General features: G+C 40.1%; 9 protein-coding genes across 15 annotated transcripts in view; 3 read left to right on the top strand and 6 right to left on the bottom strand.

The window, feature by feature from the left end:
* Positions 1-16,908: 16,908 nt before the first annotated feature.
* LOC113021951 (ras-related protein Rap-1A) lies at positions 16,909-38,724 on the bottom strand. Of its 5 annotated transcripts, none has more exons than XM_026166847.2 (8): positions 38,583-38,724; positions 31,345-31,433; positions 29,236-29,304; positions 28,867-28,923; positions 27,587-27,727; positions 23,294-23,437; positions 22,840-22,970; positions 16,909-17,984 (listed from the first exon to the last, which is right to left on the bottom strand). In XM_026166847.2, the coding sequence occupies exons 2-7, from the start codon at positions 31,399-31,401 to the stop codon at positions 22,881-22,883; spliced, it is 558 nt and encodes a 185-aa protein (XP_026022632.2). In that variant the 5' UTR covers positions 31,402-31,433; positions 38,583-38,724; the 3' UTR covers positions 16,909-17,984; positions 22,840-22,880. The 5 variants fall into 5 exon arrangements, with proteins under 5 accessions (XP_026022632.2, XP_026022633.2, XP_026022634.2 ...); XM_026166848.2 differs by having other exon boundaries at positions 31,345-31,438; positions 38,583-38,683; XM_026166849.2 differs by lacking the exon at positions 38,583-38,724 and adding an exon at positions 38,346-38,472 and having other exon boundaries at positions 31,345-31,438.
* A 1,076-nt stretch (positions 38,725-39,800) lies between these two features.
* Positions 39,801-45,132, bottom strand: timm17a (translocase of inner mitochondrial membrane 17 homolog A (yeast)). The gene is made up of 6 exons (XM_026166845.2): positions 45,006-45,132; positions 42,972-43,071; positions 42,628-42,691; positions 42,145-42,273; positions 41,368-41,478; positions 39,801-40,680 (listed from the first exon to the last, which is right to left on the bottom strand). The coding sequence occupies exons 1-6, from the start codon at positions 45,029-45,031 to the stop codon at positions 40,604-40,606; spliced, it is 507 nt and encodes a 168-aa protein (XP_026022630.1). The 5' UTR covers positions 45,032-45,132; the 3' UTR covers positions 39,801-40,603.
* Positions 45,133-47,155: 2,023 nt separating this feature from the next.
* Positions 47,156-51,856, bottom strand: lmod1b (leiomodin 1b (smooth muscle)). 2 transcript variants are annotated; one of them, XM_026166844.2, is made up of 4 exons: positions 51,719-51,856; positions 51,351-51,626; positions 48,343-50,031; positions 47,156-48,264 (listed from the first exon to the last, which is right to left on the bottom strand). In XM_026166844.2, the coding sequence occupies exons 2-4, from the start codon at positions 51,624-51,626 to the stop codon at positions 48,238-48,240; spliced, it is 1,992 nt and encodes a 663-aa protein (XP_026022629.2). In that variant the 5' UTR covers positions 51,719-51,856; the 3' UTR covers positions 47,156-48,237. The 2 variants fall into 2 exon arrangements, with proteins under 2 accessions (XP_026022629.2, XP_026022628.2); XM_026166843.2 differs by having other exon boundaries at positions 51,351-51,835.
* Positions 51,857-56,003: 4,147 nt separating this feature from the next.
* On the bottom strand, positions 56,004-63,681 carry shisa4 (shisa family member 4). The gene is made up of 5 exons (XM_026166842.2): positions 63,420-63,681; positions 60,131-60,308; positions 57,788-57,924; positions 57,504-57,695; positions 56,004-56,695 (listed from the first exon to the last, which is right to left on the bottom strand). The coding sequence occupies exons 1-5, from the start codon at positions 63,496-63,498 to the stop codon at positions 56,655-56,657; spliced, it is 627 nt and encodes a 208-aa protein (XP_026022627.1). The 5' UTR covers positions 63,499-63,681; the 3' UTR covers positions 56,004-56,654.
* Positions 63,682-65,897: 2,216 nt separating this feature from the next.
* Positions 65,898-82,002, bottom strand: ipo9 (importin 9). The gene is made up of 24 exons (XM_026166833.2): positions 81,721-82,002; positions 79,994-80,055; positions 79,797-79,883; positions 79,007-79,208; positions 78,684-78,772; positions 78,410-78,496; positions 78,131-78,250; positions 77,889-77,989; positions 77,423-77,481; positions 77,181-77,332; positions 76,990-77,088; positions 73,981-74,087; positions 73,759-73,898; positions 73,319-73,481; positions 70,985-71,211; positions 70,676-70,824; positions 70,137-70,265; positions 69,746-70,021; positions 69,459-69,625; positions 68,969-69,102; positions 68,758-68,877; positions 68,361-68,474; positions 68,171-68,247; positions 65,898-66,687 (listed from the first exon to the last, which is right to left on the bottom strand). Exons 1-24 carry the CDS (start codon positions 81,866-81,868, stop codon positions 66,577-66,579), a joined length of 3,120 nt encoding a protein of 1,039 aa, XP_026022618.2. The 5' UTR covers positions 81,869-82,002; the 3' UTR covers positions 65,898-66,576.
* Positions 82,003-86,030: 4,028 nt separating this feature from the next.
* On the bottom strand, positions 86,031-122,219 carry LOC113021946 (guanine nucleotide-binding protein G(s) subunit alpha). 2 transcript variants are annotated; one of them, XM_026166838.2, is made up of 12 exons: positions 120,585-122,219; positions 118,543-118,615; positions 111,950-112,004; positions 111,194-111,313; positions 103,783-103,880; positions 91,393-91,447; positions 90,034-90,107; positions 89,848-89,906; positions 89,485-89,605; positions 88,489-88,619; positions 87,625-87,692; positions 86,031-87,002 (listed from the first exon to the last, which is right to left on the bottom strand). In XM_026166838.2, the coding sequence occupies exons 1-12, from the start codon at positions 120,721-120,723 to the stop codon at positions 86,856-86,858; spliced, it is 1,140 nt and encodes a 379-aa protein (XP_026022623.1). In that variant the 5' UTR covers positions 120,724-122,219; the 3' UTR covers positions 86,031-86,855. The 2 variants fall into 2 exon arrangements, with proteins under 2 accessions (XP_026022623.1, XP_080157717.1); XM_080301591.1 differs by lacking the exons at positions 86,031-87,002; positions 87,625-87,692 and adding an exon at positions 88,192-88,335.
* A 5,867-nt stretch (positions 122,220-128,086) lies between these two features.
* tubb1 (tubulin, beta 1 class VI) lies at positions 128,087-131,910 on the top strand. Its single transcript, XM_026166834.2, has 4 exons — positions 128,087-128,242; positions 129,580-129,688; positions 129,829-129,939; positions 130,410-131,910. Exons 1-4 carry the CDS (start codon positions 128,186-128,188, stop codon positions 131,552-131,554), a joined length of 1,422 nt encoding a protein of 473 aa, XP_026022619.1. The 5' UTR covers positions 128,087-128,185; the 3' UTR covers positions 131,555-131,910.
* Positions 131,911-133,420: 1,510 nt separating this feature from the next.
* On the top strand, positions 133,421-138,938 carry prelid3b (PRELI domain containing 3). The gene is made up of 6 exons (XM_026166841.2): positions 133,421-133,585; positions 134,692-134,860; positions 135,985-136,074; positions 136,798-136,868; positions 136,978-137,080; positions 137,479-138,938. Exons 1-6 carry the CDS (start codon positions 133,554-133,556, stop codon positions 137,593-137,595), a joined length of 582 nt encoding a protein of 193 aa, XP_026022626.1. The 5' UTR covers positions 133,421-133,553; the 3' UTR covers positions 137,596-138,938.
* Positions 138,939-142,145: 3,207 nt separating this feature from the next.
* Positions 142,146-143,095, top strand: part of aurka (aurora kinase A) — a 6,265-nt gene continuing 5,315 nt past the window's right edge. The window contains exons 1-2 of the mRNA XM_026166836.2: positions 142,146-142,468; positions 142,908-142,973. Coding sequence (XP_026022621.1) covers positions 142,911-142,973 — 63 coding nt within the window. The 5' untranslated portion in view covers positions 142,146-142,468; positions 142,908-142,910. The remainder of the gene's footprint in view (positions 142,469-142,907; positions 142,974-143,095) is intronic.

The following is a 143,095-nucleotide window of genomic DNA, read 5'->3' as shown; positions in this document are numbered from 1 at the left end:
TCATGCGACCGGCTATTGCAGTTAATAACACAACAGCTTCTTGACATTTTTGTGTTTCTTTTTATCGCTGTGTGACTGGTTTCAATTGAAAGCCTGCGTGCGCTAGTACCGCTTGCCACGAGTTCCCAGAATCCTTTGCGGTTCTACCCGTGAATGACGTCACATTTTCAATCTCTATATAATATGCATGTTAAATATTATATTTGGGGTAAAATATCAAGTCTTTTCAAGTAAACCGGTTCAAGTCCAATTCAAGTCCCAAGTCATTGGTGTAAAAGTCCAAGTCAAGTCACAAGTCTTAGAACATTATTTCAAGTCAAGTCTAAAGTCATAAAATTAATGACTCGAGTCTGACTCGAGTCCAAGTCATGTGACTCGAGTCCACACCTCTGCAAAACTCTACTAAAAACAGAAAAATGAAGGCCAGCTACAAACAGGAACCAAAGGCACTGGCCATGAACATCACAACGCTGTACCATTGTGTGACTTGCTCAAAGGCACCACTGTGCTATGGGGGAGAGTTACTCATTCGTACGATCCCCCATTTATTTCCAGTTGGCACACACACACACACATCACAAACACACTTTTTTCTAACCTTTAGGCTTTCACTGCCCTATTTGAAGAAGAAAATGAGTCAGGAAATCGGTACTCTCGCTTATGGCTAAATTTAATTGAATATGCAAAATTTAAAGTGCTGTGTATTTATTTGCCACCAGTTTGGAGATACATAATAAAGTGTTCAATGCCACATGACAAAATAAGCGAGACATCAGGTCTGAAGTTTACCTGAAATTTTATCAGTTGTGAGAAAGCTGCAGGGTGAGGTGATTGATATTGATTGTTTTAGGGGAATGTTTTATGCAGTACTGAGACCCTCAGTGAGCAGAAAATAGCAACATGAGGCTCCAACAAACCACAAAGGTCACATAAAAATAGCTCATAGTCATAATGGATATTCGTTTTCCTAAGCAAGATCCACCAAACTCTTTATGCATCACTGCAGTCAGGTGTAAAATTGAAATATTAAAGCTTTGCATGGCCTGAGATGCTCTCAGCTGCCATACCTATGCATGCCTGTGTGCATATGCACACACACACACACACACACACACACGAAAGCCCTTCGCTTGAGTGCACGCCTGTCCTTTATGTGCACGCACATGAACCTGTAAGTGTGTGTGATTGTGTGTTTACTGCATGCCCATGTCGGTATGCGTGTCTGTGCAGTCAGCCTGTCCCCAGAGGGCTCATAGTGTTACAGACTGTCCTACTGGCTTTATTAACCAGTTGCTGCTCGGGGCAACATGAAAACATAGCTCAACGTGTGTTCAGCAGACAGAGCTTCGCAGTGTCGTCGCTCTCCTGGGTTACTCTGGTTCAAATAATCTCTCAGTCTGTCTCCATACTCAACAAAAAGAGGTATTCATATCAAAACTTTATTTTTCACATGTCTGGCACATACACCTGCCTTTATAAAGAGCCTTTTTCTTTGCAGTGGAGGAAGTACATTCCCTCAAGTATCCAAGTAGAATTTCTGTACATATGTAAATATTTATGTTACTATAACATTATTGTACTTTTTATAACAAACTGCAGTGAGCTTTGTATACTGGAACTGATTTCTTTTTGGGTTTATTAAACCACTTGACACTCACCTATCCTTTAGGCATAAAAGACTTCTAACTCAAGGGATCAATCAGTGTTGTGTCTACACATTACAGATAGCTTAGCAATTTTTTAATTGTGTCTTTAGGCATTTTGTCACTAGCAGCCAATTGCAGAATCCCATAACTTGTTCCTATTTCTTTTCTTTTTTTTTAAATAATCTATAAAAACACCAAAGATAACACAGTTTGACAGGCACAAAAGAGCCCTTTGCACCACTAAGGTGATTCCCAAAAACCTTCTGACAGCCTGGCATATCTCAGTGTGGTGTGCAGTATGTCCTGGTCTCCATTTGAGACAGTGGGATCTTGTAAAAATAGGAACACATTATAAATGAAGAAAAGTATTTTGATCCATCACGCAGTAACATGTGGGAAGCATCTGATTTAAAGCAGCTTTTTCATTATGCCTGTGACTCCAAACCCAATTCCAATGCAGTAAAACCATACCTGAATAGAAAAACACACTGGAACAATATCAGTCATGGATGGTCCTCGCAGAGCTCAAACATCAACGTTACTGATAGAGAGAATGATAGAGAACAGAAATAGAGGCAGACAACATCCAATAAAGAGCTTTGAATCTTCTTCCAGAAGCCTGGAGAACTATTCCTGAAGACTACAGAAAGGAATTACACAGAAATTTGCTTAAGGCTGTGTTGAAGAATAAAGGTGGTCCCACAGAATATTGATTTTCAAGCTCATTAGAGTAGTAAAAACTCTATTTCTGCCTTATGTTATTCTATTATAATGATATTTCTAATTTAATGCAGGGCTCTTACTAGTAGATGAGTGTGGTGTATTTTAACACAGTGGCTCAAAGGTTATTTTCTCTGGGCTTGTGGGCTTTGGGTTTATGGTCAGAGTTCCTGCTTTGTAAATAAACAGCCACTGTTCTGCTTTTACTTCACCAAAGGGAATATTTTCATCGAGCCTCACATTAGCCAACATTTACAAAACAGGACGCCTCATCACGAGAAATTATGCCCTCCTACTGTATGATTGATAATGCTTTTGTTTGTTATCCTTCCCACGGCTTCATTGTGGGTTGTTTTGTTTTTTTTAAATACCCTATTTATCATTGATAAAACTGTCTGATAGCATGTGTGGATCATATTTGGATGCGGTGGCAGATGGAGTGCTCTCAGTGCTCACCGCATCTCCAGCAACACTGGAGGAGAGAGAGGCGATGGCAGCACAAGGTGCAGAAAGGACATGTGACAGTGGGTTATTAAAAAAAACCCTGTAGCTGCTACCATCCCCCCCTCCAAGCTCCTCCAGCCTTGCTTGTCTGAATTTAATGGGGCCCGTCTTCATTCTCGCAGCTGTGACTGAGCTGTAACACTGCAAAATGAGTGACAGACACACGTATTGTTCCTCACCCACAGTGCTCCCTATTGTGCATACACTCTTGCAGAAATGTTGTGTCATTTTACCATTTTCAGCACCTAAACAATTAAGCCTCGTATATGTTGTTAATAATAATAACACACTGACAGATGCAATTGTTGCTATTAACAGTTCTCGTCTTTGAAAAAAGCAGCACGATGTGTTAAACATGACAAGTCCTTTTAAAAAGTGACTGAATGTATTTTTGGTGGCTGTCTGAAAAATGACTGCTATTATTTGCAGGGAAACCAGACAACTGCACGGGCTCATTCGCACAGCACACCCAAAATGCCTGCATGTACACAAACACTCTAGTAGACACATAAGTCAACTAAAACATTAATTAGACCCACATAAAATCCCAAACACACATGTACAAGCGCAGATTCACATTCATTAAACTCGATGAAAATATTCCCTTTGGTGAAGTAAAAGCAGAACAGTGGCTGTTTATTTACAAAGCAGGAACTCAGACCATAAACCCAATGCCCAGAGGCCCAGAGAAAATGATGAGGGGATGGTGTACCTCTTTGTTTTTCATCCAAACCTCTTTCAAGTTCACTCAAATTAGTCTTTAATGAGGTAAATACCAAACGAAGGTGGTAATTCAAGCAAAGACTCGATTATTTTAGTGGAGCTGGATGCAGCATTGCTCTCGTCTAAGCACTGAGTTTAAACTCTGTTGGCGGTGTGATGTTCCCAATGGAGTTTCGCTGTGCTCTGATGATGTTAGCAGATGACACAGTTTCAAACATCAGTGCATCTTCAGCAGAAACACGTGTGCACACTGAAAGGAACAGAAGCTTTCATATGCTTATCTGGGCCACAAAAGCCAAAAGGAAAATCCATCCAAGGAGAGAAATTAAGTCTTCTTTCATGGCCATCTTAGCCAATTTGCCTTTGTGAACATGAACAGCCCACTCGTTGCGAAGCCACAGTGCAGCCACTAATCAAGGATTTCCCCCCAGCAGAAACTAGAGCTGCTTTGTTCTTTGACATCCAAACGAGCTGTCCTCACAACTGAACTGTGTGAACCAGAAAATGCCCATGTCCCCTTAAACTCCCCTCAGTATGTCCCCAATCTTAACAGACATCTCACTAAAACTTACCATCATCTTGCTTTTAGCTTGGCATGTATTTTGTTCATGAAACAGTAACAAGACTCACCCTAAAAATGCATTGAAAGGTTGCACGGTACAGACAATTGTGGAGTGTTTTGTGTTTCGGCATGAAATGTCCCAGAAAATTTCACTATACAGATGAACATGTCAGACAGTGGCATCAGCATGCCCACAGTAGTTATGTTATAATGTTAGCATGATGATGTAACCTTGTGCATCACAGCATGGCTATAGACTTTTAGCATGTGACAGGGTAGTTTTACAAAAAGCAACATATTTTTAAAAACGTAACCTCAATGTTTCCAATCAATAGTCGCCGGTAGTTACTCAACACAAAGAGAATGCTGTGCTACCTCTGTCATCTTTCATTTTTAAAGAGCAGCTCTCTTTGAACTTTCATTGTAAAATGAGATTTTAAACACAGAAAAAAATCACATTAATCTCCACCTGTTGCCTGGTTTATACGATATTTGTTGGATGTAGAAGAACCAAAGATAAACCTGCACCAACGCAGGAAATCAGAAATAAACATCAAATAAGCATGTTTCAGATGTACCAGATGTCATCAAAGTTTAGGAAAACTAATGTGCATATTAATGTAGTAACTGACAGCAGAAGCTCCGTGTAGTAACAACTGCAGCTATTAGTACTTAAGCATTCAGGTAGAATAACTGTGATAAGAACCATGAGAATGACTAAATCTCAATGTTTAGCTAGCTGTTCAAATTTTAAATGTCTCAGTAAAATATCCACTATTAAAATAAGCTGCTGTCAGTGGCTCTCTGCCATAGTTAGTGAATACATTAGAGCCTCTACAGCCTGCACAAAGCCCATATCGTATCATTGTAGAAATGAAAACATGATAGGAGCAGACAGACTGACAGAAACCCCTAGAAGCTAAAATCAGCTTCCATCGACCTTCAAGCAGGAGGAGCACCAAACTCCTATGAATTATAGGATGTATGTATCAGATGGACATTGCTACCAAGTTTGCATTTTTTACCATACTCATGTTTTTGTCGTTGTTTTTAGACTGGACGTGACCATATTTGGACAAAAGGACAGAACTGAGGAATTTTTAGCTAGCACTAGCTAGCTAGCTAACTTATCAACTCCATCTGTAATTCACTTTAATATTAAATGGGAAGCTAAAAACAAACAGTAAACCAGAACTTACTGGTAGGTATTCTACTTATTTATTGTTGGACATTTGTCCCAATACATATTTTAAGATTTCAAGTTGAGGGTACTGATTTCTATTCATGTAGTCGTTCTTTTCCACTTACCCTTATCAAGGTCGCGGTGAGGCTGGAACCTCCACCTAACATCATTTGTTGTATTATATTTTAAATACATTGTTACCATTGGATAATTGTTTTAAAAAAGAGATTCAAAACAAAGTACAATAACTGAAGAGACTGAATATCCACCTCCACAGAGCATCTTTTAGTACAATCTAACACAACAATCCAACTAATATGAAATGAAAATCCATCTGTCGCCTGGCCACTGATTATGCATAATTCTAAGCTTTAATAGAAGTTGAGCAGGTAGTTACATAAAGCTATCATGAACAAGTATCTTACTGCCAATCTGTCTACATTTTTCATTTTTATCAAATCACAAGAGATAGATGCCATTTTTGAAGCCATTTCCATATGTCTGTAGGCTCAGCAATTTATCCATGATAATCAGTATGCATGACTGCGCAATGTAACCATTAAAGGTTTTGTTCAGAGCACATACACACACATGCAGTTTAAAAGCTGTTGTGTACACAAACACACACTCTGTGCAGCAGGGCTCTACAGAGATATTACACACTTGGAGAAGGATCCCAGTTTTGGCTGATTGGCGCCATAGAAGCAGATTTGTTGAATTTCAATGCGGATTCTTCAAATATTCAGACTCCATGCTGGGCTGTTGTACCAAAAAGCTGGGTGGTTATTAGTAAGTGAGAGCTACAGTAAGACACTACGGCACAGTGAGAAGTTATGCAATTCAGTGCAACAGCTCTGCAACAAGTACTTCAAAGATAAGGCTTATCCTGGTGAATATTTGTTGTGCCAGAGAGGATATGAGCCTCTTGGTGATTTGTGGTCTTAAAAAATATTTCATTTAATTGGTGCTTCTTTGTGTGTTCTGTTTTATCAAGGACAACTTTGGTGTTTTCATGGTAAAGGACAAAAGTGTGCTGTTGTCTGGTGTTAGCTCCTGTTGTTTCTTACTCAAAAATCAAGCTTTTAAGTGCTCAGTTGGTGTATGATCATCTTCTCTTGACTCATGTCTGGACACTAATAGGCTCTCAGAGGCGATGGCTTTACTTTTATGCAATTGTTTTTCTTTTGATGCAGAATTTGACCATGATGTGCCTCACGTGCTTTGTTTATACAACACTGTGTATCCTTGTGACTCTGCAGGATCATCTGTTGAAATCTTTCGCAGTTTGGAGCTCCTAAGTAACATACCAGGAGCATTGTACCCAGTCCTCACTGTACTACAGGAAATTAGAGCCATTCAGACCACTTAACGCGCACAACAGCTGTGAATACTCAGTTCTTGAGAGCCCCTTTTGAATGAAATATCAACCTGCGCCGTTTCAATAGGCCCCAGCGCCGCCTTTGAAAAGCTGCATACTGTGTTCAATTAGCTATTGTTGGGGGGAAAATGGCTGTTCATGTGGGTGATATTTAGCTGCGGGTCTTTTAGTGTGTAATCATGCTCCAATAAGCCGTTCAGTATTCAGAGCAGTCATCTTTCTGTGTGTAGAGAGCCACATGAGGACTACGACACAGTTATTATTGTGTGTGTGGAGGAGTGGTGATGAGAACTCTGTGATGAGAAGCCAGTTGGCCGCAACCTCCTCTTCCTCCCACCCTTTGACATGAGGCACATGAGTCTGGAGATGGATTTAGGGTAAATGGATTTCTTCAGTGTGGTCATGAATCAAAATATTAATAATAAAATCTGTTTTTATTGGTCTGTTTTTATTTTTTACAAAAGTAATTTAATATCTCGTTGAAAGATTGCATAAAATACTGGCATTTAACATCATAGCAGCATTGAAGCTATTCACTATTACATTTACAGTTTGAGTTTTTCTCTTCTGATCTCGGTTACCATCAGCACATGAAATTGGAGCAGGTCGTGGGCTCAAGCAGCACCCTTCGGGGCTGAAAACTGAAGCCAGTGCAGAAGTGCAAAAACAGTTCTTGGAGTGGCTACTTGAAGTTGCTTCACAGACAATATAAAAGATGGATGTAGATTCCAGGTCTGAAAAGTAAAGCCAATGTGGAAATGCCTTAAACCTGCATTCTTTTAAAAGACCCACATGAAGACAGGAACCTGCAAAAAGACTAGAAGTCTGTGGGAAAACGTTTCTCTGCCAGGACCTAATGTTATTATTTTACATATAAGTGGGTAGAGACTATCCAAGAAATGTATTTTCAAGTTTTGGTGAGAGAAGTTCTTCTGTTGTATTACTCTTGTTGTTTAGCACTAATTCAGTGATGTGTGTCAAAGTTTGTGGATGTAGGCTGCTTTACTACAGCTCGTTTCCAAATATGATCAGTACTGCTTCGCAAAAACTAAGGGAGATGATGAGTAGTCCAAGACCAGTTTAACTACTTTACATGCAGTTATACAGTTTAATATACAAGTTCTCCAAACACTAGAAGGTATTATTTGTAATTCGAGTATGTTGCTGAGTGTTAGAAATGGAAGAGCTGGTAGGATTATACACAGCTTGTTAATGAAGGCTATTGTGAAAAAGAGAAATTATAAATCCATTTTGTGATGTCCTTGATAGACACATCAGGAGAAGCTACAGTGTAAGTGGATAATTAATTACTGAATTGTGTATTTGCTGGTGTTTTTGTTCTTGTTTCACCAAAGGCACGGTGTAACCAAGGTGTGCACTGGAAGTCTAAGAAACTGGTTTTCTCTGAGCTGATTTATCTCCACTGTGCAGTGTGGGCAGATTATGAAACCAAGCCAGCTCTCAATAAAACTCATTTTCCACAAGCAATGAATTTCATCAAATAGCAGAGCAGGAGAACAGAAAAAATATCCAAACATCCATCTGTACAGTCAAAGAGTCTACCTTGTGTTGAGCTGTATGTGAATACAGAGCAGCCCGGGGAAGCCTCCACAATCCCTGGCAAGGTATTCATTACACCCACAAACCTCCAAGTCAGCAGAAAAAGAGGAGGACACAATTGAGCCAGCAGCAATCTCCAGTGGCTCTGATTTCATGCTCTGTGTTGCATTTCCATGGCTGCAGAAACCCATTCCTCTAAACCCCCACTTTTGTTTTTTCATTGTCCCACCATTTTTCCCCTCAATGTCGGCCCACAATCGTGACTGGAGGCAGCAACTGGCCATCGCACTCAGGAGGGTAAACCTATCCTACATGCGATGCCAAGAGGGCTGGGATAAGGTTTCATTACTGGATGAGAGGCTTTATTGGCCAGCGTGTGCCCTTAATGTGTTTTCATCCATGAGGAAAAATGCTCCTCTATCCCCATAATATAAAGTCATGTGATAATATGAGCTCCCCTCTGCTCTCTAGGGATTTTAAATCAGCGGCATAGTGCTCTGCAGCCTTGACTCCAATTCAAGGTGGATAATGGCATCAAGAGTCAATGAGTACGGTTTGTTGTGCACCGGTTTTTCTCCAGCGTACATTGCTAGGTCGCCATCACGGTGTGTCACCTCAGTTTTTAAGCCTTTTGTGTACAAAGAACACAAGCAGCTGCTTCGTGTCTCTGCTTTGAGCATCACAATTAAAGATCACATTGCCTACCTGGTGTGCTCCAACAGTAACATAGAAAAAAGCAAAAAAAATGATGTGCAACATAACTACACACTTTGTTTGCCTTTGTTTCTCTAAGATAGTAGTCAAATTAATTCTTCACTGATACATATTATGTATAATCTTATTCTTCCTGCAGAGCATATAGATAGATATAGATGGAAATATAAAATACTTTTAAAAAGGATGGGAAACACTCCTGATTAGAGACCCTGCATAAATGTGGTGACAGATATGCATAAAGCCTCTTCAGCATCACCTCCATGAAACATATTCAGGTCACTGACCTGCTAAAATATCACAGGGGGGTGAGGACGGGGTTAGATTAGCAAAGAGGGAGACCATCCGAGACTCGGGCTTTGGAGTAAATTGATATTGAAACATCACTAACACCTCTGCAGCCATCAACCCCTCTCTAAAGACCAGGCACATAGACACAAACACACAGCCATATCAGCACTTACACACAAACACACACACACTCATTGTGTTGCAGACATGTGGGAGCTAGTGACCAGGAGGGAGAATGAGGTAATGATGAAAAAGCCAGAAGAGAAGAGAGCCTCCTCTAATGAGCTATTGACATTTTCAGATGATGAGTTAGGGGAGATGTACTTAGCTCCTGGATTGAAAAACACGAGATGTGCCGTGGAGAAAATAGTAATGATTAACGTTTAAAGCAAAAAAAGATGGCCCAAACACTCAAATGAAAAAATACAGCAGAGAAAAGAAATAATAGATTTTATGTAACAATAGAAATTTTAGACAAAGAGGGAAAAAACCCTCATAACTCAAATTAAATTATGGATAAATAAATAAATATAACGTCATGGGGAAAAGTCAAAGATAATATAATAAACTTGACATGAATTAAGATACAAATTGTAAACAGTTAAGAAGCATAAAAAATAACTGCAGAGTGATATGAAGTCTCATAAGGCAAATGTGTTTTATAGTATGAGGGTCAGCTTGTCCTGAATAATCACGCATTCTGCATACAGGCCCTACTGACTGTGTAATTTATGTTAATGAAGAAAGTTACACTGAACCCATCACACACACATTTTTATTACAACATGGCTTTATTTGTCGTCTTTTTTTAAAACAACATAGTTTTATGAGTCGGATGAACTGCATATAATCATATTTACAGGACATATATGTATTTGCTAGCCTGTTATTAGATAAAATGGTTCTGTTTTGGTTGCCATTCCTTTGGCATTAACATCTACCGTATTTCCATTATTGTGTCTATTCTGGGTCTAAGGTTAAAACCAGCATTACACTCTCTGCTCCAGTATAGATGCATCATATCTATATGGTATAGTGTTGGACCACACCTCTTAAACTTTGAATGTGGGTGTTTTTAGTCTTTGGTTGCCACAGGTGTGTAAAATAAAGCACTTTCAGCCTGCCTTCATAAACATTTGTCAAATACTGGATCACTCCAAAGAGCGTAGTAAATCTGAGTGTGCTACTGGTATCAGCGCCTCCTTTGGTGAAATTTCTTCCCTCTTAGATATTCCATGTTCAGCTGTTAAAAAAAAAGCTTATCAATCAAAGCAGCTCAGACACCAGGTGGATGACCACCAAATAAAGTTACAGAGCGCTGGGGTATGACAGTCTCCAATGCTCTCCAATGTTCTGCAGAGTCCCAAACCTTTTCTACAATTAACATCAGCACAAAACCTGTGCACAGGGAGCTTCATGACACAGGTTTCTATGCTCAAGCTAGTCCTCTATTTGAAGTGTATAGGTGGCTGCAATACTGTTGTCCATATAATGCATATGAGCAAACAAGGAATAGCACAAATTTCCTATACTGAGGTAAAAGGCTTGAACTCAAATCAGCTCTTTAAAAAAAATAGACAACCCTAACTAAACACACGTTTTCTTCATTGCTCTTTTCCAGAGTTTTCACTACAGAAGTGGAAAGTGGAAATTCAAATCATCCTGGCTCACCCACAAAGCCCCAGTAGGCTTTTTAATGACTGCTCTTTTAATGTTTTTATGGAGCTTAAGTGCCCAGTATTTTGGTTTATGAACACATACTCCACTTTTGTTTTAAGCTAATTCATAAAAACAAAGAGGCAAACAATACTATGCTAACATGCTGAAATATGGTGTTAAAGATTTATCTTCATCGTGTTGGTATGCTGGCATTAGACTTTAGCTCAAAAGATTTGTTGTGTCCAAGTAGAGCCTCAGAGAACTGCTGACACAGCGACTCTGTGAGGCTTGTTGTGGGTTTGCTTTTGTGACCACAATTATTTGTGGTTATTCTTTTTCCGTCAAGGCCTGTAATTTCATCATTTGCTACAGCCATATGCTTGCATTTCCTAGCGCTCCTCATTTCTTTGAATATCTGTAATAAACAGTCACAAATGTTGCCTGGACATGTCGCAGTCTACTCATAGCGGAGGAAGGAAGCAATAGCAATGAAAACATTTATAGCATGAGTAAGAGCTTTTTCAAGACGAAGCGAAAGGCCTAGCTGGAAAGACAAGAAGCTGATTCATGCTTGTGTTGATGGAAAACCTGTTGTGGATGCTTTTGTGAATGATTTCACTCTCACTGTTAAACATTTGTACAAAACATTGTGTCTTAAAAGAAGAAGAAACCCCGAAAGATGTTAACACTCTAAATAGGGTGCTGGATTTTTGCCGTCAACTAATCCAGCCATCTGTCTGTCTGTTGCATGTGATAAAACTACTTTTCAAAGGTGGCATAATGTGAGTCATTTTTCATTCACTGTCAGTCCAACAGTGATGCATCAGCTCAGTCTCCAGTCAGACACATAGCACTGCTGAGACCAAAGAGTAATTGACTGGAACTCAAGCCAACGGGCACAGGAAGGTCCCCGAAGATCGGCTGCCGCTCTGCTCCTTAAATACATTGACATTGATTTTTTTTTTCACTGTGCTCTTGTCATCACATACTGTTCAGGTCATGGATCAGAATACACTTTAGGTACTGGACCAGGAGGGAGAATTTCTGATATACAAACAGTGCTGTGCAAAAGTCTCGAGCCACCACATTTATATATATTTTGTTTCCAAGGCTTTCTGGAGCTCTTTTACAAGTTTTTCTTTGTGCATCGGCTGCTTTTTCACTCACTTTCATACCAGTCCTTGTATCTGACCATTTTTATAGGATTATTTTTTGTTATTTAAGCCACTTGCTGTAACTAACTCACTCACCTATGAATCATTCAAGGGATGAACCAATGTTGGTACTATACACAACAGATAACTTAGCAAAGAACCAATTTTAAATGGCATCTTTAGGCTTTTTTTACCCGCAGCTTGTCACAATAATACATTTTGTTCCCATTTCTTTAGGTGAATCTATGAAAAATGTCAAAGTCACAGTTTCTCAGGCATAAGATAACATTTTTGAACCAACATCAAGATTCCTAAAGAGTTGTTAGCCAAAAACATTGCATATTTCAGCGTGGTGTGCAGTGCATTCTTGAACAAGTGGCAGGCCTGAAAAACTACAGCAGATGAACACTATCTGAAGGTCTTGAAGAAATAAGAAAAAAACTGCAAAAACCTCACACAGGTCTACTGTTCGACAAAGGCTCTTCAAGGATGGTGTCAGTGGAAGGGTAAAGAAGTCAAATTATAAATTATACAAAAACTGGACTTAAAATCAGTGATAACAGGTCTTACAGAACCTAAATTGAACATTTTTGGTTCAAATCATCATCAATATGTACAGAGAAGGTCAGGAGAGAGGCGCAATTCATCTGTAAAACACGGTGTTGCCTCACAGCAAGACGTTCCTGACCATCAGGCCAGGGTCTTTCTGTGTGGAGTTTGCATGGTCTCCCCGTGTCTGCATGGTTCTCACCCACTACTCTGGCTTCCTCCCACAGTCCAAAGACATGTAGTTAGTGGGGTTAGGTTAACTGGTAACTTGGTAAGCCCATAGTTGTGATTGTGAGTGCAAATGGTTGTCTGTCTCTATGTGTTAGACCTGCGACAGACTGGCGACCTGTCCTGGGTGTACCCTGCCTCTCGCCCAAAGGCAGATGGGATAGGCTCCGCCCCCCACGAGAGTAGAAGAGGATTGATATATTACGTGGGACTTTCTGCCTTTTACTTTGATGATGTGAATATTAAATAAAATATTCACACCAACAGAGTCCCTACACTACTCCCAGTGATCTGCTCTGGACTAAAAGTAGCATCAAAATAAAAAGAGGCAAACTTCTGTCAAAACAGTCATACCACAAAGCTGCTAAATATATACTGCTGTATTTTTTTGTGAGCGTGTGTGTAAACAAAGACAGTGACTGTGCTGCACGGCTGCCTGTGTAAATACATGAGGAATTCAGTGTAAAAACATGGGCTCTTGTTTCTTATGTAAACAGCTGATAATGACAACTGGAGGCCTTCAATTTAATTACAAAACCGTGTGATTGCAATCACAGTGAGGCAGACTGCCCGTGCTAATGAAAATATTATACATTTAACAGTGCGTGGAAGGGAATGAAGCAAACCAATGTAACTGAAGTATAATCGCCAAATCAGTAAAGAAAAAAGAAAAAATTATGAGTTTTCTGCACAATCTTTTGTGTGCATCATTGCAAAATAATAAACCTTACAATTAAAAAAAAACAGCTAGAAAAGGGCTTATTCTCAGTAAATCATGTGGCATATAAGAGAATTATCTGAACATCAGAACAGCATCAATATGCATTATCAAAATAAATATATTACAGACAGGAAATGGCAGATGATGAATCCTTGGAGGGCAGACATAACCTTGCACTCCAACCTGTCAATATTCCCCCGAGAGTAAAGCTCATGCTCACTCTCTCTACAGAAAATGCATTAGACAGAGACGATATCCTGGACTCGCGCCTTCAATCTATCACACACAACCACTAATCTGTTAATTGATCTGGCAAGGGGAAAGGAAAAGTGTGTGTGTTGTGTGCATGTGTGGGGGATACGGTGCTGAGGGATGACACGACTGAATAAATATATAATCTTTTATAATGGGTTCAGGGACCTTGAGTGGATGAGAGCTTGCTTTTGTTTGGAGTCCCCCTTTAAGGATTCATCCAAACCTGTTTGTTGTTGGCAGCCTACAGCTAAGACCAGAAACAATATAGAAAGATTTCCCTCTAAATAAATATGTGTGCATACATCAGTGACGAGATTCCAGTAAAACGTAGGAGAAGATCATGCTTATGTAGGATAATGTGGGACTCTCTGTTTGGTATGTCTGACTTAAAACATTAACACACAAAGTGTTGCAAACATTACCCACCCGAGGATAAATGTACAGCATGTAAGTATTTGGTAAATAAGTGCAGAAGGCTAGAACTGCTTAGGCTAGAATTGCCTCTATTTGCTTAATCCAGTCAAAAGTGGAGAATTTTTTTAATTCAATTATAGCTTTATTTCCTTTTATTTATGGTAGTTTACATGAGATTTGCTGAAACACTAAACCTTTTATCAAAATGGAAACCCCACAATTACATCTTATTCGGCGCAGATGTCTTTACATGCCACACTGCCCTCATTCACAGTACAGGTGTGTTTATGGTGCTGCATTATAAGTAAGGGAGGTCATGCTTGCAGGGCCATTGCTAATTTTACCTGAGCTTTCCCTACTGTGAAAAGTCAAATCTCAAATGTGAAAAAGGTCGATGGTTATGGGAATAACGTCTTTTAAAAACTCAAATGTTAACCTGATGTAAAAATAACACGAATAATAAAATGGGGAGAATCCGACGAGTGTGCATGTCTAAAAGCTTTCAGCGTATCTCTAAAGTAGGCTACATATTGACATACTTCATCCAGTAAATGCAAACTTGGACCTCCAGGAGATGATACTGGAGTGAAAGAACGACACTAATGACTCTGATCATTTCAGTCAAAAGACGACGGTCAATAATATGCAGCAGAAAATGTCATCAAGCGTTGCTTTACAAATGCAGCAGTGTTTAAAGGAAATATTAGAGCAGTGCCAGAAATCGTGCCAGCCGATTGGCCAAACGTACATTGACTCATTTAAAGCGGTCAGCATCGTGTTAACGCCTTTAAAGGACCTTTAAAGCTGTTCTTTTCAGATAAATAAGGACATTCCAACATTTCTATTTCAGTGTTTTTATACTCTGTATGCATGTGGTCCATGCTGTTGCCTTCTAGGATAAAAGTGCAGGTACAACTGGTTTCATAAGCAGATAATGCACTTTGTACAGCCTTCACGTGGCTCATACTACAAAGAACAAAGATTAAATGAAATGACTGGTGTGTTACCACGTTTGATCCAGGTTCTGAAAGTAATACATTGTGAGGACGATCACATTTTGCATGGGTGTGCTTTGATTTTACTCAAGCCCACTTGGTACCAACGAGTCTTTCTTACTTTTCCGAGGGGAGTCGGAGAAGCTGAAGGAAGCTCAGAGTTTAGAGTCAGGCGGATGGCAGCGGGCATTCTTTCAATAAGAGTGTAATGAATGCAAAAGTGGTTTTTTTGATATTACTCCGCTTCTCAGCCGCTAAAGGGATTAGGAGCCTGATGAAGGCTGGGGTGTTGGTGATAAGAGTCAAAAACAAGAAGAAGTGAGTCATACGCTCTGATCCTTTCACCACAGTCCTCACCAGCAGATTTTTAGCATCCTCCTCTGCGTGACACAGACATCCCCCTCGGAGGCATAAGGAGCTTAGATGATGCAGCATTTTTTTCCTCCCTCCTACAAGAAAAACTTGAAGGAGACTTGCACTAATAGCAAGCTGGCTGCTTCTTGTTGACTTGTCAAGCATTTAACATGAAGAATCTGCCTAAGGAGAAAGAAATCACTGTACCACAGTGAATGCTAACCAAATTAGTTTATCAACTATTTTCACTACAGAATAATTAAGAAATCATATGCTATTTGGTTTTCCTCATTCCACTGTTATAAGTGAATGGATGTTTTTATTAAACATGACAAATCTGAACCAAAAGCCCAACATTAAGACTGCTCTAAGTGCTTGGTCGAAGAGGAGTTGAACTTAATACAGTCATCTTAAGGACTCGGTTCTGGGTGTGAGCACAGACGGCCGACACACCTGATGTTTAAGCCTTCTGTTTAAGAGGGCCATCCAATCAAACAATGGGGCAGTGGCCTTATAGTGAAGAGAGTTAAAGCAACTCAAGTAAAGACCAAATATAAAAGTAGGTCAAAATAAGTATACTGTATTCCATATATATATATATATATATATATATATATGGTTGAAAAATTATGATCACAGTTGCATGTTGTGGTTAAAACAGGTCAGGCTGTAATTTTATATGTTAACTATTTAATCATGACTTAGCATTACAAAAGAGTACAAGCACGCACTTATTTTCTTGAGGTTAGAAAAACCTACATGTATGCTGCTTCACCTCCACGCAATGCACGATTTAACCTTTCATCGTTTGTTGTATTTATATCTCTGCTCTTTCCTTTGCTCTGGAAATCAGAGGGAAGAGATTACAGAAAATCCCGTCTTTCAGGTGAGAAAGTGGGATTAAAAAGCAGGCTCAGAGTACAAGGTGTGAAAAATGCTCAGTGTTTGGTGTGAAGCAGGATGTTGAAGATGCACTGTGTGCAGTTTCATTATCCGATTAAAAGCAGCATTATACGTTAAAAATGAACTGCTGGCTTTGCATTGGTTTACTGTGAGAGCTTCTAGGAGGTAGCGTGTCCATGTGTTATTCTTGTTCATATACTGACACCTAATGGCCATTGAGAGTACAGCAAAGCATGTGGAATAACAGTGCACTGAACAGTTTCTCCATTCAAAATCACTGGGTAACTGATTCCCACCAACATTACATTCCCATACAATTCCTATTTTTGTTCAATGTGGAATTCCAGAAAACAAGAAAATCTTGTGATCTCATATTTCATCCCAAATAAGTCAAATCCACTTTGAATAAAAGTTTAATTCACAAAAATACATTGACCAGTATAATGAAAATGTACTAAAATGTACTTTAATAATCCATAAAAGCTGGAACATTATTGACAGAAAAACACAAGAAGCATTATTAGAGTTGGTTTAGTATAATATATTTCAGCTTCGAGAGACATAGAAATCAATCCTTATTTTTCCCCATATTTCTTCTATAAAAGACCCATTTTTTCTGAAGCATTGTTATGCAAAAAGAAAAATGGCATTAGAATATATTATGGGAGCTATGAAATCCCGGTGACTGAGTATAAAATTAAGTCACATCAGAGAGAGATATCTGCAGAAGAGAAGTCCATGAACAAGAGGGCAAACAAAGAAAAAAAAATGTAATAAAAAAAAATAATAATACATATCATAGACCTCGATCTACCATCACTGACATGACAGGCATGGAGAATAGGTGTATGGCTATAAAAAAAAAAAAATTCTCACTTTTCCACTTTGATTTCACTTGAAAACATCTACACGTAATAACTGATGCTTTATTCATGCTCGTTTTTGAAGAATATTTATAATCATACAACTAAAGAGGTCAACTTCCATGTCTTTCAAATACAATATTGAAAAAGATGAAAAATACTGAATCCAAGTTCTAACTTTGTTTTCCTTCTTAAATGCTGTTATTTCTTTATGTTAAGCTGTCAAAAAATAAAAATAAGGGGCTGGCCATGTAGGCAGCTCGTGGACTTTTTTTTGTTTGTTTTTTAACTTTCAGAGGCTTTGCTGCATTTTAATCAGAACATCGTCAGTTTGTGGTGCTGTTGTTGGTGCAGAGGTGGACGCTTCCCGTTCAGCGTTCACACTCAAACTGAGACAGAGGAAGGTCCTCGGAGGCGAGAGACCAGAGTCTACTCTCTCTTACTGTCTTTCTCTTTTCATTCTCTCTGGTGTAGATCATCCTCATCTTTGATAGGAGCAGTTCAGTCAGCTGATTCACCGTTTATGGCTGATGGAGGAAGGGTAGGGTCAGGGCTGTTGGAATGCTGGCACGTTCCAATCAGGGCAACAGTTCTTCATTACAGCATTTCTGCAAGACAGCACACTGTCAGTCCTTCCATAGCCAACTCAAATCACCCTCTGAAAGAAAATTAAGGCGGCAGTGCCCTCTACTGGCTGCTGAGCAGCATTGCAAGTGTTGCAATTTCATTAGAAAAAAAATACACGGGCATATAGCATATATTATACCACTTTAAAGTAAAAGCATTAATGATTACAAGAATGATGTGTATAAACCTGGGATTTTGAGGCTTAAAAATAAAATTAAAAACTTATAACCTGCTTTTTGGACCCTTAATACAAAGTTTTTCATTCTTAAACTTCTTAGCGCTTTTCTTACATCTTAACCAGACCTTGGAAAAGAGATCAAATGTCTAACACAAAGCCTCAGGGGAAAATCACACCTCAGAGCAGAAAGTGAAGCCAGCAGTCCAACAGGGAGCACAGAGAAGTACTCCTGCACTATGTTCCTCAGAGGCACTTTCAGTGCCAAAGGCTTTAGGAAGCCGAGTGATCAGCATTTTGTGGCTTCTCTCAGCTGAGCAAAACTTCAATCAGTCCGTGTGCCAAAAGTCATGTGATGAGGTCTGCCGAGTTTCTGCTTGGGATGTTTAAACACTGCTCAGGTGCCATCTTTCCATTAACAGTCTGAGCTCTTAGCTCATGCTCGCCCTGTGCTTAAGTGTAGCTGCTGCAATTAAATGAACGTCTGTCTGGGCGAACACCAAGAGCCGCTGGTGTTCAACTCACAAACACCAAAATGAGAACAGAACACAAATAACATAATAGGAGTATATGCATGATGCTACAAGTGCAACTAGCAGGCTCGTGATTCATTTGCAGGCCAAGCTACCTTTCAGAGAGGCAGTGACAATAAGTTGGTAATGAGCGCAATAATAGATGCCCTGCAGTAACCATTCTTATTTCAAGTGTTCATGCGGTCTACTCTCATGTTGCTATAATCACATTCTGGCTACAGCAAATCTTGTTTTTCTTATTAGTCTTACAGTTAGCTTTCATAACTTCCATATGTTGTTGCTCGGTTTCTGATGAAGTATTCATTAACAGACCTCTTCAGACACATAGTAGAGCTCCTTCAAGAATATTAATGATAGCTTTATTTCATTAAGGTGTTTGGAATCTAGGGCCATGCAAGCTAACAGCTCCCTAAATATATCCCTCTCCCAGTGAATACAGTGACAGATAAAACCAGAGACTCAAAGTTCATGAGCTCATCAGGTCAACATGCTGGAAGCCACAAACTGACATGTCCCATTAACTCTCTGCGTCCCGTCTGTGCCTGGCACTGTATCCCCTCTCTCCCTCTCGCAGCGTATGAGCTGGTGGGCTGTGAGCAGTGGAACAGCAAGGTTGAAATCCCGTTAGTGCTGGTTCATTGGGCTGGCCGGCGTGAGAGTCGGGTAGGGTGGAGGTGGGGGGTGCTGGGAGTGCTGACGCCACCCTGGGGCATGCTAACAGAGGCCCCCGCTCTCACACACTGGAGCTCTAACTGACCAACACAGATGGGTTCAGAGGAGGAACGCAGTGGGTGGTTCAGCGACCCTGCTGTCTGGGCTGGCTACAATGGCACTGTCTGTTTCACTAATCCAGTTTTATCTGCAAAATCAAAGTTTTATTCCTCCACCCTGGAAGTTAAAAGTAACTGAAGACGTAAGATCTCTCTGTTGGCTGTGTGAACCTGTCAGGTCTGGCAACACTGGGGTTTTGTTCTGACAACAGAGCTCAAAATACCAGCTAACAGATTGTAAGAGCTTCTAAAAGCGACTGCAGTCTAACCAAAATACTGGAGGGAGGAAGAAAAAAAAAAAAAAGTTGTGCAAACTGTCGCTTGTTCAGCTACACCCTTTTTAATTTCAAACAACAAAGAGGCCATATGAGCTCCATTTTGCTCTTTTAATGACATTTGATTGTTTTCACAATATCATTCACCAATTAACAGCGAATAAACTGTTTAAGCTTTTTAATCTTGCTCACAATTAGATTCGTTTTTTGCTCCAATCCTTATGGCAAAATATCCCATAGGCTTGTCAGTCCTTTATTATTTATCTGTAGGCTGGCTATATATATATATATATATATATATATATATATATATATATATATATATATATATATATATATATATATATATATATATATATATATATATATATATATATATATATATATATATATATATATATATATATATATATATATATATATATATATATATATATATATATATATATATATATATATATATATATATATATATATATATATATATATATATATATATATATATATATATATATATATATATATATATATATATATATATATATATATATATATATATATATATATATATATATATATATATATATATAAAAACATAGCCAACTACTGATCTGGAAACATTAAAGCAGACTCGGGAGAAGTAGTTCATGTTTGGAGATTATATTAAAGTCAGCTGTTTATTATTGCGGAAATGCAATGCCACTTTATTACTGACAGGGAAATGTATTGACCGACTGTGAAGAACTTATTTGTCTACTTAGAAAAAAAAAAAAAGCACAGATCCCTAAAAAAAAATGTTAAGGGTCAGAGTCCTGCTCAAGGACACATCAGCTTCACTGACACCCAGGCTTTAGTCCTAAAACCCACTCATGTTCCATCCTGCAGCCCTTCGATCACCAGCAGATTTAGTCCCCGAGCCCAAACCAAACGCTGGCAAATATTTGGGCATTTACTGCTTCAAAAATAGGCTCCTGTGCTGTCGGCAAACACAGACCAAACAGCTCATGCAGAGTGTTACATCATTTGCAAATTCACAAAAGCTAACAGTTACATCTCCTTTGTACAGCGTCTGATCCAGATTCAACCTTTCACACAGCTACTTCAGCAAACAGGTTTAGCCTTTGACAGAAGGTCAAATGACACATCATGCAAACTAGTTTGTTTGAAGCATTCTGAACAGTTTACGCTTCACTACCTTCAAAGTTTGGAAACAATGAGGCCCAATTCAGTAATCTCCATGTGAGGGTGGCTGCACATCCTAAGTTCTTACAAGATTTCCTCAACTGAATAGATTGAGTTTCACCTGAAGGAAACGTTCTACATATGTAGTGGAAACTTTTGAAACTGGTGAGAGGTGGGTTAAATGGGCACAGTTCCATCGGGACATAATGAAAATTTTGACTTATTTTAGGTTACTGAAGATGTATGCCTGCAATATGACAAAAAGGATGGCTGCTCTCTGACCGCAGTTTTACTTAATTAGTAGTTTTTGCAGATTCTGATTAACAATGAAGCAAAAGCAAGTAGCTAACAGCTTACTCAATGTGCTGGCCATCTATTAAAATCTCATATAAGATTTATACAACTGTAGAAGAAACAAGGAAACATGTCATTAGTGTTTACAGAAAATGCTTTGCAGCTCCAATCTGCTCTCATGTTGCAGTCCAGACTTTGACGAATTGACTTTAATTATTGCCTGCGGTCGTTCTAAAATTAACAGACAAGATTGTCTGTTTGGAAGGATTCACAGAAATAAGCACTTAGCGTGACAGTTTTCAGACTTCCTCATTACCACTGTTAAAAGGAGGCTGGAGTGCCGCGGCGGGAGAGGTCCTCGCGTTTCTCCTCATGACCCAGCAGTATACCTGTGGCAGCCACTGGCTGCAGTGCTGTTTTGAAAGTTGTGGAAGTGGAGTGGGTAGGGTTGAGCTGCCGTTTCTTTTGATCACCAGTTTTCTCCAGTTAAGGAGGTCAGACTCAGTCTTTATTTTTGACTTTGTTTTGGTAAGGTCAGGGGTGCAGGATTTGTGTTGATTTGTTTTTGTTTATTATTTTGGCCTCGGCTCACCCTGAAGTGTTGACACTCCCGTTTTGTTGTCCGTCTTTACCACTTTATAAATAAATCACATTATAAAGAACGGATTTGTTTCCTGTGGCTGCTTGGGTCATTGGGGGGCAGGTGCCTCACTCATGTTATTGCCTGGCCCTAGACGGGTCGTAACACCACTCAACATGGGTTGTTTTGTTTTTTTTAAATCCTGTGAAAAAGATTTCAAAAGAAGCAGCTCTTCGTCTGGGAAACAACATGCTGACAGATCAGGATTTCCCAGACGTAACGAGCTGCTGCAGCTTGCTGAGGTCTGAAATTTATCTCCAGTTATCGCAGACTGACTCATTCATATTACAGGAATGAAGATTTAAAAAGCATTTCACAGGTCTGAAGGGTAATTCACGGATGCTTTCATTTCTAGACATTCACGGGGCCTATGCGTCATCAGTATCAATGAAATAATATTCACTGAATGACGAGTGAAGTTGTTTGTAGACTGTAAGAGAGCTAACGACAGATCAGTGTTGTGTATCTGCTGTTAGGTTGAAAAGTTCCTCTTCAGACCGTTTTAAACCAAGAACCTCTCTTGTAACCAGTTAAATGAATCACAGGGAGCCAGGTCAGGCATTACCTCATGTTGCTTGCTAATACACACACTATAATTGTGTAATCTATTGTCTCTACTTAAACCCTCAGTTATACCTCCAGCTACTTGGAGGGGGGGCTCCATCTCTAAACTGCATGTTTTGAGTTTATACAGGTACAATAACCACTGTGAACAGTTTATTTAGACTATAAAGTTAAAGTTGTTTCGACTTAACCGCACGCAAACAAACCCACATGACTAAAACGACAACTGATGTATGCAGTACCATCGGAGACAGCAGGAAGATCAAAGCCATTACATAACAATTAATCTGACAGCTTGTCTATGAATCATGAAGTTGTGAAGATGCCGGCTGCATGGGTATTTAAGACTAATGTGTTTTGAAACTGTAGACAAAAACACACACACACACACACACACACACACCTGGCTCAGAGCTGCTGCAGGGGCTGAAGGGAGAAAGGTCTTTAAAGCAGGACACAGTTGGATTTCTTTTTTGCCTTCTTCTTTTCCACTGGCGTTTTCCTATTTATCTGTCTGACCAAGTCATAGAAGATCTAAGAGAGAGAGAGAGACAACACAGATAAAATGTTAATAAAGCTCTAAACCTTATACCTTTAAGTACCCACACATAGCCTCGTCACTAAATGGATTTGTGTGACAGTTTGCAGACAGAAGGTTTAACAGGATGTAGCCCAGAGAATGAAGTATAATCCATCTAAGCTCATTATTACCTACATGTCAGAGAAACCTTAATTATGTGTCTTAAATAAATACAATTCTACTGATGATTGCAGTACACACATCCATCTGTGACTGAGATGGAAAACAAACTGAAAATATACAGAGTTGCATTTTTGGAGGGGACGTTTGTACTCACATCAAGGACGTTGATCTTTGACTTAGCAGAGGACTCTAAAAAGGCACAGTGGTTCCACTGTCTGGCCAGGTTCTGGCCCTGCTCCTTCCCCACCACACGCTCATCCTCCAGGTCGCACTTGTTCCCTACAAGGATCATCGGCACCTGAGGACAGGTAAGAGCAAGCAGGTTCTGTTTGTGCCCACATGATTTATCCCCCATTGTCTGGTCACATATTCCTTGTTCATGCATTTTTAAAATTTATTTTAATGTAAAACTTAACATTTTATTCAGAAAAACTGTTCAGATTCCTCTAAATCCATTTGTCCTTACAACCTAGACTCCACTCTGTATGTCAGCAGGCTGTTTTAGGATTTAATATAAATCCTACAATTTGTATTATTCACAGCTGAGGCTGTAGTCCAGGTTCACATCCAACACAGATAAATTAGAAGTATACAGGATACACGTATACAGCTTGAATCACAAGACCGTACATAATGAGCCATGAATCAAAGTCTCCTCATGAAGGAGAAGAACCTTCCTTTTACTTTTGACTTTGTATAACTTCTTCGTTCATACCTTTTTGCCATTTTTCCCCCTACAGAGAGGAAATTAGATATAGGAGAAAAGCAAACGTGTTTCCTATAAACATGTTTGCATTAAAAGGCTTCAGTAACTTTTCTTTTAGACTTTAAATACAAAATTTTAATACAAAAACTTTACTTTTTGTAAACTTAACCATAAACCTTTAAATGCCATCTTGCAGGGAGAAAAGGACCCTTCTTTGGGAGGTGCAGCTGGGAATGTTAGAAAACAAACATTATCAAGATTGTTTTAATCCATTTGTCACCCTTTAACTCTACCTCAGGGAACGGTTAACAGTATAAAGGCCCAGGCTTTTTTATTGAACACACCAGCCACACACACACATATAAACAAAGGGGTTAAATCTCTTGGAGTGAAAGGTAGTGAAAAAACAATATCTGCAAACAAATGTACAACCCAAGTAAAAGACTGAAGAGATGAGTATTAACAGTCAATGAGTGTGCTTTTCTCTGAGGCCTGAATTGGAGGGTCACAAAGATGATCAATAAAAAAACGATCTCCTTCCCGGTGGGAAAGTAAAGAAAATCATTTAGGTTACACAACTGTGTCCAGAGAGATTAAAGAATCAATAGGAACTGACGAGGAAGGTGGTTTATTTTTAACTTTTGTTTCTTTAAAAGGGAAATAAATTAAAAGCAAAGCTGAGGGGACAGTCACTGAGATTAAGTGCAGCCAGTTTTGGAACCTCCTAAAACCAGCAATGCTGCTTCTTTTGTTCTCTCAAATGTTTTAATAACCAAAGGTCCCCTCAAAAAGAAAAGAAAACAGAAAAAAAAAAAAAAAAAAAAAAAGAAAGCCTGAGGAGGACAGTATTCTGGGCAAAACTTCAGCCTCAACTGTCAAAGTAGGCAGAGCTGGGCAGTCAGGGTGTCGGGATGCGTCTCATCCTGCCTGCTGTTTCCTGCCCGGCTATCTAGGGAGAATGCTGGCCCGGAGGAAGTTATGACAGCCCCGCCCAACCGGGATAACATCGCTTTCCTTCCTGAATATTTTCAAATGTTTCAGCTGGATTCCATGCTCCAGCTGCTCTCTGGAATTATATGACACAGAGAGGTCTGTGTGTGGATGTGTTCATTCAGCCTGGGCTGCATTTCCACATTGAAACTTGGCTTAATAAACTAATCACTGTAAAACTGTATGATGTTAGAAAACGTCTCAGATGTGAGGAAGACTTTAAGATGTTGTCACAGGGTTCGTTCACGGGATATCTGCGTTTGTGATACAGCTTAGGAATCAACTGATGGAAAAATTCTGCATGCAACAAAAGAGGCGCCAATAATATATCAGCCAGGAAAGTCTATTTGTGGCGCCAAATAAATTTATGCATGGGAAATCCTGCCTTCACTCTCTTCTGAGGACCTACAAATGCCCCCCAGACATGTCTTGTGGATGTGGAAAAGCTACATATTTTTAAGAAAAATACCAGTATCCTGACATGTGCTCACTTGTCCATACTCTTTCCCCCCAGTAAGTCTTCTTTTCAGAGGTTGCTGTTGGAGCACTACCGTCAGGCTTCTTGAGACAAAGTAAGATATAGGGTGAGTATTTTGTGCCCTTTCTATGGGGCAGACGACAGGAAACTGAGATGTTTAGATTAACCCCACAGAAGTTGGTGGTTGATGTTTGATATCTAAACAAATCCTCAAGCTGAACTGCTGAATGACACTTCTCCCACGGGTCCCGGGAGAACCAGTGGTATGCCCTCCTAACATAAACTCTTGAGTCAAGCTGGGATAAAAAGAATGGTGAGATGGCTGAAAGGATGGAGGTATGCAGGGAAAAAGGAAAAAAAATGTTCAGCGTCAGCAGAACACAAGGCAGCATTAGCCTACTTGAAGAATCCACACAACCCACAGAATCTGTTCAGACTTTATTAACATGCTACAGACAGGTCGTATCCCGCCCACAATGGCACGCCGAAGATTGGATTGTGGGTAACAGTGAACAGGCGGGTACAGAACGACAAAAATGAATGGAGTTAGTTCTTTAAAATGGAGCAGTGAGTCACAAGCATTGGAGTCAGGCATTACTACCATCCTAGTCACACGGGCAGAGACTGAGGTGGCCCGGAAAAGTCATAAGACCTCTCTTACATAAGAAGTGTGAAAGGAAATGAAGGAAGTGAGCTTTTAATTCACTAGTGTCTGCTCACTTACTTTATTTTTGCCACTAATGGCTCTTCTAAAGAGATGGAATTTGACCCTACTGTGTTCAATGAATGTACAACCATTAAAAGCCCTTTTAATTGAGCCTGGTGATATTAGGTGCATCTGTACATTATACCCGCTTTGCAGTAAATGGTGCATGTCAGAGCTGAGAATAAGAACAGCTGTAGCAGCATCAACGGTTTCTGCTTTAGCTCTGCAGTCACTTGAAAGATTTCTCAAACTAAGAAATCTGCCTTCTTGGAAGAAAAAGGGAAAACATGCCCAGCATTTCCTTTGGTCATGCATTCTTGCAAGGGGCAAAAAAGGATAAACAGATATCATGGCTATCAAAGGTAAGGGCACAAATGACCAGTGGACTGATAGCTGGCAGAGTGGCCATAATAGCCAGATAAGCTGAACTGTTTAAACTAAAAGATGTTTTCAAAGGGAACAGATTTCCAGAAGAAAAGAAACAACTCTTTCCTTGCGTGTCGAGAAGTCACTGGTCCTGCAATCCATCTGTTAGCCTGAGGCTAACCTCAGCTCCCAAACCATGGAGAGCCTAATGAAGAACCACAGTCTCACAACCCAGTTTTTGATGAGCTGAGGCTCTCCTTGCACTTCATGCCTGACAGTCCAATCACCCACATAGAGTGCCAGACCACATCAACACCACAAGGCTGGCCATCAAACAGAGGGGGGGAAGAATGCAACAGAAGCTGAAAAGGCCAGTTCAAATAAAAGCAGCACAATAATTGCACAAATATAGAGTAAGGGGAGCAAGAAAAAGAGAAAAGAGAGGTATTCTGCTCCAGGCTAGAGAGAGGCTTTGCAGATGGCTGACGGGGAACAGAGAGACGTAAGGAAGCAAAACCAAGAGGGTGGGTTATGGTAACATTCATTCCCTCAAGAGATCACCAAAAAAGGGCATCTTAGATCCTGCTGACGCACTATCGACTCGACCAGAGAGGGGATAGAGGGCTTACTCGCTCCAGCAGTCCCACAATTTAGCAGATATATAGAAAACTGGAAATGTGCTGGTGACAAACAACAAGCTTGGAAAATAAGGAGATGACACATGCTCTTATTTGCAGCGTCGATGTGAGGCAGGCCTGATGGAGAAAACCACACAGTATACAGAAAAATCCCCGTGAGCACGAGTGCTCGGTGTCTACAACAAACACTGATGAAACCGCAGGGACATACCCACACAACGTTAATATTAATCAGTGCTCAGTTATGCAGAGTACACAAGTTTGCCACTGTTTATACTCTATAAACATAACACCGTGACACTGATTGTGTTATGTTCAGATAATACAAATCTGCAATTAATTGCATAACACAGAGTGATTATAGTGTTGAATGGTATCTATAGCAACAGTCTGATCAGGCCCCTGAAAAATGTAGGCGGCTGAGCCCACGGACACAGGGCGTTTAGGTCTAACTGTACTCGTTGCCACTACTCTGCTTTCCACAGCCTACGTGATTAAAGAAAATTTTAGCCACAAACTGATAAAATTATAAAACGCTTGTACGCTTATGCCAGTATACTTACATCCTCTGTGTCCTTTACTCGTAGAATCTGTTCTCTCAGGTCTTGGAGGTCGTTGAAGGTGGACTGTGCTGTGATGGAGTATACCAGGGCAAAGCCTTGGCCATTCTTCATGTACAAGTCCCTCATAGCTGTGAACTGTTCCTACACAAGGGGGGAAAAAAAAAGATGGAGAGACTATGAGCGCTGTCCTACAGCTTCCAACTTTTACTTATTGTTTTTTCTTTTTTTACTCTTTTATTCGCTGCACCAGTTTGACGATTACATTGCATATCTGTGACAAGATTACAAACTTTGCTGGATGGTTAAGTCTAAATAATCATTAAATCATTTGTCAAGCATAGATGTGTTGGCTCTAGATTGTCCCTTTTGTTTTGACTGGTCCATTTGTCAGAATTGAAACAGAAAAAAAAAAAAGAAAATAAGCAATTTCAGGCCAGTGTACGTCGATGAAACTGAACACCATTTTATTATCAACTGAATAATCACAGTGGATTGGTTGAAATCCCAGTGGATAAAGAAACAGTATTGTGCAGGATTACAATTCTTGGATGTCTGTCAGGTTTTTCAGCAAAGACACACACACAGTGCAATGCAACGTGGTCTGTTACCGACAAACGCACACTTAAAACAGTTTCTGCACATCTCTAGGATAAGAGATGATGTGTTTCTCAGTCGCCAGTTCCCACACAGACAAATGTTTCAGAAATGTTCTTGCACGAGGACACCAGTGGGGGGGCAGAATAAGACTAATGTTAGATTGGTGTACAAAATATTCTAAAACAATCATAGATACACCATAAAAAGGCATCACAGTGTCAGCTCATAACTGGATGTCATTTCAGCTACTAAAGATCTCATTGCCCAATGTATCTGTGAAATACAACTTGTTTTAATGTTTCACAGTGTGGGAGACCGTCACATCTTGTATCAAATATCATTTATGAATATGTAAAAACTGCAGGCGAGGAAAAAGATTTCTGGTGCCAGGAGTCTGTTTCTTTTCTCCCAGATTGAGCCCGAGTAGCGTTGACTAATAGCATCTGAGCAGGTCACGGTCGAATGCAGGTAAACAGTGTGTGCAGAGAGAATCGACTGCTTTCTGACTACAATTTAGCTTTAAATAAATAAGGCTGTTTTCCCTAGAGGCCAAATTACCAAACACTACCTAACGCATTGTCCGATCTGAAACGCCTCTAGATTTACTAAAATATATATTCAGGAGTGCATATGCCCAGCAAAGCTGAGCATTTGAAGATTTCAGTGGCAGTGAGTTTACTTACTGTGCCGGCTGTGTCAAGAATTTCAAGCATACATTGCTGTCCATCTACCTCCACTTGCTGTAAGAAAACATGTAAGAGCATCTTTAATTTCAGGTCACTGAGCAAACAAAATTCATAGGTTATATTCATAGGTCATACACTGAAGACTGAAAGAGACAGCTAACACTGAGGGGAAAACATGAAAGCAACCACACCAGTAGTATGAAGTCACAGGAAAATATAAAGAATGAAAACTAGGAATGAGAGGGTAACAGAGTAGAAGCAGTTGAATGAGAAAATTTCCGAGCACAATAATATGTGAACCTGAGGAGCAGCTGGTAACAATCAGCTCATTTCAAGCCAGCACTCTGCCTCTCACGGGACACTCACCTTTCTGTATGAGTCTTCTATTGTAGGGTCATATTTTTCCACAAAGATTCCTTGTACAAACTGAACTGTCTGTAAGGGGAGACACACAGAAAGCCAACATCAAACTGCTGGAGTAGCGCATGCAGCCAAAGTGCCATATCATCTAACACTTTGTCCACCTACGATCATCACAACTAGACAGGAATGAGGATGTTCATGAAGCCCAGCTGTGACCAAAAGCACAACATAATTATTCTACTGGCACACTTCTAAATCTGCATTTGTTTGAACTTTTTTATTTATCAAAAAAATATTCAGTTAGAATAGTAAAATGTAGAAAATACAAGGGCTGATCCCCAGTTTAGGATTTGTACTTGTTTAATCATTGCTGTGAACCCAGAAGATGCAGAGAGTTAAGAGCTTTCAGTGCAAGAAAAATTGAGTGGCGCAAAATAAAAAAAATAGAGTGGCCAAATCAACACTTTGCTACTTGAATGTAAAAAACAAAAAACGGCCTGCACATTCACATAAAACAATAGTGGAAGACAGGATCCTTTTCATGGTAAACAATCCTTTTCTTCACTTGGCTGGATGTACTAAAACTCTTCTAGATGTCTATTATCCAAGTCTACCACAATGAGAAGACTTCAAGACAGCAAACAGAGGGCAAACAAGGTAAAAACAATTTAGCCTCAAAAATGTTGAATATAGTATCCAGTAGTTTAGGCCAGATTAGACCTAGAAATGCAGAGGTGCCAGTTCAGTGTGGAAACAGCATTTTTTAGACCAATGAAATTAATCACTCAGTAAGAGAATAATGTGAAGAAATAAATATGGAGAAGGCTTGGAATGAGGCACACATCTCCATCTGTAAAAACATGCTGATGTCAATAGGACTACATTAGGATGTGTAGCTTCCAATAGCACTCACCATTTACCAGTGATATGACAAAAGACAGAGGCAGCTAACTCTGAAGCATATAGGAATATACTGTCAGCTCAGATCATTGACAGGCCAGTGTTTCAGAGTACAGATGGCCAGAAATCTTAACCACACTGCAAAACCAACCCAGAAGTTTTGGAGGTTGAAAAAACAAAACAAAAACACAGAAATATTCTCCAATGGTCAAGGTAATCAGCTGATCTCAATCAAGAAAGGAATTTACATGAAGACAAAACTAAAGGTAGAAAGCCCCACAAACAAGCAACTACAGTCAGCTGCACCAAAGGCCTGGCAAAGCATCACAAAGAAGGAAAGCCATCTGTGGTGATGTGCATGGCTTCCAGACTTGGGCAGTATTAAAAAAATGAACATTTTATATATATATAATTATATTAGTTTTTCCAAGTACATGTTAGGCCTGTGCATAAAAATGGTTATAATGCCAATGTTTCTGATCTTCAATCAGCATATCAGTTGCTTTATTTCAAATCTCATATGGTACATAGAGCCTAAATTATGATAAATGTGTCACTCTCCAAATAAACAGCAATGTCCAATTTTGGATTGTGTTAAAAGTGCTGTGCTGAGCGGCAGATTTACATTAGTGGGGTAGACCAAGTTCACCTGATAACATCTTAATCCTGCCTGTTTGAGGGATTAATCTGACACCTGGTTGAAATTAGCTGAGCAAAGCATACGACACATTTCACAGGCATCTGAGGTCTCCTGACAATAAAATACATCACTGCTCTGGTTCTGTTCTCTATCAACCTTAAGAAAAGTAAAAAAAACAGATTACGATGTCTATACATGTAAACACAGATGAGCTTAGGACTGGCACTCTTTGAACATTTCAAAAACCCTAACAATAAAACCATTATATGCATTATATGTATACAGGCAGCTAGTTTCGATAACACAGGCCTTGGAGATAGATTAAACCCTTGTCAGCAAACAAGCATGTTCTCAATAAATCCTTTAGGAAAAAATTTAAACAGTCAAAAGACAGTTTCATCTGTGCTCTATAAACCTCCATAATTAAAAATGTTTCACCGCATGCTTTCCTTCAAAAGCTAGCAAAGCCTCTTGCTGTTTTATTGACAATTATCTACAAAGTCTTTAGGGAACACATGGCAGGAGTAATAGAGGCAGCAGATGCAGGAAGAGGATTGGAAGGCCATACTCACCAAAGCAGACTTGCCCACACCTCCAGAGCCTAACACCACTAGCTTGTATTCACGCATGGCGGGATTGCTTCACTGGACAGCCCAACAGTCTGCACTGGACAAACAGGGAAAAATAAAAATTGGACAAACAAAATGAGCAAAGGTGTGAAAAAACAGTGGGGAAAAAGCAAAAAAGAAATCTCTTTTCAGGCAAATCAAAGGGATTTTTTTCCTGTCTGGTCTGAGTTTTTCCCACTCCAGAAAGAAAGGATTCTAGTCATTCCTGGAGGATATAGAGGAGAAGCAGGACAACAATGGAGGGAACACCCATAAGTGGAGCTGCTTCAGGGTGGAGGAGGTGAAGAGTATGTGACCCCCTCTCTAACAAAAACCAGCTGTGATGTGTATGTGTAGGGGGGAACTGAAGGAGAGAGGAGATGATACATTGATCTGGCAGATATTCCTCGTAATGACACAATCATTTGGCTTTCACACACACCAAAACACACCCTGCTTACAGATTTGTTAGTCACTGAGTCAATTTTTGGTTTTATAAAACAGCAATATGGTGGCGGTCTCCTTCGCTTATGACAGAAAACAGCTGAGGGAAGTGGAAAATGTGATGGAAGGAAATTGTGAAGTAAAAATATCCCTTTAAGAAACAAGGAGGTTACGAATCACTGGCACACACTGTGGCGTAAAGTCAGATTGGGTAGCCAACTGGGTCACTACAAGCTGGGCTACAGACTCAGAAGGGGTTTAGATGTAGCTAAGCAATGTGGGGATTTCTGATTCCTTATCTACTGATCTAACTTCATATCAAGCAGTGTCTCAGGGTTTTTCCTGGCTCAGAACAGGCCTGTGATGAGTGTCTACGCACAGCAATAAGAATAAACTCTGTGTACTTTAAAAGCAATCAGTCTGGTACCTTATTTGGCTGAAATCTTTGTTACTTCTCAACATTTTATACACAAACATGTCTATTATAGTTGAGGAAATTAAACCCCCATTAACAAAGCTGGTTTAGAAAAAACAATATTTTAAATAGGAGGAGATTTTCCAGTAATTGTCAAAGCTGCAGTCAAAAAAAGACATTCAACTTGAAATATAAACAATATTCTAAATTACTGATACAACCACAAAATGTGGTAGGGATGTATTTAGAGAACACTAAAACATTTTAATATCGGTTTTCTTCAAAGACACGGCAGCTGACTGCCAGCTTATGTTTTAATGAACCAAGCGCTTTTGGATCAAGGGCTAAAAAGTGCCGCTTGTTGACATCAAGGCTGTAACGAAAAAAATAAATAAAAATCAGATAGTAGCGCATGCTGAAATTAGGTCCCAAGGACAACTATATAGCCTCGATTAATCATCAACTCTTTTGCAAACATCAAAAGCCCAATCATCAGCTACTCTGGAAGCAGATGATCCTCTTCTGCACTGCTTTTTTTAAATAGCACACGCTAAACAAACTCTCAGGGGGAGTGGTCAAAGGACGAAGGACCTCCAGCTTCAATCACAAGCAGGGACCATGTGGGACATGAAGGCCAGAGTGTGCATAATTCATATTCTCTAATCCTCTGCACTCAAAGAGAAGTTCTCCTTGCATGATTAAGGGAGAGGAGCCAATGGGCGGTGAAGAAAAAGAACAGGGATGCACGAGTGCTATCCAAACGTGAGCCCCTGTACGCTCATGTAAACATTCAAGCACAAAGTCAAGTGCATGCAGTGTGTCACATATACAATGTGGTACAGACAATGTCACACTAAGATTTAGGCTACACTTCACTTGTCAGCTATGTGCACATCACAATTCCACTGTGAATGCTGTGGACTGACCCTTGCTAAGACGGATGACGTCAGGGGCTCGCTCTGTGACAGAGGCAGTCAGATTATTTTGTGCCAGCTTCAAAGGTCATTATGGAGGATGAGTGTTCCTCCAAAAAAGTGCAGTCAAATTCCAGCTCCCATCTTTACCATTTCAAACCTCAGTTTGCAGCCTGTGCATATGAAGCAATTGTTTCTAAGGGTCCATTCCTCGCATGTGTCAACAAATAAAGTAACTACATGTTTTTAAAAAGGTGTAGAAAGGTTTAAAAAGACAGTTTTCTTTATTTGGACAGGCTGCCTAGCAAGGATATTTAACATGTTATTATCAGCACCGGGTAGGATACGAAAATGTTAGGAGGAATGCACCTACAAACTGTCTGCCAACAAAAATTAAGATGACAATAGGAAAGAAAGCACCACAAACTACCAGGCAGATTAACTACTGTACAAAAAAAAAAAAAAGAAGTGTGCAAAGCCGAATATGACAACAAAACAAGGTCTGTGTGGATCACCCTCAAAAAAAAAAAAAAAAAAAGATAAACCAGAATAAGAGCCAGTCCAGACTTATTTCGAAGGATCAGTTACTAGTAACTAGCCATCCTTGGCCCTTCTTGTCTCAAGTCTCACTAATCCCTGGCTCGGTAAACAGGTTGATGTTCAATATCATTCATCTGCCTTTCCAAAGAGAAGCTCTTTCCACAATCAGAAACTCCAAAAAACTCCAACTCTGCCTTTATGAATTGCAGCTGGTGACAGCAGTCCTTTTTCTGCTCTTTAGAGGTGCTGTAAGCTGGAGGGACCCCTAACAAGAAGGGGGACAACACGACCAAGAGCCACTACACCAAGAACTCCAAGGCTGCACAGCAGAACAAGGACTGCTGGTTGAGACAAAAGTCAAATTAGAAAGTAAAAGCACAAAAAAAAGAATCCAAATCTGTCATGTACATCTGGAGTTTTCAGCACTGTAAGAATTACTTCTGACGTTAGCAGAGAGATTCCTCATTTCACAAGAGATGGAGATGTCGCCAAAATTTTGTTTCCTCTAAGAGTTTGCTGTTCAGCAAGTTAAAAATAATCTTTTCATTTACTGGACTAGTTTAGCATTAGTTCCGATCTCATATCCCCTTTTTCACACAAATGTGATGCTATTTTCAGAACAAAATGGAAATTAAGCCCTACAATCCGTGTTTCAGGGTTTTTCACAGTCTCTCTGATACTGGAAAGAAGTTAAGTTTAAAGTTACTGACATTTAAAGGAGTTTTGTAATCACCTACCTAACTGTAAGCAAATCTGACAGGGTATGGTTTCCCTTATTGCAATTATGGGTGCTTACCACAGCATATAAACAAATATATATATTTAAAAAGAAAAAAAAAGTCACAGGCCATCATGTGCTGGAAATAAAAGTAACTGAACTGCCAATAAGTACTGAGACCACACCCAACTTCTAAAAAAATTATTTTACATAATTTCAAATTAATAAAAATAATACAGAACAGAGGCATGCAGCTGAGAATGAAATGCAACCTCATGGGCCTCTCTTACTAAATATTATATAGGTCAAACCATAACCGTCAAACCTAACCTTCATTTTGATCTTAGTCAGACCAGGGATTTCCCCCTCGTATACAATATTGCAGTGTCCCATCAAAAGGTTTTCTCCATTATTCAATGCCATACTGATAAAATTATTTTTCAACATTTCAATTTACTCTATCTTGAAATAATGGCCACAAATAAAAGACACCTCATTTTTCTAGCCAGGGGAAAACCGTGTACACACCTGTAAAGTTTTGTGGCTATTTCTTGTACAGTTGTGATACTGTCACACTGACAAATCCTGTCCTGAACACCAGGCAAAGAACCTAAAACCGTTTTGGTGGTAGTTCCCCCTACATGACCTGTCACTGGGAGCACATTTCTTTAGCATTATGACTCGCGCACAGAGATTCTCACAGTGAAAACAGTACCAGACAAACTACTGCAGCTGCTAAACATAGGTGACAGTCACCCAGCCGGCACTTTCTCACCAATTAGCACTGTTGGCAGCACTGATATATTTTTTTGTTTCAGTTCCTACCTTCAGGCAGGAGCTTCACAACCATCCATGCATGCACAAACAAACAAGCTGAAACACAGCTTTTACCCGTGACATTGATGAACACAGCCTGTCAATAACATATCAATAATCTTAGTGTAAAGTAATGTATGTGCCGCATTTTTTTATTTATTTAATAATTTTACAGTTGTGTTGCTACTTATGCACGTGCACCATCAGTAGTTGTCCTTTTGTTGCACTTGTGCCAAAATAAATATAAAAAGGTCTTAAATCTCAAATCTGATTGCTTTCCCAAATTTTCATATGGCAGTCTATGTATGAAAACAATGAGTCAAAGAGCTGGTGAACTAACACGGAAGCTCAAATACAAATGAAGAGCAAAAAACCACTAAAAAAAAAATAAAAGAAGTAAATACTGCTACTAATAAAGTATTGAGAAACAGACCAAATTTCTTAGCTCAGAGTGTCTTAATTGATGCTAGAATCACTGGACTTGGTGCCATCTTTCACACCCCAAATGAACATATTGATTACAGCTCAAAGAGACTCTGCTTCATGTTTAATTTGCCAGCAACACAATTTTTGTTTCTTTTTGAGTTTTCCTTGAACTTGCAGCTACCTGCAGCCTGTTCTGCAAAAAGGTACAAAAGTGAGTGAAAAGAATACTCTCGTTCTGACACCTTGCCTGCATGATATCAGGGAAACTACACACAGCACAAGCCTGCAAACACAGTCACAATACCCGCAAAAATACACATAGGGCCATTTAAGGACATCAGCTTTTAAAACCAAACCAGTCTCTTTCCACTGCCCTCAACTACACACTGTCATTCCCAAGAAAACAAACACACCACTGCTGTTAATCTGCTTTCGTAGTAACCCCAGCAAATAAGGAGCGGGAGAAGGCCACATGCCACAGAAAACATGCTCCTCTATGACATCACTGCATCACTCACCCTCTACAGCCAAAGGTATGTATCCATCTAAGGCTGGGAATTGGATTAGGTGGCGCCGGTAGCAAGAGCATGCAACGAATGCAAGTCTGGATAAACTGCAAAACTTAATTTAGTGAACAGGAGGCTGTTCAGCTAAAGTACAACCTCCCAGGATCCACAATTTCCTGGTCTACTGAGATTAATCCAACAGCAACGAAGCTGTCACACAAACTGACTCAGCAGGATGGGATGACTGACAGCTGCCCTCCGTATCCTCCACCCAGTGCGGATGGTGAACATGCACACATCCGCTGGTTACGCTAGCAGCACAATACCAACTCTTGTGGGTTTTCGCTTGCTTGACAAACTACATGTTGATGAGCTACGCTGTCAAAAAAAACAAAAAAAAACCTACTTGTGGTTTAGGGTGAGATAACAGTTGCTCCAACAGTTTCTGCTAATAGGTGTTTTTATGTGTTCAAAAGTGCTTGCTCCTATGTTACCTCGACTAAAAACCGCAGTTCACTACACATAAGAAAGAAAAAAGAAGAAAAAAAAAAAAAGTACTAACTTTAGAGGCTGCTGACAAAAAATATCTACAAACATTCCTTTGATCTTAGTTTAGTTGGGTCTAAGTTTGTCTTTACATGAAATTTCACCTGTAACAGATTTTCAAGTCCTGCTGTATAAGTAGCTTGGCAATTAATTGTAACTAATTAATTTGAAGTGTATCAACTTAAACTTGTCTGTAATTTCCTGCAATTACTACCAAATTACAAACCTCGCTAGGAAATTAGGAATTTACAAGCTTGTAAAATAAACGCTTACCACCAGAGTTACAATAAAGGGGAATTCCATGTTTTCACAGGTAACTAGAGTAAAATACTTTCTGAAGAAATTGTTTTGTGTTATCAATTAAACTAACTTCATTCAAGAAATAAAGACAGGTGTCAAAGAGTTTTTAGGTGCACTCGCCGATCACTCTTCTCTTACAAAAACATGAACTAACATAAAATAACCCAATAATCCAATAATCAAGTTATACAACTCTCTTTTTTTTCTTATCTCCTACAACCTTAAATGCCCCCATGAGTCAGAGCTAAACTGCAGCCAGGCACACAAACTCTGTGACTTAATTATGACAAAGACCCGTAACTGACAAGCCTTGTCAGCTGAATGCATCTGTGTTACTGGGGCCCTGACCTGTAACCACATCCTCTTTCCTAAGCGCAAAAAGGCTTCATGCTGATAGGATGGAAAAGGAGTAGCTACCTACTAAAATAACCTCTTCCAGTCTCTGTTCCTGTTCAAGAATCCTGACAGCAGGCTGGCTTGCTTACTAAGAGGGAGGGTAGGGGTTATTGGCATAGATGGCATCTTTAAAGTCAGGTTCGGGGAAGTGTGTAATTTCAACAAAGAAAAAGTGAAATAAAGTACCCTTGAGGCAGTGAGCCTCTTTGTAAAAAGGGCCGATTAACTGGGAAAGTGACCTGCTGTGTGTTTACAGTTTCAAGGATGGGGCACACACCTTTCCTGCTTCACATCTCTCCCCCTGAAGCAGAAATAATATGCGATAGGCTGTCACGAAGCTTGGAGTCAGACAAGAGAAAGTAATTTGAGCTCTTTGGTTATCTCACTGTGAATCTACCTAATTTGCTTAAGGCAGCGGCATATGCTTATCACTTCAGGTCATGCCAAGTCCCTGCAATCTGTGGCTCGGACTAAACCACACAGCACAACACTGTCGATGTGTGATTATTACAACATGAGCTCCAGCAACATTAATCAAATTCTGGTCAAATCATAAGCCCGCTTACAGATAAACCCTTAAAATGGCATAATCTATAATCCACGCGAGTGAGGCCGGCATGTGTCCGCAAGCAGTCTAGTTTCAAACCAGCAACTAGCCTAAGTCCCGTTATCAAGCTTGTTAGCAAAATGCCGCTAACTAGCTAGCTTTAACTGCCTGCTGCGGGCCGCCGACACTTCACAAACCGCTAGCCGCGGCTCGTTAGCAAGCGAGCTAACTAGCCGACACATTCCCGACCTCTGCGCACTATCAAAACACAACCACCCTGTCAGAAGCCCGCCTCAAACAACCCTACCTTACTATTCCCGACCAAACCAGACGTGGCAAGCACTAAATCAAGCCACACTGCAGTGTATTTTCTCGGGAAAGCCACAGCTAACGTTACCTGCCCTTCCGTCTGGCCTTGACTAAAATGGGAGTGCACACTCCGGTATGTACTTGCGGGCAATTCCTCTCCTTTATTCGGCGAAAAAACACACACGCATACACACACAGACACACACGGCGTGTGATGATGAATTCGCTAATGGCCACGCAAGCGTCGGCGCTACGTAGTCCCGTGCAAATGACTTATTATTCGACCGCATTCAGCACGTAGTAAAGTTTGGCTTTCTGCACTTACCGTATCTTGCTCGCTGTCTCCTCGCCGCTCCGCAAGTGTCAGTTTGCCTCGGGCCCGTGCGCGCAGCAGACGTCACTCCCCGCTGATTCTCATTTTTCTTAAAAGGGCATGACACATCGGCCGCGCGCCCCGCGTCATTTGCATGATAACGGACTGCACAGTAACGCTAAGTACTAACACACTCACGTAACCTGGATTCATGCATTATAACTGTTTTATAGCAAATAACCTTTGTTGTACAATTAAGCAGTGCTCAAAGTCAAGCACTTTCTGGTTGTGAGTTATGTGAAAAATGCAAACAAATGTAAAAAAACAAAACATAAAAAACAAAGTTTGTGTACAAAATAATTTCTTTTCACTAAGATTATAAATTGTGTGAGATAAAGTCTAAATCAAGTCTCAAGAGCCCCACGAAGACACTTAAAATTTATTTTAATTGAAAAGCAGTCAAAGCTGATTCTTAAAACTTTACCAGCCATCAATTATAAGACTTTAATGATTATTGATGACTTTATAGGGGGAAAAGGTCCTTGAAAGCAGTTAATATAAAAATGACCTACTCCCTTTAATGATTGAGCCAAAGTAGAGCTGACAGCTGACACAACAAATTAACAGTAAACTAATCACCAACAAGTTTTGGGACTGATTAAGCATGCTTTGTGTGTCACTGTGTTAAAAATGTGTTTTGGCTTCCCAAAACTAAACATTATGGTTGGGAAGGTTGCTTATGATGGGTATTTTACACAATTTCCTGACCATTTATAATTAAATATTTTTAGGGGAAGCTGCTGTTGCTTTCCCTATCTTTATTTATTGTTCTGGGATTTTATCAGCTTCAGAAGTAAAGTCTGAAACTTTGCCACGAGTACGGTTCTAAAAATCAAACAGCCCACTTGCCGTGCGAGCTGCATAATTGTCCCCTTTAATGTCCAGTTTCTCATCCGGTGTCCACCTGTAAATTTGAAGCACTGGCTCTAGAAGAGATAACTGGTGCGTGACACGCACATGCAAGAATGTGAGAGGAAAATGCTTCCTTATGTGTCCTTTGTAAATACATCTTTAAAGAGTCAGCTGCACCAAGCTGGGCAGGCAAAGAGGGCAAAAGTGGGGTTTTTTTGTTTGTTTTGCAAGGAGTTCCCTCTAGTGGAGAAGCAAAATCCTGCTCTAGCTTGTAATCTACAGTCCATAAATGTATTCATAAAGCTCCAAAAGACATACTTTACAACTTATTTCTTTAATGTACCAGAGTACAATCTGTCATACAGATTTAATACAGAATACATCAATCCCTTGCTTGAGTTCTCCATTTAATATTAAATGTCTGCCTCAGTTTGTCATTAGCAGTCTTTTTCTCACTTGTGCTGAATGTAAAAACCACCATCACATAAAATAGAACAATCTGACACAACTCCTTACCATTGAAAAATAAATAAATCACTGTAAAACAAACTAAAATATTCCAGGAATGGCATCTGTGTGTCTGTGGTAAGATGCTTGCCTTCATAACTCTGAATAAAGTCAAAAAAAAAAAAAAAAAAAAAAAAAGGCCAACCAAGTGTTGCTGGCCAACCCAAGCATGACAAAAAAGGCAAATATAGATTAACATAAGTGAAAGCTTTACTGTATGTACATATAATTAATTATGTTCCATGTGTGACATATTTTTGATAGATTCAACATCTCAGATTCTCTATCAAGATACATGCAGTTTATACTGTATGTAAACAAAATAGAAAAGCACATCTCATCCTCACAACAACTCTCAGCTGTCTGTATTTTACCACAGCTAGGTGAAACAGATGCACACGACAAGCCTGACAATGGCAAAAGGCAGATGTGTACATGGCTCCTGAAAGAAGGAAAATGGTGACGTGTTTTGTCGTTCACTTCTCCGACAGTCCATAAAGTTGGGTGCACTTTCTACCGTTTGATGTGTGGTACTCTGCACCGCCATTTCTTCTTTTTAACTTCAGCAAGGAATTCACAAAAGGCCTAGAGGATAAAGAGGTGAGGACTTCCTCTCACTGATATTGTCTGTAGTCTCCAAAGGGAGAGGTGGGCATGGGAGCAGGGGCAGGTTCCTCTGCAAACTGAGGTCCTAAGGAGGAAAAAATAAAACTCAGAGTGAGATCGGTGCCAAAAGTCTAAAAGAGCAAACTGATGAATCAAAAAGACTTCCCAAAGGTCCTCACTGACATATGACGACTGAGTGTTTTTTTCCAATTATTTAAAAACAGTCACAAATTAAAATAGTCAGTTTCTTCAGAAAGCTGACTCAATCTTCAAATATTCGCATTTTGCCATAACTGTAGTATCATCACTGATAAACACTGTTTCAGAATAAATTTGATAATTTGATAATTTTTGTCCCACAATTCAAACACAAGCAGTAAAATTTAGAAAATTTGCAGAAGAATCAGATGAGATTTATCACACATATTAGACCTGATGTTTATAATCCATGCTACTGTGTGGTGACTGAATACTGTTTTCGGCAAAGCATGTGAGCAAGCTGGGGGTTGACTAACACTCCTAAAGTACAGTCAACAAAGATAAACATATCAGGTGCTGGGCAACAAGAGGTGAAGTCGCAGTACATTCAGTGTTTTTTTTCTTTGCCGCAGTCATGTCATCTTTCATCTAAGTATTCTTTCACGCCTGATGGCTTCTGGTGGTTAGGTAGACTTTTATGTACAGTAATTTATCACAATGGGTGCTCGTTACATAAAACACTCTTCAGTCTCTTTCACTGAATTTATAAAAAGATCACCAAAGTATTACTCACCAGTTGGAAGCTGTGAAGAGGCAAACCTAGTAAGCAGGATTCCAGCGCCCTCTATCAATGCCAGCAGGATACCCCCCATGGCGGCAGAGCCAAACATGGCTACCGGTCCATCTATGGACAAACCAAGGGCATTAATTGACTAAAATCACATAAAACATTCATTTCTGCACTTAAAAGGTATATTCAACAAGACTGAGATGGTACTGTTTGTTAGAAAATGTTCCCACCATCAATTTTTGTATCAGTTTTATTCCACTATTTTTGGATACAACTTATTATAATCCATTTCAATGAAAGGTATATAGCACAAGTGTTTTCAAACTACTTTCGGCTGCTCACCATTGTCGGGCAAATATGTAAACCACTTCTGTCTATTCAATCTTTTGTTAAATTTGTTCAGAATTATATGAGGACCCCACAGTCCCTGTACAAATAAGCTTCAAGTTTTTCTGCTCCAGTAAAGTAAGCAAAATGACCAGAAAGTGATGCAAAAACGAATCTATAAATAGAAGTAGACAAAAATGAAAACATGCAGACCAGTTACAAGAATCAACAACTCCATTTCCTCATACTGATTGCAGGAAAGTCTGAAAACTGGGTTTACTGGACCAGCTGTTGCAGGTTTTGTTTCTTTTTTAAGAAACTCCCACAAGAAGCCACTGAAGAAAAAAGCCTGAAAATCTCACACTCAGGAGGGGTTGTAATAAATGTGGACATGCATGTGAAAGCACATTTGCTGTTTGTATGAGGTATGCAAGCTTTCTGTTGACTACTCACTTCTTGCAGCAAGAATAGCTCCTGTCATGGCCCCACTTGTTATTGAGTTCCATGGATCCTCCTTCCCTCGCACTTTTACTAAACCACAGTCAATCATGGAGAAGAGGCCTCCCCATACTGCGAAGCTACCTGCAACACGCCAAAGATTTGCATCAGCTGAAGAAGTTATCATTGAAGATACGCTTGTCACTTTGTCAAGCAATCACCCGCGTCACATATTTACATAAGTGACTTCTACCACTAACACACTTCAACAGCAAATAAAGTATTAATAATTCTGCACACAGATTATGCCTTCAGGCTCCAATAGCAGCTTATTTAATTAAACGATAATTACTTTAATATACAAAGTTGAAATATTTCCCAAGATTAATTTGTCACCATCGGAACTGCAGACGATGTACAACATGCTGCTGACTACAGCCCATGTTCTTTACAAAGGAAGAGAAATGACCTTTGAAACAGTTCAGCAATTGTTCTTACCCCCGAGCTGTGGGGCTCTGGTCTTGATAGCAGTTAAGCTACCCCTCATTCTGTGGCTCATCCCCTACAAAAAAGAGAGACAAAAAACATGCATCAGTGGAAATTCACTGTCAGGTCAGGATTTCTGAGACCAAAGATTCAGAATTTTCAGATTATGACTAATAACATAAGTTGAAAAAATTGTGGGTCTTTGAAATTCAGGTTGGATTAAAAAGAAAATTTCCTGTTTACAGGAACAGAAACACTGCTTTATCATCGAGTGTCTTTGAGTGTGACACTGACCCCAAGGACAGTACCTTGAATGTCAGCTTTGACTGAGGCCAGAAAACAGTCCTTGAACTTACCGAGGGTGCATTTCTGAAGCCTTTCACTGCCTGAAATATTCCTCCTCCAATAGCTCCCATGGTGAAAGCTCCCCCACAGTCATCCACAATCCTCCAGGGGCTAAAAGCAGAACACAGACATTTTAGTTTGTTTAAGTTAATAATGTCATGACATTTGAGATCTCTCATTGCATGTTCATAACAATCTCTTAATGTTCCCTGTAAGTCTAAATTAATCCAAAGGTAAAGGAAGAAGAACTAGTTTATTACTGGTAATATGACAATAAGATATAGGTCATCTGAAAACTCTAAAATCTAACTATACACACACACAGACTTGGCCTTTGAGAAGGAGACCGGTGTAACAGTGAAGCTGTGAAGAGTAGTCAGAGGAGTTTAAATATATCCAAAAGCAACCGACAGTGCACAAGAGAAGTGAAGAAGAGATTCAGCAGGGTGGTGGTGATGGAGACTAGTGTCAGCGCTGATTTATGACAGAAGCAAGAGTGAAAGGGAAGGTTTACAAAAGAATAGTAATGAGACCTGCTGAGATGTATGATGAGCAGACAATGGCACTAACAAAAAGACAGGAGGCTGAGCTGAAGATGTTAAGATTTCCACTGGCAGTGAACTAAGAGAGAATGGACGGGATTAGAAAGCTCAGTTTAAACAGAAACTAAGTTTGAGAGGCAAGGCTGAGATGGTCTGAACGTGTGCTGCGGACGGTTAGTGTGTATATATTTGACAAAAAAAAGATGCTGAATATGGACCTGCCAGACATGAGCAGAAGCAGAAGCCCTCAGAGAGGGGCAATGTAGTGGAGGAGGACATGCAGAGGGTTGGTGTGACAGAAAACGATGCTAGGGATAGGGTGAAATGGAGGCAGACGAAGAAAAACACACGTACGCGTGAACGCACACAAACTCACAGGGTCACTCTCTCTGTGTCCTATGTTAATAACCACCTCTGAACCAGCGTAAAACATGAAGTATTACAGCATTACAACATTTTGTTTGTTTGAGCAGTAAGGATTATACTTCACATGACCGCATCTCAAATTTAAACAAACAGACTGCACGTTTACTTCTCACATACGACTTTATTAGAAAGGGTTTACATGGTTAGATGGTTGCATACAATGTAATATGACTTCTGGTCAAAATCAGGAAAATGTAACCGTTTTAAATAATGTATGTAAAACTGGATCTTCTATTTACTCATAGCCATTCGTTTACGTAAACAGATGCACTACATCTTAAATCACGAAACGAACATTTTGCAGTGATATTGAAGGACAGTAACCTTGTGTCTCGTGTTTCTGACCATTAGTATGCGATCTTAAATTGTTATTAAAAGCTGGCCAAAATACTTAAAAACACAAGTGGGAGAAAAACAGCGAACCAGGCCAACCTTTTTGAACTTTTAAGAAGTTTATTTAGTTCACGGTTCTTATAAATTAAACCTAAACCAAAATAAGCATACACGAGGACAGCCACCGAGAAAAAATGTATGTATTTGTAAAAACATTTATTTTAAATCCTCAGTGACGCTGTTAAAAGTTCATAAACTATTTGAACAGGACATGTCTCAAGCTAGCTGAAGCCATCAGGCTGCAGTCTAGATAGCGCACAAGTAGCTAATCCAGCTAGCTTACTTGTGCGCCAAAGCAAAATAATACTAAAATAACTACTCCAACTTTTCCCGAATGGCTACCAGTATGCGGTTACAATAGATGTTATATGCCTTTTTTAAGCACCGGTTTGTGGGGTCAGTAAATTTAAAGCAATGACATGTGGCAATAAAACCGACAAGGTCACAACGTGACTTAGCCGTCCCGACGCAGTGCTCGCTCAAACTACCTTCACTTGTGTATGCGAAGTTAGCATTTCTGCTAACGGCAGCTAGCCGGCCGGTTTCGAGGTGTTTCGGTCGTGTCACGTGATATAAAATAAAAACATTAAACACAACTAACATGGCATGTATTCAAAACGCAGCCCACTGCAGTACACGCTGAAACGGTGTGGGAAACGGATTAATTTTAATTTTAGGACTCACCACGGCTCTCTGGCATACTCCTCCATTTTGTTCTTTGCTGTTCCGCCTGACGTAACGATTATCGAACACCTGACGTAACGACACTATAGAGACAACGTCATTTATTAAAGGAACAGAGCATGCAGGGACGAAGGATGAGCTTCAGGCTGCTGTCCTGAGAGTTTATTACAGCCTATTTCTTAAACCTATCCACAGAAATACAAAAAAAGATCTTGTAATGAATAGTGTAAAGTAAAAAAGTAAAACTGTTCAAGCACTATAGACTTGTATTATACTTGAGTGTTTGCTAATTCACATAACATGAAGCAAATTAAAGGACAGCCAGACAGGTATTAGAGAGTTTTGACATTTCTATCAACAGAAGCAATGTCACACTGATCACATAAAGTCTTATTTACAGTGACAAAGGTTAAGAAGCAGGTAGAAAAACAAAAGAACACCCCTTAATAAACTTTTTTTTTTTCACATTTCTGCAACACAAATAGAACTCTTCATAGCAAAATAATCACACTCTGCTGTGCTCCTAGTGTTTTCTTAGTAATAGCAATGCAATGTACTTAGAGGCCTTCTGATGGCACTGAAAACCAGTAATCTCAACATTTCATTCCTTCCCCTCTTTTTCTTCCTTCTGAGACTATTGGTCAGAGTAGCAGCTACAGCTAAAAGACAGAAGGCTGGCTCACTGCCCATTATTAGGAACAAGAAAGGAATGACTTACAGAGCAAGCCCTCATTGAGAAATGACCAAATATAGGCATTTTGTGGATGCAGAGACTGAGGCAAGGCTGCAGAGAGATAAACTGGCCTGCTGCTGCTGCTCTCTTTTTTCTCTGGATGATGGCTACCTTTCCAGCTGGTGGGTGGACACTAGACAGCTCCCAATGTTTCCACGTAGCTTTAAACACATTATGTAAAGAGCAACAGATAGAAGAAAAGTTCTTCATGGTCCACTGCAGAAGCACAGATATGCATGCTACGAAAACATTCACTAGTTGATATAATGTTTTGTGTCTGGTAAAGGTTCTGCCGTGCGGTTTTTAAAATTAATCCATCAAGAAATGCAGATACATAAATTTAAAAAATGTGAATCCATGTTTATTTCAGTAGTTAAAGTACGAGACACGAGAGGCCTCCTGCTTTCCTGGAAAGGTATTTTTTGGCATACGGACACCGCAAGTTTCCACCTTAGTCTAAGTAAGTCATGGGACCCCAACTAGCCACAAAAGTCATAGTGATGTCGTAAAATCCTGCTGCGAGTACAAGCCATTGCATTTTTGAATGTATATACAGCTGTGGTCAGAAGCTTCCATACACTCATCATAGGGATGGATGTGATGATCATTTGGGGCTCATAAGGATTTCTTCGAGCTGCTCCTTTTCCAGGGTGGAAGGATTGTACAGTATACATATTTATTTACTTTAAAATGCAAGAATTGGGTTTGCATTTCTTTTGGATTTTTTCCTATCCACACAGGGTCAAAATTATACACACAGGCTGAAAACAGACACAGACTCGAACCTTTTAATAAGCGCTGCTGAAGGTTTTAAAGTGTCTTTTAATTCGACAAGGCCGAGGCCTATTTGCTTCTTGTTAATGATCACGAGAGATTACAATTGGTAGATCCTCTTTGTCTCCATAAAAAGCATTTGTTAGACAGCAACCACTGAATTCCCCAATTCTAGGAATAATGGCAAAGTCCAAAGAACTCAATGAAGTTGAGGAGAATTGTAGATTTATACAAGTTGGGAACATTTCATGGAACCATTTCTAAGCATGCCATCACAATTGTCTGAGAGGGTCCCTGCTCCAAAATCAACACCTTAAAGCACAACTAAACTTCCCTGCTGACCCCATGGACAAACCAAATGCCTTCTGGAGAAATGTTTTATGGTCAGACAAGGAAAAAGATTGACCAATTGTGCTACACTGACAAGAGTTATATTTGAAAGATTAGAGGTGAGCCTTTCAAGTTCTTGTTTTTCAAAGTAATTAAAGCTGTGTGCTGTACAGTCATTGCATCATGGATAAAGAACAGTTAAAAGAAAACATTAAAAGCCTGAAACATGCCCATGATCAGTGATGTAAACGTCTGAGCACATCTTTACTTGTACAAATATAATCATATGCACATATATAGAGAATTAACAAGATTATCATATACATAATTTCATTTATTGTAGCTAAAAATTATAATATAATAACAGATTCCAATCACTTCTATCAGACGGGTAACATTAAACTTGCAAACATAGCAGAATCTTTTATTGAAAACATACAGGCTCTGTAAGAAAAACATGTAATAATGTATGTGCTTCATTACAACACTCAGGTTTTTGCTAATCACATTAAATTTCCTTTAGAACTGATATTCACTTTTAAATAGCACATTAACCAACAGTAGTGTTGATTTAATGGCGTTTCTGACATTTTGATGTAAAACCCAGGCTAGAATGATTCTGCACAAAACGCAACATCAGATGCTGAAACTTATCTCCCTGCACTTCCTGATAAAATGCACGATGTAATTATTTCCATGCTAAGACTCATTCGTTATGTCTCAGGACTCCTGGGACAATGGGCTGCTTTCGAAACCTGCCTGAGATGTCTTGAGATTTGAGACACACAATCAAAGACCACCTTGACCTTTTTGTTTTCTCCACCCACCCAGATTTTCTTAAGTCAGGCCGCCATGTTTGTTAATTCCCTGATATTCCCAGTTTGATTTACAGATTTACAGCTGATAGGATGGATTTCCTCTCCACAAATAAATAACTTTTCAAATTAATCTCAATTACATACTGTTGAATATTAGAGTTTTATAGAGTTGTTTGAATCTCTTGTTAAGCTCATCACACACTCTCCCACACACTCACATTCAGATGCATATACAAGCCAACATGTTATATGATCGGCCTCGTATTATCTAGTGCAAATAACCAGCCAAGCGTCAGTATGAATGGAAGACAAACAGCCTCAAACCCATGGCACTCTCTGCAGAGAGGCCTTCATCACTCATTCTCCACAGAGTCTTTTTGGTCCAGTGTTGTTGGGAGAACTCATAGTGATGGCTGTTCTTCCAAACGTCTCATGTTTCACTGTCTTCATCTGCCCCACTGCACTTTAACCGGCCAGGGGAATTTATAAAGGTTATCCCCTAGAAACCCTCTGGTGAGATGTCTGTTCTCCCTCCCTTGCTCTTCTTCTTCTTCACTTTATATTCCAGCAGGAAATATCACTGCAGCCACTTTGGCACCGGCACCTGTGAGAAAAATAAAACGTTAGTGAATCCAAACACAGCATCGGTGAGCTAACCTCTTCGTCAACCCTTCTGATGTACCTTCTTCAGCTGTTTCTTATTGGTTCCTCTGATAGAGGCAAGCAGTTGGTCCCTTGAGTTCTTCGTACCACCTGGGCGGTTTGCATCCAGCATAGGAGGTGGAGGAGGTGGTGGTCCACCCCCAGGAGGAGGCGGAGGTGGAGCCGGACCTCCAGCTCCTTTTCTTGGTGTAAGCTTTGGCGAAGGCACAGGTGAAGGGATGGGTGAAGGTTTAGGCGAAGCTTTGGGAGAACTCCTCAGAGATCCTCCACCTCCGCTCTTGGGCACCTCAAGTGTTCCCTTCTTCTCTCCATTGGCCTGGGCCTGCTTCTGCTCCTGCAGGCGCTTCTGCCTCTGCCTGTCCATGTTGCGACTCAGTATGTTTGTCGTGGTCATTCTTGGTCCTGCTAACTCAAAGTGGTAGCCCAGCTTGAGCAAGGTGGTGTTGTCTTTCAGGATCTTGACCATCTCCATCTCGGTTTTCCCTCCGCAGATGTGCCGCTGGTTCTGAAAGCGCAGCTCGGTCAGCGTGGAGTTGTGCTGCAACGCCTGGATGAGAGACAGGATGCCCTTCCCGGTGAGATGGTTGGAGTCGAGGTTAATGCTGGTGATAGTCTTGTTGCTGCGGATCGTGCCGGCAATGGCATAAGCGACATGGTCGTCTGCACGGCAGTTAGCGAGAGCGAACGTCTTGATGTGGGTGTTGTTGTGCAAAGCTTCTGCAAACTCGATGAGCGTTTTCGTCTTGATGACCTCTGAGTTGTTGACGTTGAGCTCAGTGAGGGAGGGGTTGTTGCTTCGCACCTGCTGCATGAGCTCATCAAACATGCTCGAGTCTTCGTCTTCCTCCTCTGCCTCCTTCGCCTTGCTGTTAGGGCTGTTTTTAGAAGCACAGTTAGCAAGTTTCCCACTATCCTCAGCTTTCTTAACCTTACCGTCCTCTCTTTGCACCTTCTCCTCTGGTTTCCGCTCAGCATTAAACTTCTCTTTCACATGGTCACTGTGGTTAACCAACTCTTCTCTGTCTGTTCTTTTCTCCATCTTGTCACGTTTCACCTCGTCTTTCTCAGAAGGTTGTCGTTCGAGTTTGACATCAGGTTTGTTTTTGTATTCAGATTTCTTCTCCTCTGCTTTAGCCTTCTTCTCTTCTGGTTTACACTCTTGAAGCTGGCTCTCCGATGCCTTGCTCTGCTTCACCATTTTAGAGACAAGCCCCTGTGTCTTGATACTCTCCGTTTTTCTTTCCTTTTCCTTGCCCACATCTTTCTCACTTTTTTCTCGTAGCTTTGAGATAATGTCTTTGGTTTTGCTGTCATCTCGTCTCCTGCAGTCTTCCCTCCTTTCTTTCTCTTTGCTCTCATCCCTTTTCTCCTGTAACTTTGAGATCATGTCTTGTGTTTTGCTGCCTGTGCTCACTCTGTTTTCTCTTCTGTCTCTCAGCCTGTTGTCCTCATATTTCTCTTTGTCACGGGCCTCCTCTTTCGTGTCGCTCTCTCTGCTATCCAGCTTCCTGTTTCGACTTGAACACCAGCTCCCGTCTTCTTTTGAACTTTCAGGACCTTTGCTGTTTCTGTCCTCCGCCTTGATATCTCTTTCATTTGAGACACTAGCTTGTCTTTGCATTCCCACTTTCATATCGTCATTTCCCTCCTGGCTGAGACCCATCTTCCTCAGGTACTCCTGCTTCCGGCTCTCTTTCTTCGGCTCTCCCTGCAAGAAGATGAGGAGTGTGATAAGGAAATTTTTCCTCATCAGTATGACAAAACAAAAAATTACATGGGTCATTTAACGTCTGTGAAAAGCAGCATGTCAAATGATGCAGCGCTCTAAGCACAATAAATCACAGCAGAGTCTCAATTTATTAGCTACAGAGCACAGAAAAAGTAGTATCACAGAATTACAGCAAATATTGCATGACATGTAAAGTATGATAAGACATCTGATCGTGCAGATGTGCTGTCTTTTATTGTACAACAGCGTCTCACAATAGGGCATGTGTGTTTACAGTCAGCAAAAGGACACTATCCATTTTTTTTAGCACAGGGATACATTTGCAGTGAGGAGCTCGCTAAGTGTTTGATTTGTGAGCCTCCATCTGTTTTGCTTCGTGAGGCCGTGGCCCTGGCAGATGCATCCTTAAAAGGCAGTGAGCGTAGGAGCAATCAACCAAGGAATTCCACCAGGCCGGGATTAAGAAGCTCCGCAGAGCCGCTGCTCCAACCACTTAAGTGTCTCTCTTCTAAGCACACAAACTGATTGAAATCATGCTAATACTAATGGCAATAAATTTGTGTAGCATCTCCAATGAATTACACAAATGCCTCTTGGAGAAGATGTTTGTGCTTTGCTTGTTTGGCAGATGACAATTAAGGGTAAGGAGTGGATGTAGGCGGGTCATAGATGGGGACTCACTGCTTTTCCTGGCACAGGAGTCAACTCTGGGGACTACTATTTTTAAGCTGATGGGACTCGGGGTGCATGAGGTCCAGTTGCTTCAAGTGAAATGAAAAATAGACATGAAAGCTATCCAGGGGGCTGTGGGTATTATGCAATGCTGTAGCCTATCAGTCAGTTTGATTTCATAGCTCCTTTTAAATCTGGTTATAATAATAATGAATAATAATAATGGATTGCATTTTTAATAGTGCTTTTCGGGGCCCTCAAAGCGCTTTACAATTCCACTATTCATTCACTCTCACATTCACACACTGGTGGAGGCAGCTACAGTTGTAGCCACAGCTGCCCTGGGGCAGACTGACAGAAGCGAGGCTGCCATATCGCGCCATCGGCCCCTCTGGCCATCACCAGTAGGTAAAGCGTCTTGCCCAAGGACACAACGACCGAGACTGTCCGAGCCAGGGCTCGAACCGGCAACCTTCCGGTTACAAGACGAACTGCCAACTCTTGAGCCACGATCGCTCAAAACTGGCAAAGGGAAGTCGAATATAAACATATGAAGAGAGAGATGAGGATCATACTTCATCATAAAACACTCATGAGTCAAAGCCAAAGCATATTTCCTCACAAACCTCAAATGATTGTTCCCTCTGGCTGAGCCTCCCTTTGGTGTCTCTCTGTTTCGTCGTTGCATCCCAGACATTGTTGCTCATAGGTGGCTGCGCAGGTTGGTTCTCCTCTGCAATGATGAGCCCCTCCTCGGGGTTAATGTCTGGCACCTTCATCATGTCCATCTTCAGCTCCTCTATTTCCTCGGGGGAGAGGGTGGACAGCAGGTTGTCCAGGTCTGGGTCCTCGCTGACCTGGCGACCTATACAGGTCAGGCCTTTCATCTTTCGTCTGGACATCTAGCTCAAGCAAATCCCACGATTTAAATTCAAATTATAAGCTGACTATTCCTATGTGCTGATGTCCTGCTGTTGTGTCGTGTCCCACTCACCAAAAAGCCACCAGAGGCATCAATCCTGGTGCAAAGAGGCTGGTCTCAGAGTCTTGCAGCGAGGGTTACAAGTGACGAACTGTGAGAGGCTCGCATCATCAAAGTGGACTGTGAGGCTGGGACATTCTTCGAAATCCTGTGAAAGTGCATGTCCATATTTAGTTCAGGGTACACACTCCTTTAAAGGTAATGGGAAGGGCTGAAGTTTACAGAGATGCCAGAGCAGGCTTACACAGACTTCCTATTACACAATCTGTATTTATATTGGAGCCCAGTTCAGTGATGTTTATACAGTCGCTCGCAAATAAAAAAGTTTTATAAGAGCTCGCTTTTAAACCAGTGGGGATCGCTACTCTATTGTAGTCACACAGTCAATAACGTTTTGCTGTAATACAAAGGCCAGTGTATAGTTAATAAAATATTGTATGGAATAAAAATAAATACAAATATAATGAATATATGTTTAAAATATGCATACTGTATATATGATACTAAATATTCCCATAATATATTAAACATATATTTAATTATTTAATACAAAGATGTGACACTGCATTAGTGTTTCACTGTATATTTACTATACTTAATTTGAGCTTTTTTACTTTTTAAAGACACTTTATGGTATTGTGCACTTGACAGACACTTCATTAGGCACACCTTGCTCATTCTGGGGTCAGACCTTTTGTCTGCACAACTGCTTTGATTCAAGAAGGTGCTTGAAACGTGCCTCTAAGATTTTGGTCCATATTGACGTGAAGGCATCACACAGCTGCTGCAGATCTCTTGGTTGCACATCCATGATATGAATCTTCTGTTACACCACATCCCGAGAGTGCTCTATTGGACTGAGATCTAGTGACTGTGGAGGCCATTTGAGTACAATGGACTCACTGTCAAGATCAAGACACCAGTTTGAGATGAGAGACTTTTCACATGGCGCATTATCCTGCTGGAAGTGGCCATCAGAAGACAAGTACACTGTTATCATAAAGGGATAGATGTGGTCAGCAACAATATTCGGGTAAGCTGTGGTGTTTAAAAGACACAAAGTTGGTACAAAGGGGTCCAAAATGTGCCAAGAAATTACCCCTAACACTATTATTCCACGACCAGGGCGAACTGCTGATGCAGGGCAGGGCGGATCCATTTGTTGATGATGTTTTTACCAAATTATGATCGACCGTCTGAATGTCACAACAGAAATCAAGGCACATTTTTCTAATATTCTACAAATTTGAGTTACTGTCGCCTTCCTGTCACCCTGAAGTAGTCTGGTCACTCTCCTCTCACCCCAGAGAACTGCTGCTCACTGGATATTTTCTCTTTTTTGGACCACTCTCTGTAAACAGTAGAGATGGTTGTGTGGGAAAATCCCAGCTGGTCAGCATTTTCTGAACTACTCATACCAGCCCGTCTGGGACAAACAACCGTGCCGCATTCAAGGTTACTTAAATCCCCTCTCTTCCTCATTCTGATGCTTAATTTGAACCTCAGCAGGTCGTCTTGACCAAGTCTACTTAACTTCAGCTTATTTTGTTTTGCATTGTATTAAAAACTTCAAAAACAAAGTTATGTGAAAAAAAGTAATTTTGTTTGGAGAAGAATTTATTTAAACTAAAAGCCATGAATAACAGAATGGACAATAATGAAACTGTTTAATCCAGAGAGCATGTGAAGAGTAGAAATATTGGGACTTTTTAAAAATTATTATTACTTAACATAACTTATGTCATGTATAAAAAGCTGTAACTTCTGCCTCCAGTGAGTAATCCTGTGATCCTACATTGTTTTCTCATTTCTTTCCTCCCAATATTTACATGCAAATATTTACAGGCAAAATAAGTACATATATTTAAAAAAAAAACAATTTAAAAAGGGGGGTTACTTTAATAAAGTTATGATAAAAAACAATTAAATAATGTTTTTTAGAATTATGATTGTATTTTGAATCACACTGTATTGCTGGTATGAACTCATCCAGTGTGTAAGTTCCCTGTTAATATATAAAACACTTTCAAACGCCACATTTAAGCTGTTTTGGGGGTGAATGCAGACATCTAGTGGCCAGTGTTGTAGATAAAAATCACACTTCTTTCTTTAAACTCAGAAAGAAACACAGACAGCAATTTGTTACATTCCAAAGTTAAATTTTATGTTAAAAGAAATAAACATTTTCCAGTCACTTTATTTTACAGTGTCATACCATCCATATGACGACAGACATGAAGCCATACCTAGACTCTGAACCTGATGTAAGTCATTAAAACACACTCATGGAGTTGGTTGGTTTAGAAGCACAAATGAACAGAAACATCACTGATGTTATATCAAACTACTTATGAAAGCATCTTTACAAAGAAAATCCCAGCGTCTTCCTTGTGCTTTACAAAGGCTCGACAAATCTGTACACTTGGACGTCGGCATCGGAGTGAGTAATTTATGCTGCAGACTAGCTGTGACAGTAATATTAGCTCTCAGACATTAACATTATGTTTGAGCTGCTTAATACACTACACCTGAAAAGACAATCCAGGGATCACCTATTAGGAGGCATCGTGTTTTTCCAATTCGAACCTTTTAAAGAAGGATCAGGGATGCCCTCGAAGCTAAAGGAGATTACAGGTTACGGGCCCTGACCTCACTGGAGCCCAAACCTGCAAGGACAAATTGAAAAGGACAGTTTGACATTTTGGGAAATCCACCGTCTGCTTTCTTGCCGACTTAAAGCCAGATGAGAAGGCTGTTAGAGCCAGGAGCTGGCAGGTGGACGGCTAGAGGACGACTGGCTGGGGTTACGGATGGGAACATGTTGAGGTTATGATCAGGAGAAATTCACGCTGACAGAGGAAAACAGACTTCACCTCCCCCAGAATCGAATCTCAAGGCCTGGAAACAGTGCCTGACACTTATTAACATATGTTTATTCTGTGCAACACCCTGTGCTAGCATTCAGATTTTTTTAAAAGTTTCGGTAGGAAGTTTCTTTTTTAAACCAAGACCTTTACCCTGCTTCTAGTCTGATGCTGAGGTAGGCTATTGGCCACTTGCTTCTCCTATAATTAACCACACATGTGCAGAAAGGGACTGACCTGATAGCAGAGTGTGGTGGGTACCACATGAGTGCATTTCCCAACAGCTCAACCGTTTACTGCAACTACAAGGCCTCGAAATTTCAAGATAAATGTACTTTTTACTACTTTTTTTTTTTGTTGCGGCTTGATGGCAACTGTTTCACATTTTTAAAACATAATCAGTGTACAAGTTTATTCAAATAAACTGACGTACCCAGGAAGCAGTTACGATGAGCAACACCATTATGAGCTGCAACACCTGTGTTAAGGAAGCCAAAAAGTCTTTATTAAAAAGTCTTTTAGGTTTAATTATTTTTGCATGTATTTATGCAGCACAAAATTAATACAACTACAGAAAATGTTACTGCTTGATTCAATGTAGAATTTTGTTTTGTTTTTAAGCAGAGGATTACAGACAATAACTACATTTTGCCAATATATCAAATGTGCCAATAAAGGGGGGAAAGCAACAAAAAAAACCAAAAACAAAAACAAAATGTGCACCCGTCAACAAGAAAGCAAACACCTTCTCCAAAATGTCAAACGAGTCCTTTAAAGAGAGGGGATCTTTCAGCAGTAGTCGTTTTTGGCTTCGTAGCTTAGTCCAGATGGTGAGAACCCATTCACAGTTAAAGGTAACTTAAATAGTAATAAATAGTAAATGGAAAGATGCCAAACGTCATATCTCATGGTACAATAAAAATACACGGTTTTAAAATAACTCGTTACAATATCATAAAATATTTAGTTGAAGAACAGATTTACAAAATATTCATTTAAATAGTTAATCTCTTTTTTCCCATGGTTAGTTACTGTAAGGCGGGATATTTTATTTTAATCAAACAGCGTGACCTGCAACTCCCCTGTCCTGATATGTTAGAAGGAATAGACGTTAACACGGATTTCACTGTGAAACACCCTACCTGTCACTATGGAATTAATCAAGACCAATTTCTAATTTATTTTAAAATCAGAAAAGAAGCAGAAGCGGACAGGTATCTTTGACCAGGAAGCATGCTGATGTTGAGATCGTAAAAAAGGGTGCCACTAATAAACTACTTCAAAGTAATTACTTGTGTCAGATATTAGAAAGACGAGACAAAGTTCAAACCAACAGTTGACAAAGGGCTTCTTACAAAGAACTGGGAGAACCGTTTAGATCTATAAAGCCACCTGCCTTAGATCCAAACATCACTTTTGCAATCAAACGTGGATCCCTTTTTTCCAGTTTATTTTTTTTTGCTTAGTTAGAAACATCAAAGACAAAGAAGAAGCACGTGATGCTATGATAACCGGAGAAAGTGGATCAGTGGCAGAGATTACCTGGAATGGAACCACAGGCAGTTATCAATTTATTCAAACTTAACAAGGGGGAGGAGGTAAAACATTTTTTTTTCTTTTACCAAATAAAGAGGGACAGCATTCTTTTCTAGAAGGTAACAAGCACTCTCTTTTGGCGACAACCTGTCACTGAGGTGAGTGTTTCAGATCACGAGGCTGATGAAACAGCGCCAAGACGCAGAAGTCGCCTCGCTTTCAGGATCATGTGACGCCTGCCCAGGAGTCAGGCGTCAGGTTGCAGGACAGACTTTGATTTACATTAATACTGTGGAAAAGTAGGACGACGCTGCAAATGAACAACTAAAACAGAACTTAAAGTGCCTCCTGTTTTCTTTCACAGGCAACCCACTGCTAATCGAGCCGTAGCGGTTATTTTAGCGTGTGACTGTGTGCTTAACTGCATCTGCGTGTGTGTGCATGTGTGTGTGTGTCTGTGTGTGGGAGAAAGTGCTGCTGCCTTCTTTTGAAACAGTCCCTTTGCTCAGCTGCAGTAGTGTCTCGCTGTGTGCGTGAAGAGGAGCCCATCAGTGACCAGGATACTGAGGTGGAGAGTACGGTGGTGGGGCTGAAAAACAAGTAGAAAAAGAAGACACACATGCACACACACAGTCAGCCTTTCACTGTAAATCTAGAAGTTTTTGCCCAGATTATACCAGTATTTTAGCTCAGAGCTAGGCATGTTCATGAAACAGACTACAACTACACAGAATACACATGGCTGGGAAACCAAAATAGTGACAGGGTAAGAGTGAGAGAGAGTTTTAAATGTCACTGACATTTATGTATTTGGTGATTTAATGAAGCTGATGAAAACAAAGTTATAAATATTCATACTGAGGGCACGAAAAACATCCATGCTAAATTTTACAGTTTATGGGAACAGTTGCTGGAGAATAAAAAAAACATGATTAAACACAAGTCAGCTGGAAAATTGTCCCAATCTGTTCAAAGGATTAGTGAAAGTTTTAATCGGCTGGGAGCATTAGGGGAAAAGTCCTCAAATTTAGCAAGACTCACTATTAAAATATGACACAATGTTGTGAAAGTAGCAAAGATGTGAAACTAGTGAAGAGACTATACAGTTCTCCTCTGAGGGAGGAAATGTTCCTAATCAGAGAGGACAATGTCCAACCATTGGACAGAACAAAATTCAACACATGCTGGGGTGAACTGCACTAAAGTCTCTAATATTTAAAAAAAACATTATCAGGTGATCACCCAAAGAACCACGTACACAGTATGTTGGCACATCATTTTTTGCTTTACATGCAAAAGCAGTTTTTGTTCTTGATTGTGATTTGACATATACTGACATGACCAGGAAACCCTGCAGCCATGTGAGCTCACTCTGAGGGAAGTTATGCAGGTCTTACCCTGGCTGTATGCAGGATCCATGGGGCGTGGTACGTACGGTCCAGGCTGCATCATTGGGTACTGTGGAGGCATGCCAGGATACTGGGGCGCCATAGGGTAACCAACGGGTGGATACTCTGAGGGGCAAATTGGTTTACCATAAGCGTCGTACATGGGCTCAACCGGGTAGCTGGCCATGGGGATCTGCTGAGCTGTGGGTTGAAGAAGATCGCACAGTTACGAAGGAAAATCCATACTTCATGGTCGTCTGCATAGACATCGACATGACAACGAGAGGTCTCACCATCATAAGGTGTCCTGCCCCTCTGCTGCCTTCTCTGGTAAAGGTAACAGCAGGAACACATAAAGCAGCAGACCATGGTCGCAATGATGGCCACAAAGAGGAGGATGGAAGATGCAATTCCAGCTAAAGTGGTGGGGCTGAAGAGAAGAAGAGTGCAGGATGTAAGTTAAAAAGGATTCATTTCTTCCTTTGATCATTCAGCCTCATGTTGTTCCTCCCCCCTCTGTGCTGCTAATTATGACTCACTCTGGAGGGAATTAAAGCCGAGGTGGCTGTGATGTGAAGCTTTCGATTTAGCAAAGACTGACCCCAACGTCGCATCCCAGCAAATGCCTCAAACTCTCCACCTCTCTGTCTCGACCCGATTCCACCACCTCATGATCTCAGAGAAGCAACAAAGCCCTCCATTTTATCTTAGCCTCCTCTGCCCACTGATCTGATCTCCCACCAGGCTCAATAAGCCACACGTTATCTGCTGGGTGCTGAACAGTGCCGAATGGTTTAAAATGCTGTGGAGAAAAACTGTCATGCTGCAGCCTCAGATACAAACATGCTTAGACTAGCATCAGTATTTTTCCCAGCTAAATGATTTCTCTCATTACAGGAGACTCACAGAAAGATGAGCCACCACTGACCAGATATTATAGTCAACAGAACAGGCCGTGCACAAGTCTGTGCATGATCATAAACCTCATCCAGCTGTTCCCAACATAACACAACAAGAGGGGACACAGTGACATTTGTAACAAAGTCTAACCCCTTTGTCATTTCGTGTTTGTGGCAGGACTTTTACTTGCGCATTCTTGACTCTGTTATGGTTTGTGTGAAAAACAAACTCAAAGGTCTACTTGTTAATTTTCTTCTAAACTACATTTTTTACTTCCTGATTGAAAACCAGGGGAGGAAGCTAAATGCTCCAAATAAGTTACTAAGTAGAGTTAAGGTGTAATGACTTTACTCCATTTCACTGCAACACACAGAAAACATGTTTTACAATTATTGTGTCCTACATTTTACCATTTTTAACAAGTGTTATCATTTGGCTTTAGTTATGAATCTACAGCTAACATCCATTTTCAATATCCTTTTGTTTGCAGTGCCATGAGAGCGTATAAGTAGATGCTTCCTCTACGGTTCCTGTGTGTTCTCAGAGTCCAAAGATACGTTAGGTTAATTTGTAGGTTTAAATCGGCCTATAGATGTGGATGTGAGACTGCGTGGCTGTCTGTCTCTCACTACGATGTAATCCACATAAGTGGCCGACGCCATGTCCAGCCCTTGTGCATTTGCGTGGTGTTTTATGTGTTGATTACCTTGTGGTTGTGTCACAGTGTTTAATATGCGGTGCCAGCCATGACATAAACAAATAAACTGTCACGGTTCTTTTACCGTCCTGGGTTTCCTCTCTTGGCTGAGGTCAGTTTTTTGTTCCCTCCAGAGTTGAAAGTATTTCTCCCTCAAGTTTTTCCACTTCTGCGTAGATTTCTTCAACTTCATTCTGATGGTTTCAGCCATCTACCTCCAGGAATTTCCTGACATCTGTGAATCCTTATATTGTGGCTATGATTATTATTCCTTATACCAATGTGACGATTCATGTTGAAAAACTGCAGTGAAGAATTAGCCAGAAATGCACAGGAGTCGACGACAGTACAGAACCGGCCAATCATAATCACTGTGGGCTGTTACATTTCCAGAGAGGTTCACAGCGTAGGTTACAAAGTGGGATTTCAGAGAAGTTTGTGGTTACGATGCACCTACAGCATAGATTTAACTCATTAGCGTGTGACGGTGCACATGGACTTTCACCCTATGTCAGCAGCCATCAGCTTCAGCCCCCACTATAACCCTAAGTTTGATAAGCATCTAAGAAGATGGATGAGTATACAGTTTCAGCTTTTCTAGGATAACTGTCCATTGCTAATTATCCTAAACTTTGATCGATCCATTAGCTGTTTTCGTGGCTTTACACAACCTTTCCGGTCTTTAAGGCCCCATCCCAATCCTTTCAGTAATACTGTTTCTCACTTTCAACATTTTATAGGTTTGCACTAAAGCTAACAATCTGCAAATCCTCCTTTCTCAGTTTATTTAACCAAGTGTCACAAATTATTTGGAAATAATGACATTTCACAGACTTTCTGAGAGTTGCCCAGAAGCTGAGCGTCGATGCTTAAGGTCTGGAATCTAAGTTGGAGCTTTGTGGAAAACCATGCTTCGAGGGGATAAAAAGCTCCTGCAGTGATTGCCTTGACTCGAGAACACAAACCGTGACGCTTGGTGTCAAGTAAATGAATAAATAAGTAATAAACCTGAAGCCCCTGCTGCTGCGTCTACACCCACCTGAACTGGAAGAGCATGCAGCGTTTCTGCTCTCTCTCCGTGATCATCTTGAAGGCGTCCAGGCAGCAGTAGCGTCGGTTGCAGTTCCCACAGCAGAACGTGATGAGAGGGCAGTCGAAGCCGTTGTGCCAGGTGCCATTTTTATCCACATACCACAGACACTGCTCGTTCCCACTGACTGCAAAACAACAAGAGCAACACAAAGTGAAAGGGAGGATGACACAACAGGGGAAGTGATCAAATAACTGGCTATGGAAGGAAGCAGAGAAATGAGGAAAACAGCAAGCGCTACTTCACATGGCTCTTTAAAGTGATTATCTTCCTTTTTATCTCTCCTTTTTGACACGCCGTTGTTTGTTTGTATCAAAGTCCTGACTGTTAATTTACAGATCCGGCTCAGGGTTGCCTCGAGCAAATCATAAATATGTATTTTGAACATTTCCTGGCACTTCTTTCTTATATTTTTCTTATTCCAGACCAGACAGTCACAATGCATTATTCAGCAGTTCCCTGTGGCAGAGGCTGAAAACTGATTCGGGCTCCAGTACTGGAAGGTACCCAGGAGATTTAAAGGACCTGAATGACTGCAACTAAAGATCACTTTCACTCTCAGTAAATCTGACAGTTACCTCTTCTATTAAAAGACGAGGTAAAGCACCAAAGTCCTTCATCTGAATATGAAGTACGTATTAAATATTTGGCATTTTTGAGTGAAAACTGACCTTAACGGTTAATTTAAGGCCTTAATTTTTGCCATTATTAAGGAAGATCCACACACAGCCACCACAAAATCTGGATGAAAGAAAACTCAGTTTATTTTCCGCAGTCGACAGGCTTACAAAAAAATGATGATTCACACAAACCTGCGAAACACATGCTGTCTCCTCAAAGAATAAACACATTATAAGCCCTTAATTAAGCTGAAAAACGAACGCATGATTATCCTTTCCACATCGTATAATTTAAGGCAGCGCTAAATTACAGGTCACAGTGTGTTTGTGAAGGCTTCACTGCTTTTTTATCCATCAGTTTTCATGTGGAGCCTGGGAGAAAACCGACACACTCTGGGTTTTTCTGCTTCACATTTGGCTTTTGGGGGGTTGACTACACACGACTGGTTCACATACTGCAAAACCAAGAGTTTTACAACACAACCAATGTGTGCTACGCTTAAATAAATGAAAGGCATTTTAATAAAACTGTGTTCACATTTTAAAAAAAAACATAACTTTACTACAGTACTGGTGATTTTGTTTTCCACACAGAAACATTACACTAGGTCATCCAACCCGAGCTGCAGCCCGTATGTAAATAAGATGACACATTTAGCCCGAGAGAGCTGCTTTTCCATACTGAGCAGAGCACATTAAACTGATGGAAACTTCACAAAGGCCGTCTAGGCCACAGTATCGAGCCAAGACTTGTATAGACTTGGCTCCTGAACTAGCTGACACTAAATTTGGTTCATGACCTTTGAGTGTTAGCCCTGACAATGCAAGTTGTCCAGCTTTATACAAGCTTTCATTTAAAAAAAAAAAAATCTATTACTGTTTGCTGTTAGCATCATTTAGATGCTTGCACTGGTGTGGCCCGTCTCTAATGCACCACTGGGCCAACTGCGACACAGCTTAACTTGCTGAGTAACAGAAGCAGCCCGGCTGCAGTGAATCCTACCTCTGTTACAATATTCTGTACTTGAAACCATTTAAAGAGGTTTTAATTTAACTTTATGAGCCAAAGTTTAACACATCATACTGGCAGGAGTTTTACTTGATTGTATTAATCAGTCCACGCCATTTAAACCAGCGTGGTCTGTACAATACAGTGTAGTTCATTCTACAAACTGCAATTACTACGGCAATAAACATTTAAACTTTTAAATTTAAGCCCGAGTTTGAGTCACAGACTGTATAAAAAGACAGACGTGGCCACCGTGACGTCACATATTATGCAAACTTGGGGATTGAAAAATAAACCACATATATATTTAATCTTTATTTCACCAGTGCTTTAAACCGTATCACAGAGATAGATCGTAATTCAGCTTTATCTGACATTTTTTTAAGATCTACCAGGTTCTGCAGAAATCCTGGGTGCCGTGAAGACAAGCGAAAATCAAACAGAACAGCTGTTTGCAAGTGATAGGGAGATTTCACAGATAAGCAGGGAGCATTGTAGCTTTATATATAAAAATATGTCAATGTTGTAGTCCCCTTAGGCTGTCTAAAGGGCCAGGAAGCCAGATCATAAAGTGCACAGGGATGTATACTGCTCACTGAATCTGCTATGCTACACAGAGTCCAGGCAGCAGCTGATGCAGATCTAAAAGCGCAAAAATGATTCAGATCTTGATATATATACTACCTGGTATTATCTGTGCATTCATACAGTTTTTTTTAAGTTATATTAAAAAGTAGTTTTAAGTATTAGCCTTCCAGCACTGTCTTTAAACTCTAGTCTGAGCAGTTCTGCTGGAGAAAACATCTTTTTTTGCTTTGTGTTACCACATATTAGACACTATATATAACAATAGCGATATACCAGGTTATTTCCTGCGTATAAAATATATAAAGACTTGGAAAAGACTCTTTGCATCGACTACATGTGGACAACTCTTGCTTAAATGCAAAAAGCTTGTATATTATCAGCCAACTTATACGTCACCCAACTCCACTAAAAGGTCATATATGCATTTTTCTATATGAATGCTTAATATTAATTATTATTTTTAAATATGAAATAAAGCTTTTTTTTTTTATTTCTATTGATATATTAAGCTTTAACACACTTCTAATTTTGCTCCAGTATGTACAAACACGTCTGAGTCCCTTAGCGCGGTATCAGCCATGAGTTACATGAAGATAAATCAGATTTTCACCTGAACAGGTATCTTAACGGTAAAGCACGAGTCAAAACTAGCTAGCTCCCGGTTCTCCGCTAACTATAGTAGATTTAACGAGCAACGGCAGTTCAGTTCATTTAAACATGAACTGCTGCACGATAGTTCCCGTCATAAAGGAGCCAGTGAAAGCTAAACGTGTCCGCTGAACAGCGTTTAGTTCCAGTGATTTAGGCCTAAAATAAACACCGAGGCTCCGGGCCAACAATTAAACAGCCAAAAGCGCTTTGAGATCACGGTGACTGCAGCTCGGTGTGCGGGATAAATAAGCAGCAGTGCCGCAGAAAAGAAAGGGGAAATAGAAAAGGAAAAAAAACGGAGGCAGGGATCAACCGTTACTCCGTTGCCGTTAGCTAGCGGCGGGGCCTGAATGGAAAGCTACAATCTTACCCTGAGAAGTGCTGAGGACGACGGCGAGCACCGCCAAAGTCACCGAGATGAGGGGCATGTTTCCCCCCGGAAAGATCATTCCCGTTTGGATTTAAAACCGAGTAATTTTAAAGAGCAGGTGTTCTCATCGGTGTGCACGAGCAGAAAGAGGCGCGCTAACGGTCGTTCTCGTGCATTATCCTGGCCAGGGAACAGCACGGGGGACGGGACGGCTCTGACAGTCCGTAATTTATCCGTGGAAATGACAGAGCGCTGCTGTGACGCCGCTCACCCGGGACGAGGGGTGTGCTGCCTTCACGGAACGACTGAAACGTTAGAATTATGCCCCATCACTCGGCCGTCGACAGTTACCAACAACAAAAACCAAACCGCGTCACCAGTATAATTACAAATCATAATGGAACGGAAATACATCTTTTTACTCAAGTACGCAAATACACAGTAAGCCTTTCACATTTAACAAAAAGATAATTATTATTAGCAATAAACATATCAAAGGTACTCATTATGCACAGTGGTCTTTATCTGCATGATGCGCAGTATATCAAAAAGCATAATCACTGACTATGGGTCGCCAGGACTGACGTAATGAATGAATTAAATACACCATTAAATAATTTATTAAATGTGGCAATAATTAATTAAAATTGGTAAGAATTAACTTAAATGGGAACTAATTAAATGAATATTTTTGACATATTTAATTAATCAATTATTGACACATTTAAATAATTATTTAATGGTGTATTTAATCAATTCATTATGTCAACCCTGGCGTTCCATAACTGACGTGAACATCGTTTTGAATGCTTAGTATATTGCAGGATGTCTCGTTAAGAGCTCGCGTTGTCGAGCCGCCTTGAATGAGTCTTCCTACCCCCAGCCTGCACTGTCTGGATTTTAGCAAGTACCTGAAAAAAAACTGCTTTCTTTAATGTCACACTGTTGCTAAATATCCTGAAACCGTGGAATGACCACATGTTTGAAAAACCTGTTATTTATAGGAGATTAAAATAAACCACCTAACTAAGCCATATAAGCCCGGGTTCATTATTTTTTCTGTGAAAATATGCAACTATGAACCTCATTTGTATGAAGTTTCATTAAGTGGAAGGAAAAAACATAGAGATACGAAAAACTTTTTAAATACTCTCTCTGCCCACACAGCTGATCCTGCTCACCTGTTTGACCTTCTTAGTAGCTTTGCTACAATCTGTTAAGCTGGGAGACATGACACATTTGAAAGGAGAAGCACTCCACTCTGCACACACCAAACACGCTTAACGATAATGTGTGTTATGGACATTTTTTGTGGTGTTTTATAGTCATCTAAGTAGTGTTATATATTAACAAACTTTTAGATGGTTCAGATCATTAAAAATAAATAAACAATAGATAATTTTGTATCTACTCAGATTATCTTTAAGTTTTTAATTTATGATTTCATTTATTAAGGGAAATAAGTTATCCATACACAGCTGGCCCTATGCGAAAAACGTTATTCCATCTTCTCGTTTAAACAGAAGCTGTTTGACAAAGTGAAGTAAGCTAAAAGATCTCAAAAACACATGGCACAATCTGAAGGAAGTCGAGAACTGACGAGAAACACATTCAATGACATGTATCAGTCTGGAAAGGGTTAAAAAGGCCATTTCTAAGGGTTTGGGACTCCAGTGAACCACGGCAAAGCCCATTATGCACAAATGGAAAAAACTTGGAACAGTGGTGAACCTTCCCAGGAGGACAGATGCTTTAGTGTGACCTTAAACAGTTCATTCATGCTAGAAAAATCTCCAATACGGCTGAATCAAAGCACCTCTGCAAAGAACAGTGGACCAAAATTGCAACATGCCAAACAGTCTGAGCTGTTTGGCATGTTGACATTCATGATTAGCAGATTCTGTTTTTAAATCCACATTAGCTTGTGTTGCCCACAAAGGTCCATTGGGGTAAGGAGCTCAGGAGCGAGCATAAACATCACATCCTTTTAGATTTTCTTGGAAAATTTAGTCATGAGCTCTATTAAAATAGAAACCAATCTACAGGAAACTCATTTTCAAAGAATCTGTTTGCATATTGGCATTATATCCACAACCTTTTGGCCTCTTTTTTTTGACTAGAACTGCTTTTCTCTTTTTACCTCTTGGGCTTCCAGATCTGCCACAGCTGAAAAGCACCGACTTCTTAGATTTTGCATTTTAAGCCTCAGGACGTAGCCCTGTTGAGACACTGCACTCTGCTGAGTGGACGATGCTTTTATGTTTGTGGCAAACCTGCGAGATCTTAAGTCCTGTATTTGTTTTCTTTGAATCAGTGATTAGTTGTTAATTCTGTAGTTTAATAATAATTTTGTTGCTTTCTGTTCCACCCTGGACTCCAAGTAAAGGTCAAAACAGACATGTCAGCAATCAGAGTCCGAGTAGGTGAAGCGTTTTTCTGTTTCAGTTGAAGTCGGACACAAAGACAGGAATCTGGTGATCATTCTGAAAATGTTGTCCTGCTGGGACTTTTATTTAGAAATGTTTTCATCCCAAACGCCAATGGGTACAAGGAAATGACAAGGCTGTGAATCACCATGGCAACAGTGTTAATTCCCAAATACCCACCGTACCCAGATACACGTCAGCGGGTCTGAAAGCGCTTCATTTCCTGTTGTCAACAGTCTGTTTTATGGAATATAAGGCCGCCAATGTTTCTCTCCCTCTCGAACATCCCGGTGTTTTGTTTTCCTTCAGTCCATGTGAAGTTCTCCTGGAAGTGTTTCTCTGTCTTGCACCTCACTCGTTTCGTTTGTACAGAAACACACACAAAAATAAACGGGCTAAATTACAAACAACACGTGGCGAAAAAGTCCGTACATACATCAAGGTTCAACCTTCTCGTCCAGTTTGAAGTTCCTTCAAAATGGTGAGACTCTCTTCGGGAACTGACCGGTGCAGTCGCTCACCTCGCCACGCTGCTCGTTTTAACAGAGTCCTTCATCCCATCACAAGAATGTAGTAACAGGAGAGCTATGGACACGTGCATGAGTCTCTTCCCACCCCATCCCCCTCCTCTTTTATCAACTTCTCTTTTTCTTTTGCTGTAAATTCATTGTGAGGGTCATGTGACGGGGCTGATGATGGAAGATGATGTGCTGGAGCTGCAGACGGCGGGGCTAGAGGCCTATAGACTGAAGGGTTTGTCTCTCGGCTTGGTTGAGGTGGCCTGAGAACATGCTGTAGCACGGCTGCTGGGCGAACTGTGTCAGGAAGTCTGTAAGGTAAGCCTGAAGAGGAGACAGAGGATACAGTGGAGGTAATCAGGTGGTAAATCCTGTGGGGAAAACAACTTAAACATTTCTTCAGCTTTAGCTCAAACATTCAGTTGGATTTGAGGATAAAGCGATCAGTTTTTGGTGTTGTGACTTTACACCCGCGATTCAAAGCATGAATGGTTCCGGCCGGTCTTTGTACCCACCTAAAAATAAATGGATGGTTTGTATTTAAGGATTCAGAAGATGGTCTCAGAGCTGTCACAGTGACTCTTTGTACAACCCAAACCTTGAACTTATCGTAATCACTGACAGGAAAAGCAGCACATTAGCATATTTTAAAAAGCCGGAACCAATAATGCACTTTTTCATGGAATTCAGTTTTAGTCAGCACTCACAGGGCTTATCAGCCTCATCTCAATTTACCCCGTTTACAGCAGCAGTTCAACACGAACCAGCCGGTAAACACCGTTGTTCCGACTAACATTATTAATGGCTCGGTTCCTCAATAGTACACAACTCGACCCAATGCCATGCATCCTGAAAAATGCTTGTTTACCAGCAGATGAAAGTGCAAATTGCGTGTCTCATCTCCAACATTAATCCAGCAGGCCATTTTATCCTAAAGCTCTGTTATAATTAGAGCGTCTTCTCATCTGATTTGACATTCTAGGGCAGAAAACGCTGGTAAACTCGCAGCAATGACCTTGGCCACTCTTAAGGGCTGCAGCCTCCCGGGCAGCTTATATATGAACATAATGTATTACAGTATGTCTGCTGGCATAATGGGTACAACCCAGTACTAGCAAGGTGACCTAATAAAGTGGCTGTTAAGTGCATAATACAGTCAATACATATTTCCCTTGTTAATACTTTGAATAGCTCACTATTGATACTCAAGATGGCAGTATAAGCTACAAACACGTGAGCAGAATATCTACACGGGTTGAAAGATGGGTAACAGAAAGGTAGTTCGTGAGGAGGTTTACTTATGTGCAACTGCTAAAAATCTATACATACACAGATATACTGTTGGCATCACTTAAGTAGATTTCAGCTACGGCCAAAAGAAAAGTACAGCACTGTAAATAGAGTTGTGTTAAATGAGGTTTAATTATCTCAAGCAGACATTTTCATTCATGAAATAGCAAAGATCCATGTTTTTATGCTTATGCATCAACCAGTGAAGATTAATCTGAGCAAGTCGATTGAACATTTAGTCTTCATTGATAGTTTATCAATGAAGACTAAATGTTCAATCTACATGATATTTGGCATAAATATCTAAATTATTGTTACTCATTCAAAGGGAACCAGCAGAAGTCTTTGACTTGTGTTTGACTAAGTGAAAGACAACAGAGAGGCCAATAAAATGTCAGAGGAAACCAGCTCCAGCAGTAAAAACACAGAAGCTGGCTTTCATATTATTATTCTCTGTCGCTCCACAGCTTCAACCAGTGTGTCCCACCCACGCTTAGATCTGAAGTAAGACACTTACCTGCAGGTCAATCTGATATATGGGGTCTTTCAAGGCATCTGGATCATCCTCATCGTCGTCCTCGTAATAATCATCATCTATAAAAATAACATTTTATTCGCTGAGGTGAAACAACGTTCTGTCATGAACACAGAGAGGGAGCTGCTCTTAGAAGAAATTAAGATGAAATCCAGTGAGGAGATACTGGTACCGTATTTGTTAGCGGCAATGAGATCAGAAAGGAGCTGCCCCGCCAGCCCTTCGTCCTCGTCATCATCATCCTCCACCTCGTCCTCCCCCTGGTCCTCCCACATACCACTGGAATCTAAGATGAGCAGAAATAACAGCTGGTTACTGAAAGGTCTGCTGTCCCAGCAATTCAATAGAACAACTGAACAAACTGCGATTTTTCAGTAAGTCAGAAGGCTTCACCTGCCCAACATGATGCACTTCTAGAGACCTGAGTCAACATCACATTTAGGAACTACAAATATAATTGAATAAACGAGTGCATTTGTAAAAGGACTGGAGCTCCCCCAACAGGCCTGTGTGGAGTTTCTGACTTCTGGTGACGGTGTACTGGGGTCCACGAGTACATACTGACTCACCTTGGCTCCAGTCTGCGGCGTTCGTCCTGCTGGCGTTTGCCTCGACTACAGTCGAAAGCTCGTTAATGATCAACTTAAAGATCTTCACCAGCAAAGGAATGTTGGTCCAACGCTCTGGATCTGTTCAATCGAAACATTTGCATTTTCTCATGATAAAACTTCTGCTTTCAGCAGTCTCTCTGTTCAAGTTCAAAATCATTTAGTGTCTTACTCTTTGCAGATTTGGAGCGTGTGCGGATGCCGTCGTCTGGACTGTAGATTTCTTCACCTTTCACCACAATGTCCTGGAGACGTTTATCATCAGTGTTGAGACTGTGCTGCAGCAGCTTGCAGAGAGCCACCGTGCTGCAGGAATTCAAGAGTACATTTGAATGGACACGTTCTTATACATCGCTTTTACACTCTGAAAATGCTTTATACAACATGCCTTGTTCACCCATTCATACAAGCACTTTTTTTTAAATGCACGAGTGCTTTCACCATGGTGTTCACTTCTTCAGATACAGTCCATAATAGACAAAGCTGAGAGTTTGTGTATTCAGGTTCTTAGTCAGATCCACCTTTCACTCATCCCAATCACTTTTAAAACAACACAGCCTGAACTCAAAGCTGAAGGTTTTCATGTTCTGACATGACGCATGTTCTTCCTTTCAGATCTTCTTTCACTGTAGGCCAAAGTAAAATCGTTGTAGTTTTCTTACCTGACCTTCCCCTCGTACTGCCCGTAGAAAAGGTGCTGCCTGCTCATCCACTCGGTCATGACGAACTCCAGGGCGGGTTTCCCTGTCGGTCCAGGCAGGCTGCACAAAAACTCCAGCAGAGGTTCCAGCTGAGAGTGAACCAGGTGGGCAAACACCATGATCAGAGACTGGAGAGGGAGGAGAAACAGGAGGTGGTTCAGATACCGGCATCCAGTGGAACTCAATTAAAATAAAGAAATTCAGCCTGCGGCCCTTCGGCAAAGCCATCAACCATCTTTCCTTCCTACCTGCATGACACTGAGGGTCTCGGCTTGCTGCATCTTGCTCAGAATCGCTCGGAGGATCTGATCCAGCTGCTCACCGAGCTCAGTTCCAGCCTGAGAGATTAAAGTGGACACCAACCTGCCCACGAAGGCGGCAGTGAACTCGGACGTCCGGGGATCCAGCAGCTGGTTGACCACCTGCATGACGTACCAAAGGCCGCTGTTTCCCTGGTCGTCCCGCCACTGGACAACCTGCTCGAGGGCGATGGAGACGTACGCCCGCAGACACTCACCGCCGTTCTGGAGAGAGGAGCGAAGTGATCAATGTGTTACACCACATGCTACATTTTACACAGTTAAAGTGACCACGTGTGACATAATTATTTCTGGACCTTTTCGTCTTTGTTTTGTTTACCTGCATTATCGCATTGTCATCAGTGCGCAGGGTGCACTGTGCCACCACAGGAAACGCTTGGCACACCAACAGCTCTGACAGAGGGGGTTTGGTGTTTCTGACAACTGTGGTCAGGATGTCAATGGACGTCTGCGACAGAGCAGGAGAACAGAAAGAGAAACCGATGTTTTCAGAAAGAATCATGATCTATCCTCAGCAATCGTCTCAGCTGGATGCAGAAAATGTCAAGTATTACATATTTAAAACACAAAAACCCCCCACAAAGGGCATTTTTGGCTTCCACTGATCCACATTTCTTGGGCCAGTTCTTGTTTTTGTTGGTCTGCACGCTGACTGAAGCAATACTTATGCCCACTGTTACATGAAGACTCTTACTTGTATACTTTTTCTTCTTTAAATGTGGCAAATGTCACTGTGCAATCATTTCAAATAAGTTATTTTGAACTAACATAATAAATTATTTTTTAAAAGCAGACTGACACACATTATTGCACCTCGTAATTCTCTGAACAGCTTTGTATATGCCACCTGGTACTTACAGCGCACAGTCCGGTGGGGATCTTGTCATGTGGAGCCTGCATGATGCTGATAAGCGTGGGGATGAGACGCATCTGCATGGGGCCCTGACAGCCTTCAATCTGTGCCAGTTCCTTAAAGATGTCCTGAGCCAGGGATGCCACCACAGGGTCTGAGGACACGAGGACACAAATCTTATCACACCATGTCCTCATCCGGGAAGCACTTTGCTTGGAAAAGGTGGTACAACTTAAGATTTTGCAATCAGGTGCTGATGACCAGAGCATGCTGGGAATTTAGTTCAACAGTCAAAGAAGGTGTGAGTCAAGTACCGTTGTTATATTTAAGGAAAATGGCAATGGTGAGGGGGCAGATCTTATTCTCGGCACTGGTGGTGAACGCCGGGTCAACGGTGCAGACGATGCACAGCGTCTCCATGACAAGCGTCAGCACTTCAGAGCTGAACTGGGCGGCCAGTTGAACCAGTCCATCTAGGATGCTGGGGAGGAAGGGCTGAATGACATGTGTGCTCTCCGACAGTTTCAGCTGATCACAGTACCTGGAGACATGAACACGCAGCATCCTTAATATTTTTATAACTTTATAGTCACTGCTTTGAGGTAACACCTTTTCATGTGGGACTGTTGGCTCTACTTCATGATCTGTTTCATATTTTAGTGATGGACAAAACTAACAAGCACAGAAACCATGAAACAACTCAAGTTCAGACGAGGAAAGGATATGATGCGAAAAACCTACGAAACATAAAACCCAACTGCACAGCTGCTGAAAGAAATTAACTTATCTGATTACCTGTTGAAATTTAGACGAGAAATCAATGTGTTTGGTAAAGTTAAGCATACAGCCACTAGTCGGTTATCTTAATATCACTTAAATAGTTTAACTAATTTATGTTGTGGCTGAGTAACTTCCTGAAGTCACTGATGATGGCATGGGAGACCCACACAGAGCAAGATGCTTGAAAGTAGGGCTGGGCCATATTATACCGTTCACGGTAATACCGGTATAATGTTAGGCAACGATAGGAAAATGAAATATCGCGATAGAATGGGAGTAAAACGCGCATGCGCAGTGCCTTTGTGTTCATACGCACATGGCCGATTGTTGAGTGAAACAGATGAACCAGAATTGGTTTGTAAAAATGGTGCAACTTCAGTGATGTGGAACTGGTTTGGTGTTTGTCCGTCAGATACACGACAAAGCACATTTTTTTGCAGAACATGCAAGCGGCCGTCGTTATTGTCGTATTTGTCGGACTAAGATGCTCTTAAATCTGGGAGTAATCTGGGTCCTAAACTCCGTAATCTTCAGGTCAAACGAACACTGCAGCATCACTGGAAACTGTCTAAATTCTTTCATCTTTAATAAAACGATCAGCATTGCTGCTTTACCAGGTGTAACTATGAAGTTTAACTTCCAGGCATCCATGAAAACAAAATTTATTACATTTAATGGAGTTAGAAGTTAGCAGGAAGCTAGCGGAAGTTAGCTCGCTAGTTTCGCTAGTTACCTAAGCATGATATTGCATGTTCAGAGATTTCTGAAAAAATTCAAACGTACAGCTCTGCTATCACTTCCAACATAAATGAAGACAGGAAACTAAACAGCAGTGACGTTTGTAGGGTTACTGAAGTTGGGCTAGCTGGTATATAATGATGTGCTACGTGATCGCTAGCGACACAGCTATGTTAGCATAACATAAACAGTGAAGCTGGAGGACGAACACTAACACTTTTCCACTTATAAAAGTTAACGTGAAGGTTCCTCATGGTTAGAGACAAATGCAATCGCATGGCAGGATGCTGTAAACGCACCAAACTTCAGTCAGGAGAACAACTGAGATAATCCATCCACAATATGAGGTTAGTCATTAATATACTGCAACAACATGGGAATAGAGCAGCTGCAGAGAATTCAACATTAATGAATCAATGGTACAGAAGTGGAGGAAGCAAGAAGAATGAGTTTAATAAAGTTTGATTTATCTGACTGCTTTGTTTCGCTTAATGTGTTTTATAATCCCGTGCACCTTATGGTCCGAAAAATACGTACTGCACACTGCAGTTTAATGTTGCAAAGCACCTCTTTTTAACTTCAGTGGATATTATACATGGTTATGCTCAGGATATGTCAGCCCATTTCTACTGGAAATGCCTTTTAGTTAAATTTTCAGCAAGGAATTTGCATTTGCACTGTTACATTTTTATAAAGCTTTAATGTACATAAAAACCAGCTTCTTGTTTAAGTGAAAATAAATGGAAGGTTGTCTTTTTGCGCTAGTAATGTTGTGGAGTTGTATTTTGTCTCGCATCAATTATATCGTCAGTTATATCGTTATCGCAAATTTTCAAATATATATCGTGATAAATATTTTTGGCCATATCGCCCTGCTCTACTTGAAAGTGGACATTTAGAGGTTCCTTTAGAAATCTTTTATGAGATTCGGACAAGTCTAGGATAGTGGTTTTCCTTCTGTTCCCAGGTTTTGTGCAAATCTGAGATACCTGCCTGCTTTTTTAAACAGCTCCCGAATGTAACAGGCTACAACCTGTACCGTGGACCAAGACAAAGTTGCTCAATCACAAAATAAAAGGATGGTTTTCTTTTGGCGGTGACCTGGTTACAATTATGAACGGCTAGCTCACCCCCAGATGGCCCTGACCGCGGAGATGCGGAGAGAAGGCGGCCGGCAGTCATGGAGGGCGCTGACTGTGACCTGGAGAAACTGCTGGATGACCTCGGGAGACATGGCGGCTGTAAAGCGACTGGCCGCCCACAGAGCACGACCGAGAAGGAAGGGAGACGCCGCTGGGAAAGAAAAAACAAGCAAGATGAGGTGAGAAACATAAAGAGTGAAATAACCGTTTTCACGTTTCATTGCAGTTTGACGGCTTTGACGTGTTAAAAAAACCTAAAATATTAAAATGCAGTCTTTTATAGTTTATGGGGGAATTTCACGGCTTGTTAGATCATTCGAGGTCAGAGATATAACAAAGGACTCAAAGTTAGTTCTCGTCAGAAGTTCCACGCTCTTGCAGAAAAAACTCAGGAGCTTTGTTCCTGTTTTTCTGCTGACCGGACTCACCCGTCAGGTTGAGATCACCCAGGACAACGCCGGCCAAAAAACCGTGCATGTCAAACTGGATGCGGCCATTTTTCACGTTCTCTGTGATGATGGTCTTGACTGAGCCGAGGGCCAACATACAGGCCTCGTGGATCTTCCACCTGTTTTAAAATAAAAGCAACATAAGGAACAGAAAGCGAAAACATAGAAAGCCAGACTGGCTGTGACCGAGTCTGCCCTCACCAGTGCTCATTGCCACCGTTTTTAGCCTGCTCTGCCTCCTGGAAGTGTCTGGTTGCAGCTGCTGCCAGCGCTGCTGCGCTCTCATTCTGAAACTCTGCAGCGACGGCCTGCAAAAAGAGGTCAAAGGTTACCGTCATGATACACCTGATCAGGGCGAACCCCAGGCTGAAAAGCGAGATCATGAGCAAGTACGACTTTGACACCACAACAAACTTCTGGATGTGTTTGACTGCACAGATCTAACCTCTTCTATCATAACACTGCATGAAACACACACAGTGTATAGTGAAAACAAAAACAAAACTGTTCCCATTTCTTTCACAGCTTTAAAATCTGCCTCCAGTGTCCGTGGAGGTTGTGTGTGTGTGTGTGTGTGTGTAGGAGAAGAAAAAGCAGAGCCAAGAGGATTATTTCCCTCAGTCTAAATACAGCTGCCTGGCAGACACGCACATCCTCATGTTCTCTGCTTTACAGCCTCAGATAAGTTCGACTTCTTGTAATTCTTTTTCATTTTATATAAATAATAACTGAAAGTTGTAAGATAAAACCTGCAAACTTATTGAAATACCTCTCTATAACCATCTTGGAACTGAAATGGCTCAAGTCAGTCAAACTAAACTAGATCAAGGAGGCTGTTAATTTACAAAAAAAAGTGCCTCTGTGTTTAAAAGCAGGCGTCATCTGTCAGCCAATTAAATAACAGCTCTCATACCTGAGACCTTTATCCAATAAGATTGCTTTACCTAAGCAGTAGGGGTGCAACAATACTCGTATTGATATTGAACCGTTCGATACAGTGCTTTCGGTCGTATGCATATGTATGAACAATACAATTTTTTTTATTTATTTTATCAACTTTTCATCTGACGATGCTGTCTGTGCTGAGCGCTAAGTGGATCTGCGTTCCACTACTCCGCCTAGGCTGCACTGTCGAGTGCAGATCCACTGAGCGCAGCGCAAGCTAGCAAGACAGAAGCTAAGCTCGTTGCAACATGGCAAATTGAACCTCCCCCACCCTCATTCAGATCTGGCCTTTGGAACTATTTTGGTTTTCATGTGAAGTATGACCCTGAAGGTCAGTGTTGGGGAGTAACGGAATACATGTACCGCCGTTACGTATTTAAAATACAAAATATGAGTAACTGTATTCCGTTACAGTTACCGTTTAAAAAGGTGGTATTTAGAATACAGATACTGTGTTGAAATAAATGGATTACACGGCAGTACTTTCCTGTTTCATATCGTGGCGGGTCAGGACTGTTTGGGTTTTGTTTGACAGCTATGTTCTGTTGTTCCAGGTGGCAGCGTTACGGTTGCCATGGTTACAGGGTGACGCTCTCTCTCTGCGTGTTTCCTGGGTGAGAGAGTGCCTTTTGTTGTTGTTGTTGTTGTGCTAAGCTAACAGGCAGAATGCTACAAGCATAGCTCTAAAGCAGGGGTGCCCAATCCCGGTCCTCGAGAGCTACCGTCCTGCAGCTTTTAGATGCATCCTTGTTCCCACACACCCGAATCAAATGAATGGCTTGTTATCAGGCCTTTGCCAAACATGATGGCATGCTGAAGAGGTAATCAAACCATTTGATTCAGCTGTGTTGGATTAGGGATGCATCTAAAAGCTGCAGGATAGTAGCTCTCGAGGACTGGGATTGGGCAGCCCTGCTCTAAAGAATGTAGCATCATGGGCAGTGTAGTCCGTGCTGCAGGGAGAATGGACTGTCATACCCGTTATGTGTCTGTGAGCGCGAGGAGGGAGAAAAAAAGCGAGTGGAAAGGTACGAGTTGTCATCGAGCAAAAACGGGAGCTGGAAGCATGTAAATATAATAATAGCCACTGCAGCCAAGAAGAGTGCCTGACGAGCCCAGTTGTAAGTAAGCTATTAAGACTCGACTGTACACCGTGTTCGTGTTTTCCTCCGAAACAATAAGTTCCGTTGGAGCAGTCTTTCAACGCCTCTCTCTGTCTCTCACAAGCAAAGTTGACCCCCCCAACAAAGTAAAGCTATTTTTCAGCTACGAGCCCGACAGGGACCCCGACGTATTAGTCAGAGGTCCCTTTACTACAGCTCGGAGTCGCGGACCTTCAGTAATAGTAATAAATCACACAGCAATAGTACATTCACGTAGTTGTAAACAGCATGATAATATATTAAGTAATCCAAAGTATTCAGAATACGTTACTGTCATTGAGTAAAGTAACGGAATACGTTACAGAATACATTTTGGGGCATGTATTCTGTATTCTGTAATGGAATACATTTTAAAAGTAACCTTCCCAACACTGCTGATGGTAAGCGTGTCATGGACAAAAATAAAACAGTATGTTGGATGTGCCACGCAATGCTCAATTGTTGGGAACTAGTGCGTTAGCGCAGTTAGCTTGTTAACGTATTGACGCCGTCCAGCCCCATGCACGGGGCGATCCGCGGTAGCTCGTTAACGGAGATCTGCCGCGTTATGGCGTTAAGGTCATTTCAACGAGATTAACGCTGACAGCACTAGTGGGAACACAACGAATATGACTGTAGATTTACGCCGACAGCATCCTAGTGCAAAGACAAGTGGAAGCAGAGAAAAACAACAAGCACACATGCTACAAACTTTACCCGAGTCATTTAGACAGCCATTAGCACATGATTCTCCTTATGGGGACCTGATATGTTTAATATGCTGCTGAGAATATAGCCCAGAAGAAGCGGATAGTATAGCTTTTATTTTGGAAAGAGCCATTTCTCTGTAATAAACTCTCTTTTCCAAAGACGAATGATTTCTCGATCAGATAGATTTATTTTTTTTATTTTGTTGTTTCAGCAACATTAAATTTAAAAACTGTACTTTGAGTTAAAATATATATTTATAATTTTAATAAATTACAAATTTAAAAGGCATGAACATTTTTTTTGCATCGAAAAAAATATCGAACCGTGACACCAAAGTATTGAACCAAACCGGGAATTTTGTGTATCGTTGCACTCCTACTAAGCAGTGATACTTTTTTTGTTGTTCTCTCACCAGCAGCAGGTCCTGAGCAGAGATCCTGACAGAGTAGGAGAAGGTGTCATCATCCTCGTCCTCCACAAACTGCTGCGGGTTAGCTGTCCACACTTTGATCTGAAGAGAAACAACACAAATATACTTAGTTTTTTCTTTTTTACTTCCACCTACACGTGCATCTTCTACCAGATGTTGCAGTCGTTTCTCACCTGGTCCTCAGTGATCTGCATGTACAGGATGATGTAATAGATGAGTTCAGGCAGCGCCTTCCTCACCGTGCTCTTCAACTTGTTGTTCTCCAGCAGCGTGTGGACAAACTCAAAGATGCTGAACACCAAATTCTCAAAGCCCAAAACCTCACCTGCAAAAACACAAGCAACCAAATAAATAAATAAGTGGATAACAATATTAATAACCATGTGTAACACAGCAAGACTTGAATTCTGCTCACCGTCTGAGTCTACTGGGTCGTCCACTTCCTCTGTGTAGTTCACTTCTGTTCTCACATAAGTGAAGATCTGGTTAAGGATCAATGCACTCACAAAAACGTTTTTCTCTCATTAATGGCTGTAAATTTAATTATTATATGAGATGACCCTATACAGACAGCTTGTCTGTGAAGTCCATTACCTTGTCACACCCCAGTGCTTCTTTAAGTATGTCAAAGGAGGTTTTGATCCTGCTGAGTAAGCAGGTGATTTCCATACATTAAAAACTGCGACAGTAATGTGGATTAGTGGTTTAGAGAAACTGTCAAATAAACAAGAGATCACAAGTCACAGCAAATGACCTGTCTGTCTGCAAGATGCCCAAAAGGAAGTCAAACCTCGAGGTAAGAAGTGTTCAGCCCCAAAACAAATGCTCTTCAAACGATTGCTGGGAGCGAGGAAACAGCTAATACATAGGTGACAGGATATAAAGCTGCGCTTTCAGTCAGTGTATTCCACACAATGGGTAATATCTGCTGCATGGAGGACACCATGGGTTTGGGGAAGTTCTTTACCAATGCTGTCACTGCCTGTGAGACGAATAAGCAAAGAAAACAAGGATTTGAACCCTGGAAAGTAGCCACAGACAAAAAGAAAACTAAAAGACTGACTTAACGTTTGCAGATCATAATCAGTCCGACAAAAGGGTCCAAGTGCACAGAGTTTCTCACCTTGAGGACTTCCATCTTGAGGCCGCTATCAGACGTGGGCCCATCGGGCATCTGCAGGGCTTGGACAAACGCTTCTGTGAACTGCTGCACCACAGGGAAGATCAACGCTTTGGCTGCACCCTACACCCAGGTCAATAAGAACGATTATTAAAAAACACAGCAACAGCGACTCAGGTCTATACCTTCCACTTTAATGCAGATATAAAAGTGATGCATGAGTAGAAGCCTTTTTGAAAGGCCATCAACTTAAAACTGAAACGTTTGCTGACCCCGCCTCACCTTTTCAAGCTCTTCAATAGCACAGATCAGGTTGGCACAGGTGGTGAATATCTCCACTGCTCTGGAGCGAGTACGAATACTGTAAACCTGCAAAAGTGAAAACAGTTCAGGGAGGCGATCCATGCCGGTGTATCACACAAATGCAATGTGCAGTCATTAATGGCAGTCACAGAAAACAGGACTGTTCAGACTGACAGCTGTAAAATGTGTGCCTGCATCCACAGAGGCTCAATACTGATAGAGATAAGGAGCACATAAGGAGATATAGGAGTACCTCTGCCATGGAAAAGATCTTATACATCTCTGGTAAGATGACTGGAGCCACTAGCGGCATCTGGGTGTCTGTCACCTCTCGAGTAAACTCTGCAAAAAAAAAAGAAGTTGTAAACTAAAGACTCTGAAAAATGGAAATGCATAAAGCTAATCTTCAAGAACTTAGCTGTAGTCTAAGCTAAAAAAACAACAAAAAAAACTCAACTGCTCCTGAGATCACAGTCACTTTAAGCGTTGACTTCCAAAACGGATCAAATGTTTGTGCAACCTTTAAAATTCCCCAAGCAGATAGACTTATTGTGTTATTTATATGTTACTACATACCCGTGAGCACCCTCATGGCCCCGTGCACGGCATTAACGTCTCCGCTGACCAGCATCTCCATCAGGAGGGTGAAGAGCTGCGGCCACGCCTCAGGCCAGTCCCAGTGGGCGATGGCCGACACGGCGTACGCAACACTGGAGCGGACTTTGCTGATGGACTCCCGCAGACCGCTGGGCAGCAGCTCCCTAATGGCGGCTTTCGCCTGGAGGGGAACAACAAAAGTCCGACTCGCTTTGGCTTCAATCGTGTAACAGGGGTGTAGAGTTGGGTGATCTGCCCCTCCGCTCCCTCACTCTGACCACTGATTATACTTACTAATAATCAGACATAGGTCACTTTTACAATTACTTTCCTTCTTTGAGACGAGGCTGGATACCGAAGGCTGTTCTTAAAAAGGGCAAATTAAATACCACTGCAGGATTTATAAGCATTGCTTCTTCTCAATTATGGATAAGTTATTATACTTCTCTGAGCGGGCAGCCACCTCTCAGATACTACAGCACCATGTGGCCTACAGAGTGAGTCCCTGCTGTAAGTGACAATGTCTTTACCCCCCTCAGTAATGATGAATCATCCTTTTGCCATTGCACTGTTGGAACAATACTAGCAGTGCCTGAAGCAGAGCGTTTTTGGTTTTTAATACATCTGAAAGCAGGCCTAAAACATGGTTTTTCTTCACTGTCATAATGCGTGAGAAATGATGTAGCTAAAGTTTGAATTTGCAACATAATTAAAAGTGTTTGAGATGCCTGAACATGCTTCCTGAGACTGAGGATGAAGCAGGGTTTACCTGATCTGTGGTTTCAGGAGGCCTGAACTTCTCCGATTGGGAACACCAGTGAGTCTCCACATACTGCTTCAGGATGACGGATGCCAACTGTAAACACAGCCAACCACACAAACAAGAAAATGATGAGGAACAACAGAAAAAGTGGTGTTTGTTGTAAAGGTTCATTTTTTTTCTTTTTCAGTTTCTCTCCTGCTCACCTGACGAATGGCAAGTGCTCCCTGAGGGTCGACTGTGAGTTCTGCCAGGTGGACGCCAAACTCTGCAATGTGAACAAATCAGCAAGGACAACAGGATATAAATACACAACTAAATGCATATCAGCTCGCTTAGAGCATGATGAATATAGAAAAAGCCAAATGTGGATGTATAAATACTGAATTTATAAATGAGGTTTTTGCTAATCCTACACATTTCCATTATTAATTTTCACTATGGTTTAAAGAGCCTGGCAAAATATGAAAATATGCATCCTTCAGCAGCAACAGGATGACAAGGGATCAGTGTGTGACATTAAGTAAGAGACATGAGACACACCATACAGGCAGAGGGAAAAAACTCGAGCGGAGCATGCTTTAGTCTGAACATGGCATGCAGGGTGCCAAAGACATCAGGGTGACATCAGGCGCCAGAAGACAATGTTAGTGCTGACAATCCCATAGCGCGGCTGCCTTAGAGCGGGGCCAGCGGAAAGGGTCGGCTCGCTGCGATACTGCAGTACAGCCGACATCAGTGCGCACAATTAGCCTTTCACCAGCAGCACGAGGACTGCAGGACAAACAATGGGAGGTCTAGCAGAGTCAGAGCTACACCCCCCTGGCTACAGTATCCATCTGTCCAAATTTTACTAAAAATCAGACAGAAAGTGTCTTTTTATTTCTCTATCAAAAAAAGAAGAAAAGTAATCAAGTCTTAAAACTTTGCCAACAGATGAACTGCATAAAGCAACACCACAAGATTACTTCAGGATCTACGTTAACATGTTCTAAGTACAAGCATCACTACTACTTTCTTTTCCCCCCTCATTAATACAATTCTGACACACATTCTGTGACTTTGATGGTTTCCTCCTACACTGAAGCCTCAGACTTTTCCCACTCCATATGAAACACTAACAGCTCTTTCATTGGCCATCCTGTGTGTACTGCCCTCCCTGCTGGTCCTGATGGTGCAGGAAGCTGGAAGTCTGGGAGAAGCCCCTGCCCCCCGGGGACACATCTTCGCGGGGAAAAAAAAAACAATCTGTCAGTAAGGCATTCAATTGTTAGCATAGTGACGGCGCAATTAATGAATGTTTAATATTAGGCAGGCGGCGAATCCGCTATTGTCCGGGCGGTCAAACAGCGGATTTTGGAGTTTGCATGAACGTGACCAAAGTAGCTGCTCTCAAAAAAGGAGAGAGACAGAAAAAAGTGGTAATATTTTTTATCAAGATGTTCACGCGCACCTGGCTGAAAAGACCACGCGACTCTTGTCTTTCCCTTTGGTTTACTGACGCAGATGTTGAACCCAGAGTCGATCCCGCCGCCGTGCTGCTGAGGCCGGGGTGTACACAGCTCCCATGTGCTTCATCAAACTTGGTAACTAGGTCCGAGCTACTGACCACACTTGTGACACATCCGGCTGTCCGAACCGATCGCCTGAGCAAAGCAACCGGCCAGTCTCGAACCCCAATCGAAGATCATCATCATTATTATCTTAATCATCACCAACTCCTGGAAATGTGGCCTAATGTTTGCTCCGGGGAGCCAGGACAGTCGCTCAGCTAACGTAATGACTGCTAGCTTAGTCACAAAGTTAGCCCCAATAACGGCGGCCGTCAGCTGTTCGCGCACTGGGCGCGAAGCGGAGGCCCCCGTGCTGTTAATAAGCGACAACACCCCGGTTAACTTCTCAAAGCGCTGTTCAGACCCCGGCTGCCACTCACCCTCTGTCACTTCCAGCACTTTGATCTGCTCCTCCGCGGCGGCGCGCACTTCTTGGACCGGGGACAGGATGGCCGTCAGCGTCTCGATCAGAGCCTCTTTAAGTCCCTGCTGGACCGAACCGGGCCGAACGCTACCCGCTGCACTCATGCCTGCTGTGTTTTCACCCGCAGCCCGCTACAGTCAGTCTACCAGCAGCTGTAGCACCACCACCCGGGGAGGAGCGACGAGCCACGGCCACAGAGGCGAAGCGCGCCAATGCATGGAAACGCGGAGGCGGGGTTTTTGCGGGAGGAAGTGTGTTTGTCGTCCGGTTAGGCCCACGTGTTTTTCTCCCTTTGTTTTTGTTTTTATATTTTAGCGCCCTCTGGTGGAGCGGAGGAAATTTATGATTTTGAGCTCAGGTAAATAATAATAATAATTATTATAATAATAATAATAATTATTATTATTATTATTATACTAGTTGTAGTACTGCGTATAGTAGAGCTCTCATAGTAAAGGCTATATTAAAGATTTTGTGTTATTGCAGGCATGGTTCATGGAAACTTAGATAGTGAGATCCACTGTGATGTATGGTAAGGAGACGGTGGCACACTAACATGAAGACAGGAGGCTGGAGGTGCCAGTTGAAGATGTTGACAATTTCATTGGGAGTGGCCAGGATAATTAGATGAGTTAATCAGATTGATAGTTCAGGTTGAACAGTTTGGAGACAAAGTTAGTTTGGACATGTGCTGAGGAAGGATAGTGGACAGAGTCGAGAAGGACATGCAGAGGAAAGTTGGGGTGAGAGCCAGAGGCAGATGATCTGCTGTGGCATAACAGTTTCTATGCGCTATACGGCATATGTAGCTCTCCAGAAGACTGGTAACATGTCCTGGGTGTACCCCACCTGGCCCCATGACAGAAGTGGAAATGGATGGATGGAGTTATATATATTTATATTTGTCTCGCCATATAAAGAGGTCAAAGTAACCGTAGCCTAACCTTAAGTGTGAACAACTTGCAAAATCTTGGAGGAATCTGAGCTACCAGCTTCACCATATAATCCTACAGCGAAACAGTGTGTGCAATTTGCAAGGCTGTTACATTTACATCCCTAATACTTTCCCTTCACACTGTTAATCATAAAATGTGTGGCGGTTTGGATGTCTGAATATAAAAATCTTGTGTTATTATTCACTGCTCTAAGATGTACAACATACAGGAAAAATGACTTATGGAAAACTAGCAAATATTGTAGAAACTCAATTACAAAATATAATTTTTTTCTTGTAAAATCCCCACTCGTATGTGACTTTGGCAAATATGTAAATATAAAAAGCATAAAAAAAGTATCAAAACTAACCATACGCTCTGTTGCCAGTTATGAGGTATACCTTGGTAAAAGCAATAGTCCATGGACCTGGAAACCAATGTCCCAAACTAAAGAAGGGACATTGGTTTCCAGGCCTATAATTATATACTTACAGAAAATCCATTAAATGTGGTGCTCCTCAAGGCTCCATCTTAGGTCCTCTTTTATTCCCTTTTCTCTCTCGTTACATGTTACTCTTTGGCTACATCTCTCGAAAAGAGAATATTTATTATTGCCAACATGTGGATCTGCCACGCTGCCACATTAGTCGATAATGCCATGAAACGTTTGACTTATGCTGTATGAAGAAAATCTTTGACTTTTTGGGATGATCGCAAATCACAGATTTAATTTATTTATCATTTGCTTTTAAAGAACTCCATGGATCAGCCAGCACCACAATATAGAACAATAGTTCTAATACCATACTGTGGCTCTAGGTCACTGAGGTCCTCCTCCAAACTTCTTTCAGACCCCAGCTCTTGACTAAGAACCAAAGTTGACAAGACTTTGCAGGGCTCATCCAGAAAGCAGCAATCATTTCTTGAAATTCACCTTTTAGTCAAGTCTGAGGTGCCTCGTAGTTTCTGTCAAGTCCATTGTGAACATGCTGCTCTTTCACTTGTTCTATATTTTCGTATTTGTAGAATTGATTTTCTTTTAATAATTTTTACCTTGAGTTTTTTTTAATTAAAATGACTACTACTAGTCTGAAAAACAGAAAATATCCACTGAGCAGAGGTGCTCTGCATAATAGCCAGTCTGCTTCAAGGCAAGACAGGTAAGACGATAACCCAAATAACTCATTACAACAAAGGTATGCAGAAAAATGTTCCGTCTTGATGAGTCTTGTTTTCTGCAGACGTCAGACGTTGGGTTAAACAACATGAGAGCACGGATAAATCCTGCCGTGTGTGAGTGTCTTGAGGCTGCTGGTGGTCTAATTGTGTGGGGACTTTTTTTGGCACACTCTTGGCCCTTTAGTACCAAACTTTAAACAGCAAGTATTGTTGCTGACCATATCCATTCCTTTATGATCACAGTTGAACCATCTCCTTTATATAAAGCACAATTTCACAGAATTTGAATAATCTCAAACTAGTTTCTTCAACGTGTTTAAAATATTGACTGTACTCAAAGGGCCTCCACAGCCACCAGATTTCAACCCAACAGAGGACTTTTAGGATGTGGTGGAATGAGAAATTTGCATCATGGATGTGCAGCAACTGTGCGATTTTGTCATATGACTATAAACTGAAATCTCTGAGGAATCTTTTTCCAGCACCTTCTTCATGAAGAATTAAGACAGTTCTGAAGCCAAAGGAGGTCCAACCCAGTACAGGCAAGATGTACCTAATATAGTGGCTGGTGAGTGTATATGTGACTTTGTTTTTATTTTTTAATTTGTTATGCACTCTTTGTTCTTTCTCTATATGAATAAAACATGATATACTCTGAACAGTTACCACTTGTGATAAAAAAAAAAAGAAAAGAAAATAAGGTTAATAAAATATGAATCCCCCCACTAATCATTAAGGACTGGATTCACTGCGTGGCTGAGGTGTTAGACAGCGACTGCTTCAGCTCGTGTAATGTTGATCTAATATACCGATTTCTAAGAACAAACCAAAGACTAAAACAACCGTTTCCTCTTGTTTGAGCAAAAAGAATTTGGTTTATGTAGAAACAAGCAATGTTTTGCAACTGGATATTTCCCTCCTCTCCAAAAGAGTTAAAGCTAAAAATAAAAAAAAGAGAAATGAACACCCACCCCGCTGCACCCAGAATTGCCACCACCTGAAAATATTTGCAGGTTACGGACAGAAAGCAAAGGAAACCCGGGCGACAGCTCACAAGGGTGATGGGGAGGTAAGTGTACAGTACATATATATAAAATATAAAATCTGACATATATTTTATATATATATATATATTAAATTGTGTTAGGATTCAGTATCGTTCACTACACAGCATTAAAGTGGTGTGTCTTATTATCTTTTTTCCTTCATTTTTCTTTTTTCCAACGCTATCATATAAACCATAGGAGAGTCAAAACAAAACAAATGAATCAACGAACAAACAAATGTGGGAATAAAATGGAAACTAAGCAACAGACGAAAGGCCTCCGCCCGATCCGATGCCCGTTCCCCGTCCCCCTCCACCCCACAACCACCCTCCCCAGCGGGAGGGGTGAGCTAGCCCGGACGAGGTGGGACAGACCCGTCCAGCTGTACAGCGCAGTGAAACATAACTTACATATTAGCTCATTTTTACACGTACAGTCGTGATCAAGGCACAGGGATCTTCTACAAGTTTTTTTTTTTTTTTTCAATAAAGTTGTACAAAATAATACATTTTACAGTCTGTACAGGAATAATAGTCCAGCAGTAAAATAAAGACAGACGTACTTAAAGCCAGGAAGGGAGGAGGTGGGAATGGGAGAAGTGAGAGAACAAGACGAAAGGTAAACGGTGTGGAGGTGGGTCATAGTGTGGACAAGGAGGCCTGTGAGTGCATGTGCACGGGTGTGTGTGTTAGTGTGTCCGTGTGTGCTGCCAGGTCAGAATGTCGCATCCAGCCCCGACGAGTCGTTTCTTCAACTTCGTACGTTCCTTTTGCGTCGTCATGCTTTCCTTGTTAAATAAAAATTCCACATATTCAATAGTTGTCAAATAGCAGCAGGAGCAAAGGGGGCGAGGATGTATATATTTTATATATGTGTGTATGTGTGTGTGTGGCTGTTGGAGGTTTAAATGGTGCACAAAGGCAGATCTCACACACACAGTGTACACCCACACACAACATGGGGTAAAAACTAACAAAAACTTAAAAGTTGAATTGCGTTATTACAGGAATATATAATATTTATATTTATATATTTATATATATATATATACATATTTATATACACACATATATAAATATCTATATATATAGCTTGGATTTTTTGCACTGCATGAAGTTCACTGGTATGCATGAGTTTATGCATTGTATGATATTCATCTTGTTTATTTTTTTTTCTTTTTTTCTGTTGTTGTTTTCTGCATCCCTCCTTGGTTGGATTCTTGAAGAGCCGTGTGGTCTTCTGTTAGAGTCACGCTCACGTCCGCAGGCAGCCATTAGTCAATTAGTCCATCTGTCCATCTCTGGGCACAAAACAGCCCTCCTCTGTATCATTTTGCCACCCTCGCTGTCCGCCGTTCCCTTCCTTCGTGTTCAGCACTAGGTGAATAAACTCGTCCCTCTCAGAAGGCATTATTCAATTTAGCCTCTGCCGACTTTGGAAAGCAGTAGAACTTGACTTTTGAAAGGCTCTGTGAGAGTGTATGCGTCTTACTGCTGTATTAAAACCTATCTGAAGTCGTCTCTCATATCTGTGTGTGTTTGTGTACCTGTGAGCATGTGTGTTCATTTAACTGAGAGAGAGCTAAAAGGAGAGTTCGCCTACACTCAGGGATTCCAGTCCTGACCCTCTTTCCTGGGTCAAAGTGTGGCTGAGTACAGCAGTCAGTCCAGGCTGATAGTTGATGATGTGGTGTATCTGTAACAACGTTTCCTTTGTTTTGAAAAGAGTCTTTCCGCTGTTCAGCTTTTCTGCAGTTGTGTTTATCGGGAGAAGCTGTATCGGAGTGGAGGGGAGGGCAAGGCGCTCAGTTGCTTGCTCAGATGTTAGGTGAAGTTGGTGGAAGTGGATGAGTGATTGGCTAACTGGTCGGGAGGGGGTGTTTAGCTAGGTATGATGATAGGTAGTTAGGTAAGATTGGACGCCTCTGCCAATCACAAGAGCTCATACTGCCGTAGGTGCATCCTCTGTATGATGTCGCGACAGTCATTGAAGACGCGGCGGATGTTTTCTGTGTCAACCGCACAGGTGAAGTGGGGATAACAGTAATGCCGCCCGTCTCCGCTGGCTGTGCTGATCCTCTGAGAAAAGAGACACACAAAGACTAGTTGGTACTGACGATGCCCGCAGAGTAACGCTGATCTAAACTTGTCTACCACTTTTTATTATATAGAAGGGAGTATCTGTATATTATCGTTTCTATATTATCATGTATTTTTTTAATGTAACTATTGAGCTGTCATACATTCCTAATATCCAAAGTTAAAAAAAACCTTATGGGCAAAAATCAGAGAACACTTATATATGCAGTATACTCATTAAAATATAATTATTCTAACACCAAACTGAGGGAGAACTTTTTTCCAGTGGCAGGTATTATACTCACCCACTGATACACATTGATAGTTTATGTACTCTGGTGTAGTGACAAAATCTACATCTCTGGGACATAAGCGGTCCATCAAATGCTCAAAAACACTGAAACTATGTTCAGCTCCTTCAGCAGTGCCAGAGTAGAGAGACTGAGTGGAGTTCAAGCCAATTTGGAAACCACATCCCATGTAAATCAGCCTCTAAAGGAATTTTGTCAGGAATATAACTCAAACCTCATATTAGTCTTTTATGTCATATAAAGAATAGAAAAAAGGGAAACTAAAGTCAAAGAGGCAAAACAGGTTTTGCCTCTTTGACTTTTGTACACACCAGAAATTCATCCCGTATGAAGTACTTTGCCCTGGTAACACGGGGATCTTCACCTGGCTCTGGTATTGCTGTTGGAAGAAGAAATCTGGTCACATTCGAGTCACCTTCACGCTGCAGCATTAAATAGTCACACGGTGCAGCACTGTTACCACAGAATAAACCACATTAGAGTTAAACTGGTAAAAATGGCCAATACTTTACTTGATCTCAGGACCGTAACTACTGATTCTCACTGAGCATGAGGAGAAAAACCTCAGCATGTTTACATATTAACATGTCAGTGCACTGCGGGCGTTAGCATGTGTGACATTTCGATGGAGCACTCAGAACTCAAACTAACCAAGAGCTCCGGCCGTGAAGTCACACGGACACACGATCTAACTGGATAACAGGAGGCAGAGCCTTCAGTTATCAGGCTGCTTTGCTGTGGAACCAGCTCCCAGGGAGGACTGTATTAGGTGATCATGAACCATCCCTTTGTTATTCTGGCTTTGGCTCTGGTCGGTTTATATGCAACATCTGCACATCATAAAGTGTACTCTCCAGTTTTTTGTTCATGCTGTAGCCACGCTTCCGTTTCTTTGTCATCTCTGGATTGTTTCCCCTCTTTGAGTCTCGGTCTGCTGGTGGTCTCTCTGGAGTGCCTGTTCATAGTGAACTTTTGGATAATACAGCTTCTCCCTCTGATGTTGTACGCTCTCTAACTTGTTCCTTGAGATGAAAGTTGTTAACAGGAGCTATATAAATATTATTGTATTAAAGTGGACAGTTCTGGGGATGTTATATCATCAGGGATAATGTTTGGGGGGAAAAAAAGACTGACAGCAAGATGAAGATGAGCAGATCTAAGAGCGCCAGCCTTACCATCATCAGGCGTAGTGTAGCGTGCAAACTCTGGGAAATACTCCTCAATTTTAGATTTTCCTGCCAAAACCTTCTCAGCAAGCAGGTCCTGTTTGTTCAGGAAGAGGATTACAGAAATGGTCCGTAGCCACCTGCGGAGGGAAGTGAGCAAGTTCAGACCAAGGTTAGTTTCAGACCCAAAACATGTGTTGCTGGAGAGTCACTGTTTTAAAAGTAGAAATTACATTTTAATAGACTTTGGCTGGAGAACACGGCAATAATTTACTCTCTGGAGTTCTGGGTTAAAAAGGTCTTAGAGCTTCTGCCATAAACAGCCCATATGGAGTCAAAGGCGGACATGGTGTCTGCTCAGAGCTTTGTCCCTCTACATATACACCCTGAATCAGAAATTTCACATTTTCTTGATTTTCAGAAGAATTTTTTAGTGCACCGTTCACATAAACGTATCGAGCGCTTTGTTTAAATTTACTGTACTTATCTCTGAAAAGAAATGACTTCTCTTACCAAACTAGCAAAAGCAGCAGCCCCTCAGATGACAAACCTTCCCAGCTTGATTTGTGTTTTCATTTGCACAGCTAACAGAAAGCTCACATCATGTCTCATGTTCTTTTGATCCTATTTTATCTTTGTTTTTTCCCCCGTATTTCCCTGCTGTGTGCAAGATGGCTTGTAACTAGGCATTCCTCTCAACTCAAAGTAAAAGTTTTATTATTGTATTGTATTGTTGTATATGACTTTCTTTTAGCCCAAACAATGGAAAACTACCAGTCACAGTAATCATATACTTCACTCTTAAGTTGCTCTTATGTCTGCTCCCTTTACCTTCTACATAAAGGGAGCTAGAAAGGGACCAAAGTGTCACAGCATTTAGTTTCTATAGTCTTTTTAGCAACATTTCTTGGCTTTTATGACTCCCTTTTGTCTCCTCACCTTCAAACAAAAAAAGACAAAAACAGAAAAGAAAGAAATGTGTCCAAAGAAAAATTTGTCTCCGACCTGTTGTTCCAAATGTTCTTGAAAAGATTGAGGGCTTCCTGTAGTCTGTTAGTCTGATTATCTTCTCTGATCACCATGTTGTAGCTGCTACTCGCCACCACAAAGATGATAGCTGTCACATCTGCGGCACACAACACAGAGCAGGATTAATAAAACCACTATGAATAAAAATACCCAAAAACTCAAGATACACAACCTTGTTCTCAACTTGGACTTTAAATGAACGCACATGCTTCAATCCAGTTACGGATTGCTGAACACTACATATATATCTGCTTTAGTAACTTTATAAACCCAATGACATGAAAAAAGCAGCAAAGTGAGTGTTAGATACTTCAGAAATAATTCAGGATCATCTCCTACCATTAAAACACTGGATCCACTTTCGCCGTTCATCCCTCTGACCTCCAACGTCGAACATACTGAGAGACAGAGGAAGTTAAAAAGTTTTATATTTACACTTTTAAAACAGTATTAATCCTTTTATTTGACTTTTTTACTTTCGCTCTATCGCACACATCGTGATAAATAAACATTGAGGTTGCTCACTGGAAATTAACTTTGTCTATTTGAAATCTTGTCTCGAAGATCCCAGATGTCAGTACTCTGCATCTTAGCAGGTCCTGAAAAAAAAAAAAAAGGAGTAGGAGGGTTAAAGGAAGCACAAGTGGACAATGAAGCATAAAATGGCAGTAAATGGGCAAGAAGTCGACTTTCGTGAGGAAATAAAACAAATAAAGATAACTGATGCGTGCGTCTTGAAAGTCCATCTAGGGAACAGCATTTAAACTTAAATGCCGGGATGTGTGACACAGTTCATATTATGCACTTATCCGTATTGATACACATTATAAATAAAATAAGTTTAAAAAGAAGCTGTGCATATAGTCCATTTTCAATAAGACATACTGAATAATAACACCTAATAATGAATAGTGTTTGTAGATGAGTAGATCTTTTGTAAAAACAGGTCAAAAACAATCAAATTCAAAGTTTTATCTGGCTATCTAAATCAAATAAAAGCAGATAAATTCCACACTCATTTTACTTTTAATTTTTCTATATTCACTTTCCATTTCCCACGGCACTGTTCTTACTCGCTTCTACGCTAATCACAGCTGATTGTACATAAAAATCTAGAAAGTATTCACCAACTATGATTTTAAAAACTGCCACAAATGTGGTAATTATAATTTTCTGCAAACACAACGACACACATTTTCTATATGCAAACATGCCCTGTGCACGGCTCTGCTGCCCTCAGTGGTGATGCGTAATTACAATGCCGTCATGAAGGTCTCTTCATGCTTTCCACGTCCACACGGGTCGTTGGGACGTGAACTTCTCCATCTGCACACGCTCGTTTCACGTATGATATGACGTGTACTGCAGTTCACATCCTTTGTCTGGTTCCGGCTACACAGTTAAACACACTCACACTTTTTACTTCTTCTCGAGTTTCCCCAAGATTAAACTTTGACACGTCACAGAAGGGAAGGCACAGGTGCCTCCAAATAATATACACAGAGCATGAGTGTGTCATGATGGGAACCTGAAAATCTGCTTACAGGTTGTTATTGCAATATTATTTGAGTTTGGTGAATAAATGCAAATGTCTGGCAGGCGTTGCTCTGGTGGTTCATCACCTTCAATCCTGTTTGTGTTATTACAGTGAACTAAAACTCAAAAAATGAAAGCTACAAGAGAAAAAAACATTTTGATTAACTGGAATAGAAAACAAAAACTACTCTCCATTTTCGTTTTTGCTCAATTTGAACATTATAGAATATACTAAACACTGGTGAACATTTTTAAACAATAAAATAACAGAATATAACTGAAACTTACAAAACTAAATAAAAATGATAAAAACTGTTATAACTGGTGTTTGAGTGCTGACTGCCTCACCTGATCAGTGGGTGTGTAGTCGTTCTGCCTGACCACATCAATCCGGTCTAGGAAGCTGCAAAGACAACACAAAAGCTTTTAAATCTCAGCTGGAACTGTATAGAAAAAATATATATACAATATTACAATAAAACTAATGTATTGCTTACTTTCACAGTAAATCAGTCCATTTTAACTAACCACAGTAATCTTCAAAATAAAACCTACTGAACTGTAAACGCAACTTAAAATCCTCCTTAACTCACCAACCTATCAGACTGGAAGAGTTTGGCTTCAAAAACGCACACAAACACAGGCCGAGCGCTGCTGCCGAGCACAGCAATGAGAGCTCGGGAAACATGGAGGATATGAGTCCCTGAATGGCCACGAGGGGGCAAGTGTTTGAAATCGCAGCGAGATCAGAGGCAGCCAGTCTGAGTCACCGGCAGCCGTTTGCTCTGTCAGACTGAAGAAGCCTCGTCAATGGAGCTGCTGTAGTAGTACTTGCACAGAAGGAGAAGTGTGTGTGTGTGTGTGTGCGTGGGTGGGTATGCAGGCCTACAGCGCGTTCATATTTTGAAGAGCGCCTACCCAAATGCATGTTAATGGTCTGTGTGAACGGGTGTATGCTTTCAAGGTGTGTGAGGCAGCCTGACGACTCTTTCGGAGTTGTCTGGACCACAGACACTTTTACACTAGTACCCGTCGTGTACATGCACACCAGCATTAATAAGATTGCCTAAATTTCACACAGGAAAAAAAAACAACTTCCCTATCATCTCCCTTCGAGCCACTGCACATGCATGTAAATAAAATGAAGGTGGAAAATTAAACTTCCAAGCTGTCCAGACGGGACTTTCAGGTGTAAAGAGGTAAACATTATCAAAGAAGAGTTGCTCAGCTGTGGCATGGAAAGAGGAGTGAGCTGAATTCAGGCCAGTTATACCGAAAGGAATTTGGTGATTATCTTTAAGCAGCAGTGTCGCACTCGCCTGCACTGATCGAGCACAAGTGCTGCAGTTTTCCTACAGAAACTGAGCTGAAAACTTCACAATCGCAGCTTTAATATCATGCAAATGTTTCAATCACGGATTCTGCTCTCAAACTTAAACATTTGCATATTAAACTTTAGCCCTTCCTCGTGTGTGTTACCATGTTATATTAAACAACAAGATCTCAAGTAAATACTGAATGGACGTGAAATGCAGTACAAATAATTACAGGGTCTCCGACAGATATAGCTTGAAATGCAATGGGAGTCTTTCTGTAGAAAGAAACTTGAAAATTACCTCCATACAAATTGTTAAAATAAAACACCAAATATGCTAAATGTACTTTATTGTACCTTATTGTACTTTAACCTTAATGTACTTTAATGTACCTTATTCTGATGCATTTCTACTTCACAAAATTCCGGAACAATATTTAAATATTAAAGCTTTCCCCTGAGCAGCATGTTTTAAGCAGGGATGAGGGTTATAGTGCAGTAGTGTTAAAGTGTAGCCACACAGTTAATGCTTGCTAATATAAAAAAAAATGAACAGACATGGCTTTGATGTGTTAAAGCACTGCTTGCAACTTCATCTAACCAATTTTATTTTAAATCTCTGCAAAGCTTCACCAACCAAAATGCTTTAAGTAATCCCTGACTGCTTGTTACAGAGTAGTTGCTAACATACTGCGTTCCCACTCTGTTCCCCGGCCCGCCCGGCTGTCTGCTTTGAATAATTGTCTACGCTCTATTCTTACAACTAGCAAGGCAAGACACTGGCCTGCAGCCGCCTCTCAGAGAACAGGTATGCAGCCCCCTCTGAGATAACTAGGAATGTTGCGGGCAGGGGTGAAATGTGACAGAAGGGCTGCAGGTAACACACTGAGAGGAACGGGGGGCTGCGTCTGCAGGCGCTACAGTGCTGGACAAACGGACAAAAAGACCCCTGAGCCAGGAAGGAGAGGGAGGAGAAAGGGTTCGCAGAGACAAAGAGCGGGCCATGCGCATTTCTCTGCACAAATGCGCACTGACACAGATATTCATGTAAAACACACAGAAAGACCATTAGGCAGTCAGCCGGTCTGGTACCAGCCGCTCTCTGCAGGGGCCAAGTGGCTCAGGTGCTCCCACACCTCAGCACCTTCGAGTCAAACTTCAGCCCATAACATTACATTATTAGTGAGCACCTCAACAACAAAACTTTCATTTTGGGTGAAGGTGAAAGCTACAGCTCTAATGATGAGAGTTAACATGCCTGCCCCCAACATCTGCTGAGGCCAAAATCTTGTTTATCTACAGCTCCGGTCTGAGGCATCAACACGCCCAGGACAAACATACTGCTCAATTTTTAGCACTTCTCCCTATTAATAGGAGAAGTGCCAATAATAACCATGCCTACTAAGATGAACTAAATAATAGTGGCTGCCCCAGTAACAGAGAGGTCTACGGTGTTATGTATATCCACAGGGTTATTCTGGGCAGCAGACAGGGTGACTTAAACTCTGGAAATATACACAGGTCACTTGTCTGGTAGCTAAAAATGACCCAGTATTTACAAGAAAAGCTAAAATTCATTCTTCTGTTTTCTTTGGGTTTCTTTTCTTCTTCTTTTTTGCAGATACAATAAATGTAGGCCACGATTGTGGAAAAATGAAAAATAAATACTCTAGCATTTACATATTTTTAAAATGTCATATTTACTTCAATTCTTTATTTGGATTCATTGTTTTATTGCCACACAAACAACCCTGAAGGATATTTAAATATGCTTGTTCAAATGTATAAAATAAAAATCACATGTTTTATCAATTATATTTTAAAAAATATACTTTTTTTTTAACAAAAGTTCAATTACCAAATTTCTTCTATATTATTGCTACAATAATTAAAGCCTATTGGACTGCTATGAAAACACCTTTTAACCGGATCTGCTTTGCACGTGTAATTTTGAACATGATGAAGTTGTTTTTGTTTTTTTCATGTGTTGAAAAACAAACAAACAAAAAAAACGTAACAGCAGCAGCGCACTGTCCCAACATAGCTGACAACACTCCCATAATGCATTTATCTTGTAAAAGTGGCAGTATTAGAACAAAGGATTACTCAGATTATGAGCTTTCATACGTCCTCATCTCTACTCAGTATTAGATTACTCTGACACACAACTGTGTCGTCCGGCCTGCAACCTTACAGCTGGTAAGGATAAAACAGAAACAGATCAAAGGTAACAGGACGGAGCAGGTTTTTATGTTTTTAGGGAGCCAAATTTTCAGATCATAGTACTTTAATTTTAAATTACCTTCATATGAGAAACAGTTATGAAATGTCTCTTTTAAAAAAAAAAAAAGCCAGTATTTGATCAAAGAACACATTAACTGTGTTAACAGTTTAATAGTACCAGAGTAATAATTAAAGTATTTTAACCTGTATCAGGGTTTGTAGTATAACAAGATACAAACACACAGCATCTGGAAAACTTTGCCCCACCGCGTCCGAGCAGCTCCGCTGTGTGACAACACACACGCAGACACACACAAATCAGCGAGCAGGATTGCGTCCCTAAAAAGCGCCTCTTTCCACATCTCCTCAAATCTATTCATGTCCAAGCAAGTTTTCAGAAGTTCAACCACCATGTCTTTACACAAAAGTAAAAAATGAAGACGCTCAAAAACCTTTACAAATACAGAAAATGCACATTCCCGAGAAGCTGATTAACAGTAAAACTGTAAAACAGGAAAACTGTGAAAACAAATTAAAAGATTATTAGAAGTTTACAAAAAAAAGGATACATTTTAAAATTGTAAATTTAAGTATTAAATCCTTAAATATAGTTTAGTGTCAATTTTACTGACAATAATTTGGCCATTTATTAACACTTAAATTTGTTTTTTCAGATTTACAAAAAATGCAGTTTAGTTTTTTTTTTTTTACGTTAACAGGGCTTTAAATTGTGTCTTTATTGTTGCTGCAAATCTCACTGCAGACACTCAAACGTGTCACTTAAGGCGCCTGAAATCAATCTCAGCTGCACGAGAGAAAACTGAAGCTTTACAAGCCTCTGAAGCACCGAGCCCACTCAAAAAAATAAATACAAAAAAACCCAACAAAAAAATGGTCTCGGTGCTTCCTCAAGGTGGAGGTAATAGGTAGGTGGGGGGAGGGGGACGGTGCAAGACTTGAGGGGGTTACCGCTTCTTTGTACGTTAGCGCTTCACACTGCGACGAGCTGACCAAACCGAAGGCTTCGCCAGCCGATCCTTAATCAAACACACACCACATCCAGAGAGAGAGGGAAGAAAGAGAGAGAAGGCTATGTCTGACATTACAGAGCTGCTCCAAAAATAGCTCCCTGGCGCCCTGGCCTCCAGCTTGGTTGTCATGGCGACAGAACCACAGGCGCTATAAATAGACAATCGGCTCCAAATCTTGTGCTGCTGGAGAGAGGCCAGAGAGAGGGAGAGACAGACAGAGAGAGGAGAGGGAAAAGAAGGGAAGAAAGGCAGAAGAAGGGGACAGAGAGGAATGGAGCGAGCAACAAAGAGACAGAAAGAAAGAAATTCAGGGAATGGAGTGGGTTAGAGGAAACAGAGGGAAAAGTGCACGAGAGAAGAAAAGGACAAAAAAAGAAGGAAGGCAATTAAAGAACTAACACACGAGGAAAACAGAGAAAAGTGAACAGATTATAAGAGTAGGAAAGGTAGGAGGAGACGAGAACAGAGTGAAAGAGAAAGACAAAAAGAGAACGAAAGAGAAGAATCAAAGATAAAAATAAAAAAAAATGAACAGGATAGTGAAACATTAATAAAAGAATGGAAAGTTTAGAGGAAAAAAAGAACATAAAGAGAAAAGTAAAAGGAGAGCATAAAAACTTTAAAGAAACTGACAAAGATGGGAAAGAAACGTGACAAAAAATGAAATTAATTGATGAACAAATGATCAGAAATCAAAGAATAAAAGAAAGCAAAAAAGAAACAAACAAGAGCATGAAGAAAACTTTTTAAAGCGAGACAAAGCCCAGAGAAAAGTCACGAAGAAACCTTAAATGAGGCATAAAAATGAAGAAAACCCCCCAAAGGACCAGAAAGGAAAATACAAATCCCGTACAGTAAAGTAAAAAAGAATACAAAACTCAATGAAAGAAAGACAACGACAAGAAGAAAAATAAAGGAAAAGTAACTAAGTAAACACGAGACATCTAAACAGCATTCAGAAAAATCACAAGACGGCGAGATTACAGCAGCAAAGTTTCCCACAGCTGCCCGTCTCCAAACACATTTACACATTTAACATCTGCAGCTTGCACACACCTGGAAATTTCATTTAAACATCTTCAGGATAACACACAGTGACACTGCCACCCCATCAAAACACAAAAAAAATCAGTTCGTCTTTGCCCCCATCCCTCATCTCCCCTCCCTCCTCCTTCAGGATGAGTCAGAGACTCAATCTCAACCATTTTCTGTCCCTGCACAAACACCGCCACACATCACGGAGAGACAGAGAGAGGCGAGAGCAGAGGAAGGACGGGGGGAGAGAAGAGGAGTACGAGGGTGCCAAAGAAGTACTTTAGGGGGACTCTGGCACATTATCGCTGGGATAACGTTTCAAAGAATCCACAATTAATAAACACGGTGGTAACTCTCGGCCGGTATCATGGCCAGGCGGCACAAACGTAACGTCTCTGAGTGACTTCTCCTACAGTTACAAACACCCCCAATTTAAAAAAAAGACACTCCTAACATTTGAGAAGAAGAAAACCAAACAAAATATATAGCAGAGATTAAAAATCCACTACATCAGGTGTTGCAAATCTATGGCGTGGCGCTGTTTATATTATTTTATGCAAAATCCTGACGTTATTTTGCATTATAGATGGCACAACTAATTTTTAACAAAGTAATAGAAAATTACTTTCCCCCCCAAATACATTATTACTTTATCCACTTTAATATATGAACAAATGGAACATTAGCATTTCATTGGGGCTCATGTTTAAGATTCTATGTATTTTTTTTGTTAGTAAAGTGTTGCATATGGAAGGAATGCTTCATAAAATAATGCATAAAAAAGTCTGTTTCGCAAGAGTCCTTCAAAATAAAAGCCTGTAAAAACAAAACACCTTCACTCCCAGCTTCAGGTCAGGTACTCCTCGTCATATTTTAACACAACGGGTACCTCTATACTGTCATTTAAAAATAAAAAAGCAGTCAGACAATAAGGTAACAGGAGACCTAAACAATATACAACATCAATATCGTTCTGGTTCAAGAGACTAAATAATTAATTTATCCAATTTTACGTTGTTCCGTGTTTACTAAGCCACATACCAGGAGCTGTGCACCGGCTACTATACCAGCAACTTGTCCGTGTCTGATTACAGCAGTTTTTTGGGGGTTTTTTTTTTTTTTACTTGACCTCAGTGTGTCGACATGGCTGAAAAGCTCAAACAATTATGCTTGCCTTACATGCTTGTGCATATCCTGGAAGAAAGTTCACGCTCTGCATCAAATCATTTTTATCAATCGTTTAAAAAAAGAAATAAAAGTCGGTCTGACAGCTTCAGCAAATGCTTAAAAAACATTTTCTCTCAAATTAGCTTTCATTTATATTTTTCACAGATTGAGAATAAAAGCAGCTACGTAATGTGTTCTCGTGAACTCAATTAACGTTATTTCACTTATTATCTGTTTCCTGACAGCTCCACTCCACACTGAAGGTGTGTGTAAGGAGGTGAGACAGGAAGAAAGAGGGTAGGTAAAGAAGAATGACGGTGTAAATGACAGCAGGGTCAGACAGATGAAACAAGACCCCTGCAGAGGAATTACATGAATAATGTACTTATTTTTGGATGTACAGTTTGTTACATGTTACAAAGTCAGGGAAGCAAATGTTTAAGTTCAGGCTGATGTTGCCTTAAAGTTAAAAGAATGATCTCCAGTCAATTTTTTCCTCTCGGTGTGAGGAACAGAGCTTACAGGAAAACAATCTTCATATGATCAGCAATGATCATAAACAAACACAAAATGATTCATGGTATTTTCAAAAAATCCAGAAAAGGTGAAGACTGTGTAAAGCTTACAAAGGACTTGTGCTAAAGTATGTACAGCTTTGTTCACTGTTTCCAAATATGCAGTTGTCTCCAACTGGTCAGCAACATCTCATTATTGGCTTAGTTTTCCATAACTTCCTTTTGGCCACATGTTTGCATTATTTCTTTGTCTTTAGGCCACAAGTACAAGCGTCTTTCTACTTCTCATTTGAAGGAAGGGCTCAGATTTGGTGGCAATCTGCTTTTTAGAGATGGAGGAGACGATGCCTCTGCAGACAAAAAGCAAGCTGCCACTTAGCTTAGAAGCATATCTGTCTCTGTCCAAAGATGAAATCTGCTTACCACCCACACTAAAGTCTTACAAAACATGGAAAAAAGGTGTAACCTTTAGATGTTTCACTGAGATGACAAGAAGCTACAACTAAGGACATGACTTTAAAACAGTTAGTTGATCCTCCAATAAGCCATAATAATATCAAAAATAAAAATAAAATAAAAGAGGTGTATTATAAATTAATATTTGCAAAAATATGTGCAAGACTCGACATATTTAAAATCAGGTACTTATTCAACAATTAATTGTGATTTCTCTTAATTTGGTAAATTAATGAGGAAAAATCCTGAAATTTACAGAGGTTTAGGTAAAAAAATAAAATCTCAAGAAAAATGCGTGAAATTTATGATATTATTGAAAAAGTTTGGGAATATTTTTGAGCAATATGGCAGTATTTTCAAAAGATTAGCCATGCTGCACTTTTTACAATTGCATGTTGTCATACAATAAATACCACATAAATAAAAGAAACCACACAAATATTTAACCCTCTCTGAGTTAACAAGTATCTAACACTTAAACAAGTCTCTCTTTTTAATCCCTCTCTTTTTTATGGCATCTTGTTGAGTGTCCTGTAGCCACAGAGCCTCCTCCACACTGCCATACTACCTGGCCAGATTACCCAGCATGCCCTTAGGGGAAAAAAATAAAGCAAACCTTATATTTCCTAAAGTTTATAAAATTGGGAACAGCAGTCAGATACGTTTCAACTTGATCTTTGATCCAATTAAATCTTTCTTAAAATAATAATATAATTTGCGCTCACCATACTGAAGCTTTGGACAGGTGATATTCCCCTTTCACAGAGGTTTTTAAAAATGCTTTACATTTCTTATGATGATAAGAAATGTAAGGGTTATTATAAAATAAACACTTATTGCTAACCCCAACTGCAAAAAAGACTATATTTGAATAGTCCATCTTATATTAGGAATGATGCTGCATGCCATTTGAAGTGGAAAGTCAGAATTCCACTGGATTTTCAACTCAAACGCCCCCTCCAGTTGGACTTCCCACTCGGAAAGTCAGCAAAGTCACACCAACTCCAACTTTGGAATCCAACATGGCAGTAGCAGTAAAACTGTAGAAAGTGCAGTCTGTACTACCACTGTTGTGTATTTGTGACTCGCCAAATAAGGCCTACAAAACCTCTAACGTCCCACTTTGACATGATGTGGAAGCTCGGCAAAAATAAAAGCAACTTTTCTTTCTTTTAAACATCTGTTTCTTATAAATTTGTGTCTTAAATCTCAAAGAATCCCTCTTATTTTCTGGATATATGTACCATTTTTGTCTTGCAAATTTTACCACTGCAAGCCTGGATATTTGCAAGGTTAGGAATATTATACAAATAATATAAGAAACTTAGAATAATACCCCTGGCTGTACTATGCCCATAGATTTGTGATTTATGCATTTGTCTGACATGCAAAAGATCCCTGGTTCAAGACGAGCAGGAGACAAAAAACCCTCGGAGATTAGGTCAGGAAGGATAACCAGCATAAAAATCATAAATCAAGTATGGGAAGCCATCCACTGTGGCATGCTGTTTGTTAGCAAGGGAGCGCCCAAAAGAAGCTTGGATTCGCCTTTGTTATGTGTATGAGGTAACAGAGTCTGTGAAGTGATGAGTAAAGCAATTTGAAAAAATAAATAAATAAAAATTACGATTTTTTTCTCTTTTCCACTTATCTTGAAAATTCTTACACTTACAGCGACACTTACACACTGCTATACTGTATATGATGAGACAATAGAAACCTGACAAACCCTTCGCCTCAGCCCTGTTGGGCAGAGGGGGCAACGAGGCACTGAGTGGACTTTGCATTTGAACATCTTACAGTTAGAGTGCATCCTCAATGCATAGGGGAAAAACAGCAACAATAATGATGCATCACGGCGGAGCATGACGGAGCAAAAAGAGAACCGGTGAAGCTTCAGTGACTTCCTTCTAATCACACAGAGACAAAGCATCAGTGCCATGTCAACTTCTTCTTCCCTTTTTTTTCCTGATTTTATCCCCCCCTCCCGATCATGACACGGGTCAGGTGATCTTTGCAAAGAGAGAGGCAGGAGGTGTGCATGGTGGGCCTCACTTTTCCTGTGCTGATCCAGGGTTGACATTTTCATTTAATGCTAACAACCTTCATCAATAATGCTGAAGTTGTCTCTCTCTTCTAACACAGTCGCTCATTCTTTCTCCTTCTGCAGCCTGCCTGGGTTAAAAATAGCTCTCCCCTCTCTCTTTCTCTGCTTCTCCGTTTACATAAGCACACAGAGGGGGGAGGGGAGCACTTCCGGTCTGGCCACCCAGCCCAACATCTGATCCATCATAACACTGGGGCTGCTGGGTGTGGAGAAGAGGAGAGGAGAGGAGAAGAGAGGACAGAGGAGAGGAGAAGGGAGGAGAGGGTTCCTGCAACAGAAGAAAACCCTCATTCAATTTCAATCTCTCTTTTCGATCTTTTGTCATTTTCAATCGCTGTCTCTCCTCAGATGCGTGAAACGCCGCATGTGTTCAATCACACTTCTTACAGTGATGGTTTTTCATGATCATCTCACTGACAGCCTGTGCTGTCAGCCCACCCGCCTCCCACAAAACATAAGAGTGCCACACACACGCAACTGTGACTGCGACAAACAACTGTGGTCGCATTTGCAACATGGAAATGACATGCATACACCCCCCCCAATGACAACATACGCTCACAAAGACAGTAACTGAGTAACTAAAGTAACTGAGTACACTCATCAAAAATACGGCACAAAGTACAACTTCACATGCAGTAGAACTTCTAATTCTACTTTTTGGAAATGTATACAGAATTCACTCCTCATTCATTTGATTGCTTGAGTTACTACAGTGAGATTTTATGTAAAACATGCCACACAGAGCTGAAGGTGGACTTGGTGGCATGTAGTCCCTACAGATTAACAGTAAATCCTGGGAGGCAAAGTCATTCATTAAGCGTTTCATCAAATAGTTGATTTAACTATTTGTAACATATCAAAAGTCTTACAATTTGAACATGAATTTGTGCAGTACAACTTTACTTTTTGCTTCACTCCTTCCTCTTTTGATCTAAACCCAAAGGTTAGAAACTCGATAACTAATTATATGTGAAGCAGTTTAAAAATAGTTCCCCCTTAACCGGCTGCTACAGTAAAATATGCCATTTGAATTCATGCATCACCGTTATATCTAGTCATTTATTGCATGCTATGACCATGCAATAAATGACGAATATAATGCTATGAGAGCTTTTATATTTGATACTTGCTTTAAACACACAACGACAAATGAAACAGTCAGCACACGTCCCATACTGACGCATGTGATCGTTTTGTGTCTTATAATGAAGCCAGACTGGTTGGGGAAGTTCAAGCTAATGTTCCTCTAAATATGTTCCAAATTTCAATGCAGAAAACACAAAAAGATGTTCCAGGAAGATTAACCAATTCCCCATCAGTGAAAACACACACACTATCACCATCCAAAAGGTCTGCACTTTGTTTAGCAAAGACTAACCAGAAATCCACCTGACAGAAAAAACCAATTGCCAGCACATGGAAACGAAACCTTTCAACAGTCCAATTCACAGCAGGAACATCTGTAACCAAGCATCATGGAAACTTTAGATTGGGTGAGCACAAATTTTAGTCAGAAAATGACCAAAATCGCAATTAATTGGTGCGACCAACACCGGCCATCTGTGATGCTTCTTTACACCCATGCTAGCAGCTCTTTGAGGCTTTATGGAGGCATTGAGGTGCTCTAAGCTAAATGCTGACGCTATGACACTAACATTTACCGTTTTTACTACCTTAGCTAAACATTTAAGCTAATATTTGCTAATTAGCACAAAATAGGAACAATAGTTGAACCAATGCAATGAACACATTTTTACTAATTATGCCACAGTTTGGCCTGACACATTAGTGGCTGCTTGAGGGAACTGTGACGTCAACACAGCACCATAGTCATAAATGTGAGCACAAGAAGTAGCAGTGTACTTTTCAATGATAAACACTTGAATATCAAGCCTTTGCCCACATGCGGTGCGTGCCTTCATTTTCAGTTTTTCACGTGCACAAAGTTATTGTCTGTAGGATTCAATATTTCTATAAAGTTTTCTATGTGCTGGGGTCTATTGCTACCTGTTGCTCTGGCATGCTCTCAACAGCACTCGTTACCATGTGGAAAATCCATGTTTTAATAAATAAGCTATGTCAACACGTGCATGGGTAAGTGTCAAAACTGAGAAGAAAATTTAAATGGTCATAATAGTATGCAAACAAAGCGATTGCTAAGTTTTAAGCAGGTTTTTTTTTTTGCAGAACATATAATCGCAGGCTTCAGGTTACAAAAGCTAGAAGGTGCATGGCAAACCAAAACGTCACCAAAGGACACTGCACACCAGCAGCTGTGATGCCATTTTTGGCATACACAAGCCACAACTGCAAGTATAGACTGCCTGCAACATTTCATACTGAAAGTGGCTTTAACCTTTATAGAAAGGTTTTAGTCCAAACTACAAAGGGAATCCCCTGGTGTCCCCACAAGGGAACTATCCACTGGGGACAACTAACGTGAGTCAGAGGTTTCATATTAACCAATTTAATGGTAGCTCAAATATTTCAGTCAATACTAAAGTGGTGGACCAACTAACAAAATACCAACACCATAACAAAGTCCACAAATCCTTTAAAAAAAAAAAGAAAAAAGAAAAGAAAAAAGAGACAACACATCATTATTTCCAGCCTAAAGAAATGATCTACAAAATAAACTAGCCAAAATAAATACACTTGACAAAGTAGCACTGCATTCATTATCACCATTTATCTTCACACATTGAGCTCACATAAACCACAGGGAAACAACCCAACCCAACCCCCCCCAGAGCACACATTAAATGGTTTATATGTCTCACCTTTGAGTGTCAAAACCCGAAGAAGGAAGTTCTTAGAAATGTGCCCGTATTTAACTGCTAGTGTACGTACAGAGGTGAAAATAGTATAAGAAAAGCAAAGACTCACTATTGTGCGCAGTCAATGAGTTGATATTCGTTGGACCTTTCCCAGCATGCCCGCACACCTTCGTCCTGCCAGAGGATCTTTGCGTGGTCATAAAACTCCTGAAAAGACAAAAGCTTGTTTGGATCAGCAACACATCTGAGATCTGCGGCTTTCTGCGACTGGAAACAGGGTAACTGATTGTAAAAACAAGAATTACCACCTTATGGTTGTTAACCTCCACCAACACCTGAAGTTGCATTAATTAATTTCAATTACGATTTACAATAAATCAAATCTCCCTCCCTATAGTCATGCGTCACATATCCACAAGGTTTCTGGGAATGCACGGGCGTGGTTGGAGAAGTGCACGCCCAGATTTCGGCAGGTGTGTGGAGAAACTACAGCCAGACATCATTATTATCAAATGAGACAAAATATTTCTGATGTCCTGATTTTTAAATAACTGCAACGTGATCTAATTTGCAGAGACGCTTATCTCCAACTTTTCCCCATTTTTGTTCACTGTGAGGCGAGGGGACCATGAAGGGCGCCGGACAGACAGGTTAGACATTTTAAACAAAGTAGAGCCAGTAAAAGTTAAGACTTCATACAGTTTTAGCAATTCAGCTTACATCTGTCAACTTATGTTACCCAGTTACAATTGGCTAAATCACCCAGTGTTGTATGTCAGATGTTTCTTTGTGCTGGAAGTGATAAACTCCTAGTCTGTATGTTCCTCACTTTCTCTCTCTCAACAGCGCATGTTTTTGGATTTTTGGGGGCCTTTTGGGCCACGCATTATGCATTACAGATGTTGGATATCATTAACTTACAGGGCCTTTCACACAGGAAGCAACATGTGCTGTGTTGACCTCCAAAAGTTGAGCAAACAGTCCAAAATATGTGCTAAGCTAGCCTTAACACATAATTGTTTGCAACCACATGTAGCGTATACATGTTCTATTCGTCACACAAATGTTCACTTCAATTCAGTTCAGTTATATTTATATACCGGAAAATCATAACAACCGCTGCCTCAAGGCGCTTTATACTGTAAGGTAAAGACCCTACAATAATAAAGGGAAAGCAGTTAAAGTTGGTCAAATGTGACTAACACTTACTGCTGTCGCATTTAGTCAGCTTTTGCAGGACATTCTGATGTCACAGTGAAGTTTACCTTTGACCTTTTAAATATAAAATGCCATCGCATAATTATTTTATTGGATTAAGCATTTGTTTATATTTCCTGTGATGTCACTGTGACCCTGATCACTATAGTGTAATCAGTTTAACCGAGTTCAGTTTCATGAAATCGCCTGAAAAGTGTTCAAGAAATGTAGCGTTTACAAGGCGGGATACAGAAGGACCGACAAACTAACGATCTGCTCTTAATATTAGTGACTAGTTATACATGAAAAAGTTGAGTGTGATCTTGGACAGGCCTGTGTCCCTTTCTTACAGCTGTATTTTTCATCTGGTTCTCGATGGCTGAAACCGTTTAAGGACAGCCGAGGGGGGCAGTGATACACCCCAGCTTAGTTTGGAGTTAAAGGCCGGCTCGCCGAGGAGCAGCAGATGAGCAAACTGATATAAGCAGGAAACAGAGCAGTTCACAGAGTTCATGTAGAAACGGAGAGCTTTGTACCAACACAAGGCTAGACTGTCACTACGCAGGGGCCTATCTTCACTGTGATCTAGAATTGTCACATACAATGGAGACAGGCACAAATAAGCCATTATGAGACATAGAGTTAAACTGTATACTATTAAAAAAAATCAGGAAGGATTAAGTAGGATAATGGAATGAGTAGAAGTCATGGGTTATCAGCTGAGCCTTTCACTTTAGAGAAGTGGCCTTTTGGGTAATTTGTACGTTCTGTATATGAGTGGCAATCTATTGTTAGTGTGTGGAAAGTAACATAGACAAAGTTACTGAAAATCGCCATAAAAGTGTTACCAGCTTCAGTGTAATTGTTAACCAAATGCTGGGCACTGTGTTTTCCACCTATCACTGCAGAGTTGGTCCGACAAGTAAAGACTAGTTAAAGGCTATGAGCTGGGCTAGAATCAAAACACTCTGAGAGATATAACTTGCTATGTAGCAAGTCCAGTATAGCTAGGCTTCATCTACATTAGCTGGGGAGGGTGGGTAACTAGCTCTCTTTGTTAACCCATTCTTTTTTTAGGCTCTGCGCATGCTCATGTAAAAAGGGGGCATTTGATGTATCCCTTGACTATTCCTACAAACAGAATTTAAAGACTGAATGTTGCCTACTTCTGACAGAGGGATAGGTGATTAAGATACATACAGGATATAAGAAATTAAACAAAAATGCAACAAATAAAGAGGACATGGGATTGGGTTTTTTTTTTTTAAATTATGGTACGCTATCAGAAGCTGCTGTGTGTTTCTAACTTGATGACTACAAAAGGTGCAAAGTGTGAAACTATAAAACATATTATAGGCTACTCAGTTCATTCAGGTGGGTCACATGACCTAATGCATGAGTTGTAGAAATAAGTTTAATTCGTCACCAGATCAAAGTGAACACGATTTTACTCATAGGCTAAAAACACAATTAGCTGCAGTTCGCAGAGTATAAAACAAACTTGGGAGAGGTTGGCAGCACAGGGCCTTTTGCATGTTCGCATGTTCCCAACGAGTCTGCTTCCTAAAGGTATGGATCAACAGGTTACATGTATAAAACACATTCCTTCTGCAGAAAATCTTTATCGCTCTTAGAGCACGCTCTAAACGCGGTGATTCTGAAACGACTGTGGTGATCTAGCTAAGTTCAATTAGCGCACAAAACTTTGGCTTTCAGCTCGGCATTCCACAGAAACCCACTACCGGTAATCTTGCTTCATAGTACACTCATCTGAAAAGTTAACCCTGGGAACTTTTTATCTTCTGACATGTTGCACAAAGTGAGATTTTGCACATGACATAAATGTTTGGCATTAAGGTGCTGTCACACTTTTTCAAAAGGCACTGCTCAACTCAGGAAACAGTTGTTACTTAACAGAAGAACTAACTGGTCATGTATCCGCCACTGCAGTTTTTAGAATTTATTTTATTTTACGCATGTGGATTTTAACTTTAACGTTTCGCTGTATCCGATTGATTGATCGTCCCCAAAGTGCATGCATACAGGTGAACTGTATGCACTTACTTGTTGTCTTTACACACACAGTCTTATTCATTATTGTTATTTTAATTTATCCCTGTAGACTGTGGGAAGAGCTCAGAGCAACGTTTTGGACGTGCTGGAATTCAGAAGGACTAATGATCGTGACAATGACATTAACTTCCTTCTGAACCAACTTAGAAAAACTGAATGTAATGACGTAAAAACAAGTGAGACTGTAATTGCATCCTGGATTTAAGGGCTTTGAATTTATAGTTTAGGATAGCTAAAAGCTGTGTCAGCTGGGAAACGCTCTAATGCTCCTCCAACCCTAAACTGGATAAACAGTTAAGAAAATAGAAGCAGATGAACATTTTTCAGAATAAATGATCAATCGAAAGCAATAAGCACCATTTGAAATAAATTGCAGCAAAGAAAAAAAAGTGCACACAAAAACTTTTTATAAATATTGCTAAATATAATTTCGTTTAATAATTTGTTTACCCTGCCAAAAAAACAAAAACCCAACAACTACAAAGGATGTAATTTGTTATCATGATCAGCTCAACTACAAAAAGAAAAGGCCAAAAGAATCTAATAATTAAAATAACATAAAAAAGTGGGAAAGTTTAAATCTGGGTGAAATCTGTATCCATTGGTTGTTTTGTCAGACCAGCTTGTAAATCAGCTAACAATGTTGGCTTTAAGAAGAAAAGAAGTGTTTCAGTTAGGAGCAACAACTAACTCACTTATTCTCTTTTTTAACTTTATTTTGTTAAATAATACAGTAACCAGTAATATGTAAATATGGCTTTACCAATAAATTTGTTATTTTATTACCAGTTTCTTTCCCTTACAGTTTATGCAGGACTGTAAACTTCCTGCTGTATAAAAAGCTACAATAGCTATGCAAAGTTTTCATGTTAAGAACTGGAGCTTGCTTATAGACCCAATCTGAGATGCTGTGCTGCAGTTATCATTTAATTATATTTAAAAGGGTTCCTACAGAATTAGAATTAAAGTATCATTTATATGTTTTAGAAGTGTATGTGTTTATTAAGGCAGGGGTGTCTGTGTGAATGACTAAGTCTTTTATTTTTATATATTATTTTTAATTGCAAATCAATACACTTAGACAATGAAAAATGATAAGAGCATAAAATAAAACAGATAAATCTTTATGCCAAATCCACAGATGACCTTTATTTATTTCCCATCCTTTTTTGATGCATCTCGGCCTTATGTACTTTTTCATGGTCACTTTCATTTAAAGACTTCCTGCATATTTGTTACTGTAAAACGAAAGTGAAGGGGTTGGTGAATTTGTAAACACACACACCCCACCTGTCTGTCCTGAAAGAGGGATCACTCCTTTGCTCCTCTCCCTGAACGTTCCTTTTCTTTTTACCATCGAAAGGCTTTTAAGGATAGGGTATGCTGTGTGCTGCAAACAGCTGAGCACAGGTATGCAAAAATCAGTCTACAAAGACTAAGTTAGTACAAAAGTTTTTCTTTTAAAATAGAAAAAAAAGTTCAGTGCTTAATGTTTACAAAGAAAAAGTAATTTTAGTGAATAATAATTATGAGGATTGTTGATTAGACATAAAGCTTCGAGGGGAAATTCACAAAAAGCCTGTGGATATTCAACACAAGCCCTATGCTTATTGTCTGTCTACAGTGAAAGGCAGCGTCAACCAGTCAAACTGGTTTCCAGTAGACCCTAAGGCCAGGCAAGGGGGAGCGGGAAGAGGAGGCAGCTGAGGAGGAGCCGACCCCATCATTTCTCTTTCCTTAACAAATACGCGTTCAGATGGACAAACTGTTCAATTTTTGATGCTCTTTAAACACTGCTTTAAATAACCAGCTATCACTGTGAACTTTTCAAAAATCACAGCAGTACTTCACTAGCAGCACTGCCTTCACGTTTGGATTTACTGTAATCCTCAACACCCTAAAATTAAAAAGAGTTCTGGTTTTTCCCTCCTGCAGTGGAAGTCTAGTGACGGACGGACAGCCCGAGGGAAGGGTCAGCTCGAGATAGGCCCACATAATAAATTTGCCATGACGTAACAGAGACAATATCAGGAGACTTCCTTTTGCTTACACACAAATACGCTCACTCTTTACTGGAAACTCAGCTGTAAACGACAAATGTACAAGACAAATGTACACGAAAGGAGCAACCAGTTTAAACACTAAGGCCACCATGCTGGAAAAACACAGACTCTGTGTTCTTTTCCCTCTATGTAACCGCTCCCCTGTTAGACAACAACTGAGTAATGCTGCACTCAGGAGTTTCATTTATTTTCTGCTTATAGAGATTTACTCATCAGTTAATTTGACCTATATACAATAAACATAGAAAGTATAAGATCACAAAAAAGAAAAGCTGCAAACTCACATTTGGGAAACTAAAGTTAGGGATTTTTTCCCCCCCGTTTATCAGAAACTATCACTATTAAAGACCCGGTTGTTTGAATCCCTGCTTTAACAGTGATTGTCAGCTTCTCACAGATGGCGTCCCAAACGCAAAGGACGTGTTTTTCACTGTGTGTGGTTGCATGATCATAATCTTATTGTCAGATTTGTCAGCAGATAATGGGGATAGTTATAGGGCCAAAACAAAATATTCATTCACTTTAAACATGCATTTACTGAATGTGTTAAAAACAAAAACAAAAAAAACAACAACACTTTTTTTGAATGTATGATTTCCTTAAATTTTAAATTAGTACATAATTTAAATGAAAAACAACCAGATAAATGAAGAAAGGGAGATGGATGCAGGGCAGGACACAGGCTGATCTGGTGTAGAGATAATGGTGTGTTTTTCAGTATTAGCGCACCTTCATACACTAACCCACCTCAGGAAACCGGTCGTTCCATCATCTCAGCAGACAAATCAGAGTAGCATACATACATAATTCCACCATGTGAACAGGAGCCGTCAGTTCGGCATACAGACGACAAAAGGTCTGTATGCCAAACTGTAAATTGGCAAGTCAGGGTGTCATAAAGTGTATGCTGATTTGAGAACGTAAGCTGACTGGACAGAACACCGGCATCGCAGCGACGCACAGAGAAACGGAGAGCCAACATCTCCTGACCCCTCTGTCCCCAAAAGTGGACCAGGTGAGAGACCACCTCATCCATAGCTGCAACAAACTGTTCCCAACATAAGCTCATCTATTGAAACATTTTCAACTTTTGCTTCTTTTGCATGATCTTGGCTCTAGCTAAGCTAAAGTAAGCGATTGGGCTTTTAGGGTGGAGGAAACACATTCAACATCTGATTCGCTATAGTAAAAATGCAAAAAAGTAATCAATGTGCCACATTCAATTAAAGATCAATGTAATTTAAAAAAAATCTATTTTTTTAAATAATCATTGGATGCAAAATTGTAATTGAAATTAAAATTTAATTAACTGCCCACTGTTAGATAGTTAACAAAAAAAAGCTTGAATTTTGCGGTCATTGTGTACTTACTGAAATATTGGAGATTGTTCAGTAGCGAAACACAAATTTAAAGCCAGAATACTTAACACACAAACTGATTCTGTGGCCGCAGATTTCAACCCCAAGGGGCGTCCAGTGAAGGGTGAACATTACTTTGTAAAATATGATTGATCAACTAATCTGGAACACCAGTCTTAATAACAGAAAGACATGAGCAAATAAATCAATGAATCAATCTCCAGATCAGTGGTGGGACCTTCATCGACTTCCTCCCAGGCCGCTGGGAGCAGACTGGTCTACGCGTTTATGGAAGACATGTCCCTCTGGACACATTTAGGTTTATTACAGACAATTAGAGTTAATCGGCGGTGTGGTACTCTCAGGTGAGAGGCTCATTCAATTGACAACCTCCCAAGCGGAAGCACACTTGCTAATTACTGAATCACCACGCAAACACACCAGGCGGACTCATACAGGCTGTCGCGTGATACCTTACTCACCTCTAGCACAACTAGCCAGAACACCTGTAAGATTCAGCAGGTTAGTAATGAGAATCTGACACATTTACACCTGTTAGTGCAAAATAGCAGGAGCGATTTTACAACAAAAAACACCCACTGGGGAAAAAGAGATTTGATTTATTAACTTGCAGCAGCTTTGTTTAAAACCAAATTGCTCTTCAAAAATTGTGCTGTTCAATTTTGTTTTATTGTCTGATCACATGTTTCATTGTGTCACGACATTCATTATTTTCTTTACACACAGATCAAGAGGTTCGAATGAAAGCAGAAGGAAACAAACTGCATTTAAAAGTCAGAGATCTGAGATGAAGTACAGTTGAACTTACTGTAGGAAAATCAAAATCCTTCTGGTTTACTAGGTTCAGGACATAATCAATCCGAGACTGGTTCTCAGGACAGGCTAACTGGCAAGGAGGTGTGAGCGTATTCATGGCCGCCACAATCGTCTGTATGAAAAGAACACACAAACACAAAAAGCCTCATTCATTAATATTATTCATAAATGTGTTTACACTGCCTCAAAACGGCTTTAGATACAAATTTTCATCATCTTAGCCCCTCAGTCACCCACGCCTAGAGGCTGTTTAGCCATCGCCAACAACCACCACCTGCTAGTGATAAATCTGTATTCCCCATGTGGTTGGAGGTATTCGAGACTGCACCGCAAGCCTCCATCTGATTGCTTTGGTCGCTAGCAGGTTGCTTCTGCACTTTTTGAAATTTCTCCACCACCCAGCGAGTGGGTAGTGGGTGTTTGTAGACGAGATGATGCAAACTACAAGTGACTGTGACAATGTGGTACTGCCCAAAGTAACAGCAAGGAGAGTTGTGGTGCAGCAAATTTTTGTAACGACTCCCAGCTGGTTGGGAGCGCACATGGGGTCGCTGACCGGTCTGAAGCAATGTGTGACTGAAAGCCTCCTCGCTTAGAATACAGCATTGAGTTTTGGATTTTTTTATTTATTTTTTTAAGAAGCTATAATCCATGTTTTTTCCTCTTTTAGCCAAAAACCTGCATATCAGACAGAACATTACAAAGAAACATCATTCATCTATCAAAGGAAAAAAGAACAGTGTCTTACCTCTATAGCTTCTTTAATGTTGTTTTTAATATCATGAATTTTCTGTTTTTTCTCCCTGTGAAGAGAAGAGTTCGCATGTGCTTTATTTATTTATCACTTAAAAGCATAGATGGCAACTAGCTTTAATTGACCTAAGCTACAAAGGTTAACAGTGAATGATGACATTTAAAGAAATATTCATGTACAGCTATAAATCCAAATATGGCCATCGCAGTGCAACAGGGACAGGAAACAATATTTTTAAATAAAAACTGTAATTACACAGAGATGTTTTGTTTCTTCAGTGTCAGTCCCAGTGGATTCCAGTGGAAATGTGCTGTGTAATATTAACTTCTCCAGGATGTATTTGTCAGCCTAGAGCTAAATTATATCTGACATCAGTATTACGACTGCCCCACATACACAGATATTTTGTTTATTTGCTGACCAAGTGCAACCACTGAATTTTGCTGATACCAAAGAAGAACAGAACAGCTTGTCTTAATTTTGACAATGACATTCATTAATAGGGATGGGTACCGGTATCCGGTGCCATGATGGCACCGGTTCTGACATAAACGGTAGTAACCAGACCGAAAAGCAGCGCACATTTCGGTGCTTTATTTCGGTGCTTTTTTTTCCTGAGCTGAGATACACTTCTAGCCAATCATTTTACGTTTCCGAGGATAGTAGGCGGGTCCAGGTAGGTACGTTCTTTTAGAGCAGAGCTACAGATTAAAAATGCCCAAGGCGAAGCGGTCAAAAGTCTGGCTGTACTTCACAGCAAAATATGCAAACTCAGCAGCAACAAGTGCTTTAAGCTGATACTGTCAAAGGAAGTAACACCTTGAATCCGATGAAACACCTGGCGACGCATAGCGTTTTTTTTAAAAGCCCAGAAATGCGCCGTATTTGATAGCTTGCTGCGAGACCTCACACCGAGCACATCTACTGCGGGTGGGTTGCCTGTTATGCAACATCCCCCAAAAACCCGGAGAGGAGCGTCCTGGCCCCTAGCCCTGCCAGTGTAGCAGAAATGATGACGGATGATGATGGCAGCAGCAGCCATTCTTCTCTGCATGAGTAACTTAATGTTGTTCGTGTGTGATTTACGTTGAGTAGGCTAACCACGTTATTACATTAATGCACGTAAGGTGAACTAGCAAACACCGTCGTAGTTACATGCGGCTGTCTTCTTGTTTGATGGCAGATACTCCCTTCACCCTGGCCAAAAAGGCTAAAATGACCAAAGAAAAAGAGGGAAACAGTTAAACATGAGAGGTTTTTGGACAAAGTTTGTGTTTTTTTCCAGTGTTTAAGCACTGCTTCCAACCAAGAGTGATACCATATATGCCCTATAGCTGCAGAAAAGGCTAACATTGTTATCTTTTTACAAAAAACAAGCTGACCATGAGAGGTTTTTGGACCAATTTTGTGTTCTCCATTCTTTAAGCACCCGTTTGAGCACCGTTTGAGCACCGGCACCGTTTCAAAAGTACCGGTTTGGTACTAGTATTGGATAAAACCTAAACGATACCCATCCCTATTCATTAAGCACTAAACCACACAGCTAGTTGATTGTTATAGTACATTTTTGTACTATAGTTTGAGAAGTCATGAACACCAAGGAGCCCAAAGTACTGCTAAATTAAATAATACGGTCCACATTTTGTCCTTCCTTGTCGTTGTAGAGATAAACAGAATTTCACAACATGGCAGTTCATGCAATCTGTGGGCTTTGCTGATATCGCGAAGCACTGACGTCACACAGAAACATAAGTGCTGGATTCCTTCAAATGTGTCCTGACAAAACACAAAAGTCTGGTTGTTGAAATTCAGATTTGATAATGAATTCCACAAATATCTCAACAATGGGCTACTTAACCTTACAGCAAGAATACAAACCCTAAAATTAAGCGTATACAACTTGTGCTGAAGGGAAAGATTTTAAATTAAAGGCATGGGTGGATATCTCTCGCTCATGCGTCCTATGTAAAATGTAAACAATACTTCCCAGTTGTAGCCACTTCACATGTTAATATAAAAGCACATGTGGGCATTTTAATCAGCTACCATCGCTAGCTGGCACTGAAATAGTAAAATATGTCAATATTTTAACCAAAAATATAATATTTCTGGGATGAATGCTGGTCATTTCTAATTGATATTCGAATCTTTTAAAGCGTTGTTGATAATAAGGTGGATTAATAACAATTATATCAGAACAGGCAACACAACAGCAGCACAAATTCTCCAAAACAACCCCGTGTCACTTATTCTGAGCACTTTCTGCCTTATTCCAGATGTGAATTTTTGCAGTGATCCTCATTCTCACCTATGACTATTTCTCCATACAGAGACCAACACAGCTGTACAGATTTCTTTCGTCTGCATATTTACAAATATTTTTAAAAAGCACCCAATTTCTCTAAATAATTGCCATTTAAATTCATGGCAGTAGGATATATTCCTGACTGGTGAAAAAAAACAAGTCAAAAAAGCACAGAAGACCTGAACACGCACTGCAACTGACCTAATGACATGAAACGCAATCAGGCTAAAAAGAGAAATCCACCCCAAGTACAAAAATCCATTCAGAAAATTGCTTTCACAGGATTTTTGCACACATCCCTGTTTTGTTTTTTCAAGGCAAATATTAATCGATTCCTTTCTGATTGCTGGTCAAACCAGTCGCTGACTCTATGTGACAAAATTCACCAAAACACATGCAGTAAGCAGCTTCAGGTACTTTTCCTGCTATGAACATATGTGTCACAGTCAGTAATCACTAACTAACAGCAAGTCTGTGAATAACTTGATAAAAGGTCAAATAAAACCTGACTGTGTTTGAGTTTGTGATCTCTCTACGGTCTAAAGCATAAGTGTCAAACTCTGGCCCGCAGCCTAATTACATTTGGCCCGCGAAGCCACACCAAATTACTATTAGAGCTGGCCTACTGGTATTATACAGCTAATATATATATTGTTTAGTATTAAGCTTTGCTTGTTCCATATTCAGTTTTTCAGCAAAACTTGTTTGAGTCCATAAGAAAAGATTCATTCTCATATCTGGAGGAAGATTTTTTTTTTCAATAAATATTAATGTTAGCCCACGACTTTGTTCCAGTTTTGAATTTTGGCCCACTGTGTATTTGAGTTTGACACCCCTGGTCTAAAGGAAGCTTTGCTCAGGTAACACTCGAGTACAACCATGAGTGCACTCTGTTGACCACTGTTGACCTACCAAGTCCAACAGAGTCAGTCCTTTCTCCCAGTTAAACTGTCATTAATCTAAAAGAAATGATGTGAGTTTCTAAACTCAGCTGCTTTAAATCAAATCTCCTAGATAACAGGCTGTAATTCATAAGGCTACAGCTTTTATATCAAATTATTAACATCATTCTATATTACCACGGTATGCTTTAAAGTGAGCTTAAAAAGCAAGTTGCTAGCCTATGACTCGCGTCCCTCTGCTTCACAGTCAGATCCATCTCTCACTCATAATGTCTCGATTTATTTTAAAAAAACAAATAAAATGGTGATGGCACAAATACTCAGTTTGATGTTAGTCTATAGGTTTACCTGGCGACCCAACCTTGTCATGTGTTTCATTCTCTTTGTCTAACTTGTTTATATTTTCTTCCAGTTGGCTTATTGGTTGACTCAACAGTTGTAGCCTGTCTAAAAAAACAAATAATAAAATAAAATAAAAAAAATATTGTCCTGATGCTTTTTGGCTACATCTATGTGAACACTCCCACTCGCCTGAAAATACAACAAAGTGATTGAAAGCATTGTTAAGAACATGCCAAAGTAGCATGTGGTGATATAACCCTACCCATAAAGAAATCCCAGCCAATCAAAAGTATACAAGCAAGCAGCAAACAACGCAGCACACGGCAGCTTCACCTCCATCCTAGCTGGGAGGAGCCAGGATGTGAGGAAGCAACATGAGTGAGGGAATTGAGGCTCCATGTGAATGTAATGAAACTCACTCAAATGCTATATTCCTCACACTAGGACCTCCACAAGATAAATAAGTAAATAACAGATCACCTCTATTAAAAGGAGCTGTCCTGCTCAGTCATCTCTCGTGTCCCCCACCCATTTCCTGGTGTGTCACTAAACACCACCATCATCATCATCATCCCACTACCGGCTCCTTACAAATACCTGTGCCTGACCTTACCTTGAATGGCAAAGCCTTGCATGCAGAGGGGGAAACCCACAGAGTGAAAAGGAACCCTAACAAAGACTGGGAATTCATCACTGCACCGGGGCGCCTGGGTCTGTGAGAAGCGTCTGTTTGATGCGACCCAAAAATAAGCACATGATGATTCTTCTAGCCCAAAACCCCTTTCAAGGAAACTGATGATTAAGAATAGAAAAATGTGACTTTTATTTCCACTGCATCAAGTTGGGAAGGAGTTTTAGGAAATTCACAAGACAGGGTGGCTAAAAGCACCCAAAGCCATGTTTCCACATGAAAAGCTGACAAGGACAAAGCCTTCCTCCTGTGCCACACAACTTTTCACTAATTTGCTCCACAACAATACAAAAAAGCCCCAACAACTTTATTTTCCTGACTCACAGGAATGACAGGAGCTCCTCCCCTCTGTTAAGAACATCGGGTTGAAAAAGTGAGAATATGTTTAGTAAATTTTACAGTTTACCAAAAGGAAAAACCTTTTACTTCTTTGTTATAAATGCGAGACAACATAAAGCACATCTAAAGCTGTGTAATTACCTTTAAAAGGCATTTTGCTGCTTAAACTTTCTCTAAGCAACCTTTTTCAGTCACTGCGTCTATTTATCAGTAATGTTAACAAACAGCTGGCTCACAGCACAACCCAGACACCAACGCAAACTTGCAGTAAGTACAAAAAAAGACAAACTCATGTTACTTCAGATGGTACACAGTTCAGCAGAGTTCTCCATAGGGATTTTGATTATGAGCCATAATACTGTAGCGATCCAAAGTGAACATAATACGAGGTTTGATATTGTGAAACGATGGTATGATATCAACCTTCCTTAAAGACATTATATTCACCATGTTGCAGAAAAAAAAACTATAACCAATCAAATGGCAGCGATCTTCTACCAGTGTGATTGACAGGAGATCAGTGTTACCATGGAAATGTTTAAATCAAGCTCTATTGTACCAGTGACAAAGTTAGACAGGAAGTGGTTGGTTAGAAGGATGTCCACCTGTTATGTTGGGCAGTAATCAGTCCATACCAGCAGTTAGGCTAATGTTAGCTAACATTAGCCAGAAGAAAGACCGTCTGATGCAACTCGGCTAGCAAATATTCATCCGGCATTGGTAGTCTTATTAAATAAACTTTTTTATCCTTATACTGACACCAAGGTGTACATTTATCTTTCAGCCACTGTAGACTGCATATAAATGACAAGCATAACAGGTCAGGACAAACTGGAGTTTGTCTCCTCACTGATTTGGTTGATGCTAATTGTAGATAGAACGCGAGTACGTGCTCTGCCGACGTCACGTTGACTTCAGTGCACTTAACGACAGGTGTCATTACTAACAATGGTTTTCTGGAAGAAAGAGTCTCTGGGTGTTGCAGAGGCTTAATTCCCAATTGTCTACACCTGACGAGGCGTGGATAAAGGCATGCCTCAGGTTGGCTCAGGGAAAGATGCCACTTCTTACCTTCATGCTCTCCGGGCTGTCGTCTTTAGCTGAGGTTAAGTAATTTAAAATAAAACCAATGTTTCTGCAAACTCTGGACTCAGTCTACACTTTATGTTGCGTCGAGCCGGGCTGTGACATAAGGACCTGGAAGTCTGTTTTAATTCTTATAAACAATGTGGAGTATATTTAACCAGCATGCATCCCTACTGATTTTAGAAAAGGTAAAAACCAGAAGATCCTGCTGTGCATGAAGTTAATACAAAGTAAGGAACTACTGCAGCAGTGCTTCTGCAATCTAAAAACAGTTTACACTCGCTGCATTACGAGGTTTTATAAAAAGGTAAATGCCTCTTAAAATACTGCACTTGATGCATATTGTTTAACCCACTATGATAAAATACTAAGATATATATATGGAATTTGTTGGTGTATAGACATGTATAGAATATTTTTTTAAACAGTTATCATAAAAGGCTTTCAATCTGATTTACCATTTTCACAATGAATCCAATAACATTTTGTTTTTTCTTTCATTGTCCAACTAACACTTCAAATACAGTATTTCTATTAGCTATAATATAAAAACAAGCTGGAAACAGCTGCTAATTCATCACTTCTAAATATATGGTTAAAGAAATTATTTATAGGCAAGAACAGTAACATCCAATGCTTCTTTTTACTTCTGTATTTAAGGTGATTTTAAAAGTAATAACTAACCAAGTCTCCTGCTCTACCTGAAAACTTGAAGACTGGTGGGAAAGGTATTTTGTATCAGTGGTATCTTCTTAATGCCCCATTACTCCTCTCCAAAACATCATTACATAATTTAGGTATTTGGTCAACAAATATGTCAGTACCTGAGCAGATATCCATCTAAATGGGTTCCTTTACTCTAAAGAGAAACTGTGGGAGTGTTTAGTGAATAGTGAACTGAGGGGGAACCAGCGAAACTTACTCTGCGTTGAAGCCATTAACGTGCAATATTCGCATCTGTTTGACTATCGTACTTTTCCCGGATTCACCAGCCCCTGAAAGCAGAGAAACAACAAGTCAGACAAGAGTTTCATGAAGTTGTACAAGCAACTAAAATATCCAGGAAGGAGCAGAGATGGAAGGCATTTTGATGTTCCAAGGTTAGACGAGTCCTGGAAGCACTAAACAGCGATGCCTTTAATGATTTGAACTACAACAATGTTGCACCTTAGCAGAGAAGTCCTGTCCATTGTGCACAGACATTGCCCTGTCACAGGCCTTACCTACTTTTAAACAGTGCATGTTACACAAAAGCCAAAAGGCGAGACCTCGATGTACCCAACCTAAGAGTCAAGAACCTTTTACTTTTCTTATCTCTTTTTACTGCTCTTATCATTGACTGCTCTTATCTTATGTATGAAGAAACTTGAGTTTTACTTGAGTATTCCCATTTCAACAGTGCATTTTACTTCACTGTGTTTAAGAAGGAAATATCCTTTTTTAAAACATTACTTCATGTATTTGTTACTTTGCAGTTTCTGATTTTACATTAAAAAAAACAAAAAGGTCAGCGTATTATACACACTGCATTGTTAAAGATTAAACCGGTGGTTCCTGCCACTTCTGGCTAGTGACCTCTTCCAAAGGCAGTTCCTCCAAAGAGAGATTTCCCCTTTAAACGTCTCATTTAAAGAACAATTTTGAGACCCATTATGTCACAAAGCAACACACACAGACCAGAAAAGCAAACCTCATGACCCCTTAGATTTCTCCTGTGACCCAAACCCTTATCTTGGGAACCACAGGTAACTTCATGAATTGTTCTACCTCACCTTGGCAAAGCACTAAACACTAGGATACTACTTTTAACTTGTACTACGCATTTTATGCAACACTGAATCGTAAATATATTTAACTTGTGTAGTTTTACATAGGGAGGCTGATGCACGACACGTGCACTTTCACCAAAGTCTGCCCCTTCTTCCAGAGGCGACAAGGACCAAGGAAAAAAAAAAAAAAAGCTCCAACATGTAGACAACTATTCTCTCCCCGAGCATGTCATTCAGGAGAAAAACTGCTAGACCCTGAACCCTGATGTTAATAATTAAGAAAATAAATTTCTGGATAAGAACAGCCTTCAACGTGTCCTTGCAAAACTGAGTGTGAAAGGAGCCCGGCCATCACATCTCCATCCCCAAGCACCAGGAGCCAGCCAGGCTACAGGCCTGCTTTTCAGAGAAGGCGTAGAGCGAGAGAAACAGGCATTCAAGGCAAACTAGTAATCCTAATTTGCACTCTGTAGTCCAGCACAAGGGCTGGCCTTAAGGTTCACACTGCATCATGTCAGGAAGGCTCTCGTGATGAGGCCAAAAATAGCTTTACCAAATAATGGCTAATTAGAGGATATTAATTTCCAGAGTGGGTGGTGTGGACGGATTATGCAAAAAGAGAGAGAGAAAAAAAAAAAGTATGTCATATGCAGTATGAAAACTAGGCTCAACCAGGATGTACGCAGCAGCCACAAATGAACCAGATCACAAGTTTGGTTTTTTTTGGTTTTTTTTACATGTGTGGAGGTGAGAAAGAGCCATGCACAAACGCCCGCGAGTGGCCTCCCGGCCTCTGCGTGGTGCCTGTGTGTGTGTGTGTGTGTGTGTGTGTGTGTGTGTGTGTGTGTGTGTGTGTGTGTGTGTGTGTGTGTGTGTGTGTGTGTGGTTCCCTCACACAGATGGTGGTGTCTGTCTGCCCCCCTCTCTCTCACATGTTCTGCAATCATGCTCCATAATATCCCATGAATGCAGACAGGCCTGCTTTTTCAACTGTCCTGTGCCAAGACGCTTGAAGCGAATTAGTCGGGACTTCATGGCGTTGCATCAGTTCTTGATGCCTTGCTGTAACAGTGGTCCTTACACACTTTTCATGGGTACAGTCTGCTACAGTGGCACCAACATGAGTTAAACAGGTGAAAATGCTGTTTTGTAGGAACAAAATGGAAACAGTAATGTTAAATTTCACAAAACCTACCCAACAGCAGTAGCCGGTGAGTTGCCCGGTATATCTGTTTGTCTTTTTGGAGCTGCTTCTCAATCTTTTTGTTGGCTTCCCTCTGTGCCTTCTCCTCATTTCGTTGGTCTTCAGTCTTACTATTGCCAAGGCAGCCCATCTTCCCAAAAACCCAGTTGCAGGTTCAGGGTTTGGAGGCAGGGCGGTTGATATGGTTGGGGTAGGTGGGTGAAAGAAGAGGGTGATGGTCAGAAAAGAGAGGATCTTTTTTTAAATCAATCCCAAATTCCTAGACTGGCCCAAGAGAGGAACACCTGGCTCCAAATGGGTGACATGTATCTTGCCAGATGCAGAAGAAGTAGACGCCAGGTAGTAGACAGTGAGCTTCACCAGGCTTTGGCAAAATGTGTATGTGTGGAGGAGGGGATGGGGTGGGGGGTGTGGATATTTACTGGCAATTTATCAGCAACAGATCAGTCAGAAAGGAGCAGAGCTACGATGCCGCCCTTCTCAGATGCTTGATTCCTGTAGTTTTTTCCCCCACTGTAAATCCGCAATGAAGTCATCAACATTGATATGAGAGTGGATGTAAAATTTCCAGCTTCTGGCTGCACATGAATGAGTGTCTAGGGATGGCGATGGTGCTGGTGGTGGGGTCCAGATTCCTTAAAGGTGTATTTTTTTTACCCCCCCTTCTTTTCCTCCTTTGTTTTAAATATACACGTATGTATATTTTCTCAAGCTTTGATGTTAAATCTTCCTCAGCAAATGTCTCCTCCGGAGCCCATCTTTGGCAGATGCCTCACTACTCTGCCGTTCAATTCATTTCCACTCACAACCAAAAAGAGCCCCGTTTTCTTTTTTTCCATCGACTCTCCCTTTAAATATAATTTCAATTTGAAATCCTATCTCAGGCTGGCCAGGAAAAAAAGCACATTAACAGGGCGGATGGGGGAGAAATTAAAAAATTAATATTTCCTCTTAAAATGACGGCATGTGAATCATCAGGCTACAACCCGGGCTTCTGTCTCCACCACAACAGTCACATTATATATAGGAGCCTTATCAATAAGATCCCGTTTTTAGCCGATGTCCAAATTATTTCCTCTCCCCCGTAAGTAGATGCTGGTGCTTGGCTTTTTTTTCCTGAGGTTTCACGAGAACCCCCCCACCCCCCAAAGAAAAGAAAAAAGGAAAAAAGAAAAGAAAAAAAAGGGGGGAAAGAAACAAGGCCCCTTCTCCGTCCTTTTTCTCTCCGTAACGTCAATTTATATTTCTCCTCACATCAGAAAGCTTCTCCGGGGCCGAGCTAAGGCGGTGTTTGGCAGCTGGATGTCCTTGAATATAGCGCGATATCCAGGTGATATTCGTGGAAAATCCTCCGTTATTTTCCCGTTTGGCGCAGGTACAAGGCGCTGTCAAGTCTCTCGGATTTTTGTATTCCCTTTGAATCCGTATGGTAGATTATGGTTACATGTGCATGATACATGAACATACCGCGGTGTTTTCAATCACTGGTCCAACGGCGACGCTGTCATTTTTAACCGCCGACAGGCCGCGGTTGCTCCGATGAACCGGTCGGGGAGGTGAGACTCGTTTCTTTGCTGTGTTACCCTGAATTATTTTTGCCCACCTTTTTTTTTCTCTGAGAATTGAACATTGAGATAGATAGCGTTGTAGAGGCGGGGTGGGGCAAACGGCTCTCACGGAACCCTGGGAACGAAGAACCGTGGTCAAGTTTTCCGGGACGGAGAAACTCGACTTCCGCTGGAAGCTTTCACAATAAAAGCCGAAAGGACGCATAAGCGGAACTAATATCTTAAAAATAGATGTTTTCGTCCTTTTTAAGTATTTTTTGCTGACACACACAAAAACAAATACAGGGTGTGTATACAGTTAGGTCACACGTCTTTGATTTAATGTTTTTCTGTGTTTTCATTTTATTTGTATTCTTGCACTCTACAAGACATTGCCTGATTGTATACTGGACCTTTGTGCAATCCCTCAGTTCACAGTTCACTAATTCGAGGTCATTTCTTACTATTATATATGAGAGTTTATTTTGACTGAAAAATAAATAAATAAATAAAAAAGATGCCATCCAAGTCAAAATTACTGGTTCTCATTTCAAATTTTAGACTTCATAACTTGAAACTTCTTTTTCCAAAAGTTTGAGTAAGTTGAAAATTACATATTATCCCACATGTTTGGCCTATGGCTGGCAAAAATAAAATAGTTTTGGTTGTTTTGTTTATTTCTTTCCGTGGCCTGAAAACAAGCTTCCATAATAATTTACAAAATCTCTCTGTTGTGGCCTTCTTCAGACACAAAAAACTTGTGGACTGATGTGTATAATCAGTAATAATAACATAAAACGGTAATTACAATGGAGGTAACGTAATAGTGATAGGGGTTATTTCCCCTGCAAAAGGAAAAAAAAGGTCATAATTTTTTTTTCACCTTATATTTTTAAACTTCACCATCATACACCGGCTGCACCTGACATTTCAGAACAGTTGCCTTTGAGGGAAGTGGCACAAATAGGAAGTTGGGCTGAATGATGACCTTTATCCTATGATTATACCTTTCTACCTCAATGATGGTGCTCTACAATGTCCCCATTTATAGGTAGCAATGAGTCATTAAATGATTTGAGTACAAAAATCACATCAGCCGTCATAATTTTTTGGGTTAAAAAATGCAAATAGCTTGTGATTTGTTTTGATAGCAAAGGTCCTCACAGTGATGTGTCATAAATGGCCTCCACAGTAATGTGCTCTCAGCCCCATCCAACACTGGAATTTTAGACTTCCAATTTTAGACAGCACTTTCCACCACTGTTACCACCAAATCCAAGAAAATCTTTTGAACATCTGGGTTTTGAGGGATTATCTGGTGGCACATGGTGGTATAAGACCTTACTAAGACAATTTATGTTGTTTTGTTTAACCATTAAATATACAGGGGTCGGGGTCTTTTAGAATTCTAAACCATGCATTTAATAAAAGGGAACGTCAACAGGCTTAGATTTGAGCCTTGGCTAATTTGACCAGAGGTCCCAACGAAACCCCAGTACTCCTATAAGTGTAAGAAAAAAGGGAAATATTTTCAATATTTTATTTTATTTACTTATTTAACATGTGACATTTGACATTGATTCACTAATGCAAATCTATGTGGAGCTCAGGGCAAAGGGTTCCTGATAAATATAGCCCTGCAGCAACAGAAAATCCCAGAAAAAGCTTAAAATAAAAATCAGGCATCCAAGCATTAATTGAAGAAAAAAAAAACAACAGCCTTTGAAACTTTTGCTATGTGAAACATTTATTCTTTTCACAGATTTTTGCAGTTCTTCTAAAACTGGCTTTAAAATCCTCTCTCTGAACTGCACAAAACTTACAGCCACACAAGTGGAGTTTTAATTATTTTTAAAATATATTTAGTAAATACATAAATTTTTTTAGTGTGTGTGTGTGTGTGTGTGTGTGTGTGTGTGTGTGTGTGTGTGTGTGTGTGTGTGTGTGTGTGTGTGTGTGTGTGTGTGTGTGTGTGTGTTAAAGTATAACGTTTCACCTGAACTGCGAAAACAGAACAAACATCAATACATTTAACCCACCCACCAAATCTTAAGGCCGAGAAGGTACTTTTGGCTTTTATTTTGAGGGTAATGTGAGAGTAACGCTCGTTTCCGCCTGCATGCCACTTGACGCATCTGGAATGAAGCAGGGTCGGATCACATGATTGCCCGGAGCGTCATGAAGCAGAGGTACAGAAGGGGAGAGGCGCCCTCTTTGAAGCAAAATGATTATTATCCTGTCCGCCGCCTCATTCAACACCTCTGACAAACTTTACATCAAGTTATTCAAATATCGGCTCATAAAGAGATTAATGCTTCCATATACATTCAATCGCAGTAACACCGCTAGGTTACTAATAACAGGAATATGCTAATACGACTATCAACAGTTAATAAGTGAAGGGCAACAATCTTGTTTACCAAATTCTTCAGGTGGCAAAAATGGGGAAAAAAAAGTCCGTGTAAAAAGTAAGTGATAAAACTTGCAGCCTTTCCGAGCAAATGTATCACATGGTTTGTTACAAATTACTACTTTAATGGCATGTTGTCACATCTGATAGAAAAAGTAAACGTAAGCTCTCCGTTTATAACATTATTATTGTCACTTCATTCCAAACTAAACGGTGATTATAAAAGTCAAATTAGCGCTGTCAGTTATTTGAGAACGAAAAAGAAAGTAGCGATGCCCTGTTGGAATCGCATTTTAAAAGCTGCGAAGAAACTTTCATTAAATTACAAAAGACTACAACAGTGAATGCAAAACAAATGCTGAGACTCTGATAGAGGACTTCAGGAGGAGAAGGATATCTATAAATCATGTCCTGCCTTTCACAGTCTGCAAACCAATTCAACACCTAATGGAGCTTCTGAAACAGCGTTTACAGGGCTTTGCCAAAGACCACTGAGGTCACATTGCTTTAGTAACTCATGGTTTTTATTAATCTGGCATTGAGAGACTACCAACACTTTTTAGGGTATGTTATGGTTAATGCTAAGACTAGGATAGACCTTTATATATATATATATATATATATATATATATATATATATATATATATATATATATATATATATATATATATATATCTTATGTCTATAAAAAATACAAAAAAATCATGAAGCTGAAATGTGAATTTAGCATCCAGCAAAAACAAGATGTAATAATATTAAAATTTTTGTCTTTCTAACAATGAATATTGTGCTGTCATTGTTAGTCATGAGCGAAATTTAGAAGTCTCCACCTCGACGTTAGGTACTCAATAAATAGTTCCATGCCATCTTTACTTTGATATAACGGAAGTTTATTTCAAATGAAAGAACAATTATTTTTGTCATCTATAAGTCAAAATTGGAATTATTATTTCAGAAATTCAAGCCTTTTTTTCCTCAGATGTTTGAGTTAGTCAAAATTCTGATATAGCCACATATGGCTGAAAAAATTGTTTGTATGTTTGATTGTTTTTTTTCCACTGCTGGAAACAAACTTCTATAATAACACACAAAATCTCTGTTTGCATGATTATTTGTTTATCCTCCTAGAGCATCAGGAGCTAAACAACCAATCTTGGCACACAGGTACATCATAGGCCCCCGGAGGTTCTTATCTATATCAGATATTACAATGTCATCATGTTGCCAAGGAACCACCTAGCAACGTGCTAAAATGACCAGTTTTTAGTTGTTATTCATGCAAAACAACCTTTAAAAAGCTCAGTATCATTTTATTGTTGGACAACAATTTATCATTTATATCCACAAAAGTTTAAATATGCGTGATATTTTACACCTAGCATATAAATAGCATCTACCACACATATGTTTTATTTATTTATTCACTTTTCTCACTCTGATTAAGTATATAGGTTTGCCAGCAGCATTAACAAGCCTAACATTACTGTTGCATGGACATGTACTTGTAATAAATACTTTAATATTTAATTTACCAAATACTTTATTTGGTAAATTTTGCTCATTATTAGAGTTCAAAAGGATTATCCGAGATACGCTCACTAGCTAATGACCATCCGTGAGTGTGTGGTTTCACAGTCACCCCCATCCCACCCCCTCGCTCATCACATCTGGTTTCAAAACACCAAAATGATGACAACAATAATGCTAAACATGAGGTAAAAGGTACATCAGAAATTTTGAGGTAACAGGTCGTCAGTAGCTAGTGGGTGAGATCACACTGTGTTTGCTTTGAGGGCTATATCACTGACGTCGTACAGATCCTGGAGTCTTAACAGTCGTAACAGAGTATTAAGAGCAGTCTGAAGCCTGAACTTTGGACTTATTCCTTATACATCCGGTGACCTTATTAACATCCATTTTTTGCCGTCTTTACTATGTACATTTACCATTGTAAGAGCATATATGTGACAGAAAATCTGGAAAAACATAACACTTCATAATGGTTCTACCCTAAACTTACTGACGAGCTGCAAAAAGCAATAAAAACAATTATTTAAAGTAATTAAACAGACACTGAGAGCCATTCAAAAAAGGACGTCCTGTCATCTTCACTCACCTCCTGGCGATTTAGATATGCAAGTGGCTCTTTGGCCTTTAGATCACAGACGGATGCATGTAAAACACACACACACACACACCTCCCTCCATAAATGTGTCAAACAGCAAGAGAAACAAGCTCAGGGCAAAACACATAAAGGTCATCAATGACAACTAAATGCTGCTGTGGCTCACTAATGAATGCCCACAGACGAGTGAAAAAAGACTAATAACTTCAATTTCAGAAGCAATATAAATGCAAAATCTCTGTAAACAAAACTTTTCTCAGTTCAACGGCGTTTTTGTCGTCGCAAACCACGTGCACTTCGCTTATAAGGTTTTGCCAGTATACTGAAAGGAACTTTGTACAGTCACCTGCAAACTGTCAAAGTGGGTGGTATCATGAACTATGACAGTAAAAATCTCAACAAACGCAAATGATTTGACCATATGTGGCATTTCTGTAGGTGTGAGCAATAGAGCCTTTGTCCTTATGCTGACCTGTACTGAAGGTACAGTCAAGGAGAAAACTTACACTTAAATAATTATGATATTTTCTGTGCACACTAACTAATAAAGTAAGTTAAAAGCTATGACAGGAGAATAACATTTGTCCTCTTTGTTTATCTCTAAATCACTTCTCTCAACTATAGTAACAATAATGATGGTTTAATTCTGTTTAAACCAATTTGTCACCCAAATTTGCATTTGGGTGACATAACTTTATTCAGTTATATCATGTTATGCTTACATAAATCCTCTAGATGGTAGCATCTCTCACACATATAACATTCACTGCAAACAGATGTATCTACAGTGTTAACATTATTTTCTTCTTATATATAAACGAGCATGCTTATTGAGTGTTATCTGACGCTGACCAGAGAAACACATCAGCTTCCATTAATTTCTGGTTCACTTCCTTCCTTCTTTTGCCCAGCTGCACAGCTCAGATGTTCTTTTTATATCCAATAAAATGTCGTGTTTTGCATTAGTACGACAATATTGCAAAGTATTAAAATATTCCAAGAGCTCACCTTACTTCATCTAAACATGTTTCAATTGCCTTTTATCAACACAAAATGCACAGGTTTATTGAATATGAATAAGTTGTGTTGATTTAACTCAGTTGTTTAAGTTTCTGCCAATGTCCACTATTGAAATAAATAAATCCAACTTGGCCTTTTTTTCAGTGTAGAGGTGTTTTGCAAGTCTACAAAGTTTTATACAAAAGGAAATATGCCATGCCTTTTTCATAATTAGCTATTTATATTTGCATATGTGAAACATACAGATATAAAAACAAATCTAAAGCAGACATGCTATGTCTACTTACTAATGGAAGCATAAACAATGAATGGTAAACGCTGCTATTCTGTGCAGTTTCCATTGTGTATCATGGGTCTCTCACATATTATCAGCAGGGGTGACTCCCCGACACTGCTGGTGACATCATTTCTTGTCCTATAAAAGCTGACAGGAGGACTGAAGACTATCACAGACCACCAGCTGTTCTGCGTACTGTAGCCCGACCATCATGCGTGAAATTGTACATCTGCAAATTGGACAGTGTGGCAACCAGATCGGCTCAAAGGTAAAATAAATAAAATATATAGACAAATGCATTAGCATCGTTAAAACTTCTTATGTAATTCTTAAAAAGATTATTTAAAGATGCGTCAGTTTGACTATAAACCACTTTTTACTCTAATTGTGGTTGAGATAAAATGACAGAAAATACTTTTCTTTACTGGCCGCATTATTTTGCTTTTTTCTATTTCGGTGTATATTGTCACATGCAATTTTTCTTTGCATATCAAAAACAGTTTTGAGTGACACAGGGTGTTCCCTGTCAGGCATTCAGGCTAAAGATAAGAGCTAAAATGAGAACTGCAGTGCGAGCACTGGGTGTGACATTTTTATCGTCGCTGACACAAAAAAGAGAGTGAAACTACAAGATAATAAAGCTGAAAACATAACACTTTTAGATACTTTTAAAGTTGACTCAAGATGCTGACTTTAAATAACTTTACCATTTGTACAACTCGAGATCTGAGCTTGAGGAATCTGTTATTAATTCTGTATTGTTTATGTAAAGATTTCCATTTGTACAACCTGATGTGTCTAATACGTAAAACTAAAAAAATGTTAAAAGATAAAGTCAATTATTGTAGCAGTCAGCGCAACTTAATTAAAGTCATTTCGAATATATTGCATACGTGGGAAGTTAAACAAACTTGTTGATTTTTGCAGTTGAGACAATTTTTAAAAAAAATCTAATTTTATGTCCAATAGCAAATTCTGCACATCGTGTGTGTAAATAAACTCCAGTTTAATCCAATTTACATGCAACAGAAGAAAGCTTTAAAAATCATAAATGAACCAACCACTTCCTTATTTGTTAAACTACACACCCTAAATTTTTTTATTAATCTTAATGCTATACTCACAAAACACAAAGCACAAAATAATCTAAATCTAAAGTGTATTCAGAGGCTGTTTGAAATTAGAGAGTAACAGTTTGAACTCAGGGCGGAAAAGTAGGGGTCCGGACAAATATTGAGGGATTAACTGGTGGAACATTCAATATGAAAATGTAAAATAAATGTTTAAAAGTAATGTGGTAACCAACTTTAGTGCTGATGTATGGTTTTCATTTTTTTTTTTTATCTATTAATTTGGTGAGACGTTATAAATTTCTTGTTATTTAGAAAAAAACAGTAGATTTAACAGCCTGATATTTTAGCCTACACCTTTTTGTTTTAATGGTCATTAGGGTTGTAAATACTGCAAACAGTGATCAAAATATATTTTTAAAGAAACCATTTAAAGACCTTAACATCAAAAGTGTTAAATGAAGTATTAATTTTCTGCATCTGCAAACATTTTTGCTTCTGCTTATGTTATACTGATGCTTTTATTTCTTGGCAGTTTTGGGAAGTGATAAGTGAAGAACATGGGATCAACGCAACAGGCATTTATGAAGGAGACAGCAACATCCAACTGGAGAGGGTCAACGTCTACTTCAACGAGGCGCACGGTGCGTTATTAACTTGAGCTGCTTTATCTGGCTTGATAAATTTCAAATTTTTATTTATAAATTCCAGCTGTTTACAAATTTACAAATAAACAATATTAAAATTAATTAAGTCTTTTTTAAAACTTCAACTGTGTTTGCAGGTGGTAAATATGTCCCCAGGGCCCTACTGGTGGACCTGGAGCCTGGCACCATGGACAGTGTAAGAGGAAGCCGCATTGGGGCCCTTTTTAGACCAGACAACTTCATCCATGGTGAGATAATCAATAATATGCAAACTCTGAAACTCTGAAACTTTCTGTCTCACATTTCACTGCTTTTGATTTTCATGACTTTTTGAGAAAGGAGGCTATATGCAGTTTACTATATTATACACTACATGTTGTGCTTTGGATTTAGAAAGCTCTTGGATAGAGTTGTACAGTGTAAATGCTATATTATTTTTATAATATTAGCCTTGCAGTAAGAAAATAATAAGGTTTCCATCTTGGCTTTATTTAAAAAAAAAAACCCAACTGAGTTTGACTTATTGAATTTCAAAAAGTAAAACTGGTAAAACTGATAAAAAATTATTGCAAAATAGCTGTGCTAAGCATTTAACCTGTGAAAAGTTGATACATTTACTGCCCTAGAACTGAAAAATGTCACAATTTCTTTTCTTTTTAAAATTGTGATGCATGTTATCAGTATCCTTGACCTACATACATTTATTCTGGCATTACAGGAAACTCAGGAGCTGGGAACAACTGGGCAAAAGGCCACTATACAGAGGGCGCAGAGCTGGTGGAGCAGGTGATGGACAGGGTGAGGCACGAGAGTGAAAGCTGCGACTGCCTGCAGGGATTCCAGCTGGTTCACTCACTCGGGGGCGGCACTGGTTCTGGAATGGGAACCCTCATCATCAACAAAATCCGTGAGGAGTACCCCGACCGCATCATGAACAGCTTCAGTGTCATGCCGTCGCCTAAAGTCTCTGACACGGTGGTGGAGCCCTACAACGCTACGCTGTCAGTCCACCAACTTCTGGAGAACACTGACGAGACCTACTGCATTGACAACGAGGCCCTCTATGACATCTGTTTCCGCACGTTAAAACTGACCACGCCGACTTACGGGGACCTCAACCACTTGGTTTCCATGACCATGAGCGGGGTCACGACTTCTCTGAGATTCCCTGGACAGCTCAACGCCGACTTGAGGAAGCTCGCCGTCAACATGGTGCCCTTCCCTCGCCTTCATTTCTTCATGCCAGGCTTTGCCCCTCTGACGCCACGTGGCAGCCAACAGTACAGAGCTCTCACTGTACCGGAGCTCACCCAGCAGATGTTTGACGCCCGCAACATGATGACAGCGTGCGACCCGAGGAGAGGCCGCTACCTCACGGTCGCTGGCGTCTTCCGTGGTAGGATGTCCACCAAAGAAGTGGATGAGCAAATGCTTGCCATCCAGCAGAAAAACAGCAACTACTTTGTGGATTGGATCCCCCATAACGTGAAGGTCGCCGTGTGTGACATCCCACCTAGAGGCCTCAGAATGGCCTCCACGTTCATTGGCAACAACACAGCCATTCAGGAAGTGTTTCGAAGAGTGGGCGAGCAGTTCGTCATGATGTTCAGACGGAAGGCGTTTCTCCACTGGTATACGGGGGAAGGTATGGATGAATTGGAGTTTACGGAGGCAGAGAGCAACCTCAATGATCTGGTCTCAGAGTACCAGCAGTACCAAGATGCCACTGCTGATCTAGATTGGGAACCAGAAGAGGAAGAAGAGGAGGGACCCTCACCATCAGCAACAAGAAAGGCACAGTCTAAGGTGGAGGTTACGTTGGAAACAGTGACTGAAATGAGCAAAGAAGCCAAAGATGAGTAGAAGATAGAAGAAATGTTGGAATATTGGTATTAAAATGAACTCTTACTCTGTAGTTTGTCGCATCTGTTGTTGGTGTAAGTGATAAAAGGTGCTGCAACATATTTGCAACAATAATGGTGATTGTCTGCTTTGTATTCTTAAACTGATCATGTGCTTGAATGTGCGTTTTCGATTTTTTTTTAATTTCACAGTAAATTTGTTAAATACTATTTTTGCATGTATATATGAAAAGTAATGTTTTGGCAGCAATATATATCCATCAGCTTTAAACATGAAGTGTCACCTTTACACTGCTTGACCAGTATCGTTTGCATTTTGCATAAGTTGTGATAGCAATTAAAAACAGTAAAACAAGAGTGAAATTTTGTTCCAACAATGAAAAAGGAAAACCATATTTTTACTTTTAATTCAGTGACACAATTTTAAGCTAAACTGGACTAAACTCAGCTCTACTGATGGACGTTCCTCTGACAGCACACTGACACTGATACCGGCTAAGGCTGTCGCACAGTTTCCTCCCACTTTCACGAGCCTGGGGTATAGAGATTACTCATAACTCGAACAAACTAGCTGCACTCTGAGATAAGTACACATGCTGCCAAGATGTCCAAGTTCAACCGCAATAAAGCCACACTGCACTGGGATTAAAGAAAAGCCTGTAAATCACACGGGGGTATAGGTTATGGTGACAAGTGCAGTATTGCCCCACAGAGGACAAATTCTACAATGTAGCAACAAAGCTAGGAAGGAAAAACAGCTGTTATGTTTACCAAAAAGCAAGCAGGGTTAATATCACTCAAAAAAGAAAAGGACTGACTAAAGAGAGATATTACTTCTCATTCTCAATAGTTTGAGTATTCAGTAATAACTCAAAAGCTATGTAAATGTTAAAAAAATAACTTTATTTCACATAATCCTGTCCAGCAGCATTAACATTTATTGTAATTTTATTGAATAATTATGTAATTAACCACAAGATATCACACTCAGCTTGAAAAAATTACTTGGAACTGTCTTGCACTGGAAGAGATAAGGACACCAGTTTTTACTTGACACAGCACTCACAGTACTAGCAGTTCCCAAACTCGTCCAGTAGCTCATCTTCCCATTGACAAGGACGACCATTTACCCCAAGGTTGTTACTCTGAGCCAGAACTAGGTATGACAAAACACTTTCAAAGAACACTTTTGAAGAAGCAAAACTTGACTGAAAAAACACTGCACACAAAAAAACTAAAATATATTTTTTAAAGGAAATGTGAGTATTGCTGTTTTCTGTGTAACGCATATTGCAAATTTTCTAAAATATTGCTCCTGAAAAATACCGCCCACAGTTGTATATATATTAAAAAAATTTTTTTAAAGATCTGTCAATAAAGATTTGTTTTTTGCTATATAAACTAAACTAAACCTAACTGAAAACTGAGCAAAAGGGGGGGAAGTGAAAATAAATCCTGTTTTCACTCAGTAAAACAAGTCTGTCACTTCATAATTGCGCAGAGAAAATTAAGAACGTAATAAAGACTCGGGATCTACAGAGCCTGCACACTTATAACCAAGTGCTGAACCATTACATGAAGATTTGATCTGTGACTCCGTCCTGTTGCATCAGCTGAGTAGGTCTTAACCTTCAGCTGAGTTGTGTAACAGACAAGGGCGATATTCACAGAGCCTGCCAAGCCTGATGGGAAAAAACGTATTATGCATACTTAAGGTGATATGTTATAATCACGCTTTTGTTACATCGGTTAAGTGAATTGTCCACGGACATTTACGATAAACTATTTCTTATCCTTCTATTCCAGGGTCAGCGGACTTGTACGGCATGTGCCACAGTAGCGGAAGTGCGTCACGCACCCGTGACTTGCTCTGGTATGAAGGGAGGAGACATGCGGTTGTCTTTGAACGTGGTTCACCCCGGTCTGTCAGTGCGTCTGTGCCAGTCTACCGGCTCTTTAAATTACCCCCCTTTCACCAGCAGCGATCAGCTACCTAAACCATGAAGATCTGGACCTCAGAGCACATATTCAAGTGAGTAAATTACCCCTGCAAAGCGTTTTTATGTCCGGCCTGCAGGAGCTCGGTGTGTGGTTCAGCACTTAAGTAACGCTAGTTTTAATCCGCTGAACAACACACGTAGGGTTTATAACACAAAACTGTAACCAGACGATGTTCCTAACTATAACTAACGGACTATGTAAGTGAAATATAACCTGTCTACGGTATAACTTTACTGTCGCTAGCTTGTATGCTAAAATGACATGCTAAGGAGAAGTACCAGACGTATTCTATTCGTTGTCAGTCTGTGTGTAATTTTAAAAACAATGTAATGCTTAAAAGAAGTCACGCAAGTTCATAGGTGATTGTAAAAGTATTAACATAGCCATGGTGTGTGCGGAACTGCCGGTTTCTGGTTACAGATGCTTTTGTCATTGCATAATCAGCCAGCCAGGTCAAGCCCTTGGTGCGTAACCTTTCCCCTACATCTCCGTGTGCGTCACTACGCAACGGGCCAGTGCATGGCAACCACTCAAAACAACATTTTTACTCAATGAGCGCTCTTTACTGATGTTTTGTTCAAACATTATATATCTACTTAACTAACTTTGGATGGATATTTTGAAAAATTGGAAAGTGGGAAATTGTTTAGACTCATTAAAATATTTTGACACATTAAATGCTTTAAACACAAGTTCGAATCTTTTTTTTTTTTAAATGATCACATAACAAAACATTTTTTTGTTACTAAGTAGTGGTTAATTCACTAGTCATTTAATTGTTAAATGTGTGTATTGTTAGCAAACTCGCTTTAGCAGTGTTGGAAAATATATTCATACAGCCAAAAAAGAAGAAAAACATGACACAAATTGCTTAAATGAAATAGAATAGCTACCAAAATGTAACGCAAAGGACTAGTTTGAGATATTATACAAAGGAAAGAGAATAAATTAATAGATGTGAGATAAAATGAGTGCTGATATTGGATTTAATGTTGATAGCCAACATAAAATGGTAATTTATAAAGAATTATTTTAGCTCTGTATTCAGTTTGTGTAAATATAATGTATAAGACATAAAAATGTGTATTTGGCAGTTTTTATTTGTTACAATATTAATATTTTTCTTTGCTTCAACAGCCACCCTTGGGAGATGGTGATTAAAGCTGCTATGCAGAAGTACCCAAACCCCATGAACCCCAGTGTGGTTGGGGTGGATGTTCTGGACAGAAAAATTGACACACAAGGATGCCTCCACAGTAAAAGACTGCTCAGCACAGAGTGGGGGCTTCCATCTATAGTGAAATCTGTGAGTATCAAAACCCAGCTGTGCATCACTGACAAACGCACAATCTTATCAAATGATAGAAAAAGCAGATAGAAGCGTGGCAATGGTGAGAGGTTAAGGCTTTCCGTTCAACAAGTGCAGCGATAACCTAACAGGTTATCAGGCTATTTCTGTCCAGGAATAGTAGCAACAGCTGACCTGTCTGCCCAGGCGGGTTCATGGCTGCGTGCCATGACTCGTGCTGTACAGGACACCGTAGTGACATTTCTGTCATTGCTCAGATGTAACCCTTTACGCCATGTGATGTAACTTTCCGTCTTTGTATGTCAGCCCAGTTAAAACTAGCAGTCTCCTGAATCGGAGCAGTGACGGAAGCCTCTGAATATCTGTCATGTCATTGAACTTTTCCTTCTGACCCTCACTTTTTGAAGCCAGTAATGATAAGACTGCAGAAAGCTGATATGCTACATACTGTTTAACTGTTTAAATATTAGGAAATCAGGTGCTGTTCGTCAGCACTGACCTTTGCTTGGATTTCTTCGGGTGAAGGAATGCTCACTCACTACATCTATGACTAGCCTCTGTAATTCCAAGGACAGACTATGACCCGGTGATTGATAGTGTATTAATGTAATCTTTAATCAGATTGCCTCAGTCTCTGCGTATGAACTAGATCCATCTTATGGATGATGCCCTGTGACAAAGGTCTCCTAGGAGAGTTGTAGTTGTGGCAAACTAAATCATCAATTTGAAGCTCAAGCAAGTGGAATCAGCCTTTTCTTACTGCAGTCTATTTTGCCTCTTGTACTCTGGAAAATATGGCATATGAGTTACAAGAAGTTAAATTATCACATGGTGCAAATGTTAACTCGCATTAAGGTGTCGTGGTATCAAAAAGCCTCTTTTGGAAGTAATCCATGGAAGTAGTAATTTAGTGAAAACACAAAGTGTTTACTCAGCTGCAGCCTTCATGTTTCTACTTAAAACACAGATTAAGTAACACTTCTTCACATGAACTTTAGAGTCATTAGAAGGTCAATTATGATTTCTAACCTCACTTTTTTGAATTATCTTTGAATTATCTGCTCCATTTCTGAAATATCTTTTAAGGTTTGTGTAAAATGTATCTCTCTCTTTGTCCTCAGCTCGTTGGTAACGCACGAACATACACTTATGTTCAGGAACAATCAGTTATTGATCCCAAAGAGCAGACTTTTGAACTTCAGTCTTCAAATGTGAGTACTAAAAAGTTTTAAAAAATTACAAATATTGTATAAACACCTCCTGTTTTTTGGCTCACAGTGGGTGAAAAACCAGATTACCGAGCACGGATCAAAGCACACTTTTACAGTCGTACCTCGTTGTGCTGCCAGTTGAATATAGACCATGATGCTGGCAAGCAGGAGCAAATCTGATTTCATTTCTGACTGCTAAGAATGGGAGAATTTTTCTTACATGTTCTTATGAGACCTGTTTGACATGCACACATCTGAAGAGTTTCTGTGACTTAATCCTGGAATCAAGTCCAACTTGTTAAACTGCGTGAGAAGTCACTTCTTAGCAGAGTGCATTTTAACTTTAGAGGCACATGTAGAGTATTTTGGAACTAAAAAAGAACTTCAACTTTGTGATTCAATCAACTCGTTAAGAGCATGAAAATCTTCAAGTCTGATACTTTTTTGATTTAGTTCAGTCTCTTACTGTTCTTATTGTCTTGGAGACACCATATAATCTGCACATAATTTTTTTTAATGGATTAATAAGTATTCTGATTTGTAACTAGTCTGTTGTGAACTTGCTTCACCGCACCTGCAATAATGGAAGAATTTGAGTTCTTTCTTTTTTTCTTTTTGTTAATGCCTTTTCTGGTGTTTTAACAATTGACTTATGGTTATTGTCCTATTGCTGTAAGGCATGATCTCTCCATAATCTCCCAATTTGCATTTCCCTCTCTCCAGATCACATTCACAAACATGGTATCTGTGGATGAAAAATTAACATATAAACCACACCCTGAAGATCCAGAAAAGTAAGTTTTAACACTGTTACACTGATGTAACATGTGTTATAAACACTCTGAGCTTGAAGTGTCAGATTGTTCAATGCACACCATAACTTTGATTTCACGATTTTTTTAGAACAATATTGACCCAGGAGGCTATCATCTCTGTGAAAGGGGTCAGTCTCAGCAGCTACCTGGAGGGAGTTATGGCCAGCACCATCTCTACTAATGCTGGAAAGGTAAGAGGTTCCTTCAAACTGTACTGAGATTGGTAAAGTTTTAAGTAGTTTTGCATGTGACTAGTGTTGGTTAAATAACTAAAACCTAGCTGTAATTACATATAGGCAGAAGTGTTTATAGCCATTGCAAATCGCAAGAAAAGAAGGGAGATGATAACTGTTATGCTGGGGCAGTAGCAGCAGGTTTGTGGCATTTCACTTGTACGTCCAAAAGTACTTGTGTGGAAAAATCTTTAAAAACTACGAGATGACTAGTCAACAGCTTAACGTTCTCTCCAGACCAGTCGCTGCATGAAGTGGGTTTACGTGTTTCAGGCACGCCGTCTCTTCTGTTCTTGTATTCTACTTGATGCAACTCATTTTCCCGTGAACTAACATTTCACTTTGTTCTCGAACAGGGCCGTGAGGCCGTGGAGTGGGTTATCAGGCGACTGAATACAGAAATCGAGGAGCTGGCAGCCACAGCACGTGGGACCATACGCACCCCGATGGCTGCTGCAGTCACAGAGAAATGACACCCAACTCTGGTGTTCAGCTAAGTTTCAGATTGGACTGCACAGCAGAACAGCCAGCCTCCTTCTATGATACTCTGGTCCTGTTTGGTGCTTTGGGGATTTTTGTATTATTTAAGGGTACAATTTGGCATGTTGTGTACTTTTACCAGTTATATTCTAAGCCGGAGACTGCTGCCTAAAGGAGGTCTGAGTGGTTTCTAGTGATGCGGCCTGGCGGGACTGCTTTGATAGGGCGCTGAAAAGTTGGTGGCTCACTCAGGGACATTTAAACACTACTGCCATTTGTGTCTTTGAAAAAAGGTGCAATGTGGAAGGACTGGAAACACAAGAAATGTGCCAATGCAGACGCTGCTGTTTGTCTTTACAAATGCCTTCTCCAGGTGTGTATTCATCTGGCAGAAATGTGTCAGAATGCCAGCATATCGTCTCTGGTCCGAGCTTCACGTTTACAGCAGAAAAACAGGTCATGGTGAGACGTATAGGAGTGACTGTAACAAATGCGTACACTGAGAAATGATGGCTGATATTAGCCATGGAGGCGGCATGTCAAGCGCACTGAATGTCATAAATGCATGCAAGCAGGTCAGATTAAACGGTTTGGGTTATCCACAGTGACCACAGTAAGGTTTGTGTAAGAGAGCCACCTCAACAGTGTTTTCGTATGGGACCTCAGTTACAACAACAGACTGTACTAGGTACGAATGCAAGCCTGATACTAAACTGTACTGATGTAATGTAATAACTTATGTCATTGAGGTATTTAAGTGAAATGAAGGGATCAAAGTACTTGCCATATTTATACTTTTAAAAAGGTATAGTAGACCTTCTCAAATGCTGCTTTAATGTAACATAAACATGAATCTGTTTACTGTGTAGAAACAAGGGTCAGACTTCTTTTTACATACTAAACATGAGGTCGTTTCAACTGAAGTAGTTTTATCAGCACGTGCATAATCCTGTAAGCATGATCACTGAATGCCGGGGCCGAAAGCTTCACAATTATTACCAGTAAAAGCTGCTACATGTGCTAAGCAAGCTTTTTGATAAAACTGTTTCAGTGGATACTCTGTGTTTGAGATAGTCTCATAGTGGGAATCTGTGTGGCGATGGTAAACGCACAACTTTCTGTCTATAACATATTTATAAATATTTTTTATCTATGTCAGGGATATTTATTTTTGGAAAAAGAACAATTTGGAAGAGCAAACTATGAGTTTGGTTGATTTTTAAAGGAAAACAACATGTTCACGTAATAATTTTTGTTTTCTGAATGGGTTATTGTGTAAAAGATTCTCACCAAATGCAGAATGTGTGAATAAAATATTTGAACCCTTTTTATTTAAGAGCTTTTGTCAGATATTCTTTCTTGTTTTCTGGTTTCTTGCTGGAGGCAATGGTTGTATATTTTAAACACAGAGGGAGTTACCTGACATAAACGGGAAACGCTGCACATTTGACAGGATGATTGAAGTTCTGACTTCATCATGCAGGCGCCACATGCTGCCACGTAGTGGACAAATGTCACAGTTACAATTTCTGGGAAAAAATGAAGGAAATGAAATGATGCTAATTAAAAAGAATTATTTAAAATGTTTGTGGAAGAGGAAATGATTCATATTTTATATATTTTGGGTGACATATTTCTACAGGACTACTGAAATTTAAAAAATACTGAACCCCAAGTCAGACTGATTTATTTTGAACCAGTGTATGAGCAGCTGTGTTACATATCTGCAGTGTTGGGAAGGTTACTTTTAAAATGTATTCCATTACAGAATACATGCCCCAAAATGTATTTTGTAACGTATTCCGTGAGTAACGTATTCTGAATACTTTGGATTACTTAATATATTATCATGCTGCTTATAACTACATGAATGTGATTTATTACTATTACTGAAGGTCCGCGGCTCACAGCCGAAAACTAGCTTTACTTTGTTGTCTGGGTCAGGTTTGCTAGCGAGAGACCGAGAAAGGCTGCTCCAAGGAACTTATTGTTTCAGAGGAAAACACGAACACAGTGTACAGTCGAGTCTTAATCGCTTACTTACAACTGGGCTCATCAGGCACTCTTCTTGGCTGCAGTGGTTATTATTATATTAACATGCTTCCAGCTCCCGTTTCTGCTCGGTGACAGCTCGCACTTTTTTTCTCCCTCCTCGCGCTCACAGACACATAACGGATATGGCAGTCCATTCTCCCCGCAGCACGGACTACACTGCCCATGAGGCTACATTCTGTAGCATTCAGCTTAGCACAACAACAACAACAACAAAAAGGCGCTCTCTCACCCAGGAAACACACAGTCGCAGAGAGAGCGACACCCTGTAACCATGGCAACCGTAACGCTGCCACCATAACGCTGGAACAACAGAACATAGCTGTCAAACAAAACCGTCCTGACCCGTGACAATATGAATCAGGCAAATACCACCGTGTAATCAATTTATTTCAACACAGTATCTGTATTCTAAATACCACCTTTTTAAACGGTAACTGTAACGGAATACAGTTACTCATATTTTGTATTTTAAATATGTAACGGCGGTACATGTATTCCGTTACTCCCCTTCCAACACTGTATATCTGGTATGGAAAAAGTACACAATAATAAAAAAGCAAATACACTTCAAAGAAGCATGGGCCTTATGGTTTGCCAGGTAGGATGGATTCCCAGAACACCTGCTCTCAAACTTAGCTGAGATCTCTTACAGGTGTTGAAATTTTCAAAAATTACTTGAGCTCCCCTTGGCTATGGGTCACACACTCATGTGGTTTGAGAAATACTGTTCTAAGGAACAGTTTTACACCATCATACACACATTTTTATACCAAACCAGTTTGAACAGTGTGAATGGAAACGTATGCAAGTCACTGAAATTGTTTAATTAAGTACTGTTTTATTACGTTTTTAGTATTTTTTTCTCAACATGGTGCAATTTTTTTGATAGATTTTTACATATTATTTTTCAGTATACATTGTTTTCTTGTAGTTGTTCTTCTTTTATAATGTATTACTTTTTATTCTAATTAAGCATATAAATACATAAATAGCATATAAAAAGCTCTTCAGTTCAAACGGAATAAACAGATAGTTTATTCTCAGTGTTATCCTTACAAAAGGTGATGCACACCAAAAATGGCATCACCACTGCAGGTGCATGGTGCACTTTGGTGTCACTTGTCTTGCAGCCCTGATTACTGCAATAAATCATATTTAACCTCGGCTGATCTAACCTCACACCCATCACATCTGCATGCCCCTGCTCTCTTATTTACATATACTTCCAGGGACATAATGAGATTTCTTTCAATACATTTTCTGGCCAGTTAGCTGCTAATGGTTAGATAGTTAATGGTCACTGAAGTGCAACAGTGATATTGAAGAATGTAAGCTGCCCTTGCACAACATAAAATTCTCATAGTATCTTTGAAAACAGAGAAAATGTCCTTATCGTCTGTGTCTGAGTCATTAGCACAATTCAATAAAACACCACAAATGGGATATAAGTTCTTTTCTTAATCCACAAAAATCATAACAGTATCCTATGATTATTCTGAATCTCTTGGAAGCCTGTTTTGCTGGATATATCTGACCCTACGGTACTGATAAAACTGGATTCATCACCACGTAATTAGATTAATTACCCACCAAGAGATGCCCAAAGATATCTTGCAAAGGAAATCACTTAATTAATGTTTATTTCTCCCTGGATGTAGTTTCTCATATATTAGCAATACACATCTTAGCAAAGGTTTGAAGACATGTAATTAAAAAAAATTCCACTAGTTTTCTAATAAATCATTTGCTGTTCGGTTATATAAGCCTTTCGGTTATATAAGCCTTTAGTTTGTGTAATAATTATCTGTGAGGGGGTCAGAAGTTGTTTTTCTTACATTTTCCAGCCAAAGTTTTAAAACTAGCAAAAACAAAAAGAAACATAAAATAAATAAAAGGCTTTATTTGTTTGTGTTATTTAGACAACACAAACAAATAAAAGGAGGGCTCTAAACTCGCTTTATAATTTGCAGTTGATTATGTAATTTGCATTTTTTATTTACTTAAGCATTGCATTTATTCCTTATATTTGTTGCTGATTTAACTTTTTTTCTTTTTAAAGAAAGTCGTCCAATAATAATTATAATAATATAAAGACAAATAAATGCGTTTTGTAATTTCTGATCTACTGGGAATCAAAAATAATAAATTTAAATAGATTTCAAAAGCGATATCATTGATAGTAATAAAAAGAAAGAAAATACTATGAAACTATGATTAACTCTTGTTTTTCTGAGTTTATATTTGGGAAGAAACTTTTTTTTTTCTGAAGTAATAATAAAATCATTAAGTGTAATAGCATGTGGTATGGAAGAGTTCCTGTACTGACAGTGTCTGTGGACTGCCCCCTAGTGTTTTGGAAGATTCACTTCGACGTTAGTACGTTACTCTCCACCGGCCGCCGCGATAGCCTCAGCCAATGGAGAGTGAGTACTGAGCATTCCCTCAGCCAATAGCAGCCTGTGTTGTATTTAAAGGTTTTAAACCGAGGGCCGTTTGAAATTAAACGAGCAGTGTTCGGAGAGTTAGCCAATCTCAGTCAGTCTCTGTACTGCTACAGCTTTGTGTTTCGACTTTATTGTTTTATTAGCACTCATGTAGTATTTTTCAGAAAAAAGAAGTGATACTAAGGTAGACTCGTCGTAACGTCTTCGTGGATAGTCCTTATGTTTGTAGCGAGCCACAAACGCCAGCTGTGGTCTACTGGCCGATGTAGCTGTTAGCTAGCCTCCCTTGGAGCTGTTTTCGACCTGTTTATGTTCTAGAAAAATTATCGTTTAGCGCTGAATCGGGTCATTGCAATAATATATTTAGGTAAGTGGTTTTATACAACTAGCTTGTTGCAAAAAGGTGATGTTTAACGTGGTGTTATGGTGTGGATGCTAATTTAACTTTACCTGATCGGCAACAACGTGACGATGATGGCTACTGTTAATCTTCCTGACAGAATAAACATTGTAAATTGTATATACATTTTTAAACAGTTATTTCAGACATGAATACAAGAGCGTCTATATCCAAACAGGATTGTTATTGGGTTTGTTTGGTTTTTTTAAGCTAGAAGAAATGTCTTGAAGGTTCTCGGTCATCGTAGTCTAAGGAGGTTGAAAAGAAAAGCGTCTCTTCCAACCTCCTTAGCTAGAAGAAATGTGACAGACTAAAGAGTTAAACAAACTGCATGTTTTTCTTAATTCCAATCACGTTTTTAACAATTTCTTTGAATAAAACCTGTCTCCGTTTACTTCTTTATTAGATTATGGACTCTACTGCTATGCACAAGATGCCAAAAGGCACGAAACTTCAAAGGCCTGAAATTAAGGTAACTCATCATAAACCCGGGGCTGGTTAAAATTTTATTAAATGTGTGTTTTTGTTTCTTGTTTTGTTTTGGTAAATATCCTTGATTACTGTGTATGGCATTAGATTTGCGCTTCCAAGCAT

Source organism: Astatotilapia calliptera, chromosome 5, assembly GCF_964374335.1.
Source record: "Astatotilapia calliptera chromosome 5, fAstCal68.1, whole genome shotgun sequence".
NCBI lineage: Eukaryota > Metazoa > Chordata > Actinopteri > Cichliformes > Cichlidae > Astatotilapia > Astatotilapia calliptera.
This window is presented reverse-complemented; position numbering and strand designations above follow the sequence as displayed.

Excerpts from the sequence above, each read along its gene's own strand:
- LOC113021951 (XM_026166847.2), bottom strand. The coding sequence starts at position 31,401 with ATGCGTGAATACAAGCTAGTGGTGTTAGGCTCTGGAGGTGTGGGCAAG. Across the intron at positions 27,728-28,866 it reads TTCTTGACACAGCCGGCACA|GAACAGTTCACAGCTATGAG; the intron begins GTAAGTAAACTC and ends CCCCTTGTGTAG. Across the intron at positions 22,971-23,293 it reads CAAAGATCAACGTCCTTGAT|ATCTTCTATGACTTGGTCAG; the intron begins GTGAGTACAAAC and ends TCTCTCTCTTAG.
- tubb1 (XM_026166834.2), top strand. The coding sequence starts at position 128,186 with ATGCGTGAAATTGTACATCTGCAAATTGGACAGTGTGGCAACCAGATC. Across the intron at positions 128,243-129,579 it reads GCAACCAGATCGGCTCAAAG|TTTTGGGAAGTGATAAGTGA; the intron begins GTAAAATAAATA and ends ATTTCTTGGCAG. Across the intron at positions 129,689-129,828 it reads CTACTTCAACGAGGCGCACG|GTGGTAAATATGTCCCCAGG; the intron begins GTGCGTTATTAA and ends CTGTGTTTGCAG.
- timm17a (XM_026166845.2), bottom strand. The coding sequence starts at position 45,031 with ATGGAGGAGTATGCCAGAGAGCCGTG. Across the intron at positions 42,692-42,971 it reads GCTTCAGAAATGCACCCTCG|GGGATGAGCCACAGAATGAG; the intron begins GTAAGTTCAAGG and ends TCTTTTTTGTAG. Across the intron at positions 42,274-42,627 it reads CAGAGCCCCACAGCTCGGGG|GTAGCTTCGCAGTATGGGGA; the intron begins GTAAGAACAATT and ends GGCGTGTTGCAG.
- lmod1b (XM_026166844.2), bottom strand. The coding sequence starts at position 51,626 with ATGTCCAGACGAAAGATGAAAGGCCTGACCTGTATAGGTCGCCAGGTC. Across the intron at positions 50,032-51,350 it reads AGAGGGAACAATCATTTGAG|GGAGAGCCGAAGAAAGAGAG; the intron begins GTTTGTGAGGAA and ends ATCTTCTTGCAG. Across the intron at positions 48,265-48,342 it reads ATAAGAAACAGCTGAAGAAG|GTGCCGGTGCCAAAGTGGCT; the intron begins GTACATCAGAAG and ends TTTTTCTCACAG.
- LOC113021946 (XM_026166838.2), bottom strand. The coding sequence starts at position 120,723 with ATGGGCTGCCTTGGCAATAGTAAGACTGAAGACCAACGAAATGAGGAG. Across the intron at positions 118,616-120,584 it reads TCACCGGCTACTGCTGTTGG|GGGCTGGTGAATCCGGGAAA; the intron begins GTAGGTTTTGTG and ends CTCTGCTTTCAG. Across the intron at positions 87,003-87,624 it reads TCATACGGGATGAATTTCTG|AGGATCAGCACAGCCAGCGG; the intron begins GTGTGTACAAAA and ends CTCTTTTCTCAG.
- ipo9 (XM_026166833.2), bottom strand. The coding sequence starts at position 81,868 with ATGAGTGCAGCGGGTAGCGTTCGGCCCGGTTCGGTCCAGCAGGGACTT. Across the intron at positions 70,266-70,675 it reads TCCCCACCGGACTGTGCGCT|ACGTCCATTGACATCCTGAC; the intron begins GTAAGTACCAGG and ends GCTCTGTCGCAG. Across the intron at positions 69,103-69,458 it reads CAGTACGAGGGGAAGGTCAG|CACGGTGGCTCTCTGCAAGC; the intron begins GTAAGAAAACTA and ends GAATTCCTGCAG.
- shisa4 (XM_026166842.2), bottom strand. The coding sequence starts at position 63,498 with ATGATCTTTCCGGGGGGAAACATGCCCCTCATCTCGGTGACTTTGGCG. Across the intron at positions 57,696-57,787 it reads GGGCAGGACACCTTATGATG|CTCAGCAGATCCCCATGGCC; the intron begins GTGAGACCTCTC and ends TTCAACCCACAG. Across the intron at positions 56,696-57,503 it reads GGATCCTGCATACAGCCAGG|CCCCACCACCGTACTCTCCA; the intron begins GTAAGACCTGCA and ends CTTGTTTTTCAG.
- prelid3b (XM_026166841.2), top strand. The coding sequence starts at position 133,554 with ATGAAGATCTGGACCTCAGAGCACATATTCAA. Across the intron at positions 134,861-135,984 it reads TTCCATCTATAGTGAAATCT|CTCGTTGGTAACGCACGAAC; the intron begins GTGAGTATCAAA and ends CTTTGTCCTCAG. Across the intron at positions 136,075-136,797 it reads TTGAACTTCAGTCTTCAAAT|ATCACATTCACAAACATGGT; the intron begins GTGAGTACTAAA and ends CCCTCTCTCCAG.